We start from the raw sequence: 143,640 nt of genomic DNA on the forward strand, positions 1-143,640 counted from the left end.
CTGGGAGCATCAAAAGAATGACTTGAAGTCAAATCATGGGTTACAAGCTGAAGGCCTATGATCTGCTTGAGAGAGCTTTCCAGACAGCTCTCTCTCAAGACTGCTTTTTCTTGCAATTCTAAACTCTCTGGATAGCTCATCTCTTGCAGACCAAAAGCCCAGTCTTTTATTTACATATCAATTCAGTCATTCCCCAGGTTTCCTTTTGATTATTTTATGAATCTGCATTCCAGGAGCCCAGCCCCTTGACTCTTAGAAAGCAATAGCAAGGACTTCTTTTTAACATTGCAAATAAATTCAGAGATCTGCCTATCTTTGTAAGCACAGACTATGAGCTAGCTCAGGATCCAGTCGGAAGAGTACCATTTCCATCATAAATGGATCTAAAGAAGCTCTGTCCCAGGCTGACCTTGAATTTAGGAATCTACCTGCCTTTGTATTTTTCTGACAAATTGGCTCACAGTGCAGCTACCTCTGTTCTTTTAGGTCTGCAAAGTTCCTCATACAATTAATATTGTATCCTTATATTTCATATAGTTGAGAAATTACTTTTTTTTTTTTTTTTTTTTTTTTGGTTTTCTGAGCCAGGGTTTCTCTGTGTAGCACTGGCTATCCTGGAACTCACTCTATAGACGAGGCTTGTCTCAAACTCAGAAATCTGCTTACCTTTGCTTCCCAAGTGCTGGGATTAGAAATTACATATTCTTAAACTCATGTTTTCAGAGTTCTTTCCCACAGCCTCAAGGGCTATCCTGAAGGACTTAGCATTTACCATTTTCTAAGATATTAGATACACTCTCACTTCCCAGACTCATGCTGTTTCTGATTATCATGGAGTAATTAATTTTGGCAGAGAGGACATTCCTCAAAGGAGGAACATGAAAATATGTTCATTATTATATAAGCAAGCCCTGCTAGCTCTGTTCCAGGGGAGGAAACCATGTCATGCCATCCCTTATGCAGCCAAGCAGGACTCAACTTTTTTTTATCCACCTGAAATTTCTTTTTGGAGTCTGGTCCAGGTAAAAATCAAACTCCAGTTTGTTTGTTTGTTTTTTTTTATGTAGATAATTGTGTTCTTCCTATTGCTGCTGTAACTAGTTACCACCAAACCTCATGGCAAAAACAACAGTTTTGTTCTTTCACGGTCTAGAAGGTAGATGTCTGAAGTAGTTTCCACTGGGCTGAATCTGGGTTCATAGTAAGGCCAGGTTGTCATCTGGAGATCTAGGGGAGAAATTCCAGGGTTTGGGGGGGACTTGCCTCCCCTTTCAGACTTCTAGAGATCATTATCTCTCAGTTCTTTTGTTTTTGAATGTGCACAATGGATAACCTAGTCCTCCATGTGTGGACTCATTCTGCCTGGACTGCTGAAGTCTGCCCCTCTTCCATGTAAAAGGTCCTCTATGACTTGACTAGGGCCTACTTTGACAAACAATTGAGGAGAAACTGGAGATCACCTCACACCATAAATCAGTCACCTCAGAGTCCACTTTCCAGGCCAGACATCATTCATAGGCTCAGGAAATTAGGTCAAGAATGTCTTTGAGGAAGCATTACTTTAACTCCCACAGAAATCAATGAGCTCAACAATTTATTGACTCTTCTGAACCTGAATCCAGCTGGCCACTAGTCTGCTAGCAATAATAGTAATAGTAGCCTCTTATGCTGGGAAGTGTTTTTTTTTTTTTTCTTTTTAATTGTTGTAATTGTTGTTGGTTTTCTTTGTTTTTGTTTTTTTTGTTTTTTTTTTTTTTTTTTTTTGAGGCAGGGTTTCTTTATGTATCCCTGGATATCCTGGAACTCACTCTGTAGACAAGGCTGGCCTGGGACTCACAGAGATTTGTCTGCTTCTGCCTCCTGAGTGCTGAGATTAGAGATGTGGGCCACATCCCTTCCAGGCTCTGAGAAATTTTTAAAGAATTGAATACATATTATTTCATTTAATTATTTTAACAACCTTTGGAAGTAAAATGTTATTATTACTTAAGATTTATTTTTAAGTGTGTGTGTGTATGTATGTGTGTGTGTGTACATGCATGCTCGCACATGAGTGTGTATGCACATGTGAATGCAGGTGCCTAGGAAGTTCAGAATAGGATATCAGTTGCCCTGAGGCTAGGGTTACAGATTGTTGTGAGCCTCCTTATATAGGTGGTTGTAACTGCACTTAGGTCTTTTGGAAGAGACATATTGTGCTCTTAACTGCTGAGCTCCTATTGTCTGTAGCTCCTATTGTTATTGTTATTATTATTATTATTGTGTGTATATGTGTGCTTTTGGTTGTGTGTACATGTGTGTGGATTGCTCTCCCATTCAGTTATGGGTGAAGGTCAATGGTGGAGAATTTTTTTTTCTACTCTGAACCTTATTTTTGGAGACAGTCTCTAACTGAACCTGGAGTTTACTGGCTGGTCATAGAGCCTCCCATGGTCCACCTACTCCATCCTCTCCCCAGCAGAGGTTATGGCTATGTGCCACTACACCCAGGTTTTACATGGTTTGTGTGAATCCAAAGTCAGATCCTCATCATGCATGCACTGCAAGCTCTTTATACACTGAGCTACCTCCCCAGTTCCCTACATACCATCAGTCCTAGCTTAGCTGTACTTAAGGACAGTGACATTAAGTAGGATAATGGGAAATAGCTGAGCTCTGATCAAAGTTTAGGCAGCTGAGTTCCAAAGTCCTTGTGCTTAGCCTCGTGTTACTATTACATGAGCAGACGATGTGGCTATGTCTAGTTTTCCATAGTTGTGTGTTCTTGCCTAAACCACACAATTTCCCTGAGCTTCAATTTCAGGTCTGGTCAAACCGTAACACCTTTCTGTGCTCCACTGGCCTGCTATGAGGGCACACTAAGTCAGGTGTGAAATCAGGGCAGGAAAGAAAAACAGCACTCAGAGAACTTATTGTCCAGGTGTCCCTGGAAGAGACAGAAACTCAGGTTTCCTGGCAGCCAGGCTCCTTCCATCCCAGGGTGGTCATCAGAGCATGTACAGATTCCAGTCATCGAACTGAGCATTTCTCTTCACCAGCCTTCTGCCTTCTAATAGCCCACATCAAAGCTAGGTCTGCCTGTTCAAGCAAGTATGCAGTGAGTAGTGTCACCAAATCTTAGATGACACTGTGATAGAGTCCAAATATGCAATACTCCTTAGCTGGAGCAGGGTACGGTTCCTAAGTAATAGTTTCAGTGATGCATCAGGAGTAACGGGGAAATTTTCAATGGTCAAGGTTAATGGTCAAGGGAAGGTTACATGGGCTTTGCTCCCCATGACTTTGCCTTTTCTCCATTCTCATACTATTATACTTCCATTGTCCCCTGACTTCTCTTTGTATAGTATGGAACATAAAACCAGGATTTTGGCTGTGTGCTTAGCACCAATTATTTTTGTTTTGAGTTTCAAAGAAACATTGAAAAAGGAAAGTAAAGAAAGGGGGAATACACTCTATCCGATGTAAGTTTAGATTTTTTCAAAGACCCACTTTTAATATGGGTTCTTAAGCATTTTAACCTCCGCTCTAGCCCACCACCCACCAGAGGTAGTGCAAAAGAAAGGTTATTAGGATACGGGGGGGGGGGCGGGGGGGAGTGGATCTGTTTAGAAAGTGTTCTTCAAAGCATATCCAATCTGCATTGTCAGGAAATCAGCAGTTATGTTCACAGGGATCAGCAGAGACCGCTGACCACTCCCAAAGATTTCATGACTATATCAGCAATCCAGTTCAGTAGTGTTGGGAGAGCAAAAGGAATCAGCATCAGTAGCTCGACCTAGCAGAAACAGCCAGACCGTCACTGAATCAGCACAAGTCAGTAGAAGGGACCATGACCATCAGGGACACCAGGAGAAGTTCTCTGCTGTGCCTCTCTCAATGAAGTGTAGATCAGTGAAGACTTGAGGCCAACGAAGTATTGCAAAGCTAGCTCCCCAGCAAGCCTTTGTCACTGTCTGCTGAGTCTTATTTATACTCACTCTAAATATCACAGGTCTTGCCTCACCATGTGAGTCTGTCTTAGCAAAACTCCATGTGAGTCTGTATCAGCTAACATTAGTTTGCCAACTGGCCTGAGTCCCGAGAAGTGGCAAGAAGATGCCAGAACACCACCAGAAGTTTTTGGTGCATTTCTCTCTATGCAGTCATGACAAATGGAGCTCAGCAATGCAATGTAAGGTGAACCAATACATGTGTGTCATTAGTGAAGAGCTTTTCATCATGTGGTTTTTTTTTATGTGCTTACTTTAGCAAAAATCCCTTCACCTACGTCTGCTTCAACAAAACATTCCTTCATGTATCTGCTTGAGCAAAAACATCCTTTCATCTGTGTCTGCTTCAGGAAAACACTTCTTCACATGTCTGCAAAACACCATCCAACTCTACTAACTTTCCAAAGAACCTGTAAGTTTCCACTTCAAGCATATGTATAGATCGACATTAATTCCCCTCTTCTATACATAGGGGATAGAATTCAAGGTGCCTAGCGGATGCTTGAAACCTAAAACAAATATCCAACTCTGTATATTCTGCTTTTCTTTATAAATACATATCCATGACAGTTTAATTTATAAATGAGACACTGTAAGAGAGTTATAAGAAGAACTATCAGTAAAATGGAACTATATTAAATAAAGTAAGTGTAACCTAAAACAAGTTCTGTGGCACTCTAATAGTATACCTGACAACCAACATGGCTTCTAAGTGACCAAAAGGTGAGTGGAGTATACCATCTGGAAACTCCGAGCATAGTGATGACCCAAGCTCTGCCTCAGCTAGGATAGAACAGAATGGCATGGGATAATCTCTGCTCCAAGTGGACCACAGATGCTGGGCAGTAACAGAAACCATGAAAGATGACATCATAGCTGGGGGGCTACTGTATACATAAGACATAGAAATATAGTCACAAGCTGAGGAAGTAACAAAGTTGGCAAAGTACTTGCCAATGCAGGAAGTCCTAGGTATAACCCCCAGTGCCACAGCAGGAATGGTAGAATACATGTGCTAACTCTAGAGCTCTAGATGTAGAGGTCGGAGGATCAGAAGTCAATGTCATTGTTGGCTACATAATGAGTTTGAAGCCAGCCTTGGCTCAAAAGACCCTATCTAAAGCAAGCAAGCAAACAAACAAGAAATGTAGTTCAATTAACATAGCACTGGCCTAAAATATGTAGGTTAAAAGACCAACAAAAAGAGCTAGAAACAGACATGTGTGTCTATGGGTACTTACAGCACAGAGATGAAAGCACATATTGGTGGGGGTAAAGATGTGTTGTTAGGTGCTGCTGGAAATTGAATCACTAAATAGAGACAGTCATATCACATTCATATTACTATGCACACTGAGGTGACCTCTAGATGGGGTAAGACCTAATTATGATAGGTGGATAGGTGGAAATGTGAAGCCAGAAAGAGCAACAGGTAGGGGAATAATACATCTGGCTTTGGGTGAGAAAGGCGTCTTTTGTTTTGTTTTGTTTGTTTGCTTTTTTATTTGTTTGTTTGTTTTTGTATTGAGAGAGTGAGAGAATCTCAGTCTGTAACCTTATCCTAACCCTGGTTGCCCTAGAACTGGGTATATAGACCAGGCTGGTTTCAAACTCACAGTGATCTGCCTTGTGAGTGCTGGGATTAAAGGCATATGCCACCACACCTAGCTACAATTCTTAAACGGGTTCCCTTCAGATATACTTGCTGTACTAGTCAGGGTTCTTTAGGGTAGCAGGATTATAGGAAGAATCTGTATATATAGGAAGGGAATGTATTAGAATGACTTACAGGCTGTGGTCCAGCTAATCCAACAATGGCTGCCTATGAATGAAAGGTCCCAAGATCAGTAGCTGCTCAGTCCACGAGGCTGCATGTCTCAGCCGGTCTTCAGTATATGCTAAAATCTCAAGCTTCCTCCCTGTATGTCCTTATCTAGGGTTCTAGCAAACGTTGTGGCCCAGATTAGAGGTGGGTTTTCCAAGCTCATAGGCTCTGGTTTAATGATGTGTCTTCCTGCCTCAAAGACCTGGATTAGAAGTTTATCTTCCCACTTCAGATTAAGCAAAATCCCCTCACAGGCCTGCCTCTCTATTTTTGAGTTTTACTTAATTCCAGAGATTGTCAAATTGACAACTGAAAATATCCATCATATGCCCATGTCTAAAACTTTACACATTTGGCTATTTCAAAAAGAAACATGCTCATTAACTGTAGGATAGATAGCGAGGACAGAATGAAGAGGCACCAAAGGATTGGGAGAGCTATTTGTGATGTTCAAAACTAATGAATCATTATTTAGAACACATACGAAAGTCCTCCAATTGACTTAGAAAGATAATAGGAAATCAGAAAATCAGGCAAAGGATATAAATAGGCATATCTCAGAAGGTGAAAATCTCAGTGGTTAATGCAGAAAATGGTTAACATTATCAGGTCATCAAAAAAACCACACCATGGCCGGGCGTGGTGGCGCACACCTTTAATCCCAGCACTCGGGAGGCAGAGGCAGGCGGATTTCTGAGTTCGAGGCCAGCCTGGGCTACAGAGTGAGTTCCAGGACAGCCACGACTACACAGAGAAACCCTGTCTCGAAAAACAAAACAAAACAAATAAAACAAAACAAAAACAAAAACAAAAACAAAAAAACCCCCACACCAATATTAAAGCGATACCACTATTATTAACATGAACTGGCCATCGGGCGATAGCATGTGTCAGCATGTGGCCTGAGGAAATATGAATTCCCTCTTCGTTTATGCACCATTTCTAGGAGTGTAAGTAGATAAAGCCATCCTAGATGGCAGGCATGACAGTAAAGCCAAGCTCTGGAGGCTCCAGGACCCAGCAGTTTCTCTCTGAAGGAGAATCTACAAGGGGCCATCTTATCTAATGCCCACCCTAGTGCTGTCTATTCATTTTTGAGGACTTGATGATAGTGTTGGGCATATAACTTGTGGTGGTTTGAATAGGTTTGGTTCCCATAGACACAGTGCTTTATTGCTTAGTTACAAGGAGTGGCACTCTTAGGAGGTATGGCCTTGATAGTTTAAGTGTGGCCTTGTTAGAGGAAGTATATCACTCTAGGGGCAGACTTTGAGGTCTCCTATGTTCAAGCTACACCCAGTGTGGTAGAGCCAGTCTCCTTCTGCTGCCTGTTGATCAAGTTGTGGAACTCTCAGCTCCTTCTCCAGCACCATATCTGCCTGCCTGCCACCACGTTTCCCATAATGTTGATAATGGACTAAACCTCTGAAATTGTAAACCAGCCCCAGGTAAGTGTCTTCCTTTCTAAGAGTTGCCGTGGTCATGGTCACAACAATAAAACCCTAACTAAGACAGAAGTAGAGTTGGTCAGTGGGAGGATTAATGCCTTACTACTGGTATACAGAGCCACCATGACAAGTTATGCTATCTGGAGATATCAGAAACAAGTTAAGACCTCCGGCAACCCACCCTCTCTGTGGTTGTGAGGTAAGCAGTGTCCTGTCACAACTTCTTACCACGATGGCCTGCCACAGCTGTGTTCACAGCAATTGAGTCAAGTGACTATGAACATAAATCTGAGGATCATGAGCCAGTTGAGTCTTTCTTCCTTTACACGGATTCTGTCCAATATTTTGGCAGAGTGATGGGAACTAATACAACTTAAACTTGAGATATTAAGCTGAGGAAAAATAAGCAACAGAATGGGTTCTTACCACTTGTCTTTTAGTAAAAGCAGACACAGAAACCATTTGATTTATTTTGAAATATGGGGGCATAGTTTAAACCTAGGAGAGTGTGTCTGTGAGTGTGAGAGTGTGCCCCCAGCTAGCTGAGGAAATTTGGGAGTACAGAGCCGTTTGGCAGCAGCTAGCCACTGGGTCCGAGAGAGTGATTTTGGAGCTCTGGAGAGACAGAGCCAGCCTTGGTGGGAGAGGCATTGGCAAGGGGAAACACACGGTCTTTGTCCCAGGCTATGTACCTCAGCCTAGGAACAGACCGAGACTGCCAGCCGGTGCCAAGCCAGCAATAGTGTGGATTATTTTTTTTAATATTTTCACACAACAGAAGAATGTGGAATAGGAGGCAGGCCCACGCTGATTGGCATGAGGTGGGGAAGCATGGACAGCATAACTGACTCCTCTTCCTTCTGTCCCTCTGTGTATATCCCTGTGTGTGTGTGTGTGTGTGTGTGTGTGTGTGTGTGTGTGTGTATGTCTGTGTTGTATACAAGCAATAGAAAGGAAAGGCCGTGACTGCTACTAAGTATGGTGGAAGAGAAAGTTTATGCTAGATCTGTAGCAGAGCATAGCCAGAGGCAGGGACCTCTGGGAGAATCCAGAGTGGACATGACCAGATGGAGCTGTGCCATGTGAGCAGGGGGAGGGGCTGGGAGAAGGGGCAGAGGGAACCAGGTGCAGTGGCCAGGTCAAAGGTACAAATAGGGCGGGTAACCAAGATGTCTGGGTTATATGGGGAAGAGCATCTGGGGGAAGGGCAGGCAGCCCCTGGGCTGGGGAGTTCAGGGTTGAGGGCAGGGTGTGCTAGCCATACCCTCTAACAGGCAGGGAATGAGGAGAACCTGGAGACCAGGTCCGATTGGATGTATCAAATAGGCACCTTAGCCCTTTGTCCTGGCTTTGAGAGCTAATGGTTTGTTTCATGAAGAAGCCAGAGGAAGCTATCCAGTGTCTTATCCTGCTTTTCTCCGTCATGGTAGGGTCACTCACAGAAGCGGAAGGCAGATTGCAAGCTCCTGGGGTCCTTTTGTCTCCAGCCCCCACATGTGGGGGTTACAGGCTCATGCTGGCTTTTTAAAAATTATTATTATTAAATGTGGGTGATAGGATCTGAATTCATTTCTTTAGGACTGCCCAGCAAGTGTTCTTACTCTTTGAGACATCATCCCTGTGTGTGTGTGTGTGTGTGTGCATGCGTGCCTGTAAGATGGAGTGACTGTGGATGTCATTGGACAACTTGTAAGACTCAGTCCCTTCTTTTCACTAAGTGTGTCCAATGGATGGAACTGAGTGTCAGGTGTGGCACTTTTACCTATGTAAATGGCTGTGCACATCTGCATATTGTCAGGTGGTCAAAAGAGGGCCCTGGAATTGAACTTTCAGGGTGTTATTAGTCGCCACAGTAGCGCTAGGTATTGAAACTGTGTCTTCTGGAAGAGGAGCCAGTGCTTTTAACAACTGGGTCATCTCTCCAACCCTTCCCTGTCTTATTTTGAGTAGAACCAAATGTAAGCGAGTTGAATCAATGTGCTCCCCTAGAGCAAGGTAGTGCTCCACCGAGGTCTTACACGTCTCTTTCTACCCACTGTGCTAAGCACTACCTCCCAGTTCTCTAAGAAGAGCTGCACTCATCATGGTCCAAGTTTTATCCGAAAGGGCTGGCTCTAACCTCTTTTAGTAAATCCTTATTGATTTTTCAGGATTCAGTTTAGGTCTTTTTTTTTTTTTTTTTTTTTTTTTTAAGAAGGCCTTTTGGGACATTTTCCTGCTTCCAACGTCAGCACTGCAGAACTGTACTCGCATATACCTGTCTCCTATCCTCAGGCACACACTAGGCTCTAACCAGCTTGATTTGGCCACTCGAGGGTCCCTAGGCCGGGTGTTGAGTTAGCAGGGGCTTGTCTACACCAGCAGCAGGCCAGCAGAGCAGCCACCAAATAACCAGAAAGTTGCTCTCACAGGTGCAGAAGAGCCCAGCACACCGCACACTTCCCCCGCTTCACTCTCATTGGCTCAGCCTGCCCGCGCCCATTTCCCGCCCCCGGCCCGCCTCCTGGCCGCCTGGGGACGCGGAGAACTCTGCGCACGCGCCGAGGGGCGGGGCTCGCCCCATTAGGGTGGGGCGAGGGCCCAGGGAGCCCGACCAGGGAGCGTCGTTGCGCGGCAGTTGCGTCCTACCGCGCGCGCAAACCCCGGGCGGGGGCGGGACCGAGGCGGCCGCTGAGGCGGCTCCCTGTTCTGGCCCCGCCCCCTCCGCGCGCCCCGCCCCCTCCACCCGCCCCGCCCCCTCGGTGCGCTGCTCCCCGGCTCCCGCCGCGCTCGTGTTCTCGTCGCCTGCGGCCTCTGGCTCTGCTTCCCGGCGGCCGAGAGCGGGACCAGAGAGTCCTTCTGGTGGGCGGCGCGGGGCTGCGCGCGTCCGGCATCCCGGGGCCGCTCGGGCGGGCCGGCGAGGGAGCCCCTCGGCGGTCCATGCATCCGCCGCCGCCCGACGCCGGCGTCGCGATGGATTTCGGGCAGAACAGCCTGTTTGGCTACATGGAAGACCTGCAGGAGCTCACCATCATCGAGAGGCCGGTCCGCCGGAGCCTCAAGGTGCGCGGGACCGAGAGACGCTCCCCTCAGGGCTGCCCGCCGTCCGACTGACTGCCCCTCGGCGCTCCAGCGCCAGTCGCCCTGTCACCGCAGCCGCTTCAGAGCTTCATTCCCTGCCGCAGCCAAGGGTCGGCCTGTCCCTGACCCCTGACTGGAACCAGTCCCTTACCCTGACTAGAGCTAGCCCTGCCTCCTGACTGAGGCTAGTCCCTTCCTCTGACTGGAGCCAGCTGGGTCCCTAGACTACGGCCAGCCCAGTCTCCGAACTGAAATCAACCTGCCCCTGACTGACTGGAATCAGCCGGGTCCCCCGACTGCGGCCAGCCCTGCGCCCCACCCCGCTCCGGCCTCCCCCACGAACGGCCAAGCCGCTGTTCTCGGGGCCAGCCTCCGCAGCCAGCTCCTCAGCCCGTGGTGCTGTCCCAGGTTCTGGTCGCTGGCCCATCCTGGGTTTCAGACAGCCCTAGTTCCATCTCTCGCCGGGACGTCTCAGGTCCCATCCTTTCACGGTCCTACCCCCACCTCTGCATAAGATCAAGCTTGGGTCTCCCCGTGCAGCATGGCCTCCTTCACCTTCCAAGGAGAGGCACCCTTCCCAGAGTCGCCCTAGTTTAGGGTTTCAAAGCTTCTCCTCAACCCTTTCCTCCCATCCTGAGTCACCATGCATCCTTTTCCTCCCAGGTCCTCCAGGACTGTAGGCGGGACCCTGCTCCCCAGCCCCCTTGAGGGGAGTCAACCTGTTTTTCCCCCTACCTCAACTCGCTCCCCAACCCCGCAGAGTCATCTTTCCAGCCTGTGGGGTTTCAACCCTCATCCTCACAGATGGCAAACCTAGTTTATGGGCCCCTTCCCTACCCTCCTGGCCAGTTCTTCATTACCTTTCTAGAGCCTTTGATTTCCTTTCCGTCTGAGCTCATTCGGTTCCCAACAGGAGCTACATAGCTTGTCTTTTCTGTTTTATTCAACTCCTCTTTAACGCATTTCCCGGTGTGGAAAACGTTGTAGCGGCTTGGGGTACTGTGTTGAAGACAAAAATATGTGACTATATAGGTAAATATGTTCACATGTGGTATGTATGTGTAATGAAGTTGATTCCATTGAGGCCCTACAGTCTATAAGGCAGAAGAGTACAGACAGTCCCCCCTCTCAGCACTCAACTGGAGATCTGTGTTTAATATAGTGTAGAAGAATCCTCAGATTCCGGACTAGTTGTCATTGCTATAATTGTGAATTTTTACCCATAGGGTCTTCAAGGGTCTTTGGGAGCCAACAGTGACCAAATGTTTGTGTGCCTAATTTGCATTTTATGCTTGACAGACACCAGAAGAAATAGAAAGACTGACTGTTGATGAAGACCTCAGTGATATTGACAGGGCTGTTTATCTGCTCAGGTAGGTCTTACTCTTTCTTGCAAATTGCTGCCCTTTGCCTGTTGGGCAAACATGAGCTGTTTCTGAAATGTCATGTTTCAATTGCTGAGGGTGTTCAGACTCACTGTTCCCCTTGAACACAGTACTTTTTTGCACACATCACAATTATGTTATGAATTACGTTAGGTTTGGGCTTATGGATCTCAGAACTGGAATCAAATAACATATCTAATTTAAAGAACATTGCCTGGAGGAGGAACTGCAGAACAGCTAATGGTTGGAATTGAATCATCCTTTTGAAATTACTTTCCAAGTATGCTCGTGCACGAGTCAGTAAGGATAGATAAGATTTAAAGGTACCCAGTGATTAAATTTTTAAGTTTATTGTAGAGAATGAATATTGTATGCAATACTATATAGAAAAAATTAAAAAACATGAATTTTTGCTCAGAATATAGTTTATATTACTTTTGTAATGTGAGCTTTATATTGCTTGCAAGTTCCTTTTATTTCTTTTTTTAAAATTAAGTTGACTCTACTCTCTAAGTTTCAGGCCATCTCGTGGGCTCTACAGAATAGCTTGAGACAAGTGGTTATGTTGTCGCTATATATGCGTCTGATGATTCTACATTACTTCAGTCACAAAGGTCTCCATTTGGGTGCTGGGAGCGGCGGGGCGGGGGACTTCAGTACATTGCTAGAATCAGCTTATATTATGCAGATATGTATAAACACAGTAATACAAATGATTTGAATCATTTTAAAGAGTAAATATATTGATGAAAAGTCTTCAGAAATAGAAAATTTTCTAGGCATTTTGTATATATTTAAGAATTATTTTCACCTCTGTGTGTGTGTATGTGTGTGTGTATATATATATATATATATATATATATATATATATATGTATATCTAATTTTCTTTTCTTTTGGGAAATTAGTCTTTGCGATCACTGTTTGGAATCAGGTTTTGAAGACTGGTGCTACCTCCTACAAAGTCCGTCTCCTTTGTTTAGGTCTGCCTTACTAGCTTCAGCTGCTGTCTATCTTCTTATTCTGTTCTTGATTATAGATTAGAGATCATATTTCCAGTCCCATGGTATTCATTGAATGATTATATAAAAAATTCCTTAAGATTCTTCCCCCTCTTCCTCAGATTCAGGGCCTTGTCTGTGTTACTCAAAGTGTTTACCACAGAACTTCACCCTCATCCTCTCTTCAGGACTTTCCTTCAGTATTCATCCTGGTGGCACCTTGAGTTTCTGTTCTTACTGTGTATCAGTGTACTTTCCATTTGGACTCTCCTGATCATGGTCTTTGATAATTATACCAAACAAAACCCAAACCAAATGGATAAACCAACAGATAAACACACGAGCAAAAGCAAGCAAGCAGACAAAACAAAGTGAAGGTGGGCTTGGTGGGTACACCTGTAATCCCAAAGCTGATGCAGAAGAATTGCTGGGTGTTCAAAGACAGCCTGGGCTACGCAGGGAATACCAGGGCAGCTGGTGCTTCATAGTGAGTCCTTTCCTGTCAATTGGCTTTCACCATAAATCTTCTTGTGCAAATGAACAGACAGTTGAAGAATATTGAGTAAATTTCTCTTGATATGGAGCAGTTAATGATCATAAAACAGGTCTTGCTATTCCTATGGCATGCTTTGTTTCCTTGTAGTGCAACCCCTGGCTTAGTGTCAGGAAAGAGAGAGCCTTGCTCTACTTAAGCTGACAGCAGACACCTCATTCTAGATGTCAATGATAACCTATTTCTTTTTCAGGTTTTCACTTTGCTTTTATTGTTGGTTAGAGACAACTAAGTTGTTTTTCTTTTATTCAGTTATAGAATGTATGTTTCCCTTAGTTCTAGAACTTTACAAAGTTCAAATTTCCCCCTACCCCCACCTCCTTTTCAGAGAAGAGAGTTTAAAAAGAGATCAATCTTCTTTAGTTTCTTATGGCTTACCTACCTGTAAGGAGACTAGCGAGGTGCTTAGAAAGGGGAACACTAGTTTGCTTGTGTGTGGGCTATCCCACTAAGTTCTTCTTTTGTATTGCTGCCCTCTTACCACCTCCTGGGGGAAGGTGGAGTTTCTTTTTCTGGCGGGTCTCTAGAGGGGTTATGGCAGGACTGCCTGAAGGATTCTTTCTCCACGATTCAGGGGAAGAGACTGGGTTGTCTCATAGATGTATTCAAACGGTCTTTGTTAAAGCTTTCCTTTTATCTGTTCTCTTAGAATGAGCTTTTTATTTTAAATAATTTATTCTTTTAAAAAATTGTTCTCAATATTCTAGACACCAGATTTCTGTATTTTTCCTGTGGAGATGATTTTCAGGTTCAATTCTGAGTGCGTTACCTTTCCTAGTGTTGGACATGTGTAGTTTCTACTTTTGTGTGTTAGATTTTGGTTCTTTAGTTCTCTTACTGTATTCAAACTTTAGAATCCTTTAAAATATTTATTTTATGCATATGAATGTTTTTCCTGTATGTGTGTCTGCACACCACGTGCAGTCAGTGCCTGAAGAAGGGATTCAATCCCTTGGAACTGGGGCCCCAGTCCTTTGCAAGAACAGCACATACTCTTATCCACAGAGCCATCTTTCATCCCCCCATTCTTGGAATGTTAATAATGCTAAATATGTTAATAATGCTAAATTATAATTCAGCCAAATGTGTAAGCATCAGTAGGCTAAGTAACATTAATGGAGGTTCTCATAGCACTGAAATTGAATCCAATATCCTATGACAAATGAATGCACTGTCTGAAAGTATGACAGGTCAGTTATCATTGTCATTTTAGCAGGAAGTTTATAAGATTAGGATGCGTGAAGATTTAACACAGATGACTGTGAGCTTTGCATAAACATGATGCTGATAGACCCATCTGTGGCATTTAGCAGCAAGGCAAAGCAACTTTCTCAGTAGTCACAGCATCCTTTTCCTGTCCTCTCTCTTCTGTGTGATTTTGGCATGTATTTCAGGAATGTACTCAAAAATATGTGAATACTTTTATTAGAGAAGAGTCTTAAGTATGCATCCTGTATATTCTCTGAGTAAAATCTCACTTAGACATCTCCAAATGTTTCCTAGGATTATAATCCTAGACCCTTAAGGCATTTAAAATACCTGGTAGATGTGACTCCCTTGGCTATGCATTGTGATAATCCTGTTTATTCCTCACTTTTTAAAATGGCTTTACTGACCTGTGTTTCATATGATTTCTTTTAAAGTGAACAGTTAGTATTTTTCATGTATTCACAGAACTGTACAACTAAAGCCACTATCAATTTTAGAATGTTCGTATCTCCCTATAAGGCCTGTAGCTCCATCTCATGTCTGATTCCTTCCAGCTCTGGGAGCTACTTAAGAATCTGCTCTCTGGGGCTGGCGAGATGGCTCAGTGGTTAAGAGTGCTGACTGTTCTTCTGAAGGTCCCGAGTTCAAATCCCAGCAACCACATGGTGGCTCACAACCGTCCGTAACAAAATCTGATGCCCTCTTCTGGAGTATCTGAGGACAGCTACAGTGTACTTACATATAATAAATAAATAGATCTTTTAAAAAAAAGACTTCTTAAAAAAAATCTGCTCTCTGTCCCCATGGCCCTACTTCTTCTGGCATTCCTTGAAATGGAATGGTATATGATGTGGCCTCTGCATTTCATTTCTTTTACTGGAAAAATATATCCAAGGTTCATGGTAGATCACCATTATTATATTTCTTTTTATTAGTAAATAGTGTTCTATTGCTTGGGCATATGGTAGTTCTCTGCTATCTACAGAACATATGTTTCAGGACCCCCTAGAGAATGCTGAAATTTCAGAGTATCGAGTCCTGATATTTAACACATTTTCCATTGTTATTAGGCATGTCGCATGCACTATGGCCATAAGTCTTGTAGTTTGAGATTAGATAAGCAAAATAGTCTCAAATCTTGTTTTCTTTCTTTACCATTTTATAGAACTTTCTATTCTACCATGTTTTAGCAGTTCTAGTATCCAGCTTTTCTTCTTCTTTTCTTTTTCTCCTTGTTGAGAAGTTCACCTTCTTTCTCACTTAAAGGAAGTACTTTATGGCTTCTTTCTGGCATTTCTAAGTTGCCAGCACCACTAGCCCTGTGATTTGGCCATTACTAAGAAACATACACACACACACACACACACACACACACACACACACACACACACACACACAGATATATTGGGGGATATTGCAAAAGGAGAAATCGTATCATTCTTGCAGAAATGTCATGTTATTTACAATTTATGATTTTTTTATTTCTAGATTCTTCTGTTTAATATCTTGATAGTAATTGAGGGTGAATAACAAAACACAGAAAGAAATACCTTGGGTAAGGAGAGACTATTGTGCCACAAGTTTTTCTGATCTGTTCATCAGTGAGTGGACATTTGGGCTGTTTCTACTTAGGTCTGTATCTTTTGGAGCAGAAATGCTGATCTCTTACTGTCACTTAGATCCATGTGGCCTCCACTCACTCTGCTGTTCTTCACCTCAGAGTATCTCTTTGTCAGATCTGTCTAGCATTTACAATTCTAGGATCTAGATGCAATCTTGCACCTAGTTTGAGGCCTTCCCTAATGTTGCAGCACCTCTCAGCTCCCGCATAGTTTTAGTACTAGCGTTCCTCAAGGGGCAAGCATTCCTTTATGCTCCCTAACTTGCATGCATTGTCTTTGACAGGCTTCACACTTTTGAAGGTCAGGTAATGTTCTGTTTTTCATTCTTCCTTGTTCATGTTGTGATAGGAATATATACCTCTTAACACAATGAAGAACATTTAACCCTAGGGGAACTAAACAACTTGTGATTTTGTGTATGTGTGTGTTTTGTCCTCTAAAGCAAGCTTTGAATGTACACAAAAATGTTCACAAGTTGTAAATATATAAATTGTTGAATTTTCATGGAAATAGCTAAGGAGCTAGCATCCATATTAAAAAAGGGAACATTATTTATTGGGTTAGCCAGTAGCCTCCTGCAGACTCATTCCATTCTCTTCAGCCTCTTGAAGAGGGTAGTTGCTTTTCTGACATCGCAGATGAGTTTGTCTGACTTAGAATTGTATGTGACAGGTACCACAATAAGTCTCTCTCTCTGTCTCTCTGTCTCTGTCTCTCTCTGTCTCTCTGTCTCTCTCTTTCTCTCTCTCTGTCTCTGTCTGTCTGTCTCTCAGTCTCTGTCTGTCTCTGTCTCTCTGTCTCTGTCTCTCTCTCTGTGTTTGTGTGCATGCGTGCCTAGTCTTCTTTGCTCAACATTACAGAGAGCTATCCATAGTGATTCAAGAAGCACTAGATAGTTTGTTCATAGTTTGTTTTCATTTCTATATGTTATTCTTTTAAGAGTGATCACAACTTATGATGCCTGTGTTGCATATTTACCTGGCTTCTAGTTTGGGATTTTTATGCAGAATGCTGCTGTAAGCATTATATACAAGTGTTTTAACAAATACATGAATTTCTTTGTTATCTTTTCTAGAAATATAGAATTAATTGGTTGAAGCATACTACAATGTCTAGCTTGAAAGAGCTGCCTAGTGGTTTTTGAGGTGCTGTTATCAGTCTCTATTTCTGTCAGCAGTGTCTAAGCATCCCAGTTGGCATATTTTTAAGGAACAAAAGTAACAAACTTCCTAGCACAGCAGCAATGACCTGTTAACAGCTTTGGATGTTTCTGTCCTTTGTCCTGACTTTCTCATGTCTGCTAGCTTCTCTTCCTTCCCTACAGGAGAGTTTCTGTATGCTTTTACACCTGGTGTCTGTCCTGCCTAGGCTGTGGTTAGAAGGGTTTCTGTCCCTTTCCTTGTCGTCTGTTCTGAGGACAACCATAGGAGGCATCTGCTTTCTTTTTTCCTGTATACAGAAGCTTCAGGTTATAGGACGTGAGATGTTCTGTGTGTTTGTTTCAGAAGGAGAAGCAAAGTGGGTGTTGGAGTTCTTTGCCTTTTTGTCTGGAAGTTCCACTCCAGGTCCCTATACTTTTAATGGTTTCAAGAGATTCTATTTTTAAAAATTGCTGAGGTTACATCCCTTGTGAAATTGATGTCCGACTCACTTACCCTTTTACATAGAGGTTTCGGGTCTGCATATTCATTGTTTGGCTGGGACCTTTGTTTTCTTTATTAAGTAAGAGTTATAGATGGAGTGCAGCTGCTTGTGTTCCACCATTGCTAAGGGCAAATGACTTTAGTTCTTGGCAAACTATGAATTCCCTGTCTTGGAAAAGTTCTAGGTCTCTGAGGATAAGAGACTTGAAGATAATTTTTCATCCCCTGTTCCTTGTCGTCTGATCTGAGGACAACCCCAGGAGGCATCTGCTTTCTTTTTCCCTATATACGGAAGCTTCAGGAAGTGCTCCCTGTGAATCAGAAAACAGAGCAGTGTCACGGAATCTGCCTGAAAAGCTTAAAAATAAAAAATGGACTATTTTCATCATTGTAAAAGTGACCCATATAATGTCATTGGAAAGGCCTGGCGTTTAATAGCATGATGCTCCTATGAGAGACCTGGCTGAGTTTTCATCTTGTAACTACAGCTATTGACTACTCATAAAATACTTAGAAATTTCTATAATAAAACATCATAGAATTATTTAAAATAAATGATTATATATATTTGAATACAGTATAAACTAAATCATGTAATTATAATGTAGCTGTAATAAACATATGTAAGTTTTACATACATGTATATATTTTCACTCCGTACATACCTTTCGGGTATAGGTAAGGATTGAATTTTATCCTAAAGAGTAGGATTGGGTTTCCAGTAAATATTTGGAATTGTGTTCTGTAGCTTGAAGCCCTAAGTTGAAATTAACAGTGGTTTCTTAGTGTTTACATCAAGAATTAGTATTTACTATAACCAGTGATAAAAATCATACTTGTCAAATTAGGGCTAAATGAAGGCAGTGAAACAATTGAACAAGCTCTCGTAATCATTGAAATCTGTACGTCTTTGCCATGGACATTTAAGTTAGTGCAGAGTCTCTCATGGCCCATGTTGGCCATTAGAGTAGGAGTCAGGGAAAAAATGCTGAGGCACAGGTTCTCATAGTCTCTCTTTCTGCCTTATCCTCGTAAGACTGGTGCATGATAATGACATCAGAATTGTTGAATATCTTATGCATGCCCTTCTTGATCACGTGCCTTGTGATGGAATCTTCCCTCCAATAAGATATGTTAATAAGGGAAACAAATTATAGCTTAGCTAGTATTTACTTTATAATGAATCTTATGAATTTAAATTGAAATACCAAATATTTATCAAGCATTCACATGCCAGGCTTCTCTTAAGAAATGGACGGGGGTATACTAACAAATACCTGTGTTCAAGGAAGTCATCGTTTAGGAAGCAAATGAACTTTACAGATTTTTAATAGTATAGTAGTCATCCTGGATTCACAAGTATTTTTAACATCGAGTCAGTTGTATGTGGAGACTGAGGCTCACTCACTCCCTGTGATGCAGTGTCCCTGCTCTGAGCCCAAGCCCAGTCTAATTCTCAGGTCAGAAAACCCCTAATCTAAGTAGCAACACTAATACCTAAGTTGTAGGAAAGGAGAAAGGATGCCAGAAAATGTGTGTAGACAGCAGTGGCTTGATACAGAATTGTGTGTTCAGCAAAAGGTGATTGTTTTTTAAATTGTCCTTTTAGATCACCTGTTTTCAGGGTTTTCTTTTACTTTTGATGTAGAGGGAAATTTCCATGCAGAAGCATTGTATAGTGAGACCTTTCTCTCTGGATTTCTAAGGCGCACTATCCAACCCCTCCTACAGTTTGATGAAAATTACTGTACTGAGGTATACCTTACATCAGTTAAACATATAGTTTGATGATTTTGTAAAGCAGATCCCTTCTGGGACCAGCATTTCAGTCAACATATAGACCGTGTACACTGGCGTCCTTTTTCAGTTAATCCCTTCCCTGACCCTAGGCAACCACTGATGGCTTTTATGGTGTTGATCAGCTTCAGTTAATCCCTTCCCTGACCCTAGGCAACCACTGATGGCTTTTATGGCGTCCATCAGCTTTGCTCATTCTAGAATGTACACACGTGTCTTCGTAACTCCTGGATAAGTACTGAAGAATGGAAGGAATGCAGCGAGTCATGAGCAAGTGTAGGTTTTTCCGTGTTACAGCTTTATTGACATATAATTGACATCCAGGAAGCCGTATGTATTCAGAGAAGTCTAGTGAATATTTACTTTTGTCCTTCTCTGTGAAACTTTATGATCAGGTAGTAAACATTTTACCCACCCACAAAAGCCACTTGTACCCTCATCCCCTTGTCATCCTTTTTACCTGTTTCCCAGTGCTTCCTCCACTCAGGACAATTGTGCATCTGGTTTTTAGTACTATAGGTTGGTTTTCAATGTAAGGGATTTTATGGATGTGAATAGTGAAGATAATGTTCTCTTTTGTACAGTTTCCTTCATTCAGTATAATGAGGTTGAAGGTCACGTATGATTCTCCTGCTTTATGGATGCGAGCCATTTTGTTGTTAGTTGATGAACGTTTGGGTAGTTTTGGATAGTTTTGGGTAGTTTTGGAAATTTGTGTAGTTTTTGAGTATTGAAAATTAAGTGACTGTAAACATTAATTTACAAATCTTTCTGTGAACTGAGCATGGTAGTACATGTTGTGATTCTACAATGTAGGAGGTAAAAACAGGAGGTCCAGGAGTTGAAGGACAGCCTCAAGTATGTAGTGAATTTAAGGGTTAGGTTGAGGTACATGAGACCCTGTTTCAGATGTGTATGTGTGTGTGTGTGTGTGTGTGTATTGTGTACTTTTCTTGCTCACTATTAAACATCTAGACGTATGTGGTGTGATGTGGCATGGAGACACATACATTTAATCCAGCTTTTGGGATGCAGAGGCAGGTTGATCTCTGTAAGTTAGAGGCCAGCCTGATCTATAAAGCAAGTTCCAGAAGTGGACTGACCAGGTTGTCTACGTTTATATTTTTATGAAATACCCAAATGCTCTTGAGTGATGATTCTATTTTATGTATCAGGCTGTATGAGCAGTCTCTTTAATTTTAAGCCATGTTAGTCCGTGTAATGATATTTCATAATAGTCATAGTTTGGATTTCCCAGTGGCCAGTGGAGGTCATGTTTGTTTATGAAGCAGTCATAAGCAGTCTTTTTTGGTGATGCATCTGTTCGAATCTTTGCTTACTGTTGGAGATCCTTTCCAAATATTTCTCCCAGCTGGTGGCTTGCCTTTTGAAAAGTAAAACCTGCTAGGCAGTGGTGGCGCACACCCTTAATCCCAACACTCGGGAGGCAGAGGCAGGCAGATTTCTGAGTTCGAGGCCAGCCTGGTCTACAAAGTGAGTTCCAGGACAGCCAGGGCTATACAGAGAAACCCTGTCTTGAAAATCAAACAAACAAAAAACAAAACAAAATAAAAAAGTAAAACCTTTTAATTTTGTTGAGACATGGTTAATTGATGTTTTTCTTTATGTCTTATTTATAGAGATCTTTGCCTAACAGGTCACCAAGATTTTTTTTTTTTTACTTTTTTTTGGAAGAAATTTTAAGAGTTGAGTTTTTGCATTTTAGAGCTATGCTACATTTTCAGTTAAAGTTTATAAATGCTACAAGAATAGATCTTAATGTCTCTTCAATATGGCTTAAGTAACTTTGCTATTGTAAAATCAGATATTTGGCTTCTGTTTCTGTCACCTAAGCCCTTCAGTTGCTGTTTCTCCTGGTTCTCCTGGTGTTAAAGAGATGGACTGAGCTTTAGAGAACCTGTCCTTTTGATTCTGAGGATATTGACAGCAGTTTCACATTTTAACCACTAGGTGGTGCCAGTAGAGATGATTGTTGGGTGAACCATCAAGATGGACAGCCTCAGCCAAAGTGGATAGGAAAAGCCTCAACTCTACACAAAAAGCTCTAGGCACCTGAGGAAAGCTGGGAGCAGCAGAGGTGGGCTTCCCCAGGGAAGAGCACAACAATGGGTTGTCCAGTGCCAAGTTGTCAACCCTGAAAAGACATACAAATGACATGGTATGGACTGAGCAGGTCATGCTTAGGAATACATATACAGTGTGTGCACTGACATATACATAAATAGTGTGTGCACTGACAGTAGTGAGAAAAAGAGACCATGAATTTTAAGGAGAATGGGAAAAGGCATAAGGGAAGACTTGAAGGGACGAAAAGGGAGAAATGTTTTCATTATAATTTTAAAAATAAAATTAAAGGTCATGCTTAAGGTAGTTATTCATAATTCAAAGTGTGGCTGCATTTCATTATGGATTGGATTATGGAATACAATCAAACCACAGATATTTCTTTTGCTAACCTGGAAAAATTGGGTTTGAATTTTAAATTTTAAATTCTTTCTAAAGAGCTTTACAAATTGTAGTTATATTTTTAGCAATACTTGGGGCAAAATGAGTTGTAGGTAGCATACAGATGTTTATATCTTTAAGTATAAAAATAAGACTGGGGAGTTAAACTCCTGATGGAGTGAAAACTACCACAGAAGTTCCTATCCTCTCTGAGATTTGTATTTTATGGTATGGCGCTTTGCTTGCCTGTATGTCTGTGAACCATGTGCATGCTTGGTACCCTTGGAGGTCAGAAGAGGGCATTTGATGTCCTGGAACTGGAGTTACAGATGGTTGTGAGCTGCAGTGTGAGTGCTAGGGATTGAACCTAGGTCCTCTGAAAGAACAGTCAATACTTGTAACCACCGAGCCAGCACTCCAGCCCATCACTGAAGTTCTTCTGTAATGTGTTATAAACTGGATTTGCTTTAAAGTAACATCACAAGATCTTTAATTCCTGTTTATAAAATATGTTTGCTTATTACAGATGTCCATTGCAGCGATGAAACAGCGTGACCCAAACCAGTTTGGGGTGGAAAGGGTTTATTTCACTCACAGTTCCACAGAACAGTCCATCATCAAAAACACTGAGGGCAGGACCAAAAACAGCAGAGTAAAAACAGCCCTGGAGGCAGGACCTGGTGCAGAAGCCATGGAATAGGTGTTGCTTATTGGCTTGCTCCTCGTGGCTTGCTCAGCCTACTTTCTTCTAGAACTCAGGACCACCAGCCCAGGAATGGAACCACCAACAATAGTCTGGGCCCTCCCTTATCAATCACTAATTAAGAAAATATCCTATACCCAGATCTTATGGGGAGCATTTTCTCAATTGAGTTTTGTTCCTTTTAGATAAATCAAGTTCAGTGGGTCTCAACTTTCCTACTGCTGAAATCCTTTAATATAGTTCCACATGCTGTGGTAACCCCCAGCCATAAAATTATTTTCATTTCTATTCCATAGCTGTAATTTTGCTACTGATATGATATAAATATCTGTGTTTTCTGATGGTCTTATGAGACCCGTGTGAAAGGATTATGCAGCCTCCTTCCCCAATTAGCCAGCACAAAAACTATGATCTATATTTGCTTGAAAACTGCATAGTTCCAAAGAGGGAAAGGATTCACCAAAAGGCAGCTTGGTCATTTGTAGAGGAAGATGCCTCTTGGTATGACTATGATGGGAGTGGGGTGACTTTTGATATGGATGCACAGGAGACCCTACTTATATCATGACGAATTGTGTTAGATGTTTCTGGATTTAATGCTTTGTTGAGGACCTTTCTCTGCTCTCTATGTCCATATATGTGTATGTATGTGTGTTTGCACGTGGAGGCCAGAGCTTGATGGTATCTCTCTTAATTGTTTTCCATCTTAGTTTTTGAGACAGAGTCTCTCACTAAGCCCTTGTAGATTTGGCTGAACTGGCTGGCTGAGAGGGAGCCCCAGATGCTCCTGTATCCACCTCCCCAGACATGTGCTGCTGTTCCCAGCTTTTACTTGGTCTGGGGGTCAAACTCACATCCTCTTGCTTGCAAAAAGCACTTTCCCAACAGAATCATCTCCTAGCCTCTAGGACTTCTCATCCATGCTAAGGAGAGGCCATGGTCTGTAGTTTTCCCTTCCTGTGTCCTTTGCCTTCTTGTTTGTTGTAACATTCAGAAAGTATATTGAGGAGGGGCTTCCTATTTCTGGATGTAGTTTTATAGAAATGGTGCTCTTGCCTCAAATATGGGGTAGATATTTATAAACTAAGCCACCTAGTGGTAAACTTTTTTTTTTTTAGTAAACCCTGTAAACTTCTCTAATAGATGTGGGACTGGTTGCACTGTCTGTTTCTTCTTCAGTGGATTTTGGTAGTCTCTTAGGTTCTTACTGTGCTTTGTCTACGTTATGAAGATTGGGGTATACAATGCTGGTGTTCCATACTGCTTTCTCAGTGCTTGTGACTGGCAGTGCAGTCCCTGTGATTTCTGAGGTTGGTGTTTTGTGGCTTCTTGCCTTTTCCTTGGTCAGTATAGCTGGAGCTTTATCAACCAGCTTTTGATGACAGCTTTGTCTAAGGCTTTGCTGTTCTCAGTTTTATTGACTTTTGCTCTACTTTCTGCTATTTCTTTCCTTTTCCGTGCTTTGTATTTAGTTTTTGTTCCTGTACTTAGTAAAAATTAAATGGCTACAGAAATAGCCCATGTGATCTTACTGGACCACTGTCATCTGTGTGGTCCATTGGTGGCACAAAGGTCTTTATACAACACGGCTGCATCCTTGTTATAGAACATATATGAGGTAATAGATGGTAATAGATATGTTAATTAGCTTTATTCTGATAAACTACTCCACAGTTTGTACATTTCTCAAAGCATCCTGATGGCTGTGTGTGTATTTGTGTGTGTGTGTGTGTGAGTGTATGATTGTAAGCTGTCAATTTACCTTATAAGAGGTAAGATCTCACTATGTTGTATATCTTGAATAGATATAAATTTTGTCAGTTATACCTCAGTGAAGCTTAAAATCCCCTTTTATAGGTTATCTTTAATATTAGTACTTTATATATTATTAAAAGAAATGGTAGACTTGCCTAAAATACTTACTTTACTATGAGGAACATTACGAGGAAAATTGACTTTCTTAAGGAAAGTATTCAAGTGTGAAATGAAGTGAAGAATTATTTAGGAACTTATGAAAGGTCTTACAGGACCAATCAATAACTGTTTAATCAGGTTCTTGCTTTATGGTGATTATTCTTTCACCCTGATAGTTGGATGACTTTGAACGAATTTCCTGGTTGCTGTCTTTGCCATCACAAAGTGAAGGCCACGAGGGAGGTTCTTTGTATTTCTAAACCCCTGTTTAACTCCCACATTCCCACATTCTATTGTGTCCTATTGTGTGCTGTCTTTCACGTTACAGATGGCTGGCTGAAGGTCTCTTTGGTCTTCTTGGGTCGATATCATGAATAGGTGAGAGGAGCAGCTAGATAGTGTGATATCCCTGAGCTCTTGTGTTCCAGAGGCTTACAGGCCAGGCTTTCAAACCTACAAGCCATAGACCTCCAGCCTTGAGAACTACCGACTCATGGCTCCAAGCTTTCTAGACCAGAGAGGCTTACTTGAAGCTTGGTGCACAGGTCAGTGATTTACTACTTTGGGCTGTGAATGCCTGTGCCTTCTTGCATACAACTGTTAGTCTTGCAGCCCTTGATCTTGGGGTGTTGTATCTTTTCTTCTTAACCTTCGGCAGACCTATGGATGCCCTTTTGGCAACTCTGTCTTCATCCTCTCTGCTCCGTGGTCTCTCTCATTCTGCAGTCCTTTATTATAGCATTCCTTAGTCTGTGCTCCCTGTTGCTCTCTGGAACTCTTAAGCCACCTTCTAAGGTGTGAATGAATAAGTCATTCTGTAGCAAGTTTTAGTTGCTGCTTCAGGATTCTTGGGGCTGAAAGGTCAAGACTTCACTCATTTTTTGGTATTACCTGCTCAGTTTGTTCTACCTGTAGAACTTCAAACAGACAGTCAAAGTCCATTTGGGCAAACCTTTATTGGAGCCTAATGCTGCAGTACAGAGGGCAGTGCACCAAAGAGAAGCCACAGGAATTGTTCTGCAAAGAGTTAAAAACAGCATGTTTAGACAGGCAGTGGTGGTGCACGCCTTTAATCCTAGCCCTTGGGAGGCAGAGGCAGGTGAATTTCTGAGACGAGGCCAGCCTGGTCTACAGAGTGAGTTCTAGGACAGCCAGGGCTACACAAAGAAACCCTGTCTCGAAAAAACAAAACAAAACACAAAAACCCACCCCACCACCAAACAAACAAATAAACAAAACAAAACAAAACAAAACAAAGCAAAAGACCAGTGTGTTTTATATAGCCACACGGGCCTGGCATGCTTGTGAGCAGCCTTTCACCAGTAAGTCTTACTTACTTCACAGTGCCTGTTCCTTGTCCCAATCACATGCTGTAAATATACTCCAGCCACAGGTCTATAAACACGGACCACAGGCCTTTCGATGAGTCAGTGTGGAGGTGCTCCCTTGTGAGACATTCTAAGTGAGGTTAGCTGCAGGGTAAAGTAAGTCACCTCTTTCACTGAACCTTACTGTCATTGCATATTGTCTGGAGTGCTTGTTCAAAGCCTCCTGAAACAGAAGTGAGGACTGTTGTAGCAGCTGAAGTGTTCCTTGTAGTTGGGGTGGCATTTCCTCAGGACAGTTGTCAAAGTGTTCAAAGCAGCCAGCTGCCGTGGTGACAGTTCAGCTAACTGCTTTTTAAAATTGTTTTCACATTTATTTTCCATGCATGTATATGTGTACACATGTCACAGCACATGTGTGACAGTCCAAGGACAGCTTGTGGGAATGGGTCCTTCTCCCATGTGGGTCCTGGGACTTGCACTTAAGTTGTCAGAGCCATTTAACTGACCCAGAAGAGACTTCTTAAGCTTTAGGGAACCAGGCACAATGTTTTGAAAGCTGTCAAACAAGTGGTTCCCTGACCTATATCTGATAGCTTTTGGCCATTTAAAAAAAATCAAAGGGCTGGAGAGATAGTTGTGGTTAAAAGCACATACTGTTTTGGCAGTGAACCCTAGTTTGATTCCTAGCACCCACATGGTGGCTCATAGTTGTCTGTAACTCCAGTGCCAGGGGATCCAAGGCCATCTTTTGGCACTGCTCACGTGTATACATACATGCACACATGCAGGGAAAACATATACATAAAATAAAAATAATAAAATCTTTGAAGAACCATCAAAAGAAACTTATAGTAATGACTGTACGAAAATTTGAAAGTTAGCCCATGTTGATTTTACCAAATAAGGGGTTTTCTGTACATGGATAGAATGGACTTTGATATTTCCCTATTACTTTTCCTTATCCTGCTTCCTTTGTCAATGCATATCCCCAATAACTTCACTCTTACCTTCAGGTCTCCCTGTCTCCTAGATCCCTCACGAGAGAAGACATGCAGTGCCTGGCTTTGTGGGGTTGCTTTATTTCACTACGATGATGATTTCTACTTCCTTCCATTTTCCTGCAAATGACATAATTTTATCTTTCTTTGTCTTTATGTATGTATGTACGTACATACATACATATATGCATATGTTTCATTTTCATTCACTAATGGGCACCTAGGCTGAGTCTGTAACTTGGGCATTGTTAGCAGTGCATTCTTAAATATGGGTTTGCTGGTCTCCATAGTAGCTGCCTTTGATGATTTTGTGTATAGGCACAGTAAAGGAAATTCGCATTCTTCACAGCACCTAACAACTCCCAGCCTAAAGCCTCCCGTGAAGGCTTGGGTCCCTTTGTGTCTCATTAGCGTTACGGAGGAGGAGTCATGGTTCCACTCAGCTTTTGCACACTGACTTAGTTGATTCAAGATCTCTTTAAGTGTTATTTACCAGCGTATCAGTCATATGAGCAGGCAGGAACTATTACATGTTATTGGACTCTCTGTGTGGCTCATACTGTTCACTCTGGATTTTAGTCATCTTTTCCGTGATCTCATTTTCAAATCTGGTCTGCAGGTTTTTTTTTGTTTTTTGTTTTTTTGTTTTTTTGTTTTTAACTGAACTTCAGGCCAAGATACTGTGCTGGAACTCTGGTATTGTACTTCTACAAGGTGTCCTCTTTAGAATATCTTGCTGGTCTTCCAAATGTGAAATTGCATTCATCACTTTTTAATCTAAGTATGTTCACTTGTTATTGAAGCCCAACTATCGTTTTAAATCATTTCAGTTGTATGCTCTTCCTTTCCCATCAGTCCTCTGAAGTGCCCAGCCACTAACTGCTGCCTGACAAAGGTGATTATTAGATTGTGCTGCAGGATGGAGAACAGTTTTGGATAAATACCTCCTGCAAGATTGACCCCATCAGCCCACTTGTTTTCTGAAGGTTCAGTAATCGGGTCTTTTCCTTTTCCTGCAGTAGCTACTTATCACCTGCTTCTTACAGATGCCAGACTTCATGTCTCTGTCTTCCAAGTGTTGCTTGCCATTTTATTTCCCAGTCTGAGCTTCTCTCTTAAATCATCTTGGTTCATCTATCCCTCCTGCTGTGCCATGACATATCCAAAATATGTTTTAGAAGCATTTTGAAAGGATTTTCTTTCCAAAGTTTTTAGTTAATGAGGAAATCATACGGTTCTTTAAAAAACCTACCAGGGAATGGAGCTTCCAGAACCTTCATATTTTGCATACCTTTATGCCTTTCAGCTCCACCTCTGCAGCTCTGGGCTGAAAGCAGTCCTTCACGATTTCCCATTTACTCTGCAAAACTTTGAACTTCATTATTATACTTTTCTGCCTGTATGCTCACCAATAGGAATACATTTTAAATTGTGACTGGCTATATACAAGTGCATGTTTGTGTGTGTGATTATTAATACAGACACACACACACACATACGCTCACACACACACATATATATAAAACAAAAATTTTACAGTACTTATTTTATGTCTATATCTAATAAAACATCAATGCTAACACTAAAAATAATCTTAATATGGAATTACAAAATGGAAAAAATTCAAAGTAAATTACATAAAAATAAAATTTAATGATACCTCAGGTATACTTGTATTTTAAAAGTTAGTTCTATTCCAGGGCAAGTGGAGATTTCATCCTGCTGTAGAGTGTTGTGAGGTTTGCTGTGCAGTGTGAGGAGAGGGAAGCTAATTCCAAGATGTATGTTTGAGAGTCAGACAGCTGTTTTGTGCCTCTGTAAAAAGATGATGATAGAGAACCAGCTCAATTTTCGGTAGTTGGAGGCCATCGACAGCTGGAAGCTGTTTAATGTTTAATAAAGCTGAGGATGGTGGCCCTGTACAGCAAACACAACCTCTGCTCCCTGCAAATGTAGCATTTGATAGCAGAGGGCACATATCAGGGATCATCAGTAAAGTAATTTTTACTAGCATTGATGTCATCAAATAAGCCATCGGACAGCTCTTGTGGCAGCATCAACTTAGAGATTCCTTTTTTCTGTGGCAATGAGGATCAAACTCAGGGCGCTAGGCAAGTCCTTCCCCTGTGAGCTACATCTCCAGCCCGGAGAGCAATCTTGCTTGCTTGTTTGATTTCCTTCCTTCCTTTTTTTCCTTCCTCTCTTCCCTAATTTCTTTCTTTTTTTATTGTTGACTGTTAATCTGTTTCTTGTTATGGAACTGTGATCTGAGGAGATTTGCTAAATAAGAAATTGTAGGTTGAAATCTTTCTGTAATTTTTACTAGTTGATAACTTTGAGCAAGCTATTGCCTCCTCCCTGAGTCTAAGTCTACGCAATTTTAAACTATAGAAATACACTTCTTCTGCAATGTAAAGATTAATGAAATACTGTATGGTAGTACTTTATAGTAAGCAAGGCCTTCAATGTTAATTTTTTCATACTTGCATTAATTATCTTAAAAGATATATGGTAATGATTATAATCAGGTTTTATGGTTCTTTGACTTTATAAATCTTTTTTATTAGACAAGATGTAAAGAAATTACATTTCAAATGTAATAAAATTTCTTTTTTTTTAAAGATTTATTTATTTATTATATGTAAGTACACTGTAACTGTCTTCAGACACACCATTAGAGAGCATCAGATCTCAGAGTTACAGATGGTTGTGAACCACCATGTGGTTGCTGGGATTTGAACTCAGGATCTTTAGAAGAGCAGTCAGTGCTCTTAACTGCTGAGCCATCTCTCCAGCCCCTTTATAAATCTTTTAAGACAATGTTTTGAAGATTTAATGTTGATTTTGATGAATAAAGAAACAACTATATGGAGTTTTGTTCTTATCATGATCTCGAAGCAAGGCCTGTTTGACACCCACTTCCTCATAAATTCAAACCCAGCGTCAGTGATCTCTGAGCTGTGTTTGAGCGTGAGTGAGAGCCACTGCAATGTCTCCTTAGCTCTGTAGGGAACACAGGCCACCAAGCTTTGTCAAATAGTAACTGAGTGAGGTTCTCAGATACAGTAGTGACATGTCATCCTATCTTTTGGGGGTACCATCTACTTTACTTCTCTCTTCAGTAACTGGTTTAGGATTAAGTAGACTATGTAGATTGTTCAGGCCAGGAAAAGAGAGAACTTTATGCTGTGCAGTCAATATTCTTATCATGGGAACCTGTCTTCTCAGTGAATTTTGAGCTTTTAAATGTTTGGAGTGATGTACCACAGCAGTGACAATATTTTTAAGAATATAGTTTCATAAAGTATAGATTCATTGTAATTGCTGGGGATCAAATCCAGGGTTCCTTATAAGTTAGGCAGACATTCTGCCATTGAGCTACATCCCTATTTCTGTCTTGGCCTATTGTCACTTGATGGGATTGAACAAGGGTTGCATAAACTAGAGCATGTAGCCTAGTTTGAGACACTAGAGATAATCTTTTTGATTTTCCCTTCTCCCTCCCTCCTTTCTGTCTTCCTTCCTTCCCTTTCTTTTTCTTTTCTTTTTTTTTTTTTTTTTTTTGATAGAGTCTCATTGTATAGCCCAGGTTAGCCTTGAACATCTATCTTTCTCATTCTCTCTGTTACTTGAGGTTATAGGTACATGCTACCGTGTTCTTTCCTCCTTGCTCAGACATATATACATACACATATCAACCTTCCTTCCTTGACTGTCTCAAATTGATTATCACTTTGTGTATTGTTCCACAGTAGTGGACTGTATGCTTAGGTTAGGAGCCAGAGTGGGTGAATAAAGTGACAGGAAAGGCTTGATCTTGGTTACCCATTTAGCTTGTATTACTTACTTTTCTTGTGGCTCTGACAAACATCTCATAGAAGTGACTGAGTGAAGGAAGAATTTGACTCATGGTTCACAGGGATGATGGAGGAGGTAGAGTGGTGGGTGGCTTCATTTGTGGACATGGGTGTGTGTGGGCAGGGACTCATGGCATGCTATGCCATAGTAGCAGATGTGAGCAGAGAGAGCTAGACCAGAACCCTAAAATACTGCCCCCTAGTGTTCTACATATGCCACCATGACTCCATCTCTTAAGTGTTCTGAAGCCTCCCCAAGTAGCATCCCATCTGGGGACTGGGGGTCCTAACATGAGCTGGTGCACATCCACACATTCAAACATAACAGAGGCTGTGTAGTGTGTAGTATAGTGATTGACAGCATATATTTTGAGTTGAACAGGATGTATATAGCTTTAGAACCTTTATCTTTCTAAAGAGAAAATAGGATGCAGCCCATATTATCTAACTACTTGTTGAGACTGTTGTGAGAATTAGCCACTGTGAAGTAAGTCAGGTGTTTTTTATTAGCACAGGTCTGGCATGTAGTATACCAGACATTATTTTATCTTGTTATTGGTGAAGGAAGCAGCAAAGAAATAATGCTTTTGGTGAAAGGAACAAATAGTTGTGAAGGTAAGGTTGACACAGCAGAAGGAAAACAGGGGGGAATGTTAATGTTAGAAACTGGAGAGTCCAGAGCTGAGGGATTGGAATTGTAATGAGAGTGGAATTGGTATTATTCTTGGAAAAAAAAAAAGCAAAGTCAAAGGCTCACAGATTCAAGGTTCTGGACGAGGTAATAAGATCTAGCTTTTGACAACAGAAGTGGAATGCTGGTGTGAAGTAGAGGCAAATAAACAAGCATTTACCATGTGTCTATGGGCCACACATGGGGAAGTACAAGATCCAGGCCAAACACCCTTAACTAGAGGAGGTTGGCAATTACCAGTTGGTCACATAGTCCCCTGAATAGTGTTTACTATCACAGCAGAGGGGCAGAGGGAGTGGCAGCATTGACAACCAAATTTTATTGTAGTAACAAATGCTTGGCTTGATGTATCATCAAAAAGGCATTTTAAAATAGGCGTATCTCCCAGGGGGAAGCAAATAATTAGTAACACTAATTTAGAATTTGAAAGCTAGCTGTCCTAAATCCATTTATTTAGTCTTATATTTTCTCCTCTTTCCTTTTTAACCTCTGGTGTATAAGTGAGATGATTAACCCAGTTCTTTTCAGTGTTTGAGAAAAAGGTTGCCAAGTGGCTTAGAGTGAATTGTTTGTATCCCGGGAATAGCTTCATGCTTGGCTTTCAATAGAAAGTTGGAGGGTTCGAAGTCTTGGAAATGTAATTTGTTTAAACAAAGAGGGTAAGGATAATCATATAATTATTTAAAGATTGTATGTGCTGCATTAAGTAATTTTTTTTTTTACATAGAATATTGTTCTGGGTCCCTTCAGTGGTGGTAGTGCAGATAAGTATTAGCCACATGTGATATGTTTATCCTGACTGTGACCAAAGTACAGGCAACCTGATGGAGGCTTTTCCTCATTGGAGGGTTCTTTCCCCAGACAATTCTAGTTTGTGTCAAGTTGACAAAAAACTAACCAATACACTTTCTAAAATTATTAATTTTTATTTAAAAAAAAATCTACCACAGCAGCAGAATCACTGGGTGCTTGTGAGAAATCAAGTCCTTAGGCCTCAGCAAGATCAGAATGTTAGCTGCCAGTAGTCGAGCAGTAAGTGGTGGGTGGGGCCCTGAGAGCCCCTTCTCACCCACAGCTCTTTGTTGGTGGGGCCAGTCTTGTCTAGGCCCAGTGCCAGTGTCTTAGCCAGTGTTACGTTACTGTGAGGAGACACCGTGACCAAAGCAACTCTTATAAAAGAAAACTTTTAATTGGGGCTGGCTTACAATTTCAGAGGCTTAGCTCATTATCATCATGGCAGGGAGCATGATGGCAGGCAGCTGTGGTGCTAGAGAAGTAGTTAAAGCTACATACTGATCCATAGGTAGGTAGGTAGGTAGGAAGAAAGAGAGAGACAGACAGACAGAGACAAAGACAACACACACACACACACACACACACACACACACACACACCCTGAGCCTGACGACCTTAAAACTCACCTCTAGTGACACTTCTTCCAAGAAGGTCATACCTATTATTTTCAAATAGTACCACTTTCTTGTGGCTAAGCATTCAGATATACTTGCCTATGAGGGCCATTGATTTTCAAACCTCTACAGCCATTATTAAAACATGTTTAACTTAAAAATGAAAGCCCTTAGCCGGGCAGTGATGGCACACGCCTTTAATCCCAGCACTCAGGAGGCAGAGGCAGGCGGATTTCTGAGTTCGAGGCCAGCCTGGTCTACAGAGTGAGTTCCAGGACAGCCAGGGCAACACAGAGAAACCCTGTTTCGAAAAAACAAAAAACAAAAAACAACAAACAAAAGAAAACCCTTGCTTGGTTGGTGTTTGTCCTTGGACTCTTCCAGCAGGAGGTATTTTCATTGTTCTTCTTCAGCGTCACTCTTCTCACATCAGTTTTCCTTTTTATATTTAAATTCCCCTTGTTTTCTTTGGCATTGATTGTTTCATTCACATCTTTTCTAGCTGAGTCATTTTTCAACTTTTTGCTGAGTTCTATCATCTCAGTTCTATGTTTTCATAATTAGTGATGACCTATGATCTTTTTGTATTGTATGCATTTTCTTAATTTTCTTTTGTAGACAAATAGAAAGTTACAGTTACTTTTTCACTACCTTCTGTAGTGTAGATCATGGAATCTTTTGCCTTTTGAGGTCCAAGTGTTCAAACATATGGGCCAATACTCACACCTATGTCACACAGTAGTGTATTTGCTTATGTGGCTGATATAATACATTATCAGAAACCTGGTAACATGAAACAAGGTATACTGTTTTCGTAGTTCTGTTGACCAGAAGCCCCAAATCAAGACATTGGTGGAATTCTACGGATGCATCCATTTTTGGCCTTTTAAGTGTGACACTCTAGTGAGTGTCAGCATTCCCTGGCCTGTGACATCTGTCCCATCTCTATTTCTGTGGTCAGATTCCTTCTCCTGTCCTGAGTAGCTTTTTGTCCACTCATGTTTCTAGATCTAGATAATCTAGGATGATCTTTTTATCTCAGGATCCTTCTAAAAATTAAGAATACTCCTAACACCTCCAGGGTTAGGATGTAGGTTTATTTTTAGGCATTACCTTGCAACCTGGGACAAGTCCTTTTTTTGACCTTTAGTTCCCACCTTCTAGCTATCTTCCTAGGTTAGCATAGTTCCCTACTTCATGTGACTCTTTTCTTTCTTAAGAACAGTAAGATGATTGCGACACCATGTTTTTCATAGTCTGCAGTGCTGCCTCAGGCCAAGACTTGCTACACGGTGGGGCAGCTTCATTCACAACGAGACTGTGCTTCTTACGACCGACCTGCACAATTCTGAAGAAACAAAAATATTACCTAAAAATGACTTGAATGCCTTATAGTTAAAGCTCACGTACATTTCATAAAGCCATGAATAACTCTTGCAGTTACTTTTCTGTTGCTATGATAAAACACTACCAAAGAGTTTCCAGGTTCAGAGGCTTAGAGTTCATCACCATAATGGTGGGGAGCATGTGGGCAGGCAGGTAGACATGGCACTGGAACCATAGCTGAGAGCTTACTTCTTGAAACACAACCGTGAGGCAGAGGGAGACTCAGAGTGACTCTTTTGAAACTCAAAGCCCACTTCCAGTGACACACCTTCTCCAACAACGCCACATCTTTCCCAAATAGCCTCATCAAGTGGGGACCAAGTATTCAAATATATGAGCCCTCGGGTCCATTCCCCTTCAGATGACCAAAGTTATATTTGAATATAAGTAAGAATAATTTTAATTTATTAAAAATATGTAACTTAATGTTTGCCATCAGCATTTAATGCGTTTGGTGGCTGTTCAGCACATGCGTGATTTTACTCCATACTTGACATGCTTACAGAACTTGTGTTGCTCAGGCTATACTTGAAAGAAGTGTTCGTAGTTCATGGAATTCTTTTCCAGAAGAATTTTAATACTTTCCAAAAGTATTTAGGCCTCTAGAATACCACCAAGGTTATTTTGGGGGAAAAAAGCCTCAATACATGTTATACCAAAAAGTCCTAGTAGCCTGTTAGAGAATTGAGTGTATCTTTTAGAAGTTTCTTGCAATTAATGGAACCAGTCTATACAAGTCATTACAGTGTATGCAAAATTGTGTTTTTAACCTATGTTATTTTAATTGTTGCTGTGATTATTATTTTACTATTTTATCATAATGCATTTATATTATTTACATATTTTATAAAGTATAGCAAACAGATTACAGATACAAATATAATAGAATTTTGAAGTATTAGTAAGATTGTTAACACTTAATGACATGCATATAAACAGGAATTCTTACGTTAGCATAACTGTAATGTCTACATGTATTTGTCATAAGATTTGTTTAAGAAAATTTTATTTCTGGTTTTATTTTTATATCTCAATATATTTAAAACATTGTAAGGAAATCATTTAAAGCAGTAATTTTTCAAATTAACCCATTAAATTGAAAATTTAGCTCTTAATTTTACATTTAAAATTTGCATTTTCCTTGTAAGTGCTGGTCAAGATGTCCAAGGAGCAAGTGTGATTGCAAACCTTCCATTTTTGATGCGACAGAATCCTACTGAGACACTTCGGAGAGTCTTACCCAAAGTCAGAGTAAGTTGGTATGAAGTAAGATTTCAATTTATTTTTTTCCCCTTTAATAGCATGTTTGTCAATATTGAGAGAAAATGTCAGAGCTTTCATTGCTGATCTTTCCCCTGCTAATAGAGTAGAAGTGTTATTATGTTTGTTTGAGTTATGATAAAATATTTAGGAAAATTAGTTGTAAAGAGTTCCTTGGTGATATTCAAGAAAGACTTTTTTTTAAAGATTTATTTTATTATTATATCTAAATACACTGTAGCTGTCTTCAGACACACCAGAAGAGGGCGTCAGATCTTATTAAGGATGGTTGTGAGCCACCATGTGGTTGCTGGGATTTGAACTCATGACCTTTGGAAGAACAGTCAGTGCTCTTACCCACTGAGCCATCTCTCCAGCCCCAAGAAAGACATTTTAAAGGTAGATTTTTAAGAGCTTAAAATGTAACTATCTTTATAAAATTATAGATACATCACTTGGTATTATTTTCATTTTTTTTTTCAAAAATTAGCACAGTAATTTTAGTCTACATTACCAATAATAATTAACCAAGATCCTGCATGACCAGCCTGTGGGTGGGGACTTCTGAAGACTCATCATATGGAGTGGGTTATGGTTGATCACAATTTTAATCTATATTTATTCCTTCCTAAATATTTTCAGAATTAGCTTCTTGCTGTGATCATAAATGTTTTCTCTACTATTACATTTCTTCTCTAAGTTCATAATGCCCATTGGTTGTTAATAATCCACGCTATATATTTAATGACTAGTATTTATTATTTCTTTGTACCTGTGTGCAAAGAACTCTTTTTTGAAGCAAGTATTTTGTGAGCAATCCAGATAGCAGTCTTTGTGTTGAATTCTCCTGCATCCTAACCACTAGTGGGGTCAGAGGTTGCCTGCTATGGGGATAATATTGGCTAGGAATGAATTTTATTTACTAGCCCTCCGTTTTCCATTTGGTTATAGCTGTTTACAAATCAATTTATACATTTTAAAAAATCATAATCATTAGTATATCTTTGAGGTTTGCTTTATGGCATTATATATAGTATGGTCCCAACTACTGCCATTTTTATAAGAGGCCCACATGTCTACAAGACAACATGGGGCTTTATTGTGTACTATGGTGATTCATGAGTGTAGTAAGCTTTGCTATGTCTCTTTTCCCAGAATCATGCCGAGTTTTGAAGTGAGTAAGCTTATATAGATCAAGTCTACTTGTAAATTCAATTTTGGTAGTGTAAACTGACCCAACATTGCTATCATGACACCGGGAGGTACAGTTAAATGGTAGAATCATCTTGACTAGGGAGTTAATATAAGTAAGAAAATTAAGTTTAAAGTAAAAAAAAAAAAACACCAAGCATTCTGCACACTGTGTTGAGTTGGCTAAGTGTGGTCTACAGAGAGCAGACTGAGGGTCCAAAGTGAATGCCTGGTTCCCAGAGAGGTCGGTGGAGGTTATTATTAGGATCCCGAGACTGGAGTTCTAGTTTTAAGCTGCCATATATGTGGCTTCAGGGAATTGAATCCAGGTCCTCTGGAAGAACAGACAGTATTTGTAGTTGCTGAGCCATCTCTCCAGCTCCTAGAATCCAGACCTAAAAACAAGAATGAAGAATGAAAGGTAGAAAGCAGCAATCTTTACAGGTTCTGCCAAAATTCTGCTGGTGTGTTCATAGTAGGCAATTGACTAACTCCTAAGAAACTTGCGTATGTTCAAGAAACTCTGGCTTCAATTCAGTCCCCAGCACCAAAACACCTCCTCTTAAACAAACAGAGAATATGCATTCATTTCATTTATGCAGTATATTGATACAGTTTCAAATGTATCTTCTGAAGCTATAAGGTATGCTTGAGTTATGCAAGATACTTTTGTTTTTTGAGCCAGGGTTTCTCTGTGTAGCTCTGGCTGTCCTGGAACTCTCTTTGTAGACCAGGCTAGTTTCTAATTCCATTTGCCTCTGCCTTCTGAGTACTGGGATTAAAGGTGTGTGCTATCATGCCCAGCTGAAGATATGGTTTCAATGCAGAACATTAATGGTTAATTGGATTCAAAACTAATGCCCACTAATGAATGTAAGAAAACCTTTTTTAAATTACTGAATGATTTTCATGTAAGTGTGTATGTATGTATGTCAGGGTCTCATGTAGCCCAGGCTGGTTTGTAACTCAGTATGTAGCTTAGGATGACCCTGAACTTCTGCTGATCCTCCTGCCTCCACCTCCCATGTACTAGTATTAGAAGATTACATCATCATCCCCAGTTTATGTGGTAGTATTGGGGCTCAAACCCGGGGTTCCATTCAAGCCAGGCAAGCACTCTGCCGCTAAGCTATAGCCCCAGCTTTTTATTCTTTCTTAAGGTTGACTAGTAAGCAACTGTTTATTAGGGCCTTCATCTCTCTTGCCCATACAATTTGAATTTACAAAAAAGGTAGAAGGGTCTCAGGTGGGAGACACCACATCAGGAAAGTCCATAAGCCACACAGACGGATGAAGGGGCACTGGCATGGTTCAGAAGCACTGTGTGGTTCTGAGTTTGCATAGAAACATTTGAGTGAAGCCCAGAAGATAGACTTAGCTGGATAACAGTGATGGCAGTGCTTTTTAAAACAGCTTCATACACAGTCACAGATGGCCAAACAGTTACCGGTGCATTTTCACTGGTGAAACTATGCCTATTTGCAGATGATTTTGAAATCACTGTGCTCAGAGAGCATCAACACTTACTGGTACTTCAGGCTGGCACATTTTCAGGTCTGCCTGGCTTCTTCCAGTGATTACTTCTCAGTGATAAGCTGTGATAGGATTTTTCTCATAGTCACTCTGTTCACCTTGCCATCCTGCTGACTTCTTAGTTAATTTTATGGTAAAACCACATTGTATGCCAGAGTGAGCGAGCACTTAGTAATAATGACATTTACAATCACTTGTATTTATTTACTGAGCACTGCTTGCCAGGTCTGAGGCACAGTTGTAACCATTGAAGTAGAGATGAATAAAAGTCAGGGAACTTGTTCTCTAGGAGGCTGTAGTGCAGAGGTGACCCAGACTTCAACAAGTAATCAAACGAAAGGCTGACTGTCACTTGTGATAAGTGCTAAATGATGAGTGTAAAACAAACAAACAGGGACACTGAGACAAAGTAGTAAAGTTGACAGGAGACCTTCTATGCACTGGAGCTCACTGTGGCCAAGCAGCAGCAGGTGGCCTGAGATGCAAGAGCCTGGTGAAACAGCAGGAAGTGTAGTTGGGGCTAGTGGAGGGTGGGGCGGAGTATGAACAGAGACCAGGCTGGACTAATTAACATCAGTGACATTGGATTTGAGGACAGTGGAAAGCTATTGGAGACGTTGAGCATCAGAGTTACCGTCTATTCACATTGTGTGGCCATTTTGATTAGTGTGTAGATGAGAATGGGGCAGTTAGGAAGCTTCTGTCCTGGGCCTCTAAGAGTCAGTGGCAGGCTGGATTAACATGGTGAACTAAAGCAGTGGAGCAGTGAGCATGGATGTCTCCGATACAGTTATTAGAGGGAACAGAATTCCACAATGGATTGGAATGGATGAATTCCAAATGGATTGGGGTGGGGAGCAGCATCCTGATGGTTGGTGTGGGCATCAGGGTGGTTTTCAGTGTGTGAGGAGATGGTCTGTGTTGAGTGCACAAGTGGCAATAATCTGAGTACTTGCTAATATTGGTCTTTCATGATTCACTTTGAGTATCTCATGCAGGAAGTAAGTATTCCCAAGGGCTTTATCACTTCTGTGACTCCTCCTAGCCAGCTCCCAGAGCTCAGCCCTTACCTTGCTTCACCTAAAAGAACATGAGGAAATGATGTGGGAGGCTTTGCTGGTCGTGCAGGTTATAACATTGTACTGGTGATAATCTTGTTTGTTTACTATATTTGCATCTTATCCTTACTACTGGGCCTTAATTAAAATATGTTTTTTTTTTTTTTTTTTTAATGAGGCAACCTATTTTCACTGTTTTAAAGATGAAGGAATTTGACTTTTTCTTTTCTTTCTTTTTGTTTTGTTTTTGTTTGTTTTGAGACAAGGTCTCTCTAGGTAGTCCTGGCTGTCCTCAGATTTTCTATGTAGATCAGGCTGTCCTCAAACTCAAAATACTCCCGCTTCTGCCTCCCAATTGCTGGGATCAAAGGTGTAAGCCACATCTAGCTGAGATGAAGAAAATTTGACTTTAAAACAGCAGCGGCTGGAGAGATGATGGTTCATCAGTTAGGAATGAAAACTGTTCTTCCAGAAAATCTGAGCTTGGCTCTCAGCACCCAGATAAGGTAGTTTACAGCCACTTTAATTCCAGCTCCAGGGAATCTGATGCCCTCTTCTGGCCTTTGTGGGCACTGAACTCTCACCTGTTCATACACGTACGTGCATGCACTCGCGTGTACACACACACACACACACACACACACACACACACACACACACTTCACACTTAACAATTAAATCTACAAGCAAAATAAGTAAAATATAAAAATTACATTATAATTGTACTAATTTTATTATATTTACAAAATCTCCTTTCAAAACTGGATCCAAAGTGGATGGTAATATGTTGTGTACTTCTCAAGGTAGAATTTAAGTAAGAATCAAGAAAGAAAATAATTTTTGGCTTCCAAAATACTTCAAGATATAGTTATTTAATCATGTTATATAATTTAATCCTATGATCATTATTTGATCTAGTAATTTTCTACAACTTAAATTGAATTCTGAGATATTAGATTTTAATATTGAATTTGTGCTTATGTTATCTGGAAGTGAAGGAATTTTTATTGTCAAGATAAAGTTCTTAAAGTCTTTATTCCTTTATAAAATCACAGAAGAAGGTGATATTACACTTGGCATATTATAATGGACTCCTTTATATTACAGCACCAAGCAGTTGTTCTTGTTCCTCTTGAATTTTTGAATTCATTTACTTAAATTTTGTTCCAAAACTATGTCATGATGTTATTCAGCAGAAAATGTGCAGTGTCAGGCACAGAGAATAATTATTGTATTTCCTCAGGTCCTATGGGGGTCAGCCACTGTATGCTATTGGATGTTTTATGTGTCTTAATCTCTGAGCCCAAAGGATCTTTGATACCCATCCCACAGAGGAAGAGACACTAGTTAACCAACTTGCCTACAGCAACATGTCAACCTCATGATTGGCTGATCTGATTGCAGATCTTTGATGTGTAATTCACTTCTCAGGCCTCAACCACCTTGTCTGGTTCCTACAGCAGCTGCACATGGGAACATTGGCTTCTACTTAGCCACCTAGAAGCCACTCACCCAAGAGGATTTGAAGAAATACCAACCAATCGTGTTTTATATTCTTATGTGTGAGAATTATTACTTAAGTGGTGAAATGCAGTGACAGAATGCTGTCCCCTTCACTTCCCCTCCCCTTATCCCCAAGAATCAAGCTGGGAAACTGTAAATGTTACCGTAGTTTAGAATAAGGTAATTTCAAAATGTGCTTAAATCTGGAGATAGGGAGATTGTCTTGGGTCATTTAGATGGGGCCCCAACGTCAACACATGTCTCTTAGTAGAAGAAATCAGAAGATGAAGGAGTGGGAAAGACAGCAGTGAAGACAGAGAAAGATGCAGAAAGCCAAGAAGTGACCCTGTGGCAGGAATGTGGCACTGAACATCTTGGTCTGAGTAATACTGCTTTACCACATCTGCCTTCGAGAACTATGGGAGAGTACATTTCTGTTGTTTTAATGCATCCAGCTGAGAGAAAGCTAAAGCAGATCACTTTTCAAAGCTTTCTGCCATGTCCTTTTTGACCTTGGCACCTACCAATCTTTCCATAAAGGCAGAAATCTTTGTCACCCTGGCTTGTCATTTTGTCCCCAGAGCCTGGACTGGCATTTGGAAAGAACAGGCACTCATAGTCAACTTTACAAAGACTGTGTTCTGAGAGAGTCAGTGTCTACCTGAGGGACCCATGCTGTGCTTGACTTGCTGGCCTGATGCTGCAGATCCTTTTGGTCTCTATCTGCTTAGAACGGGGTCTCTGGTTGCAGGTGGACAAGGAGTCGGCAAATGACAGGCAAAAATCAACACAAGAGGTTGTGTAGAATCTGAATGTATTGTCACAAAGTGAACACCAGTCTTATATAATACAGAAAATAAAGGGGGTAGGATGTCACAGCAGGCAAAGTACATTGAAGTTACCTGACACAAAACAAAGGAATGACTTCAAAAGGACTTACAGGAACCAGGTAATATTTACAGTAAAGATAAAACTGTCCTGCCTGGGGTCAGCTTAATGAAAGGTAAGGATTTCACACCCTAGTCACAATTTGTGCTACTCCTTTGAACCTTGTGAAAGCTAGCACCAGGTGGTTCTGCTCTAGCAGACCTTCTCATGAATAATGCAATACCACAACCCCCCTATTTCCTAGGCCTTGATAAATTTTTGTATGAGTGTAACTTGGCTGTTCTTTTAAGTATCTGTGGAGAATCTCCATTTGTCAGAAGAATTCACCAACTTGCTTCTAATATACAATGTAGCCTACTATACCTGGCTGTAGTGAAGATTCCTGTCTCAGTGGGATTCCCTAACTCTTACATGGTAACCCACCTATTAGCTAAGCCATTGTGTATTCCCTTGTTTGGGTGAGACTGGCTATTGTCCTAAGTAATCACTCTGCAGACTAGCCCTGAGCTATTCTAGCTCCATTCTTTGTAATGCCTAGTTAGTTTCATTGTTTCTCTTAGAAGTAAATTTGAATATTACTGAATAGATAACCTTCTTACTGAATTCCAAGCTCATCAGCTTCAAGGATTTTCTATGACGTTGGAACACTGGCGAAGGCTTATGTCAGAATTCAATCTCTAAAGGCACTTATAATAAAATAATACTAAAAGAGAGCACATGGATCCATACACCAAACTAACTCAGGGATAGGGTATGAGTATACGGGTTATGAGAATGCCTGGTTCCAGGAGGTTAAGTTTCCTTGAAACTCTTTGCTTCCTGAGTGCTTTTAGGCCTCTTGGCCTGCCAAGCAGACTTCACTGGAGTGTGCTTAGCAACCTGACTCACTGAAGCGTTCTTAAGTGAGTCAGCATTGTTGGTATCTGTAACACTGACTTGTGCACTCAGAGACCCTTTACAGGGGTGGGAGGGGAAAATGAAGTACAGAACAGAAGACAACAGAGACAGGGCTATTAAACCAATATGAAAATTATTTAAAGTTGGGAGATGTTAAATAGCAATATTTTGATTCAGAAAAAACCTACAACTTCCACCGTTACTACTATTTGGGACATTATTTTCCTGAGTTGATACAGTAAGAAAATACCAGAAATATCATCCAGCTGAATGAAACAGCATTTTATACTGAATACAGACAGATTCTTAAATGATCTCATTTTGAAATTTGAATAAAAAGCATTTACTTTGCAAATAAAGGTATTTGTCAATGAAAAGCTGCATGTGTTTTAAAAAGCCTCATTGGAAGTAGCGCAGTTGAATGGTCAGTAAGGATCACTAACTGTGGAGCAGGTGCTGTGTGTTGTGCCTTAAATACATTTCTCTCAACAATTGTCAGCGCTATCCGATTTCAAGCTGACAGATGTGACTTAAATCTCAATGTTTGACTGTAATGTTAGGTTTGTAAGAAGAATGAAAGAATGTAATAAATTGATAGTGCTCTGAAAAATCAAAACAGCCTTAGCTAAGGATTGAAGGCGTATAAGTGAGCAATACAGACTCCTTTCTTCTTTGGTCTGCATCTCAGAAAATGTTTCTCTCTTCCTCACTGTAGTTGCCAATTTCTGAGATAAAAGTTTAAATTCTGAGAAAAGCAAAAGGGTTTTATGAAAGCAGTATAATTATACATCTTAAGCAGAACATGATGTTCTAGGACCCCTGCAGGTCACAGACAGCCTGTGGTGGAGCATAGCATTCCATTGGCTGACACTCTGATTGCAGGCAGGGAAAGAGGAGAGGGGGAAGATTCCCACAGTGGCATAAGGTTAATGGAGGTTTCCAGCATCAGGGTAAGAATCAACCAGAAAGGAGGAAGATTTCTGGTCTAGAGGTATAGAGTTATAGAACAGTCTCCTGGTTCTCTAAGAAGGAAAATGGATACAGCTGCAACTGGAGGAATCGCAGTAGGAACACACAGTGGAGACTGCTCTTTTTGTTTTATAGTGCAAAATAAAATGTTGCTGACCATAGTCATTCAAGGATAGTGTCTGCATTATGATTGTGCGTTTAATGTTTATTTATATTTAAGGACAAAATAGATTGACATTACTAATTACTTCATAGTAATAAAGTTCTATGGAAACATTTATAAGTATGTAGATTGGGCATAAAGGAAGAATCATATAAGGAAGACAATTATTTTTTTCTTTTGTGACCAGGCCTGACTTAGCCCAGGCTGGTCTCAGATTGTCTAAGCATTGAAGGATGGATCTATGTCTTGAACCTCTGATCCTTGTGCCTCACCCCACCACCGCCAAGTGTCAGAATTACAGGCATGTGTCACCACGCTCAGCAGTTAATATTTTTTAGATTTAAAGTTTGATTTGTGTTTCATAAAATTCAAGTAGAGAGCAGTGTTCTTATATTTGCTACTTGGCCATTTTACCATCCATCCTGCCTGTAATAAAAAAAGAACTGAATCTTCTGAAAGTCTTTTAAATGTGCAGTTGAGCTTAAAAGAATAAAAAACAATCCCCTGGGCTGAAAAGGGTTTCTAAAACTAGGTTAGCCTCTAAATGCACTTGCTCATGTCTTTGCTAGAGCCTGTCAGAGGCGATCACAAGGCTGCCACAGGAGTTGACTCTCAAGAGCAGGATGATGCTGAGTCTGGGGCATACGGACACTGGCTTGCCTGTTTGCTTTACTATAGACTCTGTGTTGCTCTGGCTAGGCTTGCTCTCACAATACCTACTTTCTGAGCACCAGTTCAGATGTGCCACCATATCTGGAGGTGGCTCGACTTTTAACAGAATTTTACAGGTTGCAGGATAGAGTCTGTATCAGGTTGGGATAACTCACAACTTTTTACCCAGCAGTGCCACCTATAGGTCTCCTCTGTTTGGGACAGAGCCGTAGAATGGAGAGAGCCCTCCTTGGGGCTGCTGAAGGTATGATGGTGATTAACTACTAGTAAGGGAAGGAAACAACTATGCCTGCTTCCCCAGAACCTTCTCTTCGGTAAAGCAAAGGCTTGGTGGAGGAAGGAAGGGCAGAACCTGCTGCTTCTGGTGGCCTGTGAAGCTCCACCGTTTCTGTGGGAGTAGCAGAAGAAACAGCAGCCTCTTTTGGAGAAGAACGGACAGGACAGTGCAAAGACATGGAAGAGCAGTATGTACACTTTACCACAGGGCTATCTCTCTAGGTGAGAGCCTTCAGGGTGTTAACGGTAAATATTTTGTTTATGTAACTGCATAGGTTGTAGGTATGTATGCATAGCTCCCTGTGCTATTCCTGCAGTTTCCCCCTGTACTCACACAGACTAGTTAATTATTTTCTAATGATAGGAACACCTCAGAACCTATTAATATTCTGACAAAGATTTGTGACAAATCTCCTTATGTAAGCATTTTTTATATTTTATTTTATGTATATGAATGTTTTATCTGCATGTATGTATGTGTCAGGTGCATGCCTGGTGATCTCAGAGATCAGAGGAGGGTATTGGATTCTCTTTGAAAATGAAGTTACAAGTAGTTCTGAGCCATGTGGGCTCTGGAAGCCAGACCTGGGTTCTCTCCAAGGGCAGCTAGTGCTCTTAACCACTGAACCATCTTCCCAGCTCAACACTCTGTTCCTAAACTCCTAGTTTTTGTTGAAGTGAAGTTGTGTTTGTAGTGGCAGTTCTCCACTTCTGTCTCTATTTTCTCTTCAGCAAATCTTATAAATCCATGCCTTTAAATTCATCTATATGAAGTCGCTTACTGTCTTACTTTGCTTTTTTTACTGCTGTGATGAAACATCATCACCAAGAGCATCCTAGAGAGGAAAGGGTTTACTTGGCTTTCATATCTGGGGTCCTAGTTCATTCCATTGAGGGAAACCTCAATGGAATTGAGGCAGGAATCTGGAGGCAGGAACTAAAGCAGATGCCAGGGAGGAGCACTGCTTACCAGCTTGCTTTCTATGGCGCTCAGTCTGCTTTGTTATACCAGCCAGGGCTGACTGCCCAGAGGTGGTACCACCTCCCATGAGTCATTAATCTCACATCAATCATTAATCAAAAATGCCCTACAGGTTTGCCTGCAGGCAATTGGATGAAGGAATTTTGTCAACTGAAGTTCCTTTCCCCAGATAGCTCTAGCTTGTATCAAATTGATAAAAATCTAACTAGGGCACTAGATGAAATCTGTCTATATAGTGTATTGTTTGGGAGATCTATTTATGTCTCAAAGCCATTTCAAAGCCAGCAGACTTAAAACAGATCCCATGAAATTTCTTTTTTGTTGTTTTACATTTTTTTTATTTTGATATATGTGCATTTAGGTGCATTTCATGTTGTGTGTGTATGAGAGAGAGCTGAGGGAAGAGGTGGAGTGGCAAGTTGGCAGGAATCAGATCTCTCCTTGTGCCACATGGGACTTAGGGAATCAAACCCAGATAAGCAGGCTTGCCATTTCTCCAGGACCTGGGTTCCTTCACTCTCCTCTATCCTAAGGTGTTTCAGGGTTCTCCTGGCTTAAGAGTTATCCGGGTAGTCTTTTTATTTTATGGCATAAATGCATCTTGAATGTATCCACTTCCCGCCAAACCCACATCGTGGCTTCAAGCATGGAGATTTCTTTTCAGTCCTCTTGTTCAGCAGGTTTCTTCACACTCCCTGGTGCTGCGTGCTGGGGCTGCTCTTTCCCTGGCTTCTTGCTTTCCTGCCTCCTCCTGTCCCACCCTCTGGGTAGGTTTTCCTTTCTCCTCACACAGGTTGTTACATCTCAGGAGAGCGTTCTCTGACTCCTCAGATATTACCTCTAGGGCTCTCATGGTAACTTGAACTTCTCATCCTTAGCTCTTAGCATACTTTTAATGGTAGAATTGACAGTATTATTGAAATATAAGGTACACTGCTGGTCTTGGTTGATTGCTAATTCTCTAACAATCAGCATAAACTTTGAATGTGATTAGCTAGCTATTTCTTGAGTGTTCAAGTGTCTGTGAACAAGAGTCATTTGAAGGTAGATAACCAAATCCTTGACTTTTCCCAACCACTCAGAGTCTGATTCTGGTCCTTAAGAAACGTAAATGAAATTAAAACTGTCAGCTTAAGAATCCGAGCCTTGAAAACACCTGATCTGAGAGGAAATGAGATAGAGTCAAGATGGAGGTGCCTCAACATTCTCTGCCCTCCTGCATCCTGGTTCATCGGCACCACAGGCACGGCAGGGAACAGCACTGCACCGTGGAAAAGCTCTGCTAGTTAAGGACAAAGTCCACAATGACTTGATAGCATCAGCTCAGCACAGTATGGGAGACTCCCTTCTTTGGCAGGGGTTCTCCCTTTTCTGACATTGTCCAAGGAATTCTAAGCCCCCCTACCCTAGGAATGTCAGGTGGCCTCAGCTGGTTTATAGGGTCAATTTCCTTTCTCCTGACAAAACCTGTTCAGTCAGTACCTGACAGTCCTGAAATGCTTCCCCATGCTAATGAGGCATTCTTAAGTCCTTAAGACCTTTGCCCATCCTAGATGTCCCCACTCTCAGTCCCCCAAAAGCCTTCAATCATCCTAAGTAAAGTTGATCTGCTTACTGACTGTGGTCCCAGTGTGGTTTATTCACGGTATGCACTCACAGGGCTTCCAAACTTCCTGTTTCATGTCTCTGCTTCCACACTTCCACCCTGACCCTGAGGTTTGCAAGGTCCTGGCCATCAAACTCAATCTGAAGGAGCAACTTGAGACTTGGTTCCATCAGCACAGACACAAACAGGAACATCTGTGAGCATGTGCCCTACCTTACCTGACTCAGAATGGCGTTCTACTCTTGTAAGGTGTTTGACTACCAATGCCTGGGTTGTGGGTCTGGGGTCATTCAGAGATTCACTGATCTGACTTAAATTTTGGTTTTAGTAAATTAGACAATTTTTATTAAAAAGACTGATAAGACTAAAACAGAGAGACTACCTTAGGCATGGCCTGGCTACTATTAGCCAAAGGATTATAAAGGGGATGTGTGGGGTGCCAAAATGACAGTTTTAATTTTGGGGACCTAAATTAACTCATATCCTGTCTGGGTGCAGGCAAGGCTTGATTTTATAACAGACATCCAGCAGGTGCGTTGGCCATCTAAGCAAGTGTTTCATACAAAAGTGGAACTCAGCAGTTAGCCTGTTTAATCTTGTCACCCATTACCATGTTGGAATAGCTGAGGCAGTGAAATATTTTGCAACAATCATTACATTTTTAAGAGTGGCCCAACTGCACCGGAAAGTGGTTTCTCTTGAGCCAGCAGACAAGGTACACTCAAAGTAGGAGCAACTTCCTCATGGCTTCTACAAGCTAAGAACAATTTCGTTTTTTACAAGCTTAGCAATCTTAGCAATGTATCCTCTAAAACATAATGTTCACCATCACACCTGTAGTAAGAATGGAGGACTGGGCCTCTTGCCATCCGCAGAGGCATCCTCCTTACTGCTTAGAAAGCACAGCTGCCTTTACTGGGGTTGGGAGCACAGGGCCTAGCAGTAGTCCTCCAAGGACACTGGACACCTCATGCCATCCCAGGCTTCATGCTACTCTGGAAGCCTTGAGGAGGCTCTAGGTCTTTACCTGGAAAACTGGGTACAAAGGTGGAGATGGCATATAATACAATGAACTGGTCTTCAAGGATTCATGAATACTTAGACAGGGTGTCCTCAGATCCACAGGGCCACATCTGACTCCCCAATCTGCAAATGCTTGGTTGCAGTGTTCTTCTCTTTTGAGGAGACTCACATGTCCCAGGCTGGCCTTCACTTAGTATGCTGAGGGTGACTTCTGATCCCTCTGCCTCTACCACGACAACTAGTTGTTGTTGTTTGTTTTTGTATTGGCCTGAGACTTGGAGTCTTCACCTCTCAGATGCTGCCCAACAGATCTCAGCATTATGAGATTTTGATTGTTTTGTTTTTCTTATGTGAGTTTTTTTTTTTTAGAAAGAGAGAGAGAGAGAGAGAGAGAGAGAGAGAGAGAGAGAGAGAGAGAGAGAGAGTTAGTTCAGTTATCTGTCTTTGCCCTCCCCCACTTTGAGGCAGTTTCATGCACTGCCTTGCCCTACTGTTAGCTTTTTGTTTATTGATGCGTTTCAACATGCTTGTTAGGGACCTGATGGGCTTCATTTCTCTCAGTGGTAGACTGATAATAAAATTATTCATAGAAACTAAAAGAAATGATTCTTAGGCAACTTTAGAGAGAGTTTAGATTAGAAAAAATATGACTGTTAGGAACATGCTATTTCCATTTGCTTATGGAAATCACTAGGCTTCTGTTATTTGCTCAAGAGAACAGGTTATTGCTTTTCCCCCACAAAATATTTAACTACTTAAATACTTTACGGATCATTTAAGATGGTTATTATAGCTACTGAATCTGTTAAGTAGGTCATTTCTTTCATAAATACATTCTTCGCAAAGTGTTGAATTGTTATTTTATATTTTAAATTGAAACTATAAAATCAATGATTCTGTCTCCTCTTCCTCCTTTTTTTTTTTTTTTTTTTTTTTGGTGACCCAGTATTTTTACATGACAGGACATTTATTCACTCATTTCCAATAGTGTAACGGTGCCCACTGCTGTTCCCTCCACAGAAAAGTTCTTGGATGTTGTGATGGTTTGTATATCCTTGGACCAGGGAGTGGCACCATCTGAAGGTGTGGCCTTGTTGGAATAGGTGTGACCTAGTTGGAATGGGTGTGTCACTGTGGGTGTGGGTATAAGATCCTCACCCTAGTTGCCTGGAAGTCAGTCTTCCACTAGCAGCCTTTGGATGAAGACATAGAACTCTCAGCTCCTCCTGTGCCATGCCTGCCTGGATACTGCCATGCTCCCACCTTGATGATAATGGACTGAACCTCTGAACCTGTAAGCCAGCCCCAATTAAATGTTGTTTTTTTTTTATAAGACTTGCCTTGGTCATAGTGTCTGTTCACAGCAGTAAAACCCTAACTAATACAGAAGTTGTCTGTGTATATCCTTGTCAACCCCCTCCTTAATCACTGACGTGCAGGTTTAAAGAAGGGCTGTGTGCAACTCTTCTGTATTCTGGCTTATGGGCTGCAGTGCATTTCCCTTTCTGCCTGATTTGCTGTTCTTAGCCAGCTCTCCTCTCCATCTTCCTTCTTGTATGGGATGAGGGAGAGAATGGGGTATGGGAGAAAATTGTTACAGGCATCCTAGAGTTGGCATGTTCCAACTATTTGCAGACTTAGTCTTTTGTAAATGTTATACTCTATAAGAACAGAGCTGCCACCTACTGCTAATTACTGAAAATTTCCACATTGACTACCCTTAATTCTCCAAATATTTAAGTTCTTATTTTCTAAGTTAAAAGCAATCAGTAATGTCATGGACTTTTCAATCTTACTTAGTAATTTTAGAACATGGAAATCTGGGATACCTGCTCATTAGGAAATAAGTCCACCAGGAATCTGCCCATGAGGAGTAAGTTACATGATGCTCCTGTCTGTTGCACATTGTGAAGAGATGTAATGCAGGTTCACTGGGGACTGTTTTCTCCATCTCTACAAGAGAGGCAGCACACTGTTTTATGACATACTAACTAAAGTGGATTACAGATGTGCCTAGCACACTTTCCTTCCTTCAATAGAACTTGTTTTAAACAAGTTTATGCAGTATCTAATTTCATTTTCAAAGAGTTTAGGCTGGGCTGCCCACCAAGCCATAGTATAGAGTAGGAATGCCAGCTGGCCTTTAGACACTCACTTAAGCAAATGGAGGAATTTGCTTTTCAGTGTCTCCCAAGGTCTATGAGAACACACACTTATTTATCCCAAATGTGTTTGTCCAAAGGGTGTGACTCTGGAGGAAAACACTTACTGGTAAATATGAAATGTATTCTATTACATTTTTGAAAAATATGTTTAGAAATTAACTGATTTCATTTTTAAAAAAAGCAGAGATGAAATCTCTTAGTCTGTGCTGGTTTCTTAACAGTGGACAGTCTCAGATATTGAAGTCAGAACAAGAGAGAAACATAAATTATGATAAGACTTGAGGACTTTTCAAAAATTAAATGCAAAATAGTTGGGGCAAGTAGTTGCTATGGAGTCAAGACTAAGTCATGGAGTAAGAAGACAAAGCTGGAGGCACTTCTTGTTTCACTCTGCATGTAGTGTTTCCTCTGTGCAAACCCAGGACTTTAGTGGCCAGGAAGCTGCTCTTGGAACTCAAAGGCAGACTGTGTAAACTGGAATGCACACAGTGACTCTCACAATCTATAAAGTCTTTTCGATTTCTAAATAAAAGTTTTGCTTTTGAAACCTGTAAGTCTGTATATTGGCCACATAGTTTTTTTTTTTTTTAAATGTGTTCTTTCCATCCCAAATTGTCAGTATGGGATAACATTTATTCTTGAAACAGCAAAACACGGGTGATAGGAAAGAAGGTTCATTTCAGAGCCTAATTATAATCTCTGCATTAATGTGCCTTGTTTTCTCTCAGCCAAAGACTTTTAAACTACACAATTGATGGTTAGATGAGAAACATGTACATAATCACATTTGTGTGTGTGTGTTAGGTGCGTGTTAGGGAATATGACATTCACACTTTCATAGGGTGTGTTCTTTTAAAGAGTAGAATGTATAACTTTTATTTTCAAAGTGATTTAAAATAAGACTGTCAGGGAGGACTTGTTTTTAAAATGGTATCAGAGTCTAGCCTTAAGAGAGCTTAGGGAGCCACCATATGGAACTCTGGGCAAAGGAGGATTTGTGAGCAGATCTTGTATGTCACCAAACAACTTGGACTTCCAGTGAAAGGGTAAGCCATAGGGGGATTTGAGCTAATATTTGAGAATCTCTCTGGCTACCTAGTAGAGGATAAGAGAGATAATGATGGATCAGACAAGATAAAGGTTATTTGAATAATTAAGTATGGGTTGGACTAGGGTCATAGTGGGAGAGGTAACAAGTGATGAGATTACAGATCTTTTTTGAAGGTAGGTCCTTTAGATGCATTGGGTAATAAGAGGGGTTAAGGAAATAAGAGAAGCGATGGATGACCCTGAAGTCTGCCAACTAAGATGCTGTAAAAATAAGAGTTGTCATTTACTAACAGAGATGAGGAAGATGACAGGAAGCATAGGTTTTTAGGACAGTGATTCTCAACCTCTCTAATGCTGTGACTCTTAAATGCAGTCCCTTATGTTGTTGTGACCCTAATCATAAAATTATTTTTGTTGCTACTTCATAACTAATTTTGCTGTATCAGAATGTAAATATCTGATATTTCTGATGACCTTATGTTGTGACCCCTGTGAAAGGGTTATTTACCCTCCAAAGAGGTGGCTCTTGACTGCAGTTTTAGGAAGAGACCAGCAAAGATATGGGCAAGGTGATGTTCTTTCTACAAACTCAAGGGGAGTATAGAGAAAGATACTAGACATACAGTAGTCAGTATTTAAATGGTCATTTGCATAGTAAGTTGGTAAATTGTACAAATAAAAACTGTTTAAATGATATAAATTTGTATGATGATCATGTTGTAATTGACTTTTATTATATTACAAAATAATGCCAGAAAGGTTAGTCTTCCCAAGATCATAAAACTGAAAGTTAATGATAGTAAGTATCCTGACATCCTGATAACTTTGTTCTGTCAGTCACAAAATTGACACATAAGTGAAATTCTCACTATTTTCATAATTGAGCAAAAAAAGTTATGCTCTGCCTTCACATTGTACACTCATCCCTAAAAACCAACAGGCTTCTAGAGAGAAGTATAGTTATTTTGATATTTGAAGAAGCTTATTTAAGTTATTTTTTAGCCTTTGATGTATTTTAAGTATATATTTTAATGTAGGCTTTAAGTTTGAATATGTGTGTTTAAATTCTTTAAATGATATGAGTGTAATTTATTGTTTAAAAACATCCTTATGTTTAAGAAAATCTTTTAAATTGTTTATTTCATGGTAATTTATTCTATTATCAGTTATATCAGGCGGGAAAGGGGGGAAGAAACTACATTTCCACTTTTTGAGAGAGAGGGTATCATTGTGTAGCTATGGCTGGCCTGAACTTTCTATGTAGACCAGGCTGATCTGGAACTCACAGAGATCTATTTGCCTCTGCCTCCCAATTGCTGGAATTAAAGGTGTGCGCCACACTTGACCATTTGCACAATCTTGAGTATTTTCCTTTTCATATTAGAATAATAATGTTTATTTATTTATTTGGATGTTTTCTATTTTTAATTATGTGTCCCTGTGAGTATCTGTGTAGGGTGTGTGCATATGAGTGAGGTTACCTTCAGAGGGAAGAAGGACCCATTGGATCCTTGGAGCTGGAGTCACAGGTAAGTGAGAGCTGATTGACCTGGGTGCTGGGAATTGAACTCAGGTCTTCTGACAAAGAAGTACAAGCTCTTCAGCACCGAGTCATCTCTCCAACCCTTATGGTGTTTATTTTTGAAACAGAAATACAAGAAACGAAAATACATGTGATTGAGATTTGACATTGTTGTGCTCATCAGCAGGATGACATCTGCATATTGCCATTAGCAATGTAAAAGTTCAAATCCACCAAAGAACTCTGTTCTTTAAAGGTTTACACATGGTTTATCATTTTCATCCTGTAAATCAAGAGAACGTTACCCATTGTATAAATTCTTAAAACATTTAAAATTTCCTAAGAAATTTATCATCTAACGAGTTAATATTAGGAACAGATTAATATGATTCTCTTAAGAAGTACATATCTTTAAAGGATGTATTTAGTGCGTCCGTAACCTTGGCTCTTATAACATTACTCTTCTGACCCCTCATCTCTGTAAATAGCACGTTCTTTCTGCTCACACAGGAAGTCCTGCATGTCGCAAGCGTGGAGATGCAGCTAACGGCTGCAGTGTCCTTTCTGACCATCCTTCAGGAAGAATCAATGTCAGTCCACACCTGTGCACACTCCTTCCTGCAAGTCATTCTCCTGCACCTGGAGCACAGGGACACAGGTCAGGGCCCGCATGCCCGGTGACAGTCGTGTTCATGTTGTCTGGCCAGTGGTTGTGGGTCATTTGCCGCCTGTGGGCCTGATGCAAAGAGCCGAGCTCCTCCAAGAAAGATCCCTGGGCGGGAACACAGTAGTGCTTCCCCCAGACTTTCCCTTCTTTAGATGTTTTCCTTTACAGCTATGTTCATGGGATGATCATACAGCAAGAATACCATATGTCTCCCTCAAATTATTTTCCAGTATTTAAATTTTCTAAAGTTATTCAAGACAAAACTGTAGAAAATGACGCTTAGAACGATAATAGTAATTTTTATTTGTTAATAAAATGGGATTGCGGCTGTTGATGGATGAGCTGAGAATGCTTTTGCCCCTGAGGTGTTTAACCTAGCATGTTGCATCTGTGCCCATCAGGTGTCAGCAATGCATGGCTGGAGACACTTCTCTCCGCAGTAGAATTATTGCCAAAAGAAACCCTGAGGCATGAGGTAATACTCTTTTTTTTTTCTTTTTGTAAATAGTAAGTTGTGTTACACTTTTTTTTTTTAAAGAAATAAGATTGTTTCCCATTGTGAAGACAACACATTCTCATTTCAGAAAACTTAAATAATTCAGAAAATGTAAAGAAGAAAGATAATGTATACTTGTGTAGTTGGCTGGTTTTAAGTTTCTGAGTGGTTGCTGTGTGTGTGGTTGCTGCTTGTCACACCAGTGATTAGATGAAATCTGAACATGGCTACTTTTCATGTAGCGTCAGTTTCCTGTGTGTAGTTGCAAATTACTTTACTTATTAAATGATGGAAGCCATTCTCAGCCTTCTGTTTTACTAGCAAAATATGCCGTCTCTGTAGAGCTTTTCAGTAGCTCTTTAATTGTAGCATTTATAAAAGTGGCGTCACCTGGCAAGGGGACATTGCTATTCTTAAGCTCTTCACTAAGTATGTGAAAGACAGTTACTCTGAGATTTTATTGAAAATAGTGTCCCTCTGGAGTGTGGCTCAGGTGATAGAGAACTTGCTAGCAGGCACTAAAGCCTGGCTTTGGTCCCCAGGTTGCCATGAGTCGGGCTTGGGGTCATATGACTGTCACCCTGGCACTCAGGAGGTGAAGGTAGAAAGGGGAATTCAAGGTCCTTCTTGGCTACATTGTGATTCCAGTTTATCCTGGGTCATGTGAGACTGCCTGGAAATCAACAATTAAAAATGATGTTCTCATATAAGTTGGGAGGCTAAAGGCATGAATGCATTTTAACTGGAAATTTCAAATTATTCTGTTGACTACTTTTTCATTTATTTTATCTAATTGGTTATATTTCTTCTTTAGGAATTATGTGATCCTGATCTTTAAGCACCATTTATATATACTATCTCTCTGCCATCCTTTCTTACATTTGTATATATTTGTACAAAAATTAGTCCCAGTTGTTTTTTGCCTTTTAATTTTCAATATGGTTCATGTTGTTTCTCTTGAAAATTTTTATTATAAATTAAGATGGCAGACTAGAAAAAACTGCAAATCTGTCCTCTAATGAAATCACTTTGCTTTCTTTAAACATTCTCCTTGTATGTATTTCTTTGCAAACATGCCATGGTAAAAAGTTATTCATTGAAATATCCTCCACAGATCTCCTTGTGTCTTTGTCTGCATTAGACTTTGCCATTCTATCACAATTCCAAAATACTCTCTTTAAAACAGCAACTGTTATCCAGTAATAATAATGTGTACCTGATGGCAAGTATCTAGACATACCACACAGTGAACTGCTGAGCACAGTACTGAGGTGTGCTGTGCTCTTTGTGGTTTTGAAGAACGCTGTAACCGTGAGTGAAGCAATTGCTACTCGAGAGTGCTTGGCGACTTTGGCATGTGACCTTTAATAGAATTGTTAGCATGAGAAATAGCAATGTTAAAAATTAAGGAATTAGTATGAGAATGTCAGACCACTATTCTTAATTCTTTGCAGTGTGCCATGCTGTTAAGTTTCTTAGTGTCAAGACTATGAATAATATAACACCAGACTTTGGTCTTTATATTCAAATAACCGAGTTTCCTAAATAGGTTTTTCCCCCTGTAATTTGAGAATAAATATAGAATTCCATGTGAAATAAAGTTCAGAGTATCTTGGTAACTAAATTGTTTTTCTCTGTTGAAAATGTGTATTTCAAAATTACCCTTCATATGTCTTGGACCAGTGCAGAGCTTGCCCTGAGCTTTGCCCCAGTGCTTTGTGTCTAATTGGTTTGAGTTGCATTTGTCACTTGCCATTATTATTATTAAGAGTGGCCATGTCCCTCACCTGTAATTCATGTTCTTTAACAATGTTTAAAAATGAAAATGTTCATTGAAGAAGTTGGTGTTAGCAAGAGGAGTGCATAATTGTCTGTCCATTTATTCTCGAAATATTTCCTTTTAGATTCTCAATCCACTTGTTTCCAAGGCACAGCTTTCCCAAACTGTCCAGTCACGTTTAGTTAGCTGTAAAATTTTAGGAAAAATAACCAACAAATTTGATGCCCATAGGTGAGTATTTGTGTGTACTTATGTTTCTTTTATTAAATTGATTTAAAAACATATAGTGCTGTATTAGCAACGGTTACTTTTGCATTATTCCACATTATAAGCTTAGCCATTATAGCTATACAGACTTCTCAGACAAGAGTCTACTTACTGGAAACATTTCTTCTCAGTTTCATGGGGTTTCATGGTTGAGTTAAATTATTCTCTTAGTCTTCCCAATCCCACACTATAGTTTCTTGGGAGGATAAAATAGGATTATCTTGGGACTTCCAAAATTGTATTGCTATAGCTTTCTGAATTAGCTATGAACATTTAACTGCTGGTACAAAGTTAGCCATAATCTTTAACAAATACTGTAATTAATGGTAATATCCATTAGTAAAATTATATAAAATATAAACAATATAAACTGAATTCTTATGTTAAATTATATTAGGTTAATAAGGTAACTCATGGTTTTAAAGAACTATTTCTTTAACAATTTCATATGTATACATATATGTATGTACACACATATATGTATATAACACACAAATATATACCTATATATACATGTATACATATATGTATGTATAATGCATCCTTATATAGCTAACTGAATGTTCCTTTACCAATCCCTTCCAGATACTTCCCCTTCTCACTTTTCATTTTCTTTTTCTTCTTTTAAAAAAAGAATCTACCATCTCGAATTAGTGCTGCCTGCATGCACATGGATGTGGGCAATCTATCCACCCACCTTGAAGAAAATGACCCCACATCCCTTACCAGTGACTTCTCAGCTAGGGGTGGAACCCCATGTGTCCCTCCTGTCATTGTTGGAATGCTGTTTGGCTTATTCTTATGCCAGTAACCAAAGCTGCTGTAAATTCATGAGTACAACATCTATGTCATATCCGAAGACAAAGTTTATAGCATATCTCTCCCTATTCTGTTTCTTCCATTCTTTCTGGCCTCTTTCTTGGTGTTTCCTGACCCTTGTAGGGGCTGTCTAATCTATGGTTGAACTCTCAGCATTTTGACCAGATATGAATCTCTTGCACTGCTTCTCCCACTGCCATAAGAAGCATCTTTCTCAGTTGAGAGCAGCACTGATGTATAGGTGTAAGCATAAATTCTTAGAAGGCAGCTTGACAGCTGAGCATTAGCAGTGTATCTGTTGTAAGTTTCTACAAAAGGCCTGGAACATCCCAGCACTGGGCTTTTGACAAGATCCACAGTAAGAGGCACGGATTCCCTCCTATTGAAGAGCACTAAAACCCAATCAGAAAGCAGTTCGTTACCTCCAGAAAAGTCATGCCACTCTTGCACAGTAGTCACACCTTGCCTCACAGGTCTGTATTGTAGTTTGCAAGATCAACACTTGTACTGATAACTTTTCTCCACTAGTCATCTGCATTGCATCATTTGGCACCATGAAAACAATCCAGTAGGGTGAAGTTTTCATGTCAGTTCTGGCTTGATTTCGATAGAACAACCAAAGCATGTTGTGTTTTGAGTAGTAGGGTCTTACTATATAGTTATATGAGCAGCCAAGAACAATATCAGTAATAGGGAGATAAGGTTTTTATTCAATAACCCATATCTTCTAAGGAAAAAAGTGTTGTGTACCCTTGCAGGGTGCTGCCATTTAAACTCTTTTATAAAAATATGTATCTTAAGCACCTGACTGGCTTTTCCAAAGCTTCCCCACATAGCCTTACCGAGTAAGCCTTCTATTGCTGGGAAGAGATGGGATGACCTCTACACAACTCTTAGAGAAGACAGCATTTAATTGGGGCTGGCTTACAGAAGTGTAGTCCATAATTATAATAGTGGGAAACATGACAGAATGCAGGCAGACATGGTGCTGGAGAAATAGCTGAGAGTTCTACATCTGGGGCTAGCAAGGGGAGGGGGCGCGGAAACTGGGCTTAGCTTGTGGTTTTGAAACCACAAAGCACACTTCCTTCAACAAGGCCACACCTCCTAATCCTGCTCAAGCAGTGCCACTCCCTGATGACTGGGGCCATTCTCATTCAGACCACCACACCCCCTTCCACCTCTCCTTCTATTCCCTGTCCCAACCAACCCCTGCTTTCTAGCTTCCCGATTTCTACAGACACCCACATTAAACATACAAATCTAAAAATCCAAAGATGTTCTCTCACATAAGTAGTAATTTGAGATTTGTGGATTTTAAAAAATATTAGTCTAAAATGTCCAACCATTTACATGTTTCTTTTCTTTTCTTTTTTTCTTTTTTAAACCCGTCTTCCTCAGCATTAAAAGAGAAATACTTCCCCTGGTAAAATCACTCTGTCAAGATGTGGAATATGAAGTTCGATCTTGTATGTGTCGCCAGTTAGAAAACATAGCTCAGGGCATTGGGTAAGTGTCCGTCCAGGTCCTTACGCTGTACAGTGGCATTGCCGGAGTGTGACACACGCACATCCTGCTCATGTGTTTCATGAGAGTCTGCTGCTCTTTTTGTGCTGTCCTCACGTGATCCTAGCTGGCCTCTCCTGATGTGTCTGTGGTAAGAGAGAGAAGGGATGTATCAAGCATGGCAGGGGATATTCAATCAATGCCAGCTTCTTTCTTCTCATCCTGGTTACTCAGTTAGAGTTCTGAGCAACCAGATCCAAGAAGGGACCATGTCCCAAGAGAAACCATACCTGGGATGTAGCTGAGCAGTTCTTTTGGTTGACCAGATTCTGGCTGTAGTTTAGGTGTTTTAGGTAGATTTGCTGTTATCGAAACCTTGTTGTATCCCTATGCAATTCCAGGCTCTGTGTGCTCCTAGGTTTGTGGCTCTTCTTGACCACTGGGGACAGGAAGCAGAAGCACAGGACAGGCAGTCTACACTCTGCCTAAAAGCAGATCCCAGGTCAGAGTACAAGTATAGTAGTAAAGAAATCTCTGAAAATCATCTTGGGAAGTGATTTTTGTTTTAAGGATTCTAAAGCATTCAAGTATATTTAAACCACCACACCAAGCATATTCAAATTAGTCTTCCCTAATTAATTCAGGATTATTTCTTAAGGACTAATTTGTAAATAAAATTACAGGGAATATACTCAGCTTCAGTAGGTTCGAATACATTTAAACCAATTTGCTTGATCATATGTACACATTTATTTAGTGTTGAGTTCTCTTGTCCCGTTAGAGACATAACAGTAGGACTTTTCTCGGTGTGGTAACAGGAAAGTGACGGTCCCTCATGGCTGCTCGTGTTGGTCAGTTTCCTGTTATTGTAACAGATGCTGTGACAGCTTATGGAGAGAAGCTTTATCTGGGGTCATTATTTGGAGGTTTCAGTTTGAAGTAAGGCTAATGATCTCTTACTTTTGGGCCTCTAGGAGACAGCACAGGTAGTGGAGAGTGGGCGGAGCAAAGCCATCACTTCTTGACCAGGAAACAAAAATGAGGAAGAAGGTGCTGTCTGCTTCCAGAACACATCTCCAGTGTCTGGAAACCTCCCAACATGACCTCTGTCTTAAAGTTCCCATTGCCTCCTTATAATAATCAATTTAAAATAACAGTTTTGGGCTCTAGTGAAAAGAGTAAATTAATTATCTACTTGACATTATAAAAGTTCAAATAAAGTTCAAATTAAGAACTATTTAAGAAATTAAAATAGGATAGAAAAATTCCAGTGTATAGTGGATAGTTGTACCAATCACTCTCTTGAGTTCAGAAGAGAAAGATAAGCGTATGAATTGCTTTAGAGGTATGCTCTTAGATCTGTGGTAGGGAAGAAATGTCTTGCGCATGCCCTGCTGAGGTCAAGATGATGCCCACATCATACAGCAAATGCAGTAATTACAGAAAGCACAGTAGAAAACATCATTCAAGTGATGAACTGAAGGAACAGTTTGCTCTGCTGAAGTCTTTCTGTTTGCTTTTTTTTTTAATTCTCTCTCTTTTTTTGACTGACAGAGCCTCATTTTGTAATCTTCGCTGGCCTGGAATTCACTGTGTAGACCAGGCCCAAACTCCGCAATTCACCCAACTTTTAATTTTTTTGAGACTTATTCATTTGTTATTTATTTATTTATTTATTTATTTATTTATTTAGTTTTATTGAGACAGAATCTCAGTGTGCAGCCCTGGCTGGCATGGAATTTGCTTTATAAACTGGGTTGGCCTTGAACTCACAGAGTTCTGTCTGCCTCTGCTATTTAGTTGTTTCATTGTTTGTTTTAAACTCTGTTAATATACTATGCAGGGTATTTTATATGCGGTCTTCTGTACTGTATACCAGAAAGACTATATCTGAAGGCTCCCTTTCATCAGTCCAGGCACTTGTTATCAGTAGAGATGGACTGCTGACTAGGGACTGCTTATGATTAGGTTCTAAGCATTGTTTAATCTATAAAAGCATTTACCATCCCTTATTCTTTTAGATTGAATATCCAGTGTTGTCTATCATTCTTTTGTATGGAAAGTAATTATTTCAGTAATGTCAAATGCATGTTAGATAATTAGAAAAATAACATGCCTCAAAATCTAGATCAAGTGATTTTGCTTCTTCAAATACTGATAATACATTTTTTTTTTCTTAACTAGCTGGATCATTTCCTGAAATTTATTTAAAATAGAAAATTATATAATTTATAAAGCATAATATATCAAACATCCTAGTTATTAAAATTTCTATAGTTAGCAGTAGTTCACAGGAGAAATTAGAATTGATTTAATCATTATAAAATTATTATTAGTATTTCTTCAATATTTTTAAATCTTTGAGAATTTCATACAATGTATTGTAATTTTATCCCCTCCTAGCCCCCATAACTCCTCCCATATCCACCCTGTATTTCTTATCCCCATGGCTGCCTTCCTCACCAGATGGCATGCGTGGGGACGAGAGCAGGACGCTGGGACCAGCTGGGCTGCTCGCTCAGTTGATTTTATTAGACTCTGGCTGCAGGTTTGCTGCTCTGACTTAGTTTCTTCTACTGCTTATTGTGCAGGACAGAACTGACAAAGAATGTGGTGCTTCCCGAACTAATAGAACTCTCTAGGGACGAGAGTGGCAGTGTGCGGCTTGCTGCTTTTGAAACCTTGGTTAACATGCTTGACATGTTCGATACAGGTAAAACTGCGTGTGCAAGCATCTTTATTTCTGAAAGTCAGTTTTTCCAGGTTTTCCATTGCTAGCAGGGAGCAAAGGCTGCTTGAGACTTTTCTGTTAAGTGTCGAGTGTTATGGGTATTCCTTAATGTCTTATGTGCTTCTGCTCTTACCATCATGGAATTTGGTGCTGCTTTGCGCTTCCTACTTCTCATTTCTCTCATCAGAACATGACTGGCATATGTAAAAGTTGAAGAATTTGGCTTGGAAAGTAGCCCTTAATTTCCTCAGCTAACTGATGTTAAGTCCTCACGGTAACATGTCTAAATGACTATAACATGATTATAGCATGCCTGCGAGAGTTCTTTCTTAATAATATTTTAATGCCAGAAGGCTGGCATTAAAATGCCATTGGAGGAGAAATTTGGAGTAGATAATTCAGTGGGGATGTGTAAGAAAGTATTTCTTGTCATCATCCTAACCAAGGCTCAGAACAGCTAGCTGTTCTACTAAGCATGGACCCAGACCTAGATTGATGCCGGCTCTGGACAAGTAGTTCACCAGTGGATGTTAGCCCACAACAAGGTAATGCTTAGCGGGTCAAATGTTAAGACTGAGGTGTGAAAGTCAACTGTGGAATTGTAGGGTTGGGCTTACTGGGACTATCAACATTTGATCTGAAATAGAGCCTCTGAAAGATTATTGCAGTATAGATGATGATTCTGTATAAATATTTCAGAATGAGCATTGAGGTAATATGATGAACCACAGGTTTCTTTGCTGGTTTGTTCTTCAAGTTCTAAGACCATTTTATTTTTCATATAGTGAAGTTTCTCCTGTTTCATATAATGCTTGTTCTGTTAATCAGTGGATTTTGGATTATGGATTTCCTTTAATAACTGGAGCCAAGGCTCTGAATTGTGGTGGTAATACAGTCATAATAGCATGACACCCATGCCTCCATTATAACTTTTCACCCCTCAGTACTGTTGCATGTCTGATGGCTTAATCAACCGAGGGAGTTTTCACAAGTATCTGGAAGTGAGACTTAAATATTGCTATCATATCAAAAGCATATGGCCTAAGTGGATACATATATTTAACTGGTCAACCTTTAAAGACCATCTAAGAAGTAACAACAGTGAAATTAAGTAGACAGGTTAGATTTCAAGTTGACTTTAATAAAACCAATATTAAAGTTACAGTGTGGCATGAGAGGAATATAAAAGAGAACTCAAAGTTTACTGGGCCTACTGCTATCCAACTACTTAAATTGAAAATGTTAGAATTCTTCTGGTTATTCATACTCAAGACACCATTGATGAAATTGTTTAGTTGTGGTGACCCTATGTTCATTCCCATGTGGTTCCTGTACAAGTCGAAACTCACAGTTTCTGGTGATCTCACTCCTTGCCTCCAGTCCCTCTATCACGGCTGTCACTAATGTCTCTATCATTAGTCTAGCAGAGATGTTTTTCTTCTTCAGCATGTATGTGTCTTAGTTTCCACACTGTAATGTCAACAACTGCCTCTAAACTATATATTGTTCTGTTTTGTTTCCCAGATGACAGAAGTCAAACTATACTTCCCTTAGTGAAATCGTTCTGTGAAAAGTCTTTCAAAGCAGATGAATCCATTCTGATTTCTTTATCGTTTCATTTAGGAAAGCTATGCCATGGACTCTATGGTACGTTACATGGGGGTTGCAAGCCTAGCTGCTCTTCTCTTTTGCCCCTACTCATTTTGTTCAACTCTTTTCGGGTAGCACTTGCTCTCAAGTGTGCGCAGACTTAGGAGAACTTAGATCTTAGCAACATAATTTAGAGCCCATTTAGAAACGATGTTTTCACGGATGACACCTTATTTGAAAAGTAAGTAAGTGCAGCCCACAGAATTTCTGGGCAATTTGTATCTTTAAGATTCAGCATGCTAATAGAAGTTCAGGACATTAGCTCTTCATACGCGGAGAGAATAACTTTAAAAACCATTTCTCAAATGACAAATATAGCATGTGAGTAGTTCAGCTTAGAATGTAGGCCAGCACTCAGGAATCATGTTATCTGAACATATTCTTGGCTTATTGTGATCATAGAAGAATTAATCTCTTATCTAGCATAGTAATATACTTAATGTGGATTGCAGACATCTGGTAATTGAAAAATGTTTTACAGTGTTCACTAAATCCCTGGATCTGAGAGAGTTGATGAGTGTGGAACTATCCTGTTGATGAATAGTATTTCTGATCATGTTGACATCTTCCAGGCTACGTTCTTTAGCTCCTTCTCTGTAGATACATGTACATTTTTTTCCTGCAAAGCCCTTAAAACATAAATACCATAAATACACAGCAGTATTTTAAGAATGGTCCTGATAATATTGGCATCTTAGTTCTCTACAAGCTGTAGAACAAATGCAGTCATAATTCCTGTTTTCAGTACATATTTTTAAAATTAAAATATTATTATTTATTATTTATTTTTATTTTTTAACTTTTATTCTTCTCTCATACACTACGTCCCAACCAGAGTGTCTCCTCCCTCCACCCCTCCCAGCCCTTTGCCCTCACCTCCCCTGACCCCCAGATCAACTCTTCCTCTATTTCCCTTCCAAAAAAATCTTCCTATACATTATTAAAGTAAACACAAGGTGAAAAACTATGACCTTCTAGCTTTCTTCGGCGTATTTGTTTGCTCATTGCTGTAACTAAGAACCAACCATCTGTATCCATTTTGCTTTAATATTTTGTCCTAAACATTTTTGTTGTACTCTGAGTTCCTTTAAAAAAATTTTGTTTGCAATTGAAATGCTGGACTCAGGTTTTACATTTGTTTTAGGAATTTTCACTCCAGATCAGCACTTGAGATTTTTGGAGTTTTATAAGAAACTTTGTACACTGGGTTTGCAACAAGAAAATGGCCACAATGAAAGCCAGATTCCATCCCAAATCGTAGAGCAGGAGAAGAAATATACTTCAGTACGAAAGAACTGTGCTTACAACTTTCCGGTAATAAAATACTTGCTTATGCTTATTGGTCGTTTTGACTGTGGCATTAAAACATATGAGTAGGGTACATTAAAATATTGACATCTCTGCACTGTTTAGCACTGTGTCTAACTGAATACATGTATTAAGCAAATTTTGATGCAATTTATATTTCTTTGTATATATTAGAATTATGTTTATGCATTTGGTTTTTACAAACAGTATTTTATTAACATGTTTAATAGGCTGTGATTTCCATGTTAGTGAGATGGTTTTATCAGGTATTGATGCATGTTTTTCTCTCCTTCCCATTCATCTCCTTCACCTCCACTAGGCCATGATTGTTTTTGTTGATCCTAAAAACTTCCACATGGAACTCTATTCTACATTCTTCTGCCTTTGTCATGACCCTGAAGTACCAGTCAGATACACTATTGCTATTTGCTTTTATGAAGTAAGTCTAAGAATGAATGCCATGGTGCACATGTTGATGCTCTCTGTGTTATAGATACTGGTTTGATATTCTCTGTACTGTGTTTACAGACTTGTTAGAAGATAGAGACACCATATGTCTTTCATGTTATAGTTTTAAGTCTTATTTTAGAGTTCCCATAATTCTCTTTTTAGTGTGTTTACAAAATCCATTTACATAAATGCATTATATTCATTTATTCATTGACCTATTTTCAGAGTATTTAAACTAAATATTTACCTTAAGCCATACATAATGATAGCTATAATTTAAAATGATTTGTCATATTTATACTTCGCCCTTATGCTTAAGTAGTTTTAGGGTAAATGGAAAATTGAGTAACAAATTATTTACACATATTGCTTTTACTGCAAGTGAAATTTTATGAGCACAGTGTTTAGCTACAGCCGTACAGATTTCTATAAGTTATGTGCAAAACCAAACTTTTATGGTGAACATAGTTAATTTTTTTCATCTTTGAAGTTGAAATTAGGGACCTGTTTCTAAGAAAAACAGTAAAACCACATATAGGTAGCAGTGGCCAAGCATATGTCCACTACGTGTCTTGTCATTGTGACAAGCTACCTGGCAAAAGCAACTTAAGAGAGCTTAAGTTTTATGTTAGTTCACAGTTTGGGGCACAACCCATCATGGTGGGGAAGCCTGGTGGCAGGAGCAGAAGGCAGCTGTCCATGTTGGGGCCACAGTCAGGAGTAGCATGTGCTGCTGTCAGCTCCTCTCATTTATTTAGTCCAAAACCCCAGGCCATGAAACAACGCTGCCCCAGGCAGAGTGTCCTAGTCTGCTTCTCTGTTGCTCTAGTAAGTACCATGACCCAAAGCAACTTGTGGGAGAGACGATTTAATAAGGCTCATACTTCCAGATCATAGCCTACAATGAGCCCACAATGAGGGAAGTCGGAGCAGGAGCTCAGATAGGTGCCTATAGCAGAAAGTATGGAGGAGTGCTGCTTCCTGTGCTTGCTCTGTGGTTCTCTCAGCTAGCTGCTGTCTTACACAGTTCAGGCCCACCTGCCTAGCAAATGGTGTGGGCTGGGTCCTTCTATGTCAATAGCTGCAGGCCTGTCTGATCTAGGCAGTTCCTTAGCTGGGCTTCCTTCCTCTTCCATGGTGACTCTATGCTTAGGAAGTGGACAACTGAAGCTAAGACAGGAGGGGCCTCCTACCTCAGTTAATCCAGTCTAGAAATTCCCTCATATGTGTATGCTGAAGTTTGTCTGCCAAATTAGTCTAGGTCCTGTCACATTGATAATCAGTATTAACCATTACAATATATAAGCTGTAACTTGTCCATTCAAAGTAGTCACATGACGGCCTCTTTATAATTGATATGATAAAATATTTTTTCTTTATAAATCCTATAGTAAATTCTTATTGTCAATAGGAATATTTCATCATCTCTCTTGCACTGTATCACATGTCAAGGCACTACTAGATTAGCTGAGAGAGTGCACGGTATTAATAACATCATTATAAATAAATATTATTTAAGATGCTTTGGACTATTGAGTCATATTCTTTGCTTCTTTAAAATGTCACCTTTCTGGGGCTAGAGAGATGGCTCAGTGGGTAAAGTGCCAAATTGTGAGGATTAGAGTTCAGACCCCATGTAAATCTTGGTGGGCATGGCAGTTGGCCTGTAATCCATGCCCTCAGGAGGCAGAGAAAGGGCATCTCCAAAGCAGGTTAGATAGGTAAACTAGATGAATCTGGAGCAGTCCTAGGTTTAAGTGAGAGACCTTTGATATGGAAAGTGGAGAATGATCAAAAAAGACACCCAACATACTTCATATGCGCACATACATGTGAATATGCATACGCACATGCACCCACCCAAATACATGCAAACATGAATAGCAATGAAAGAAAATTTAAAATTAAACTTTCTGACATTGATGAAATACATATTCACACGACAAAGTATAGGAAATATTCCACTTAAATGACACAGTTATTTAAAGCAATTCCAATGCTACACAGTTAGTTGTATCATCTCTGTAGATTGACCCCATAAAAGCTTACTTTTGGAGAAGGAAAGGGACTTCCTATTGGAGCCTGCAGGGTATTCGTTCATTTAGGTTGACCACCATGCTCTCTTCAGAGGAAACTGCCCAGGAGTGAGGTTTATGCAGACAGTAGTTTCTCTTATCTCCTTTGTTTATTAATCTTTGATTTTAGTTTTACTTTTGTAGCAGACAAAACAGCGTGCACGCGCACACACACACACACACACACACACACACACACACACACACACTTACGCACGCACATGCACGCACATGTGCACACGTACACACATCATTATTCCTGTAATAGGAATACCATGGAGATGGTTGTTTTATGTATTTTATGGATATCTAGTTCTCATGTTCTCGCAGTCATAGCTATTGTGCGTAGGCTAAGGGTAATGTTTAGATCTCTCAAACAGGGCTTATTTTGCCCTTTAAATAATGAAAACTCACCACTGTGCTTACAAGATTTGATAATTACTATATCATAATTTTATTCTGATTTTCCAGAAATTGTCATTTTGAAAATAGTTCAAACAACTTAAAACAACCCAAAAGTGAAAGATTTCGAAATATTCTCTTTATTCAGGCATCTTCCCACCCCAGCCCCTGTAAACAAAACTTGACTCAAACCTAGTATGTTATATCTTCCTTTTCCACCCTTTACAAGGCACAATACAAACGGCTGAGCTCATGTGTGTGGGTTCTGAGTTTGGTTAGAGGAACCCTACCAAAAACATTGGTCTGGACCTGCTCAGACCCTGTCAGTTCCTCTCAGAGTGAGGACAGGCTCTGACAGCGATGAGGAACACTGTTGGGCCTTGTTGGGGGTTACTCCAGCCAGTGTCACCAAGGCTTTCAGTTCTGTTCTGTCTTGGAGTGGGAAGCTGGAGTGGGAAGAAAAGCCTGTGTGTCTTGGGTATTCTTTAAGGCTGCTTGGTAGCTCTGGGGCTTTAAACTGCGCATGAGGGGTGGGTGTGTGTTGTTATGGGCCTGTGAAGAAGTCCTAGCTCTGGGAACCCATCCTTTGTAGGTGCCCCCCCCCCCCCACGCACATCTCACCCTGTGCCCACACATGCTGTCGTGGCTGGAAACACATATATGCAGCTAAATTTACTAGAAATTAATTTTATAGTTTTGTTGTTGCTTATATTTATTTTAGAAGTAGTTAATAAGAATGCAGTTAAAAAATATATATATTAGTATTCTATAGTCTCAAATCTGAGAGGTTTCATTGTTGTGTTTTAGGTATCTAAACTTCTGAATTCTGGAGTACATTTAATTCACAAAGAGCTGATAACATTGTTACAAGATGAGTCACTGGAGGTAATATGAGTTCCCACTCTGGCATTTATTTCTTTTATGTTAAGCCAAATTATGTCAGTGCCCGTGTCACTGTGTCATTGGCAAAATCTTAGAAATTCAGGCTTTTAGTACATCTGGTTTTAAAATAAAGGTATGTATTGTTTATTAAGGAAAATTGGAAGCGCTAAAAAGTACACAAAAGAGAAGCTTCAATGAAAACACTGTTGGCATTGGTTACACTTTTGGTTTTCCAGCCAGGCTTCCCTTTTCTATTACAGGTTTTACTCACACCTGCAATCACAAAGCCTTCCAGAATGGTGCCCAGCGTTGTTCTGAGAGTGTATTTTATCTTCACATAGACTCATGAAGATTTTGAAATTTTTCCATCTGATGCTGTATTTGGCATATTCTATTCACCAGAGTGACTCTTAGCCTGGGAGGCTTAGCTACACTACCGGATATAGACTCCTTTCCAAAGTTGGAAGGCAGTTTTGAATATGTTAGCTTTCTCCAATTTAGATGAGTAGAAGCGACACTGATTTTTTTCTAAAAAAGAAAAAATAATACTAACACAAAATGTTGTTTGGTCAGTAATATTCTTTCTATGTATAAATTGATTTGTGGAGTTAACTAATTTAGAACATAGACAGTAACCATTATAAACACAATCGATATCTCTTTAAAAGGTTCTAGATGCTCTTATAAATCACCTTCCAGAAATCTTGGAACTTATGTCTACTGGTGGAGAAAACAGTGTTCAAGAAAATAAGGTAAATCCCATCTTTCAAGAAAGCTGGGTGTTTGTCATCTTATTCTGCATGGTGGTTGTGAGGAAACAGCAGAAAAGCGTGTGAGAAACATTAAAATAATTGTTGCCCTTGGGCTGTCAGTGTCCAGCCCTCTGTGCACTTGTCAGGATGCAGGGATGCAGTCAGTGCATCCCCAGCCAGCTTTGAAATTTACATGAGGGGTCTTGAGAGATGGTTTAGCAGCTAAGAGCTCTACTGATCTTATAAGTAAGGACCTGGGTTCTATCCCAGCATCCTTATTACACAATGCACAGTCACCAGTAACCGGTCTCCAAAGGAATCTAATGCCTCTTATGGCTTCCTTTGGCACTGAATTCAAGTGCATTCCCCCCATCTCCATGCATATAATTAAACAACAAAATGAAGATCTATATCTATATCTATATATATCTCTTTACATGAGTTAGTTATGCTCTGAAAAGGAAGGATGGGTTACATCTCAGCTTTGAGCCAAATTTGGCAGGATTACCATGAGATACTGACAATTGATTGGAAATATCTTAAGCTTTCAGTTTCTATTCTGTTATTAAGGAATTCGGAGCCTCAAAGTCCTAGGTACCATGTACCTGTATTTTCCCAGATGGTGAAGTGACACAGGGATAAGATCTTCCAAGTTCCCAACTCTTTTTTTTTTCCTCAGTTTGTCTCCTGTGCTTCTACTGTATGGGTGACAGTAGATGAGTGTAGATAAGTTGAAAGGCTCTAAAGGAAAGCTCTTTTCAGACACAGCATTTCTAATCATTGAAGTGTTTATTTTTACAAAAAGCATACAAGCAAGTAAATAAAATAGTACTTGCTGCACAGCCATGCCTGCGCCTGTGAAGGCTGCCAGCGTGAGCTACCCTCTACAGTTACTACATAGTAGTTCCAACTCCCACAATTCTTATTAATGTCTTTGGAATTTGAATTCATAGTTTCAGTATTAATCATTATTATAGCATAACAAATAGAACAATAAGTAAGAATTTAGAAGGTCAAGCTTGGCTAGAGTGAAATGTAAGGAAGTGTGTGCTAGTTAAAATAGTTGTCTTAGTAACCAACCTGATAACTAACATGTCAGGAAGAATAACAAGTCTAGGCTCTAGAGAGTTCATTTTCTGGTGCCATAAATTTTACTCAAGCAGTTTTTTTAAAAAATTTTAGATTCTGCCTGATAACTACCACTCAGTGACAACTGAGATGCCTTCTAAACTCCAAAGTTCTTCCCTGGTGTCTGTTTACTCCAGGCTGCAGTTGATGGACTTAGTCACCATCACTTACTCACTGTTCTTTCCTTGGGTTTCTTCACAGTTTTCCTCAGTGCCAGACTTGATTCCAGCACTCACAGCTGCTGAGCAGCGAGCTGCAGCCTCCCTGAAGTGGAGGACCCACGAGAAGCTGCTGCAGAAGTACACCTGCCTGCCTCATATCATATCGAGTGACCAGATTTACTACCGTTTCTTACAAAGAATGTTCACCATCATGATGACAAATGTGAGCCCCAAATTCCCAATTGTTTTGAAATTGGGAATAATCTTGTTATTACCAAATTCTTCACGTTTTCAAGCTACAAGAATTTCAGTTTCTATTAGCTTGGAAGGGTGACATTTCCCCAGGTCCCAAGATGGAGAGTCAAGTCTCTCCTCTGCTCCTCGGATTGCCCTCTGATTGCCTTTTCCATCATTTAGCTATAGGGAGGTTGTGAGTGTTCTCTAATTCGCCCGCGAATAAGGACACCACACACAATAGGGTTCTTCTGCAGCAAGCTTTATGCGTCTTGAGAGGGAGAGCATAAGCTTCACAACCGGAGACCCCAGGCAATCCGAGCCCCTCCCTTTTATAAGAAATTCTCCCTGCCTCGGACGTGGCAAGCCATGATTGGCTCAACACTGATTGCCCCATCCCTGAGGCGGAGCTGCCCGGGGCGGGGATTTCCAGCACAGGATGTTTACGAGTTGTTATTGAGGAAATGACTCAGCACAGGATGTTTACGAGATAGTACTGAGGAAATGACTCAGCACAGGATGTTTACGAGATAGTACTGAGGAAATGACTCAGCACAGGATGTTTACGAGATAGCGGCGCTCCACATCTCCCCCTTTTTTGTCTAATAAAACCAACTGGACACCCAGTATGAGAGGACGGGAACATTGGCCGAATCCTCTTACTCAGAGATGTAAGAACTATGTCCGCAAGCAACAACTAGGCTTGAGTGGGACCCGAAGTTGCTCCGACCTGTCCCTCTGCCATTTTTTCGAGGAGGGGAAGACTAGGGCAGGAAACCCCCACTAGACGGCATATTCCCCAGGTGGGACGGGGGGACCACCTGTGCGATGCATTGCTCTACAATCCTCTAGGGCTGCTGAAGCTCACCCGCTAAAGCGCGGGCAGCCAGCGACCAGTGGTGCAAATCGATTTTGTTTAAGCGCCGCCAACCATACCTGTGCAGATTGCCCCTGCTCCAAGGCAGCAAGCGCCTGGGATATCATGATTTTGTCTCTATTATTTTTCTTATATAATTTGCAAATTAACCATAAGCTAGATACCGATCCGAAGCAAAGGAGAATTCCAAACAAACCCACCCCCACCCATTCCTTAAAATAAGAAACAGCAGAAGAAATCCATGACGAAAAGCCTTCGGTCAAGGAGAGGTCAAGTCTGGTGGAATTGATTTAGACGATGGCCAATCTAAGTTTCTGGAGGGTTTGATCAAAATCAGACGTCCAATTATATAGCAGCTGTTGGGACAAACTCTTAGAAAGATTAGCGGCATATGTGAAATTATAGCATCATGTTTTTTGCCTTGTTCAACCCTTCCTCCGACACGATTTTTTCATTGGACAGGGTTAGGCCCAAATGTTGCATAATGTCTCTCCCCCAAAGGTTTACTGGGAGCGGGAGCACATAAGGTTCGAATTTACCCTTTTGTCCCTCAGGAGCCTTCCAGGTCAAACTCATTGAGCTTATGGCAGGGCATGAATGATATCCCAGACCTTGTAGAGAGTGGGACGATTTTGTAGTGGGCCAAGCTTTTGGCCACCAGTGCGTGGATATAATGCTTTTGTCTGCCCCGGTATCAAGAATACCTTCAAACCTTTTTCCATTTACTTCGAGGCAGAGTTTGGGCCTTTCATTCAGGGATACAACAAGGTAGGCTGAATCAGTTCCTGACGACCCCATCGTTTTGGGACTGGGGCCTGGGGAGCCCTCCCAGAGGGTGTCGGGGAGGAGCAGCAATTGAGCTATCCTATCTCCTGCACTGATGGAAAACACGCCCCTGGGGCTGGAACATAAGACCTGTATTTCGGGGGAGTGTAGATGGTCAACAACCCCAGGATGGACCACTAGGCCCCGTAAGGTGAGTGATCCTCGTCCGAGGATAAGGCCCATGGTCCCAGGGGGCAAAGGTGACATTGGCTCTATAGGTACTGGTTGGATACTCATTTGGGGCATTAGTAGGAGGTCGGAGGCGGCACGCAGGTCCACCCTTGTGGGTCTTCCTGGGTCGCTTCTTCCGCCATCCCGGATGTTCTGACAAACCGGTTCCCATATCTTTGAGGGCCCTGGGACCGTGGGCCCAGTGACCCGTTTTTTGACACATTGGGAGCAGGAACATTTAATGGAGGCAAAAGCCTTCCCTGTATATCTCGCACTGAGCGACATTGATCTGCTCTGTGGTACCCTTTACCACACCTCGTGCAGAGGGTCAAGACCCCCCCTTTCTTGTCTGGGGCTTTGCAATCTCTTTTGAAATGTCCAGGCTTACCACAATTAAAACAGGTCCGTTCACCGGTCTTCTTTTGTGGAGGATGCTTTTGTGCTAACATGATGGCGGCCACGAGGCCAGTATTGCTAAGTGGACCTCCAAGCTCTCTACACACTCTTAGCCATTCTTGCAACCCTTTTGATTTTCTAGGAGCAATGGCATTCCTGCATTCCTGGGTGGCTTGTTCAAAAATCAGTTGCTCAATAAAGGGTCCTATCCCCTCTGGGTCCCCAAAGATTTTTCCTGCCGCCTCCACCATGCGTGCGACGAAGTCGGCAAAGGGCTCCTGGGGCCCTTGAACAATTTTTGTAAGCTGATTGGTGGTTTCTCCCTTGTGATTAAGTGACTTCCAGGCCCGTATGGCTGTGCTGGAAATCTGGGCGTACGCCCCCCAATGGTAATTAATTTGATCTGCGGCCCACGGGCCTTGGCCTGTTAAAAGGTCAAATGTCCAATCCCGCTGCTCTTGCGTAAGGGCTATTGCGTTGGCCCTGGCCTGGGACTGGGCTGCCTCATGCCACAAGGCTTTCCATTCTATGTATTGTCCCATGGTAGGCAAGGCGGCCTTAACCACCATTTGCCAATCACTAGGTGTCATGGCAGTTTGTGCCATTCTTTCAAGAATCATAATAGTAAAATTAGCATTGGGACCATATTTTCTTACTGATTCTGCAAGATCTTTTATCTGACTATAGTCTACAGGAGCGTAGATTCTCCCCCCTTCCTGTTCATAAACAGGAAACGCTAAGTGTAGCTTGCGGAGGATCCTTTGGGGAAAAAAGGAAGTTGTGGATGACCGGGCCTCATAAGGTGGGGGAGCGGAGGGAATGGCGGCAGCCAACAATCTCCTATCCTTAGAGAAGACACCGGACGCGGGCTTACTTGACTCAGGTCGCCCGCCTTCATCTGGGTGATACCTTTCTCCTTTATATCTAACTGCTTCTTCTTCTAACTCGCCCTCTTCCTCCGAGGTCAGCTTACTATCCTCGGTTTCAGAAGAATCCGAGGTATCTCTTAGGTGGAGGGCAGCCAGTTCTCGGGTCGGATATAACCCGGGCCTGCTGCTCCCCTTCTCTCCCTTTCTATTTCTCCCGGGAGGTCCTTTTTCACTTCCCTTTTTTGCCTTTTTTACGGTTTTTGTGCGCACACCCATCCTCTCACTACGCTCGGATTCTGACATACCTTCCTGCATAGCTTCTAAAACCTTTTGCCCTTTCTTTCGGGCTAGGAACCATACAACCAAAGCCACGAAGACGATAATTAAAGCCTCGGGCAATCCCTCCCACGGCCCAGTTAGTTGAAGGGAGTGCGAAAGGGTCAGGTAAAATTCAGGCATACCTTTCCGAGACGTAGTTCCTGCAGTTCTGGACCCTCCCCGTCACCGAGGGATCTCCGACGGTGCTCACGATGTTCTTTGTTTTCCCGGGTTTTCGGCACCAGATGTGTGTGTTCTCTAATTCGCCCGCGAATAAGGACACCACACACAATAGGGTTCTTCTGCAGCAAGCTTTATGCGTCTTGAGAGGGAGAGCATAAGCTTCACAACCGGAGACCCCAGGCAATCCGAGCCCCTCCCTTTTATAAGAAATTCTCCCTGCCTCGGACGTGGCAAGCCATGATTGGCTCAACACTGATTGCCCCATCCCTGAGGCGGAGCTGCCCGGGGCGGGGATTTCCAGCACAGGATGTTTACGAGTTGTTATTGAGGAAATGACTCAGCACAGGATGTTTACGAGATAGTACTGAGGAAATGACTCAGCACAGGATGTTTACGAGATAGTACTGAGGAAATGACGAAATGACTCAGCACAGGATGTTTACGAGATAGCGGCGCTCCACAGGAGGTGTGAACAGGGTTACAAATACTCTTTGTCCACTGCCAGAGAATTGTGGATAACTTACCTCAAACTTTTGTGTCATTTTCAGAAGCAGTGTGTGGCTATCCCAGTGTGCCCTCAAATTACCACGTAGCTGAAGATGACATTGAACTTCTGATTCTCCTGCCTCTCTCTCTCCAATGCTGAGATTATAGGTGTATAGCACCATGCTTAATTTATATGGTGCTGTGGGTTGACTCAGGCCTTCATGCATGCTAGGCAAGTTCTCAACCTACTGAGATGCAGTTCCTGCCCTTTACCTCAGACTTGGTATAATTCATTGGAGAGAAAGATTGACAGGACTCTGTAATGTCAGCTGGCAAATGAACTTCTGCTTTGCTGTTTCTTCTTCTGTCCCCACATCAGCATCTCACATTAGTCAGGCCTTTATTCCCAAGACTCCTTGCAGGCCCCCTTAGTCTGGTACTGTGTCTTTTGTAGTGCCTAAGGACAGTTACACTGAAAGCATGGTATAGAGTCAAGAAGAGGAGTAACAACTTGCTCTCCATACAGCTAAGTGGAACCTCACAAAGTTGTTCACCTTTTATGAGAAGTTTCCCTCATGCCAGACTCAGGGCTGCTGAGCAGCGAGCTGGAGCCTCTCTGAAGTGGAGGACCCACAAGAAGCTGCTTCAGAAGTACACCTGTCTGTTTAGCCTACAGTTCACTGTGCATTCATGATGGCATCCTAGTAAACTTTTTAAAGCTTTTTTATTTTTAGTTTTAAAGCTGCAGCTAGTGGGGATGTAGCATTAAGGTCCTGGACGAGCATGCATAAGGTCATAGGCTGTCCATCTCTTATAGCAGGGTAAACCAACCAACCAACCATGTTTCTATGTTACAATGTGAGCAGAAGTATCTTCACTTCATAAAAGGGGAATGAGGATTCCTTCATTCAAAATTCAGAATAAGTGTTAGCTTCAAAGATTTAGAAAATAGAAAAATATTAATGGTATTTTATTTTCAGCTTTAAAAAAAAGGAAGCACATAATATTACCTACCACCCAACAAGCTTATCACAGATAGCAATGGAAATCTGAGGAATCAGAGGTTATGCCCTAGGTATAATCTTAAAAATGACAATAATGAGTCCTTGTCACTTTTGTGCTTGTTTGATCTATCTATCTATCTATCTATCTATCTATCTATCTATCTATCTATCATCTATCATGTGTGTGTGTGTATGTGTGAGGGCATACATGTACCATGACACATACATAGTAGTCAGAGGACAGCTCATGGATGCTGTTCAGAGTCCCTTATCATTGATTTCTGTCCCAAATGAATATTTTTCTTGTATTATAAAACACATTACATGAGTTATAAATTAAGTATATTTTCATGCATCTTGTATATATACATTTGAAATCCTGCCTTACTATACCAAATTGAAGAAAAGAGAAACAGGCTTTTACTTAGTTCATTATCTGAAATTCATTTAAGTTCTATTGTATTTCTGCATATGTACAGGCCTTAAATTTTCAGTTCTAAAGCCTAGAAAACACCTTCCTTTTGTATCCAAAAGTTAACAATATCATGTAGCATGGTGCCCAAGAGAATGTAGATGGGAAAGGACACAGCCAGCATTCTGTCTCGGCACTACACAGCTGTACAGATTCCCACTGTAGTAGTCTGGATTTTAGGTGAATGGAGAATTATAAAGTCGATAAGTAAGGCAGGATGGTGAGCATGAATTACAATGGACAGTGTATACCTGGTTTAAAGAATTTTCTGTTAAGCTGTTAAGGCTTCCTCTCTAATTTCCAGTACAGGTAACTACTGGTCGATTTCATTTAAAATTAAAGTTCTGTGTAGTGGTGTGATGGGAATCTGAAGGAGAGAGGGTTTGGAACATTGGAAATGCTACCTGTCAGCTGGCTGGGTCCTTTTGCTCTGCCTGATGGATGGCACTCTCTAATATTAACACCATTGTGTAGAGTTCTGGGACTTTTACCTCCACACTTGCAACTGTTACAGCTCTTGCATAGGATAGGAAATGGAGGCCCCTCAGTGAAGAACATTGTCCTGAGCTTAGAGCTTAGACACTCAGTCTCTAGCCCTAGATGTACCAGTCCCCAGATTCTTCTGTAGTGTATCTGAACATGGATCTCTACATTTCTACTTTAGAAGCGGCACGGTTCTGGTGACGTCACTGACATGTGGTATGTTCTGCGAAATGTTTGTTGAATTTGTAGGAATCGTTACTGTTCTGCCAGCTGAAGAGATAAGTAGCTGAGGAACATGTCACTTAAGATGAGGTGGCAGAGGCCGGGTGTGGTGGCACACACCTTTAATCCCAGCACTTGGGAGGCAGAGGCAGGCGGATTTCTGAGTTTGAGGCCAGCCTGGTCTACAAAGTGAGTTCCAGGACAGCCAGGGCTATACAGAGAAACCCTGTCTCAAAAAACAAACAAACAAACAAACAAACAAACAAACAAGATGAGGTGGCAGGGAAATGATAACCACAAGTCATTTGGATGTGACTATGAAATTGAATTAGGTTGTCATAGGATATTTTATGTACCTGAGTGACATTAACATTAAGTAACAGAGACCCTTCCAGAAGGGTGTGAGCTCAGGGTTTGAAAGATAGTGAACACTTCTCATTTAGCAGTAGCTTGCTATTGGTTTGGTGGGGAGTAATTGTTGAACACATATCTTAGGGTAATGGTTGTCCTTCTCCTTTTCTTCCTTTCAGAATGTCTTACCTGTCCAAAGAGCAGCTGCACGAACTCTATGCATTTTTCTACGATATAATCGTAAACAAGAGCAGAGGCACGAAGTCATTCAAAAATTAATTGAACGTAAGCAATAATTTTGGAAAAAGTCACTAAAATAATTGACCTGACTTATATCTTTAATGCATGGTATGCAATTTTTGATGATAAATTAGGCTGGTAATGGCAAAAAATGTGGTATGTGCTTTTATTAAAATTTTGTAGGTTAATTTGTATTTGTCTTGGAAATCTCTTTGTCAAAATTTCATAGATGAAATAGTATTTAACCAGAGCCTTCTTTTGTGAATTCCAACACTGGAGGAAGTAAAATACATAAATTAAGTTGAAAGGCTAATTTCTACCTTGATGAAATAGCATTTGGAACCAAAGCATGAATAGAATATTTTTAAATCCAATAATTTATTATACAATGCTATTCTTAGTATTAATTGAATGAACAAAATGTAGGCTTATAATTTTTTATTGAATGGTGTTAACAGTACATATTAATGTGAATCTAGTGAGCTGTAATAGTTTGGAAACTAGGTCAACACATACAAATTCATTGTGATTTGTTAAGGGCTAAAATCTTGGCCAAAACCTTTAAAGTGTTAACTCTGGTAGCAATTATATCCATTTGTCTGGTGAGTTTATTAGTCATTGACTTCTTGGCTTTGACTACAATTATGCTTAAATAGTTTTCAATAAAACTGTTATCCAGACTTCCTAACTACTAGGATTTACCATTTCAATCAAGAAGTACCACATTTCAGGGGGAAAAAAGTATTTTATAAAATTCTATTTAAGAAAAATTATGCTCAGTGTGTTTTGATTTTTTATTCCATGGTCTATTTTAGTTCTGATTTCATTTTGCATGAGAAGGGACTTTCATTTAGAGTAAGTTTCATTTTTAAAGATTTTTTGGTTTTAAGTATTAAGAACATTGCCTCCGCACACTTATGTAAAAGGGAGAAGATTATGCTTTAAGTACTGACCTACAGTACTATCAGTACTTGTGCTTACATGACTGCTCTATTTCAGACACCTTACAGAAACAAAAAGAGAGTAATTCGTTTAATTTTAAAAGACTTGGAGAGTTGGTAGCCTGCATTTGAGTTAGTTTAAGTGTATGCATCCCATCATCTTGCTTCCAGGTTTAAAAATGACGTGTGTACAGGGTCCTCAGCATGCAGGCAGTGGTCACACATGGTGACTTTGTCATTCAGTCATCACAGGTCGTCTGTCAGTGGTTATTGGCATTTATTCAGTAGAGTAATACCTTTTCCTAGTTTTTAACTTGTAAATATTGTAGTCTACAAATCTAGAGCACATACTGACTGTTTTTCTCCTATCTATTATATTTGTTAAATAGATTGCAGACAGAATGAAACTTTGCATACCTTTTTAGTGTTTCAATTTGTAATATATAATTTCATGTAGGAAATACTAGATTATAGTTATTTTTGTTGTTTGTAGAGTTGGGCCAAGGAAAAAGTTATTGGAATAGACTTCGCTTTTTGGATACCTGTGAATTTATCATAGAGATATTTTCCAGATCATTTTTCTGCAAATATTTCTTTCTACCTGTTATTGAACTAACCCATGACCCAGTGGCAAATGTGAGGTATGTATCACTCTGCAAGGTTTGAAAATGTTGGATATTTCTTATGTCCATTATGGTAAACATTTGCAAACCCCTTTTCATCTGTGTTGTGGCAGGGTTCCATTCTCTTTAGAGCTGAGTAATCAATGTGTTTGTATACCATGTTTTCTTTACCTAGTTGTCTGTTGATGGATTTCTCAGTTGGCTTCATAACTTGGTTAGTAAATAGTTTGGAATACAATGTTATTCTCTTAACTGATATCTGAGGTCTTTTGTCTTACTGGGCTGAGCAAGTACAAATCAAAGCCAGCCGGCCAGCCTGGCTGAGTAAATATTATCTGTTTGATAAGAGCCCTAACAAGCATTGCTTATCAAAAGCACTAGTCCCTAATGTCAAGAACTTTGTAATCTTGTGGGCCCATGAGTCAATGTTTTCTAGATATGCCTTGGGTAATAAAGAGTGATTTATGCTTTGTGTGCTTCTCAAGTGAATGTTTTAACATTTAGTTTACTGAGTTTGGACACTTAAAGGCTGGGGAAATCCTATTGCTATTCAGAGGAACCTGTTCTTCAGTGGCCAGAAGTGAACTAAGTTTTCTGGGGAGGACTTGAGAGTTCTCAGTTATAGTGTCCTCTGTATCTGCTGAGCAGTGAGTGAGTTGGAGGCCATTGGTACTTAATGTTGAGAATCCCAGAGACCTTCTTCACCTCTTCAGATGCACAGACTCAAAGGCTATTGTGCAGGAAAAGCTCTCAACTGAAGGTCTGCAGACAGCATCCTGGCAACCCTTGGAATGGTATTTAGCTGCCTCAAGATTTGCAAAAGAAATACAGAGCATTAACCTGGAGAGTAAATGCTGAGCGAATGACTCCAGCAGCTGTAAGACATCCCTTTCCAGAACTAGCCTAAAAAGAGACAGGGTTGGTATTTAACAAAGCAGATCACCTCACTGGCAGCCTTCCTTCTCTGGGATGGTGTTCTTCACTCCGGGATCTCCCAGATTTTGCCTCCAGAGGCCTCTTTGTTTCTTCTTTACCCAGCTGATCTGGACAGTGTTTCTCACTGCCCTTATTATGCTAAGTATCTCTCCATCCTCATGCCTAAACTAGCATCTCCATGCAGCCTTCACTTACTCTCTTGCAAGGACATGCACCTGCACAGCAGGCTTACTGAGACAGCTGCAGATTTATAATTCCCATTGAATTTCTAATGGCATCCCAGACTTAATCTGTCTAGCTGCTTTGTCTGTATCTCTTCCTTTTGCAGACCTCTGCATGTCAGGAATCAGCCAGTTCATCTTCCCCCTGCTCAAGCCAAATCCTAAATTTACCCTTTTCTCTTCACCATCCCAACTGCAGTCCCTGAGACCACTCTGTGGCTCACAGAAGACATGCAGAGTGCAGGCTTCACTGGGCACCTTGGCTGCTGCTTCTGGCTCAAAGTGCTGTCAGTTCTTGCTTTTGGGGGTTTCTCCATTGTTTCTCTTACTTCCTTGGCCACTTATGGTCTAATGTTAAAACAGTATCTGATAACTAGGAAAGTTAACTTGGATCACTTTACTCCTCTGCTCATACCTTCCAATGCATTCATTGCATGTGAAATTGACACCTGTCCATAACAGTGCCTCACAGGGCCCTTGTCACCACTCAAGTCTCCTAAGCTTATCTTTGCTCTACTCTGCCTCAAGGCTAGTTTGCTAATTCAGAGTATCACTGGGCAAGGCTTCCATGATGGCCACAATGCTTTTTCAGACACTTGAGTGGCTTGCTCCCTGATTTCCTAGGTCTTTCCTTAAATATCACCTGTTCAATAGAAACATCACTGCCTTCCAGACCGACTCACCACTTCCTGGCAGACATTTTCTTTGTCCATGCATTCTGTCTTCCATGGCCCATATTGGAGTGCAAATCCCGAGGAACTAGAGGAACAGAGGATTCTGTTGGTTTGATTCCATTTTGTGTCTTGTTATGCAGACTAACGAATGCCTTATAAACAGTAGGCACTGCACGCATACTTGCTACATGGGCAGATGAGCGCTGAAGTTTCTGAAAGCTTGTCCCGTTTCAGTTGCACACCCCTGTTACTCTCGGTTATTATACTCGCTCTCACTACAGAATGAAACTTTGCTACCTGCTGCCCAAGGTGAAGTCTGCGCTGAAGATTCCGGCAGACATGCATCTCCTCCAGCAATTAGAAATGTGTGTGAGAAAGCTCCTGTGTCAAGAAAAAGATAAAGACGTCCTGGCTATTGTGAAGAAAGTAAGTGTGTCTCCTGCTGAGTCAACGTGTCTCTCAGTATGGCCCTGTTAACCTCAGCTTCCCCACCTCAGCTTGATAGGTTAGCAAGCTTCACTAGTGCAGAAAGAATGAATAAACAGCAGGATGTCTGTCTGCTGCTGCTCCATGGGAAAGGACGGGCTTTTCTAAAGGGCAATCAGTTTTTGTTACTTGCAGCAGGAGTTCCCTGTGGGGAGCTGAGCACCTTCAAGGTGTTTGTGAACTTGGCTTAAGTGATCAGCAATACCTCATTCCCTAGGCTTTATTTATAAGTGATCACAATCAGGTAAAATTAGAGAAGTCATACTATCTAAAAGAGTTGGGAAGGACCCGGAAGAGTGGATTCAGGTCTGTTTGACGTTGAAGGGGCTAGATCTAGAAACACTGGCTGCTTGAGCACAAGCGGATGAAGAGCAGAGCCCCCACCCTAGATAGCTGGCATCACCCAGCACATCCCTCTCCAAACGCCCTGATTTTAAGCCATTTGATTTCGCTCTAGCATGTGAGCCGTTTATGTGGATTGTCTAGAAATGTTGGAAAACTAAGATAGTAAAAAATTTGGGTTTGTGAGGTCAAACTAAAAATATTTCAGCTTTCAAAAGCTACACTTACTATGTAACTGATACTGTTATAAGATCAATAAAAAGATGTGAATGGGTGGGGCTTTGAAACACGCTTTTGAGTGTTTATTGGTAGTCAAAGATTAGTTTATTAATATCATAGTGTAAACTCTTCTCTTTGAACTCTATGGGAAAGGATGGGCTTTTTACAAACGATTGGTTGGTTGCATTTTCTTCCTGTTGAGTCATCTGTAATTTCTGAAACCTTTCCTTATAGACGGTATTAGAGTTGGACAGAATGGAGATGTCTATGGATATGGTAAGCACACCCTATAAAGAGACATTTACATCAGCAAGAGCTTGGCACTAATGGCTGACAGTGTCATTTTAAATTTTACACAGTTCCAGAAAAAAAATTATGAGAAAGATTTGTTGGATCAAGAGAAAGAAAGAGAAGAACTGCTGTTTTTGGAAATGGTATGTTGTTTCCCACAGACACAAGCCTTTCTAGTTAGCATTAGCTGAGCTTTGTTAGTAAACCTAAAACTAATTTATTTCAGTTTTATGTTGTTCCATATTTCCTAAAAGGCTGAAGAAAAAAGCCTTGATTTTCTGAAGTTTTATCTTTTATAAATTAGAAGAAAAATTACAGTTGAGAGTGTTTAGCAAAATGAGTTTCTTAAGTGAAACTAATGTGTGAGTAACCACATATATTCAGTCCTAGTTGAGACATTTCCTCCTGTCCCTGGCAATCCATCCTTAGCATCCATTCATACTCAGTATCCATCCTCAGTATCTATCCTCAGCATCCATTCATATTCAGTATCCATCCTCAGCATCCATTCATACTCAGTATCCATCCTCAGCATCCATTTATCCTCAGCATCCATCCGCTAAAAAGACAATCCTTTTTTTACTTATGTGTTATGTATGTGAGAAAGGAGTTGGATTCCCTGGAGCTTGTTGCAGGTGGTTGTGAGTCATGCAGCACGAGACCTCTGGAAGAGCATTACTTGTTCTTAGCCACTGAGCCATCTCTCTAGTTCCCTAAAAATATATTTCAAAGGTTTGCCTGATAGTTAAAAGGATGTTAGAGCAAATACCGAGGTGGACAGTGGATGCCCGTTTAAAGGACTAAAGCTCGTCCAGGCTAGTTGAGCTCTTCTCTGCAGTGTTCCACATAATCATAAGCGGATGGTCAGTTTGCCTGGCAGCATCTTCTGTGTGAAAATGCCATTTTCTTTAGTTTACAGTTTTAAGTGGTTTTCTACATATCAAACTTCAGTAAGATATTTTAAATATGTTTGGTAGACTTCTCTTTCCTCTCAGACTTTTTAAAGAAAAATATGTTGTCATTTGCCAAATAGGATTGAAATAAGCATGGTTAAATAACTATAGTTAGACAAAGGCTCTGCTGATGAGAAACACTCAACACCTTGTGGGAAAGAAATGTGCATTATAGAACGATGCCAGAGTCGCTGTTTTAGTTGGACAAACTCCCAAGGGCAATATTCTGTGATGTAAAAAGGCCACAGAAACAAAACTAAACCAAACTCTGAATTCTGTAAACACAGCACCAAAGGGAAAACCCATTTTTAAGGGTATTTTATTATTATTATTATTATTATTATTGGTTTTTCGAGACAGGGTTTCTCTGTGTATCCCTGGCTGTCCTGGAAGTCACTCTGTAAGAGTGAGACTGGCCTCGAACTCAGAAATCCACTTGCCTCTGCCTCCCAAGTGCTGGGATTAAAGGCGTGCACCACCACTGCCTGGCTAAGGGTATTTTTTTGTTAGGTACATTTGTATCTCTAAAGCTGAGAGTCATTTTCTCCAGCACGAGTTTCCAGGCTGCACCTGTAACACAAGGCTGTGTCCCAACAGGAACAGCTGGAGAAGGAGAAGCATCAGAGTGACGGGAGGCTGGCCAGTGACAAAAGCTTTGAGAAGAAACGTGAGTGCTCTGTGTCTCCCCACTCTGCCTCAGAGTTAAAGAAAAGCAGAAAATCAAGGCCCTTCTCGGGAGTCTCAGTTTTTTCAGCAGAGGAATTTAAGAGTAGATGTGAAAGGAAGCTCAAGAGTAACTTTATTGGTATTTAAAAGATAAACTTTGGGTCAGGCAAGCTGTTAATCTTGGAGGTGGAAGATGGAGAAGAAAAAGTCATGCCATCTGACCTTAGCTGGAATGGAGGAGAACCATAGGCGAGACAGGAGCACATATGGTGGGAGGAGAGCTTCAGAGAGGGAGTGAAGGCTAAAGCTTTCGGGAAACCATGCTGAGGAGAGCAACAGGAAAATTGAACATTTGAAACTGTGTGCCTACAGCTCTCTCTGAGCAGTTACACAGAGGGAAGGAAACATATATTATGTCATTAAAGAGGCAGGGATGCCTTCCTGAAGTATGATGGTTAGAGATCCTTAGCCAGGTTCTTGACCAGCCCAGCTGGATTAACTCTTAAAGGAACAGACCCAGGTTCCACCTAAAGGTGGATTCCATTCTTTTGGCCTTGGGACTACCAGTGTTTCAGTAACATTTGTATCTTTGTATACTGCAAGACTATGCTGTTTTAATTTGGTAGGGAAAATTACTTTTTTACACTTTTTAAAAAAAGTTATTTTTGAAAATTGGCTGGATAATGTGGTGTAGGTATTAGGAGTATATAAAATAGTAATAATAATCAGAGGAATAATAATAATTAATAATAATAATAAGCTCAGAGCTTCTGGAAGGGACACTTAATATTGGATGCCAGTTGTCAGTTGTAAGGTTGTGGAGTAGATCTTCAGCAACAGAGACTGAAATGTGGGAATATATAAAGAGTATTTGGAAAATGATGCTGGTTAATAGAGATAATGATGTTATAGATGTCAGATGAAATTATACAACTTAAAAGAGTTTATTTTAGGCAGAGACTCCAGGACATCAACTCAGAGCCTGTCCAAGAACTTGCCCATTTCTGTTCCTGGGCCCTCCTCTAGCACTGCATCAACAAGTAAGAAAAGACTCTCTACTAGGATTCATATATTCTTGTTTTCCAGACAGGGTTTCTCCATGTAGCCTTGGCGGTCCTGGAATTCACTCTGTAGACCAGACTAACCTTAAACTCACAGAGATCCACCTGGTTTTGCCTCCTGGGTGCTGGCATGCACCATTATTAACTGGCTCATAAAATGTTTTTTTGTTTTTTTGCTTTTTGTTTTTTTTTTTTTTAAGACAAATTAGATATGTGGTTTTTTTTTTAGATATATGTTTTAAGAGTATTCATTTATACTCTTAATAGTGAAAACAAAAATGGAGATTTATTTAATGTGACTATATTGGGAAGAGATCCCATAACACTACCCCTTCCCTCTCTGCTAAGTCCACTTTCAGGGTCCATGGTGAGGTTAAGATTTAATTAGAGGGCCGTGGTTATGCATATCTGAGTGGGCAAGGTCAAGGTGCAGTCCTGTCTACCCCTGACTTATTGTCTCTCCTGTCATCTGATTTGATAGATTGTACATCTCTCTCCAGGAGAAAAATTCCCCTCTGTTTCCCAGACCTCAGGTTCCCTCTTCTCTCTTCATGACATTGCTGAGAGCATTCTAGTTCCCTGAGGCCCACTGTTTAAATATTCTGAAGGTCAAAGGGTGAGACAGAAGTGTCTGTGAAGAGTGTCTTCATCCCTGCCAAAGCCATTTATACTTGCCCGTTTGAATATGTTCTTAGCCTTTTCCAGTTAAAATCTCATTTATTCTTAATGGGTAGCTTGAATGACAGTTATCCTAGTCGGCTCCAACTGAGAAGCAAAAATTGATCCTTCTGGATTTTTCTGGAAATGATGTGTCCCGAGGAGGGCTTTGGGGTTTGGAACAGAAAACAGGGAACTGAAAACTGGATTTTTCTTCTTTCTGCTTTATTCTAGGCAAAGAAATCAAGAAATCCAAATTGACTCGAAGCCAATCTTTTAATAATCAAGCTTTTCATGCAAAATATGGCACCTTAGACAAGTGTGCTAGGTATGTGCTGTCAGCTGTTTATTCTTAGAGTTTTTCTTTTGTGGTCATCATATTTATTTACATGAAATACTAATATCATTATAATCAGAATTTTGAATTTTTTATGGGCTGTCAATTATGTCACTTCTGTAAAGATTATCACATTAAAAATAGTGTTTACTACTTGTTAAAAAATAGGTATCTTTGCATTGTCAGAAGATATTACCATGATATTATATGATAATCTAATGGACTCTACCCATCATTTATGAGAAAGGCGGACTATGCTGTATGTACCTCTTACCTTTCAGATGGTTGTGAGCATGCTCTACTTGCCAGCAGGCTGCACATGGATGTGCGTTGTATCATTTCTCCATGTAGAGAAGCCACAGGCATGATCATCCAGTGAGCAGTCAGAACTGGCCTCTGATAACAAATGCAGATTTGCTTTCCATTTATAGCCGAAGTCTAGATGATAGTTAGGTTAGAGGAGAAGCAGCATGCCTGACTACCACTGTTTGTTATCTGTGGCGTGTGCATACAGCTTTTAGAGCTGTAGGTCCTTGGAAAAGCAAAGTAGTCTTGAGAAAGCACGAGACTGCCTGCACGAGACCTGTATACAAGGTGAAGCTAGTCAGCGTTCTAACATGGAGTCCCTGCCACTAACTGAGGCCCTCCTGACAGCTGATGGCTTCTTGGGGGGCATAGTCTCTTTTCTTTAACGTTGTGGCCCCTGGGGGTCAGCTCTGTTCTGGTGGATGACCCCACACCTATGGGCAGCACAAAGCGTACTTGATAGGTTGTTGGGTTTTTGTTTTGTTTTGCTTTTTAAGGAGGACATGAAGTTGGGAGAGTGTGAGGAGATAGATAGGGGTGGATCTAGGAAGAGTTAAAAGGAGGAGTGTAGGGGGAATATGGTCAAAATACATTATATAAACTGGGCAATGGTGGGACATGCCTTTAATACAGAACTCGGAGACAGAGACAGGCAGATCAGTGACTTCAAGGCCAGCCTGGTCTACAGAGTAAATTCGAGGAAATCCAGGGCTACATAGAGAAACCCTGTTTCTAAAACCAAAAACCAAACCACAACAAAATAGATTGTATGAAATTCTCAAATAACAAATATTTTATACTAAAAAGAAAACATAAATGCCTTTAAAATATTATTTCTCAAGATAAAGAACACATTGAAGAAAATTTTTTTCTCTGTTATCAGTTATACCTTTGTACCTTTATACCTTTGTACTCTAGTTTTTGACATCACAGTAGACCCATGCATTTTCCTAGCCAACAGTGTTCTCAGGAAGTAAAAAGGGGATTCTAACTAAAGATAAGCTAGTCCCAGGACCATTTAACTGATCTTACCTAACCTTGCTGAGCATCCAGAGAAAATCTGTAGTTTTGATGAAGCAAAGGAAATGCTTAAGCTGTAGAAAAGGGGTGCATTTTGAAGCATGAATGTAAGAAAAAAAGATATACATAATAGGCAGGTTTCAAAAGAAGGAGGAGGAGGAGTAAGAGGAAGAGGAGAAAGAGGAGGAAAAGCATTTACAAAACAAGATTAAAAACCCCAAGTATTAGGTAAACTGTGGTTTTATGTTCTAACTGAGTCATGTTCTTTTTTAGTAAAAGTTCCACCTTAGCACACACGTCTTCTGTCTCAGGGCTGGTGAGGACTGCCATGCTGTCACTAACTGGTAAGCAGCAACATAAACATAAAATAGCTACTTTAATAAACTATTACTCTCTTTAAGCAACTTGTCTTTCTAATTCTAGATATGATGTTTTTCTTAAACATTTGTCTTCCTCAAGTCTTTAAGCAATTCAACTGTTCCTGTGACTGGGGAGACTGAAGTTCCCTTTTGGAGCTCTTAGTCTATTTAATAAAAGAATTTATAAGCAAACTTGAAACTTGAGAGCAGTTTTATTAGAATTTAAGAGAAAAGCAGCAGGATAGGCAGGCTGTAAATCTTAGCAGCTGCCAGGAGAAGGGAAATGGAGAAGAGAAAAAGACAAAGTCATACAGTCTGAGTTTAGCCAGAGTGGCAGACAAGTGAGAAAGAATAAGGGAATCCAAAGTACCAGAGAAAGCACATTGGGCTCTGGCTAGCATCTAACAGAGATGAGAAAAGACAAAGAAAAGTTATTCCTTTCTGAGTCAGGAACAGGAAGTTGAGCAGATCCAAGAGAACCTCAGAGGAGCTTTCAAGGACTGTCCTCGGGGCAAGGAATTCTGGGAAGAAAACTATAGTATCTCATGTAAGACTAATTATTCTTCATAGCTCTTTAAGCATGGCTTCCTGAGTTGTGGTCGAGCAGACAGTGCTATGCTTCCATACAGAGGTAGATTCCATTTTTTGGGGGGTAGGAGTCAACCATTTTCTCTTAATGGGCCATTAGTACTACTTTAACCCAGCAATCGAGTAAATACTTGGCCATATACTATTTTTTTAAACTATATCAAGACTCAGAGCATAACACCTGTAAAGAGAGGAGAAGGACTAATGGTATGATCACTTGACCATGATCTACATGCCTGCTGAACAGACATTCACAGTAATTTATAAAGAAGTTGAGCATAATCCATTTACTATCTTATTTACTATCTTATGTACTTAGAAGTTTGTTCTGAGGGCCAGAAGATTCATATAATGGCCACGTTGTAAATATTCTAGTCACTGTGGGCTAGTCACAGTCACCCAACTCTGCCATTGCAGTGTGGCAGCAGCCATGGGCACTGTATGCAGAAGAAATTTAACCACCTAGGCCAATGTTTGGTTCAAAGTCCTTATAGTAGAAGACAGAATTATTCATAGAAAAAATAGAATATATTACTAAAAATTACTTGTGGCTTTCTAATTTTATATATTGGAAATATTGGTTAAGAGCTATAATAATGATTGATAAATGTTACAGTAGATAATAGTGGCCTTTAATTTTATGGGACCTGAAATCCTAAGAGTTTCGCTACATTTCTGTCTTCCCTTTTACTATGTTCATTTATTCTTATGAAAACTATGTATAACATACCAGATAGTTTGCAAAGTGTTTTTATTTTCAGAATAGATACTTTCTATAATTAAAGCATTGGTATCCAGACACAGAAATCAGCATGGTAGACCATGAGTATCACTGGAAATCCGAAGTGCATTGGTCATGAGAGTTATTTAATGATGTCATTACCAAGTCATTACCATACATTCAAAAATGGCACTAGACCAATTGGGTACTTACTATTAAAGAAAACCCAAACTTCAACCTCAATTCATATCTCACCTTTATAGATATAATTAACTCAAAATATAAACTTAAGCACAAAAGGTAACATTGCAAATTTTTGAAGATATGAAAGGATGTCTGTAATTTTGGGGCAGATAGGTATTTATATTAACCATAGCAAAATAGTAGTGACATAGTATATTGTGTCAGAATTTCAGGATTTTGAGATAGGGTCATAGAAAAACACAAGAGAAGACCTGAAGTGGGAGAAAATAAGCATACTGTCCCTGATCTGAAAAGGACCTGTTTCCAGAATGTTCAGAAAAGTCTAAGCCTGGGCAGCTAAGCTTAAAAAGGACAAAAGATTTGAATGTGAACTTTTAAAGTAGGTAAAGATGTGAGTGTATGAAAAGATGTTTAGCATCTCCAGTCACTAGGGAAGACCAATTAAAAGCAGTGAGAAAGTAGAACATAGCAGTGTATGCCTGCAGTTCTAGCACTTAGGAGTGGGAGGTGGTAGGGTCGGGAGTTCAAGTTTATCCTCGGCTAGGAGACCCTGTAGTAGAGCAGAGCAGAGCAGAGCAGAGCAGAGCAGAGCAGAGCAGAGCAGAGCAGAGAGCAGAGAGCAGAACAGAGCAGGGCAGAGAGCAGGGCAGAGAGAGAGCAGAGAGCAGAGAGCAGAGCAGAGAGCAGAGAGAGAGCAGAGAGCAGAGCAGAGAGAGAGCAGAGAGCAGAGAGCAGGGCAGAGAGCAGAGAGCAGAGAGAGAGTAGAGAGCAGAGCAGAGCAGAGAGCAGAGCAGAGCAGAGCAGAGCAGAGCAGAGCAGAGCAGAGCAGAGCAGAGCAGAGCAGAGCAGAGCAGAGGAGAGAGCAGAAGCAATGAGAAAATGCTCTGCTGCTTGTCACTCACTAACAAGTCTGAAATTGAAATGCTAATAATGCAAAGGTCAATTTCCATTCACAAGAGGTGAAGCAAAGGAGAAAGACAGTGTGTTGGCAATTTCATCTGAGGTTAAACACATTAAGAAATCCAGCACATCTAGTCCTAAGCATTCACTGAGAAATATTAAAACATAGCTACATGCAGATTTACATAAAAATGTTCATAGTGGTTTTATTTATCATAGTCAATAACTAGAATTATCTAAATGTCTGTCAGTAAGCATTTAGGACAAATGTTAGGCACCCATATAACACCAGTTATGAAGCACTAATATTCCTATATGGATGAATTTTAGTTTTACTGATCACACGAAGAAAGTAAGATGGTATATTCTCTATGAGTCTTTCTATGTAAAATTCTAGGAAGTGCAAGCTACTCTTTAATGAGGTCTGTAGAAGAGGAGCTGGAGGAGGAGTGACTCTGATGGGCCCAGGAGGACATTTAGTGGTAGCGTGTTTTCACGTCTGGATTGTGGTAATGGCAGTGGATTATACACATGCCAAATCTTAATGTAGTACACTCTACTGTGTAAATTATACCTTTATAACACTGACTTAAGAAGAGAAAAAAGCCCACTGTCTGGCATGTGCTCTCCTTGGTAATAATCTTTCTGAGTGTATCAACGCCTCTGCCTCTCCATTTCCAGATGACTCATTCCGAACTCGCAATGCCAGTAGTGTTCCAGCTTCCTTTTCTCCTAACCCTGTCGTGCCCAGCACTTCCCGTGGGCCAGGTAACACAGCCGATCCAAAGAGTGGTGGAAGTAAAGATGCACAGCCCCGGAAGGCTACCTTGTGAGTACCACATGACCCGCTGCCGAGTGTGCTATATGGCTCAGGGCACCTTCCTTCCCTCTGCCACACATCAAAGAACTGGAAATGTCTTCAGTGAGGTGATGTGAGGTGACGGTAGTTATAGTGCGAGCTTCACTGTGTCAATGTGTGTGAGAGGTCTTTTGGTAACATCTAACAGAGATATTGTCTACTAGGTATCTAAACACCTGACTGATCACCTTACCAGGTGGGTACAGCTATTGCCACTTTGAAATACCACAACAGTAGAACACCGACTGCTCTTCCAGAGGTCCTAAGTTCAGTTCCCTGGTGGCTCTGTAATGGGATCCGATGCCCTCTTCTGAAGAGATCGACAGTATACTCAAATACATAAAATAAACAAACCTTAAGAAAATAAAAGAAAAAGAAATACCACAACAGCACAGAACCTAGAAGTGCGGGCTCAGTGAGATGAAAATACTTGTCAAAACTTGTGCTTTGAAGTTAAAGATATGAAGGGCCTGTTTTCTTCTCCCATGATTTCTTTCTGTGTGCTATTTGCATCTTGTTTGAATTACTATGTTTTGTACATTTAAAAGAATGTGATACCCTGAAAGTCATCATGTTGGCATTTCAAGAGCACCCAGGCCATAGTCCCAGCTTTAGTCCCAGTTTTTCACTTTCACACGGAGCAGCCATTCAGATCACAGGGAACCGCAGAGACGTAGGTTTCCTCCTGAGCACTGAACTCATGAGCACTTCCCTTCTCTCTTTCTTCTCCTTCCCCTTCCTCCTTCTGTTCCTCCATTCCTTCCCTCCTTTCTTTCTGCTTTCAAGATGGGCTCACCCTGTAGCCGACTCAGGCCTAGAACTTGAGATCCTCTTGTTGTAGCCTGGGCTACATGTACTCCATTCCATTCAGAATTCAAAACTAAAGATATTAAGGAGTTCAGAAGACTGTGGGACAAAGTGCTGCACAAGTAATCCTAGGACAGTTGATTTAGAAGTTGCAGTGTTAGGCCGGCTGGAAGGATGCTCTTTCCACAGAAAGCCTTAGTGCTGTTTAGGAGCCCTGGGAGCACAGGAGTCATAGGTTGGTGGTCTGCAGCAGTCTGAGCAGGAGCCATGTACCCAACTCCAGCATGAGCAAAGCCACTGTGTATTGGTGAGCCTGACTCGTGGGCTTCTGCGCATCCACCAAACAGCAGGTCTGGCATATAGCTTATTTAAGGGGCCTCTCAGTTCTGAAGCTTGGGATCTTTCTCTATCACCCTGGACCCTCTTCTTCTACAGCCCAAACTTCTCCTGGGGAACATGGAAGCATAATTGAAACGAGTTTTGTTTTTTAAAGTAAAGTTCACTGAACCAATATTTTATGGCAGCTTCCCTTTATTTAAGTTACTTTATCTGTTCTAACATTGCTGAGCACATCTTTCCTTTTTGCAGACTGAATCTTCCCCTCTTTTTATAACCGATAGTTACTAAAAATGAATCTAGAATAAAGACCAATGAGAGCTCATATCCAGTGTGTATCTTTTCAAGGGGTCTGAAGGAAGGCTTGCTAGTGCTCACAGCCAACACACGCCTGGCTGTGCAGTGCCTGGCTGTCCCACACATGGATCTAACACGCCCACTAGTTGGAAGGGTGGTTGGCATCTATACTGGTCTTTCTTCAGTGAAGAATTATTCACAATTTAGAGGCTGTCATATCCAAATTAGAAAGAAAAAGTTCTCTTTATTTAAATAGGCCTATGAAGTAATTGCAGAAAGTGTTACCTCAGGTTTTACTCCTTAAAAATAAAATCTGTGCCACCTGCTTTACTAAATGCCACCTCTGCTATCAACGAGCAGTGTGCCATCAAGGAAGTACAGCACATAGCTGCTGTCTTCTAGGGGTGGACAGCTGATAGCCCTGAGTAATTTCCTGTGTATATAAAATTGAAAATGTATGAAAGATTGTCTAAATTAAAGGGAATGTTATTAAGTGTGCACAGGATAAAATTCTGAGTGATCCCTGATGTGTAATTAATTTCCTCTTCGTAAGAATTATCATACTGTAGGCTACCTCAGAGTAGCATTTTATATTACTTACTTTATTATGAACAATTGTCCTATATTCTCTTTATGGTGTCCTTCTCCTTCTCTGCTTCCTTCCCCTTTCCCCTTCCTCTTATTTCCTTCTTTTACCAGAAAATCCAGAAAATCCAATCCTTAAGTCAACTGCTTGGTGAAGGAGACAAGCAGTCAGCAGAGATTCTGATGGTGGAAAAGCTACAGCGACAGACGACCAGGATTGTTAAAGTGTGGAAGGGAGGAAGGAACATCGTGCAGCTGATGTGAAACTTGCCCTATTTGGAATTAGATTTCCCTAGGAGGTATGACATGCGATTTACTGTAGGCTCTGAATCCCAGGGCTCCAGTGCAGTGTAATGAGCTCCAACTTGGTGTGTACTGCCTGCTGGACTGAAGAGACATGCCTGTCTTTATGTGAGAGGCTGGCTTTTGTTATACCAAGTTGTAGCATTTAGACATCCCATGGCAGTCTAACTTAGCCTGCTTGTCTAAATTGACTCCTGGTAACTTGGCTAGGACACAGGAGGAAAGGAAGGCACTGTATTTCCTATGAGCTCTCTGCTCAGAGCAGCTGTCTGTGGTCCCGTGGGTCCTGGATTCTGTGATGGTATCAGCACCTGGACGGCCCCAGTCTAGATTCAGCAATGAAAATCTACAAAGATTCAGGAAAACTTTTAGCTACAAATACCTTAAAAATGATAGATTGATGATTTCCTTAATTCCTAGAATTTCTTTTATAAATGCTTTGTTTACATTTTAGATTGTATCTGTCCTTAATGTCAAATGATGAATCCAGTTTGAATCAGCTGTCATTCCAAGCTATCATGCTCACGCCATGTCAACAGCACCCATTTGTACTAATGCTAATAATTCCATCAAAATTTGCCTGTGGAACATATATTGTCCTTAACTTTAAGATGTCATTTCCTGAGACAGAATGTATGAAGCTATTGTCAGCTTCTCTATTTCAAATGCAATCAGCATATATCTATATTGATATCAGAAAATACTTGTTTTTTAAAGATATATTGATGTATGATAAAGATGATCTAATTTGTGAATGCATATGTGTGCGTGGTTACTTTTTATAATGTGAAATGGATAATGAGCTTATTTAAAATAAAGCAGAGGTTAATGACATACCTGTACTTGTGAGAAAAGTTTTAAATACTTTCCTACAGTTCTTACTCTGTAAAGTCAAGGCAGTTCATCTTTAAATAATGAGTTGGTGGAGCATAATGTATCAACTGTGGATGACTCAGGGACAGTCGCTTACTGCTTCTTTATTCTTTGTCATCCCTTTCCTTCCCCGTGGCCTCCTTGGGGCACTGTTTAGGGACTCAGTACCTTTCATCAGGGACAGTCAGAAGTGAAAGTCCAGGAGCCCTGAGAAACTTGACTGTCTTGTGTAAGGGAATTCAAGTAGTTTGAGTAGTTTGAGTCTTCTGCTAGCCTAAGACACATGGACTTGAATCTGTTGTGGTATGCAGAATTCATTGTGCAGAAGGGGACAGCAAGGCTGCGCCAGTTTTCCAGGATTCTGGTTTACCACACCAGCACTGATTCTGTTTACATTGGATACAACAGAGAGTTCCAATTTGATTGTTAAGTAATACACTTAGTACTTAAAAGCTTTTCATATTCCTGTTTATCTATGTGGGGTAAAGGAAAGTGATCTGGCAGAGACTAGTCACCACTGCTTATAAAGTTGGAAGTCAATTGTTTAGGCATTAAATTATCAATTAAAACAGTTATTCAAAATTACTTTTGTATTTTTTCACAAGTATTAAAACCTTTAAAATTTTTTTTGAACCTTTCTTAAAATTATACCCTAGAGGCAGATATGCTAAAAAGCAAACAAGTGGCAGATAGGAACATGTATCTACTCATATTTTCATTTTATCAGAAGACTTAATCTTCCTTTAACTAGGTGTGTGACAGAGTGCTCTGCTTCATCTGCAGCAGTGATGGCCTGCCTATCATTGGATTTGGCCATGTTTATTTCAGTATGGTGTAGCTATAGGCTTCCTTCTCTAGATTCCATCTAGTAATGAGAAGAGTGCTAAAACACTCTTTTTAAATTCCTTTTTCTGGTACTGAGTTCAATTCCTATCATTCACATGGTGGCTCACAGCCATCTATAACTGTTGCCCTCTGGGATCTGATGTCCTCTTCTGGTGTACAGATGAACATGCAAACAAAACATTCATATACATTAAAGAAATCCTTAATTTTTTCTCTGTCTATTGTTTTCCCACAAATATATCTCAATAACTGAGCATAAGTACCCTGAATGCCAGCTACAGGCATCCTTGATCTCTCTCCCTAATCCCCAGAGCTGTCTGGACCCAAATGAACATCTGTTAAGGCCCTGGAATAACTACAAGAGTGACTTAATGTTGAGATTGAGGTGGGGACATCTGGCTTAGACTGCCTCTTGATGGAACCTCTTACTCATGTTACTTTGGAGTTGTCACCAAGTACCTAATCAATGCATCGATTTTATATGTGTTTATGTATTAACTAGATGACTAAAATGCAGCTAAGCACTGAGTCAGCACAGCTGCCATTCTGAGACCAGTTGGTCTCTGATATCTAACACTCTCTGATTCCCTCTAAAGCACTGCCTTTATCTTGATAAGCTAGAAAATGGCTGCCCAGGAATGCTTTAGAGCTATCTGCATTCTCCTTTCATACTGGGACAAAGTCCATGCTTGCTTTTGTTCAAGCCCAGTGGGTAACTGAGGCAAAGGACAGTTCAGCAGTCCCTGAAGATACATGCTTTAGAAAGGGAAGATAGAGTCCCAAGGCCTTGGAGTAGAATAAGAAAGAAGGATTGGCTCACTATGGTCACACTGAGTGGCCCTGGGCTGGTGTTTTACTCCCACTGAGACATACCTATCATGTGCAGTGGGCCCTGCACTCTATACAGTCAAGATCCTCCACAGCATCAAGACCCACAAAGGTATTTTCTTAATTAACAATGAGCAAGGCCTGTTTTTTGTTGGCAAAGTTGAATATGATTGAGACTGTATTCAACTCTATACCAAAGCAATTATAAAAGGTCATTATTAATGTATGTATTTATATGTTCACGTATAAACTCTTATGAAGAAAAGAGGAAAATTGCCTGTCACTCATGAAAACCCAGATGTGGCCTTTGCTCTGGCCTCTGTTTGTTTTCCTTATAAAATGAAGTCATTGAACTGGGTGATCTGTGATTCCTGTGATGGAACCATGTGACTGGATGATCACAGAACAGAATTGAGTATCATTGAGCCAGACACTGTGATCAGGATTGTCTATGGTGATTTTCTGTTAATTTTAATAAAAAAGAAATTTGTGATTAAAACATACTATAACACACACACACACACACACACACACACACACACACACACACACACACACACAGAGCTGCGTGTGGTAGTGCTCACCTTTAATTCTAGCACCCAGGAGGCAGAGGCAGAGGTAGGTGGATTTCTGTGAGTTCAAGGCTAGCTTGGTCTACATAGAGTTCCAGGCCATGCAAGTCTTATGTTATAGGTCCCTGTGGGGATGGGGTTGGGTAGGAGAGGAGTTGAGGGAGGTGAGAAAGACAGACAGACAGACAGACACAGAGAGAGAGAGAGAGAGAGAGAGAGAGAGAGAGAGAGAGAGAGAGAGAGAGAGAGAGAGAGAGAGAGAGAGAGGAGTCTGGAACAAACAAAAATAGAACACTTACTTAGCAAGAGCATGACCTAGGAGAGAAGCATTCCTGTAGGAGAATGTCCATGTTCTGCCCAGACCCACACCTGCTGTGCTACTAACTGCTCTCAGTCCAGGCGTGGGAGCAGCAGAGAAAGGGAGAGACCCTCCCCGGCTAGTCTTCAGCTAAGGCGCTCAGAAGCATTTAAAATGCCAGACAGATTGCACAGACATCTCCTTAAAGTATGAGTTGTTTTAGTTTCAGTGTTAATTAGGGAACAGCCACAGCGAACAGGCTGGGTACAGAGAACACATCCTTTCCCACCCACCACCAGCATCTTGTGGTTCAGACACCTCTGGCTCAGCACCCATGGTGAACAAGGTCTTACATACACCGGAGTCACAGGACTGTGGGGTTTACCACCCTGCCCAGAAATAGGAGCATCTTGGACGTCTCCTCATAGATGATGAAGTGAAAAGGCCGGTTCACTTTGATGGCAGGAGGCATGGAGTAAGCGATAATCTCTGACAGTGTCCCTGACACTGCTTCCGTTCCCCTTTCATCCACCTCAAGCACTGACTGTTGTAAAACCTAGATAAAGAACACGGAAGAACGTTTGTGTGGCAACGGGAAGGGAGAACTGACAGAAACCCAGCCGTGCTCCTGAGTGGGGGGTCTCTGTGGTAGCCCATCGGTGCTTGGAGGTGCATGAGATTGCGACAGAGAGTGCCTCAGAAATCCAATCAGTACTAGGAGGCTATGGGAAGTGGCGTGGGCTCTGCGAGGTGCATCCTGGGCTGGAACCAGGGAACCTGGCTAGCAAATTTCGACATGCAGGCATCTATAAAGTTGTATGGGGAAATGTGAACTCTCTGGATTGTAATGGTGGAGGAGAGAGCCGTAATGAATCTAGGCCAGGATCTCAATTGTAATGGTAGAAGAGAGCGAGCCATAATGAATCCAGGCCAGGAATGCTAACTGGTTCACTGCAGTGAACAGACAGGCTACAAGAACCAGGAAGGGATGGATGAGTTCCCTGTCTGAAAGAACAGGAAGGAGAGGGGAGACATGTGGCGAGGAAGAGCAAGAGGGTCCTTTGAGGCTAATCATAGGGGAGGTGGAGTGTATGTCACAAGGAATGATGGTGACCAAGTAATGATTGGAGGTTTCTTTCATGCTAAAGATAGTATAGTTTCATGAGCCTTTTTGATAGTCAACACAGTACTGATAGGTTATAAACCAGTCTGTATGAGGGGGCAGACATTTTCCTAAGCCTTGGGAGAGAAGAACGATGGAGCTCTTCCAATGAGAACCTAGTTAAAAGGGTGTTTGAGTAGTATGGCTTGAGGTCCTTGGAACTCCCAGCTTGGGTACCACTTGAAGATGTTAGAACTGGAGTAAAATTCTCTGCTACAGCCAGGCGTGTAATAACACCGAAGTGGTTTGCAAAGTATATGTTGGTTTTAGTGACATTGCATGCTGTGGCCTGGGCCCCAGCATGGTCCCTGACTTACCCTGGACACCTGAAGGTTTCTTGCCATGGCTGAGAGTTCGCTGAGGTCAGCTGAGGTGGAGAAGACCCTCCTGATTCCCATCTGTTTGAGCAGCTCATGCATCTCATACCTCTGGTTCAGCTTGAACTTGGGAAAGAAGACCTCCATTTTCCTATGGCCCAAGGGCAGGACAGACAGTGGTGAAATGGCTGGGGCTGCTGATAAGGACATATTCTGTTTCCTTCCTTTCTCCAAGATTATGTCCTTTGCTTGATGGTGTATAGCTCAAGGGATCTTTCATAGTGTTCTATCTCAGAGAAAATACTTCTGAGGTAGGAAGCGCCACTGTGTTAGTGCCAGTGAGCTAGGTCATCAGCTCACTCCCCCAAGTCCTTTTCAGTAAGGAATTCCGGACTCCATGTCCATTTCTGTATGTTTCAAAACAACCCCAACCAACTCCCTGGCTGCTTCCTGCATCCTAGCAGCCTGTTGGAGGATGCTGTTCCCAGCCCAGCACCCTGGACGTTGATGTTTCCAGAGAACTTGGGGAATGGGCAGACAAGGAAAGCAAAGAGGGATTTCTACTAACCCTGTTTCCTTAGCCAAGGAGGCTCTGAGATATTTATTTTTCCTCTTGTCAGTTCTCTGAAGAGATGAGATTTAGAAAGATGAGTTTTGTGGCTCAGAAATTAAAAAAAAAGAAAGATACTAATTAAATCAAATTAATCTTAATTTTCAGTTTTCTTGCTCTATAAAGAGTCATCAAAAATACATGTACCAACATCAGAGTTTTTGAATAGAATGATTGTCGTATGAAAGGTGAGAAGAACAATGCCTGGAACACAGCAATTTTATAAATACACCCTTGTCCACTTTTCTCCCTATTGAGTAGCTGGGCTGGGCTCCATCCTGGAAAAAGTTGAGGATGTGACGTGTCCTAAGTCTTAATTTGTAAGTGTGTAACCACTCAGCAAACGTTTGTTGGGGTTTATGTTTCAGTCCTTTACTAATGCTGAAAGATTTAAACATGACAGAAAAATGCAAGTGAAAGCTGTAGGCAGGACCTTCAGTTGAGTTCATCTCTGTACCAGTTCTGGAGCAGCGACTCAACAGGCACAGCCATGAGACTCTTCTTGGAGCTGTCTGCCTTGTGCACCAGCAGGCAGACTCACTTCCAGCAAACACCCGAGTTTCTACCCCACCCTTCCATTTCTCCTCTCCACACAGGGCACCCGCCTCTCTCCCCATGTTCAGGCTTACCTGCTCTCATGGTACTAACCCACAACCGTACACCTGTCACTCTTAGAGTCACTCTTAGAGCCTGGCCTCCTTCATATGGAGCTTAGGGGAGACATTTCTAGATGTTGGGATTGAGCTCTGAACTTACTTCCAGGCCTGTTCCTTTCATGTTCTTAGTAAGTGATACCCATCCTTGAGTTGCTGAGGCCCCAGCACTACAGCTATTGTTGACTGACAGATATCTCTTCGGATCTGTCTCTATTTTCTTTCTTTTGCTCTGCATCCCATCCCATATCTAGTCATCAAATTCACCGCTTCTTGCTTCCTGGCAGATTCAATGTCTTGTCTACATCTTACCACCTCACCTGCTACCACCATTGTCCAAGTGGCAACATCTTGATGTTATCCGGCACCCTTCTGACTGGCTTCCTCATGGTCCTCCTTATTAATGCCTGCTTTCAGCACAGGATCTTGTATGATCCGTTAATCATGTCTCCTTGAGCCTCTGATCAGAAGCCTCTATGGCTCCCCATTTCTTGCTGGCAAAGCCCATGACCTTTCTGAGTGTGCAATGTAAGGTCCTGGGGTGGCTGTCTCTGCATCCTCTCACCTCTTCTGCAATGGCTGCAGCCACACTGGCCACTTTGCTGTTGGTTAGAGCTGCCAGCCGTGCTCTATCCCAAACTGCCTCTAAACACTCTTCTCAGACAGACCCATGGAATTCACCCCTCATCACCAGAGAAGACCATCCCTTGCTTTGGCCTGCACCTGCTGAAGTGCTTTATCCTCTTACAGTGTTGTTTGTCTCCCTTTGCCTGGCTTGTTTACTGTTGTAGCTTTGGCATCAATAGGGATCCCAGTAGGAAAAACTGTTGTATTTGAACAACCGCTGTTCATTAGAATAATAAAACTAGGCCTAACCTGGATTGATGCTCAGGATAAAGTAAAATTGGACCTTGGTGATCACTGGGGAGCATGGGCAGCAAGCATACGGCATTAAGTAAAATGGATTGGGAGTGTTGATGAGGACAGCAAGCCAAGTCTGCACGGCAGGGGAAGCATCATACCTGGTTTTCATATTCTGCAGCCATGTCTCCACGAGATCCACGGTCAAGTAGTCCTCCAGGGCCAAGTGGTCACCTGTCTTCTCCATGAGGACCACTAGCATGGTGGCATGTCCTTGGTAGGGCAGTTTGAGGATGTGACAACGGAACTTCTTGTCAAAGGTGGAGGTAAAGTTCCCTTCCCGGTACATCATGGGCACCTTAATTGCCTTGTACTTGTCCAGGTGGAAAGTGTCGGCCTCAGTGAAGCTGGGGTCAAATGGAGTCAGCCACTTCCCTGAACAATTCAGAAGAGAGCCCCTGTAGAAACAAGCCTGCACAGAACACACTGGTCTTGCTCGAGTGGTAGAGAAGAGAGTATGCTGCCCCCTTTATTCCCTACTGAGAGTGCCATTCCTTTTGCAAGTCTGCATGCTCAGGCATCAAATTCCTCAAAGACCAAACTTCAGCTCTACCCATGACCCATCATAGAACCAGAACGTCCTCATTTCCTGGTGGATGGCTTCCAGTGCCTGATGTATGAGGTATTTCTAGCCACCACATGGCCCCAGCATGACCATATTCGAACATACTTTACAGGTAGTGAGGCTGTGTCCAGCTCAGCATCACTTTATGTGGCTTTGGAAGCAAGAGAGGCCAGCCATTACATGGCTCTACACTGAACATGTTTTGGAGTGTCTGTAAATGGTCTTTCTACCTGGGACATTGTGAATCTTCTGGTATAGCTTTAAGCTCCAGATTCATCCCAATCCATACCCTGTTAGAGCTAGAAGAAATTGAGGCTACAAAACCATGGGATCTCTTTTTGCATTTATTTGTCCTCTGCCATTCATTGTGTGAGCATATTCAAACTATCTTCCCCAGTCTTCACCTTCATCCCCTTATAACAAAGGGAACAGCGGCTCTATTCTCCTTGCTGCATTGACTGCCAGAAAGAACGAATATGCAACTAGTTCCTTCCTGTGGTGGATAGTAAGTACCAAGCATTGTGTAGCACCTTGCATGTCAGCTCTTATAGCTCTATGACTCTAGCAAGTGAAAGTTCCAATTTTTATATACAATTCCAAGACCAGGGGACTAGAGAGATGGCTTAGCAGATAAAAGCTCATACTCTTGTACAGAGGACTCGTTTGTTTCCTAGCACCCATGTTGGGTGGCTCACAACTCCAGCTCCAGGAGAATCCAGCACCTCTGACCTCCAGGTATGCCTGCACTCACATGCACGGACCCACGCATTATAATAATGGCAATAACAGTAAATCCAAGGGGCAGAGATTTTACCCCAGATCACAAAAGCAGGGGATGGCGAGCCCATATTCAACCTGAGTCTTGCTGATAGTAAGCTGCTCATTCAATAGCCCTGTGTGACCTCTTCCAAGAATTAGATGAAAACTAGGCAGGGGAGCTATGGAAACTGAGAACCACGGGTCTGCAGGTGGTGAGAGTGGGGGCTTCTGGAAGCACTGCCCCCTCCTCAGTGTATACTGAAGTGGAGAAGCAGAGACCATGTCTGCAGAGCATCCTTTAGTACCAAGTATACTCTAACCAGAAGAAGGAAAGGGAGAAATAGGGTCAGGTTCTTTTGGCTCTGGGGCAATAGGAGATTCCAAATACCTTTGAACAAGATGTAGTCCACCAGAATTAACTTTGTTTCAGGATTAATCTCATCAAAAAGCTTGGGGATTTTCCCCTCAGTCTCTTTGGTAATGCAGTGGTTTATGAGTCCTCTGGCTTGTGAGGAATTTTGAAAATTTATAGACACATACTCTGTGTCAAAATACTTCTTGGAGAGATTGAAATAGGTCTCTTTGATATCAAAGTCCTTGTGGATGAAGGCAAAGCTACCCTGGCTGAGGCCCAGGTCCTGGTGGCTGGAGAAGGTCTCTTTGACCTTCTTGAAGAGGGCTGGAAGGATCAGGGGTCCTGCCTGGCTCAGGGCCTGTAGGTTGAGTCCATTTTCTACCTGGACTTTGGTCTCTCCCTTGGTCCCCAGCATCAAATTCACCATGGCCACAGACAGGCCAAAAGGTGAGAAGATCACATTGCCGTCGTGCCTCATGGAGATCTTTCGAAGCAGGTTGAACCCAAAGCTTGAAGTCTCATTGGAGAGCTGCTGGCTGGCCCTCAGCCAATATTCCTCATCCTTGCCCTCCTCCTTTTCCTCCTCCTCCTCCTCCTCCTCCTCCCTGGGATCAGTCCGTGCATACTCTTCCCAGGTTTGATTCTCATAATCCCGAGACTCCAGGTGAACGGGAGCCTCTGGTGAATGGGAGCTGAGATTGAAACTGGTCACCAGCCACACCTCTGTCAGGAGGACAGGAAGAAAGAGGCTAGAAACCACCCTCATGTGGTCAGCTGTGGAGGCCAGGGGCCACTTCCCTTCATCCTAGGCAGAGAGAAAGACAGAGAATGAATGAATGAGAACGAAGAATATCTCAGCACCTAATAAAACATCTTTGCCAGGCAAACATTTCTCCCATGATTCTTCTTCCTTCCTACCAAGTTAAGTGTGGACTCTCCTGGCTTTATCACAGGTTAGCTATACCCTTGACTGACCTGGAGGATATAGGTGGTGTATTCATCCACCTGGTTGGGGGATGGGGGCATTTTACAAGACTTCTTCCAAGTCCCATCTTGAGCAGGTCCTTGAGCAATGTGTGGTCCCTCCCCCAGTTTCTGTTCCCTTGCTTTCCTCTGGCAGGGCCAAATGTGACCCTTTGGTCTAGAGCAGGAGGATCAGGTGGGAGCTGGGGCCATTAACTGATCTGCTTCAAGCTTTTCCTTTATCATTTGGCTACTAGGCATATGAAACAGCCCCTCCATACTGAGTCACAGAACCTTAATATGTGACACCTTTGACTAGGGATTTGGAGGGTCCAAGAGGGGAATCCATCAAAGAAAAGGAAGCTTGCCCACAATTTTCTGACTTAAGCCCGTCTTTTCCTGCATCTCCTGTACACAGTTCCTGATAGGTCTTCTTTCATTCGTCTACCCACAGCTCCGAGGTGGCTGCAGGAAACACGGCTGATTCTTTTTCTACACAAGACCTGGTTTCAAGTCACTCAGCCTCATTGCCCCTCCCTCCATGGCACACACTGGCTGTCTGTGCCCCAGTTCCGCAGCCTGAGGGAGCCTGCCCTGGTTTTGACTTTCCAGCCCCACCCTGCTCCCTGTGACTATCTGTCTCTGCCTCTCTTGAGATTCCTCTGTGTGCTCAGATCCGAAACCTGACTCTGGGCTGTGCCACTATATCGTGCTCACAGCAATATTACCAGTGTCCTAGAGGCTGGCTGCCTATGCCACTAAGATGTTCCCAATAGCTCACTCTCCGCTGGACAGTAGGAAGATCTGGATGGCAAGATGCTCAAGCCCTAGGTGTTGGGGATGCTTGATAGGTCCCATCAGCACAGCCCCTCACTCTGACCATTAGACCCTAAGTCAGAATGTGACAAGAAGCACTCCAGTTGCTCCCAGTCCCTCTTCTGTACCCATAACAAACCACATCCAGCCCCAGGACACAGGCCTTGCTAAATGGCCCCAAAGAATCCAGCATCCCCACCTTCTAGCCTGGATAACCCTGCTGGGTCTCCCAAATGTTGCCATTTAGGAATTGCTTCCCAGCCATAATGATGAGACCCCTTAGTAGGTCACCACATTGCTGTAAGCATTGGGTCATTACTTCTTTCCAGGTACGAAACATCTCCAGTATCATACACTCATCTTTTTGTTTAAATAAACAACTTGCCATTAGTCCTTCACAACTCAAAACTGAGTTTGTATCCTCCAAGGTGAGGCTATGGCAAGGTGGGGCCTTTGAGAGTGACTAGATGATGTCTGAATTGTGGGGAGATTGTGAGGGCTTTAGTGTCCTTATAAGAAGAGGAAGAGACACCAGAGCCTTCCTCTCTCCACCAAGAACATACTGAGAAGACCACCATCTGCAAACCAGGAGGTGAGCCCTCATCACAGCCCCTCACCTTGGGCCTCCAGAACTGTACAAACACATTTGTTAACCCTCCAGAATTGGCTATTCTGTCCCAACAGCCTGAGCTGCTCCGGGAGAATTCTGTCATGGTATTTAGCTCTGCTTTGTAAATTAAGCACTCACATTAGTCCTGATTCCATAGTTACTTCTCATTGTCTTGGCCGTCAGGAACATTTCCCAACACACCAGCACAGTGTCCCACTTTCCTAGAACTGAGTCGTCTCTTGAAGTATCTCTGTAGCATCTGGCCGTTACTACACCTGCTTCCTGAAGAGTGTAACTTGTCTTTTCAGGTCCCTGATCATCATCATGACAGCCATACACAATATACACAGGGTGCTCCTGGGACCTAGGGCAGCGTCGGGTGTATAGAGGGCACACCTTGTCCCACAGAGTTTGAAATGGGTAGGAAATAGGCTATCTACCTGACACTTAGCCCTGAGCATGTGTGGAGAGTGGTGCCTCCCTTACCTCCCCCCAGCCCTGGCTTACCTCCCCCCAGTCCTGGCTCACTTGCCTCAGCAGTGAGCAATGGCAGACAAATACCAGGCCTTCAGAGCCCTTGCCCTGGCTGCCTCCTATCTATGGCTAACATGCTTTTGATGCCACCCGGAGTCCAACTTCAATGTACAGTCCTTTGGAGTTTAGGTGAAAGACAGCATTCTTGCCCTTTAACTCCCCCACTCCACCCCACCCCACTCCCTGCTGAAGCCCACTGGGAGAGAGAGAGCGAGAGCGAGAGAGCAGCTATTCTCCCACTTCTCCCTGGTAGGCACTCTAGAGGCACCCCTGCCATCCACCACCTCTTACCAGTCCTGGACCTCTGGTGCCGAGAAGATCATTCAGAGCAAAGAGGCAAGCAGAAGCTTTGCAGCCCAAAGCCTTCAGTAAATATTTGTTATTCCAAAGTGTGGGCCTCTGGGGACTGTTACTGATTAACACCCTGCTGGGATATGATTGCATTTCCAGAAAACCAAAGAACTTCTGGTATTCCCCAGGCTCGTCCTATGGCCCCAACTATGACCAGAATTCACAAGAGTCTCACCCTCATTGGGGTGGGATGAAGGTTCTAGAAAGAAGGTTATCATGGGCCTCATGGCTACTTCTGGGAACCATAAAGGGATTTGGGTAGAATTTAAGACCCACTGTCTTGTCCGCAAGGAACTGTCAGTCCAGTAGTGGAGACTGGATTCCTGCTGGGTCATGTCTTACAATACAAGCCCTGCACAAGGTCAGTGTACTACCTTCTGTCTCTTGAGGCTGAACCTCTCAAGTACTCAGAGCCTGAGCTGGAAAGCACCCAGTGAGACACAACTTTTCAGACCTACTAGGTTGTCATTGTAAGTTTTGCTATATGTCCCTTCCTAGCCTTGAAGTGAGCAAAGTTAATATACCCTACCCACAAAATTGAAATAACAACAACAACAACAAAAGAGAAACAGCAGCAGCAGCAACAACAACAACAACACCAAACCAATGATGGGGTGGGGTTATAGCTCAGTTTGTTGAGTGTCTCCAGGGTTTGGTCCCTAGCACTGCATGAAAGAAGGCTCAGTGGAGCACACCTGTTATCCCAGCACTATGGAAGTGGGGGCAGGAGGATCAGATGTTCAAGGTCATCCTTGGCTACATAGCAAGTTTAAGGCCAGCCTGGCTACATGAGACCCTATCTGAAAAAATAAATAAAAGGATTTCTCAAATTAAAAAAAAGCATATAAGAAACAGTAATGCTCCAGCTATAACATGAAGGCAAAAGAAAATAACGTCTTTAAATATAGTGGTGTTCCAGGATATCTGTGCTGGCAGATGTGACCCTCTATCTGCTCATCTCATGATGGAGGATACTCATTGGACAGGAAGGTAGCCATTGGAGAAGAACTCCATTAAGCAATGCACTGGCTGACAGGAAGTTTGTGGCCTGTCATCCTGAGAGGCACCTTTCTAGAAAGCAGACTAAGGAGTGGAATGTGATCACCGGCTGGCAGGCCCCTCCTCACAGGTAGAGGTGGCTAGCTGACACATCTCACCTGAACCAAGGACTCCCAACACATTTTCAGTTTTTCAAACCACAATATAGACATGGATTAGTATATTTTATTAAAGATCATTAACATTGCTGTCTTAGTCAGGGTTTCTAGTTCTGCACAAACATTATGACCAAGAGGCAAGTTGGGGAGGAGACGGTTTATTAAGCTTACACTTCCATATTGCTGTTCATCACCAAAGGAAGTCAGGAATGGAACTCACAAATAGTAGGAACTTGGAACAGGAGCTGATGCAGAGGCCATGGAGGGATGCTGCTTACTGGCTTGCTTCCCCTCTCTTGCTCAGCTTGCTTTCTTATAGAACCCAGGACCACCAGCCCAGGGGTGGCACTACCCACAATGGACCCTGCCACCCTTGATCACTAATTGAGGAAATGCCTTACAGCTGGATCTCATGGAGGCATTTCCTCAAGGGAGGCTCCTTTCTCTGTGATAACTCCAGCTTGAGTCAAGTTGACACACAAAGCCAGCCAGTACAATTGCCTTATTATTGGCTGGTTTGCCTCAGTGTGGGGAGGCAGTCATCCAGAGAAGTGAGACATTGCTGTTGATAGGTCTAGAGCTCTGTCAGGTGTGGCCTCCAGTTATTCTTATCTGACCCATATTGAAAGAGCAAGCAAGCTTCAACTATAGGATGAAGAAGAGCCCATTTCCCACATTCCAAGGTAATCACATTTCTCTAAAGCAAACAGCAAGTCCAGTAGATTTTGTTACCATGTCAAAGTCAAGTCCTGCCATGGCTTATAGAATAGCAAACTTCTAAGTCCTACCTTTGGCGTGTGACAAAATTCCCATTTATTCTCATTTTTCACTCTTGCCTACATCATCCTCTGAAAAATATTTATCACAAGAATGTAGAGTACCACCAGTTATCTAAGATATTTGGGACCTTTGGGGGGACCCCTTGTTTTGACCACAGGACTTTTTCTGTTTCCTGAAAGAGAGATGAAAGTAACCAAAGAACAATAAGGATAGGGATCTGAAAGATTTTTCTGGAACAACCTGGATCGAATGTAGACGGGTAGGCAGACCAAAGATCACTTTGACATGAAGTGTGTTTTTTGTGGACTTACTGAACAAAGCATGACCTTGGGTGGTATCAGGCCCAAGTGCATTCCATTATTGGAAATTAATGAGGGCCTTCTTGGTTGCTAGGGTGAGTGCCTTCACTGTGCCAGAATGACGTCTTAAACTAAGATCTGAGATAAGTCTATTTCATGCGGATAATTGGTCTGTTTGTAGGCAGCTGGGAAACCACATGGGGAAACTAACTAGGATCACGCTGGGGCAATCGTAGTTGCAGCTCAGGATAGACGGATGAGTGCCAAGCTGAGTTCATAGAAAGACTGTTGTTTGCCTCATCTTTACAGGGTACACACTCAGTTGCTTCATTCTCCCACACCCCTTTCATACCATGTATGTCCCATGTCACTTTTTCCATTTATGTTTGATATACGTAAAATAAGCATATCTATTTATTAGCACTAGTAGAAGAGATTCATGGATTCTCAACTATATTCAATACTTCCCAACTCATGGCTACTTTTTTAAATATGTCTACATGTATGTGTTTTTCTAAGCCACACACTTATGCCTCCAATTCATACATGGGATTCCTCATCACCCTTTCTCTCCCCTCCCCTCCTCTTCTCTTCTCTGCCTTAGTCTATCCTTACCTTCCCTCTCCTTCCTTCCCTGCCACTCTGTCTGCCATTGTCTTTGCTTGTCTCTCGCCTCTGTTGCTGTCTCAGTGGCTTTGTCTCCTCTGTCTTTCTCTGTCTCCATCTTCTTTACCTCTTGGTGTGTCTCTTGCTGGGGATTGAACGAAGGTCCTCACACATCCGAGGCAAGCACTCTCCCACTGAGTCCTCTCCCCAGTACTCTTCCTTCTTTCCTGCTCCATATTTGCATTTCCCTTCTTCATTCTGTCCCACAAGACATATAAATAATATCACAATCTCATATGCTTACCCCACTATACAAGGCAGATCTGCAAAGAAAACTTGGAGGTTTTGTTGGCAGTGTTTTCTCCTTTAAAGGGAGAGCATATGGTCCAAACACCATGTTCTCAAGATCCCTGGCTCAATTTTTTCTCTCCCCTTCTGTGTGGTTATCTGAAATGTGATTTTTCTCGTTTGTTTTTCTTTTCGATTGGCTTTGAGAATTTTGTCATCTTAATTGTATTGTTGACTATGCAAGATGTGACTATTATTCCCCAAGTCTAAGCCATGTAAAAAGATGCAAGAAGAAACCCACCATCCCTACCCCCATTTCACCCTCTCCATCTCTTGTGCATCATTTACCCACTTTCTTTTTGGCTCCTTCTTGTATTTCTTTATATGAGAACAAACATGTGTTTTTGTACGTCCTTCTTTCTTCCTTATGAACTCATGATGCCCAGAGGAATTATCGCTTCTTTATGTAACTTCACACTGCTCTATGTTTACTCAACCAAGTTCCTCTGCTTGGGCTTTTAAGAAATTTTTAATGTTTTCCAATTACAAAATACTTTAGGGAGATTATTTTTTAAAGTGCCAGATGTATGCCATTAGCTTACATTTCTCAAAACAGGGCTTCTGGATCAAAAGTAAATGCTTAAAATCATAAGGTTTTTGTTTGTTTGTTCGTTTTGTTTTGTTTTATAATAAAGTTGGAGTTGACTAAGAAGAGGTTTTAATGTAGATTTGAGCATGAACATTAAAGGGGAGAGGCGTTTAAGAGAAAGACAGTTCATGCCTTGGGGTTGGTGTGCACATGAACACACACACACACACACACACTTGAGAACTCTAGTGGCTGCTCTTGTAGAGGATCTAGGTTTAGTTCTCAGCTCCCAAATGGTGGCTCAGAGCCATCTGTTAACTCTAGTTCCAGGAAATTTAACACCCTCTTCTGACTTCCATTGACAGCAGGCATGAATATGGTGCACACACATACAGTTAACACTCATACACATAAAATAAATACATCTTTAAAAAAAACCCTTTGCATTAAGTGAGATGATCAGGAGACTTGTGATGAGGATAGCCCAAAATATATTCTGAGAGATAAGTCTCAGAGCATGTAAATGTGTCAGACTTTGATTAAATAGTCTTTGTGGGTGTAGTTAAGGATGGGAGGAAAAGATCATTCCAACGAAGAGGGCCTTGTCTCACACTGCAAAAGTTCTCGTAGGAGAAAGGCAGAGGGAGATTGAGGTAGAGAAAGATTAGAAGGAAAGGCCACATAAAGATGGATACAGAAATGAGAGTTCTGTCCACAGCCAAGGAATGTAGAGGGTTGCTGACACCCACCAAGCTAGGAGGGAGACAGCACATGGACAACCCTTGCTCTTGGACTTAGTCCTCCACAACGGCATGATTTAGTTTCTGTTGTTTGAAGCCACTTGGTCTATGGTAATTGGTTACATCAGTCTTAGAAAGCAAACACTGAGTATATTGCCTAATTCCCTTCGCAAGGCAAGCCTAGCATCTGCCATAGTTTGTGAGAAGGACTGTTTCAGACTCAGGCTCCACCACTTTGCACTCAGATTTCTGCCAACCCAGTAGTTTGCAAGTAGGACTTCAGTGTAGTTTTGTAGTTGGTGGCTTTTAAATGAAGTTGAGTGTATGTCCAAGTGTTTAATCTCTATTCCTAGACTTGTTTGTGTTCATGTCTTTCTGCTCATTTTTGTGTAATTAAAAAAATTTAAATTAAATTACATTATTATATATAAATAAATTATATATCACCATAAAGTAATTATATACTTATAAATATAAATTAATTATGATTCTAAACTAATCCCTCAGCTAAATTTTCTCGTCATTTTGACAAATTACCCAATTGAAAGTATCTAAGGAAGGAACCATTTATTTTGGCTCATGGTTTCTATCCATTATGGCAGTCAGGGAAGACATAGTAGAGTTCCTTGTGTTAGAAGCATGTGTTAGAGATGCCTCACATTTTGGAGAACAAAATCAGAAATGGGGCACAGCTATAGTCCTTAAAGTTCTGTCCTTAAGTGTTCTACATCCATAAACTAGGTTCCATGTTCCTAAGGGACCACAATCTCCCTCAACAGTGCCATCAGCTTGGTACCATGTGCTTGAACATATGAGTCTATGGGGGATATTTTACATCCAAACCACGCCTTTACCATGGCTTATGGTCACCTGATAATGCAACATTCATTTAAATGGTCTCCAAAGTCTTAACAGTTTCCAACACTGTTCAAAGGTCCAAAATCCAAAGTCTTTTCTGACACTCAAAGCAAACTCTTAGCAGTGAGCCCCTATAAAATCACGAGTAATACACTTACAGTGTACAACAGCACAGAGTAAACATCCCCATTCCAAAAGAGAGTAACAGGAGGAACAGCAAGGAAAGATTGTGCCACAGTGAGAACCCAGCCATGACAAGTGGTGACGTTGTATAGACTCCAAAGAGCATGGTCACTTCCATTTCTGCATCTCCATTGCCTGTGGCACACACTAACATGGTCTTCCTTGGGAGTCTCCAATAAAACTTAGGATTTATCTAAGCACATCTCTCTATACATGAAATCCAGTTCTTTTCCATGATATCTGTTTGATGGTTTTTCTCTGGAAACTTGATGCAGATCTCCATGACCCCATAACCCTTGAAATCTTCATGCTTGCAGAAGTTGTATGGCATCAAGTTCTGTGCTCATCTTGAGGAGTAGCCTTCCCCATCCCACCCACCCTACCCCCAACCCTGTACCATAGCTATAGCACTTTGAGTTTCTGTGTGACCTAATCTGGAGAAAACAAAAAACAAAAAACAAAAACATCTAAGTGGCTCTGTTTGAGCTGTTTTTTTTTATTAATTAATTAATTAATTAATTAAATTAAAAATTAAATTAATTAAATTAAATTACTTAATTAATTAAAGTATGTGAGTACACTCTCACTGTCTTCAGATGCACCAGAAGAGGGCATCAGATCTCATTATGGATGGTTGTGAGCCACCATGTGGTTGTTGAGAATTGAACTCAGGACCTCTGGAAGAACAGTCTGTGCTCTTAACTGCTGAGCCATCTCTCCATCTAAGCTCAATCTTCTTAAGTGCTCACTTTTAAACAGAAGGTATTCCTAATGACTTTGCATTTTTACAACAGGAGGGCTGTATTCCTCTCAGGACAAATTTCTTTTTGTGGCAAAGTGCATGACTGTCTTTCAATTACGCTCATCGCTTTAACAATTACAGCTCTTTTATCTACACTCACCTTTCTATAACATCAAGCCTAATTCCTTTCTGTCCCCCTTTACACTCTAAATTATCATTACAGATAGGGCTAGTAACAACCATGGTCTGAATCTTACACTGGCTTGAAAATTTCACCTGCCAAACAAATGCGTGTATTATTTTATGCGCTTGCCTCAAATTTTCTGGACATGGGCTGAACATAGCCAAATTCTTTGTTAAAATTCGTCATGAGTGGCTTATAGTTCCTAGTAGGATCGCTAATCCCACCTGGAAGCCACAAACACAGTTTTTGCTATTCAGATCCTATCGGCAGTCCTGCCTTCATGAATCTTACCACAATGGCCCCACATTGTAGGCATAGCACTCTAGGGCTCCCTTTACCCACAGCATCAAACTCTTCCACATTCCTGTTCCAGAGGCTTCAGTACATGATCAGTCTTACCAGAACAATGACCCCACTTCTTGACACCAGTTTTCTGCACTAGTGACTTTCTTTCATTGCAATGGCAAAATAGCAGACAGAAGCAATATACAGGAGAAAACATTTATTTTGGCTCTAAGTTTCAATCTGTCATAGTGAGGACAGCACCTTAGTGTAGTGTTTACAGTAGTGGGGAGTGTTGAGGTCACCTTTTCTTCACATTGTGTAAAGGTATGTCTCTGTATTTTCAGTTGTCAATTCTGCAGAGATTGAGTACTGGAAAGAAACTGGTATGGCCATTTCTATGGCCCATCACTGGATTTTCTATTTTGTAAATATTCTTCCTTCCTCACTTGCCTAAAGGCAATCCAGACTTGTTCGGAGGTTCTTTCACTACTGATGGGTTGTAATAAAGATCTGACAGTATGTAGCTTAAACAGGAAGTGGATGACAATCTCATGGCATGGAAAGTGCCACAGGGGGAGAAAGCAGAAGCAGGAGATTTGACAGCAGACAGTGAGGTGAATGGATGGGTAGAACTCACCACGTAGTAGAATGTAAATGCTAGGATTAGTTGAGTTTAGCTAGATAGCTGGCTGGGAACCTCCCTAGCTAAAAGGTCTAAGCTTTAACATATTTAAAAGCCTCTGTGTCATTATTGAACTGCTGGTGGGTCCAGAGAGTTCTGCTATAGGGGAGTTAGAGTACACCCCCCCCCCAAATCTTGGAAAACCAGGAAACAGACCACAAGAACAGGAACAAAACTAAAGCCTGGCTGTAACCTTCAAAGGCATGTCTGTCATAGTCTCCACCCATTAACTCGATCCTAATTCTATGATGGGTTTCTTAACCTCCTCTTGCACGCGCCCGACTCGCCAGCAAGAACGATGCTGCAACAGGATCCTTCTGCACACGTTTACTGGGAGAGCTTGATTGCAGAGGCGAAGAGACCCCAAGCCCAGAACTGGTGCTGCTTATATAGGCCTAGGAGAGGCGTGTCTCACACCTGGATTGGTTATGCATGGGTTATGCTTACCACCTCGTTTGCATGTCTACATCTGATTGGTTAACTTCTCTCTCATCTGATTGGTTAACTTGTCTCTTATCTGATTGGTTAACTTGTCTCTCAACTGATTGGTTAACTTGTCTCTCATCTGATTGGTTAATTCTCAAAACCTCATCCTGTCAAAAAAATCTTTACTGCCTATGTATGCGTGGTGGCCAGCAGTAGCCAAAGCCACCCTGCAACGGTACATGTGGCTTCCCACAACCTCCTCCCGGAGGACAGGACCAACATCTCATGTTGAATCAAATGAGTGCGGGGGTCGGGTAGGGTGGGATGGGGTGAAGTGGGGTGGGGAGGTTGCAGTCTCTGAGCAGCGGGACACAAAAGCCAGACCCCTTCTTCCCGCTCCAGCCTATGGCTGCCTTAGTAAAATCTCTGTCAGGAGCTGTCCAAAATGGCGGCACCACAATGTTTCCTCAGCCTGCAGCTGTCACAGTTGCTGCAAGAGCTGTCAACGGTGGCTCACCACCCTTTTCTGCCTCCATGGGAGCTGCCCCCCAGGAGCTGCCTGCTGTGGGGACATCTTCCCTGTCTCAGCCTACAGCTTTCGTCAACCACCACTGCAGGAGCTGCCCCTCAGGAGCTGTCCACAATGGCTGCACCTCCTCTCCACCCACCCCCTGACACCCTCTTAGCAGCCCGGCAGAGATGGCACTCAGCAAAAGCAGGCTGTGGCCAAGAAGGAATTCTCATCCTAACCCATGAGCCTGATGCAGAGGAAAGGGGATGAAAAAAAAAAAAAACACACTAGTCCTTGAGCAGGAAACCCCACCAATCCCTGAGCAGGAAACTCCACCAATCCCTGAGCAGGAAACTCCACCAATCCCTGAGCTTCCCACAAAACCCTACCAATCCCTGAGCAGGAAAACTCACCAGTCCCTGAGCACACTCAAGCTCAGGATTTGAAATCCCACTAATTCTCACTCTGGAAATCTCTGCCCTGAGAAGCTCCGCCCCTTCAGAAATCCTATATAAGCGCTGCCCATTTGTCCCATTCCCAGTTGTCTACTTTTGGAAGCAGAGGGCAGCAGCCATCCCCGGGTTTGTCCCTCCTCAGCCTAGACCCTCCAATAAATCTCTTTCATGAGATTTCAGCCTGATGTGACTCTCTCACTGGAAGAAGCCAAGAAGAACAGAAGCAATGAAGAGAAAAGAGGAAAAGAAGGAGGGGGCTGAGGACCCGAGCTCTTCAGCTCAGGTAGGAATACTCTCTCCCGGGAGCTGAAATGCTCTGCTCAGGAGGCTTCCTCTCAGAACTGTGTAGTTCCAGGGCTCCCATGTCTCAGGATGCCCTTCCCTTGGGGACACTGACCCATCTCAGAGCTGTGTGGTTCCTGGGCCCCCACGTCTCAGGATACCCTCCCATCAGAGCAGAAACACTTACAGGGATGCTTTCCTTTTCACACTTGGGTAGCTTAATTTCTTTTTAGTTTAGATCTCTGATTGCTTTTATTCTTTTTCCCATTAATTTATTTATCCACTTTACATCCCAATTGCAGCTCCCCTCTTCATGTTTCCCACCACAGCCCTTCCCCCACCATCCCTCTCTTTTACCTATGAGAAGGGGGAGGGGGTCCTCTCCTAGGTACTAACTTATTCTGGCACCTCAACTCACTGCAGGACTAGGCATATCCTCTCTCACTGAGGCCAGTCAGGGTAAACCCCAACTCCAGTTGTTGGGTGATCCACATGAAGACAAAGCTGTACATTTGTTATATATGTGCATGAGGGGTGGTGGTGATCCAGCCTATGTATGGTCTTTGGTTGGTGGTTCAGTCTCTGGGAACCCTCAAGGGTCCAGGTTAATCAGCCCTGTTGGTCTTCTGTGGAGTGTCTTTCCTCTTCTGGTTCCTCTCCTAAATCTTCCACAAGACTTCCTGAGTTTGGTCATATGTTTGGGTCTGCATTTGTTTAGGTCAGCTGTTGGGTGAAACCTCTCAGAGGACAGTTATGCTAAGCTCCTGTCTGTGAATCCAGGCTGACAGATACAAACATAGCCTGAGGCTCCAAGGTAGTAGAAGGAAGAAGGCAGGCCTGCAATGTGTCCCTATTGATCGTCTGAGGACAGCGCTACATATTTCCCCCGAAATTGACAGGGGTTTCTACTATGTTCAGTTATGTCTGTCCCACACAGGACACCTATGTGTCTAGGCCAGTAGTGACAAATGCAGCTGTCAAAAGTGTCTTCACATGTATTATTGTGACAAGGCTTTGACCAACAATGAGGTATCAAAGTCTCACAGTGTGTCCCTGTGAATCCACTACTGATGCAGTCACAGTGGTAGCTTTTTTCTCCACCCACATGTAGACCTCCATGGAGAGGTGGCTGGCTGGCACATTCATCAAAGTTGAGTTTGCAGTGGTCTTCACTGACTCCAGGTGCACAGTCACAGAGCTAAGCTCCAAGAGCATCCTGACATGTGGCACCATGTAGACATGCCTGGGATCCCCCTTCATCTTTTTTGAACTCACAGTTCATACTAGGATACTCTTGAGGGCAGACACACACACACACACACACACACACACACACACACACACACACACATATCATCCTATCTCACTGAGGCATACAGCCTCATTTCATGCATGGATCAGAAACACTGTCATCTACTTCCAAGTCACCCTTTCTATTCTTGAATATGATGTCTCACATGTTGAATGGCTCAAAGTCTGTTCTCCCCATCTCTGTCTCTGATTCAAATGATTATCCAGTTGTCCCTCATTAACAAATAATATCATCATTTGTGCTTGGGTCATTTTAAGACTTTCTATTTCTACCATTTAATTATCAATCATCTTTAATTATGTATTATTTTAATCACAGTAAATCAGTTGGCTAGATATTATCAAAAATTTAAAAATTATCTTGCAAAGCAGCAGGTTTCTTTTGTTTGTTTGCTTGCCTTTTCCACCTACACTTTGTTTTGGTTGACTGTCCCTTATCCCATTTCTAAAGTTCTTATCCTACCTACACCATCAGTCTGCCTGTGTGTTCATATGTTGGTATCAGCATTTTACCTACAGAGTCTGTGTCCTCCACTTCCTGTCTGTCACAATATCCTCTCTTCTTTTTCCTGAGCCTGTAGCTTTTCTGTATTATCCCTGGGCATTTTCTAAATAGAGTTTGATGTCATATTGTCAGATCTATGAGAAAAATTGTTGGTATCTTTACTGGGACCCAATAAGTTAATATATTACATTAGAGAAAACAGTGTGTAGGTGATTTTGAACAGTCTCACTCAGGAAGGGACAGTATACAGATGATTTGAGCAGTCTCACTCAGGAAGGGACAGTATACAGATGATTTGAGCAGTCTCACTCAGGAAGGGGTAACTTTCCATTTGTTCACATCTAACTTTGCATATTTAAGGAGTAGTTTGTTTTACTCAGTGTGGGTTTGGAGCAGTTTCACATTTATACCCTGTTGTTGCATCTTTTGGGCAATTGTTGGCTTTACTCTGCCATTGCATGTTTTGTTTAGCAGTTATTTACACATATGAAAAGTGTCATTTTATGCTAATTATAACCTGACAACTTGCTGCACTCATTTACTGAGTTTGTGTCATCACTTGTTTTCATGTGTGTGTGTGTGTGTTTAATAGAGACTTTGTTACCTTTTTGCCTATTTAGCAACACAGGCAGATGACCACAGCATGAAAATGCAGATAGTTTTATTCCTTTTTTCTCCAGTTCTACTTTCTTGTCTTTAATTAATCACATCATCTGATAAATAATCCCAGTACAGTGTGAAATGACAGAGGATATAATCTGTATTTTTTCTTAATTTTTGCTTTTGTAAGATTCAATTTAATGTTTTTTATGTAAGAAAGATTCTGGCTTTAAGAATCACGTCTGAGCGTCTACTCAGCATTCAAGGTATATAGTAAGAAAATTATCTTTCAACTATTATTTTTCAGGGTGTATATTTCTATCATTTGTCTGCATCTACTAGTCACCTATCCATCATTCTGACTATATTCTGTATCTCTCTTATCTGTGTGTGTGTGTGTGTGTGTGTCTGTCTGTCTGTCTCTAATTGTCACCTACTGCTCTGTTTCACTTGGTTGCTCTGAACCAGGAAAGTGAAGCCATTTCATTCCACGATGTCTCTCTGGCGCCCTCTACTGACAAAAGCCGGCATTGTGCCCAATGTGGGCACATTACAAATGTAGACTTAGGTTGACAGAGCAATGATTATGGAAGGACTTAGAGCTGGTGAGCAATAAATTGATAATTTGCATGCCACATTGTTATTGATTCTGTTACAATAATTTATATTTTAAAGATATCTTTGAAATATTTCCCCCTTTGCCCACATATTTACCTTTCTCATGCTTTTCATTCTCCATAGGTCCAAGTTCCCATCTGGAATCATCTTTCTGCCCAAATAACTATCTTAAAAATACATATTTAATAATCATAATATGTTTCATCTCTTGCCTTCTAAAATTCATGTGGTCACATGTTTTCAATTTTATGTGTATGGATGTGTTCCCTGCATATCTGTGCACAATGTGTGTACAGTGCTCACATGGTTCAGAAGAGGACGTTTATCCCCTGGAACTGGAGTTAGAGCAGCTGGAGTTGGAGCGGGAGCCGAACCTGGTTCCTCTGGAAAAGCAGCCAGTGCTCTTACCTGCTGATTTGTCTCTCCGGGCCCTTTGTCTTCAGTTTTGAAAGGTCCTTTACTTCTCTCTAAAAACTGTTATCACTGCCCTCCTTCACTCCCAGAACTTTAAAGACATCTATCTTAGAAGAGTTTTCAAGAGTTCTAGTTTTTAGCTTTCTATTCTAAGCATCCTTGAATTTACCAAAGTAGACCTAACCATCATGTAATGATCAAACCCAGGAAATCTATAGGTTGCTATATTGTGTTGATAATATCCAATCATTCAAATCTTTTAAATTAGACTGCTTTTCTGGCTCCGAGTCCACTCCCAGATCTCCCAATGGCATTGGTTTTCATGTCCCTTGGTTGTCCTCCTACCCAGGCAGGAGAAAACTCAGGTTTGTTTCATTTCTTTCTAGGCCTGGTGGAAGGATTCTACCTGGAGACTTTGTACATTTTTCACTTTAGGCTTGTCCCAAATGCCTTCCTGTCAACTTCAGGTTGCATGGTGTGGGTAGGAATCCTGCAGAATTATCATGTGTTTCTCAGCTCAGCACACCAGCTGACCTGCATTACTTCAGATGAGAAGTTCAGCCTCCTCTTTTCAAACCTTTGTCCTCTGTATGCAGTGCATCTTTCTCTGTGTGTGATTTAAGAGTTTTCCGTTTCTGCTCCGGCATGTTGTTCCTTGCCTGAGGTTCTCTGTGTTTTTCCTGTGGATTCTTTCCATCTGTTGGACCTGAGCACTTATAGTTTTCATTAAGTTTTGACAAAAAGCAAACAAAAGGAGACACCCAGCCATTTGTGGTTAGTCTTTCTCATTGTTGTAACCGAATGCTTGGCAGGAATGGCTTAAAGGGGGAAGGAAGGTATATTTACCTCGGAACTCAGGCATTTCAAAACCATGGTCTTTGAATCCAGCCATTGGGGAGATGTAGTGATGTGGGACCCTATGGTGGTAGAAACGTGAAGGAGGTGGCTGCTTACTTTATGGTGGACAGGAAACAGAGAAACAGAATAGAAGAAGTGGCCAGGGTAAGGTGTAACACCTAATGACACACCTCCAGTGACCTGTTCCCACCAACTCAGCCCCATAGTCTACCTTCTGCACATCCCAATAATGCTAGGATATATTTTTAAGTGTTTTTTTTTTCTCCTGCATCCACCCTCTCCTGGGGCTCCAATTTCAGATGATAATGCTATGTGGAAGCCTGAATCACGGGGAGTTTTATTGTTACGTTACTGGTTTTACAGTATCCTGGGAAGTAAAAATATTCAATCAGCTACTATTGTCCCCAGCCCAACACAACCTCCTCCTGGCATTTTAAAATGTTAAGTGACATGGTAGAGAAATTAATGTTCATATTTTTATCTTTCCCTCATTTGTCTCTTAAACCCAAGTAACTTTGTTTACGAACTTCAGTGCAGCAGCCCTTTCTTTAGCGATTCTGGGTTTTAAATATACCTCATCCTTTTGAGATTTGTTTTAAAACCATATACTTCATGATTTAATGATTTCAACTTTGGTGCTCAAATCTTTAATTCATCTGGAATTGTTTCAAGGATGAGAAGAATTGCACCTTTCCTTCAGTCCCTCGTGATTCGCAAGCAATACTTAATAATTAATAAAATATTCCCCCTATTAATTTCAAATGGCACTTTTGACTCATGCCAATTTTTTAATAAATTTCCATTTATAAAAGAATGCATATTATGAAATGGTATTACAAGTGCAACACACGCACATAGTATATTTAAGGCTGGGTGGGACTATGAACTTGATTGGATTATTCTTTGGCTTGCAAAAAATGAAGCAAAACAAAAATGAAAACAAAAGGAAACCATAACCACGATGAGACAGAAACAACGTTCTGCTCACAGTCACAAGGGGCAGTCTGGGTAGAGGCAGGGGAACTGCCTCAGCATGGCTGGCCCAAGCCTTGGGGGTTTGCATCAGTGGTGTGTGTGTGTGTGTGTGTGTGTGTGTGTGTGTGTGTGTGCGCGCGCGCGCATGTGTGCACACGCTGATTTTGAAGTAGGAACAGAAGAAGCATCAAGAATTAGAATTGATACTACACATCTGCTGCTTTCCCCTCTGCTAACTCTGTGCCGGTCACCATGCCAGACTTCATCTGTCATCTCTTTCACTGTGCATCCAAAAGTTGCCAGCCCCTCTTTCTAAAGACAGCCAAACTATTCTGGTTTTATCTTAGGAGCACTCTGTGACCTGGCTGGGCTCTGTCTCAGGCTAATCTCCCTCTGATGCCATACACTACACTTGACCTGTGAATGAGATCCAAGATGACCCATGTTCTTGTTCCCATCAGAAAGAGGTGGCTTTGTTGGCTGGACTCACCTCTCTTGCAGTAGGACTATATATTATGGACTGAACGTCTCACTGATTCATTTGAAACCTAGTATTTGAAACCTTTCAGGGAGTCACATGATGTCACATGTCATGAACCTTCATGAAAAGGGTGGAACCTTCATGAATGGGACTAGTGCCCTTATGAAAGATCCTAGAGAGTTATCTCTGCTCTTCCCCCATGTGAGGACAGTGATAAGGCAGCCCCCATGTATGAATCAAGAGAGGGGACACCCTCTTCAGAATGCAAATACCCAGGCACTCCAGAGTTTGCAAAAACATCCTTTAATAACTGTTACCTCTTTCTCAGTGGTCCCCTCCTGATTGATTTGTTTTGAGAGTAGCAACAAGGCCTATTCCTTACAAGATGTCTAAAAGGAGGAGCATCTGGTTGGGTTGGGGGGAGACCCTGAAGAAGACTGGGGAAAGACTTCTATGCTCTCAAAGTCAGATGGCACCATGGCTTTCCGGGACAAGCTCTTTAGGCTGGATTCATGACTTGGCTCATCATCAGGCTGCTCCATGTGAACTTGTCAAAGGCCAGGAAGATGAAGGGCCTGTTGTACTTGAGGGTGAATGATTCGGAGGGCAGGTGTACAGGAGTGCCATTGGTGGCAACAGGCAGCACATTCCCTTCATCCAGTTGCAGCATGGCCTTGTGGAGTACCTGTGAGAAACACACCAAAGGCAGGAGATAAATCCCTGTCAGGAGACAGGAGCTGTTCACATCTCATCATATGGACATCTCACTGTCTGTTCCATGGAAGGTAAAACAGTCCAAGTGTTCCAAGCATCATGTGTTTGCTCTGTATCAAAGCAGCAGCTCTGACTCCAGACTGCACCTAACTTCCTCTTTTTTGGAATGATGGGCTGCACCCACCACACAAGGTCAGAGGAAGTCCTGTGCTCCATCTTGGACTCTTCTTACTAGACCCCAGGCTTCAAGAGACTCCATTGTGTCTGCCTTGCTATGGAAACAGCAGAGTGGAACTTATAGGATGTGCTTGTGCCTACTTGGCTTAGGAAAGCCTAGACTGAAGCACAAATGTAAAGCCCTGGCTGTTGGTATGTTCCCTTTAATGATTAACAGTAGATGGAGTTCTGAAGACAGCCAAATGGCCAACAGCTGCCTTAGAAAACCTGGGACAGAGCCCACCCTGGCAACTAAACATCGGATGACACCCAGTGTATTCTTTGCACCCCCTGAGGAGAACTTGCTCATCAGCTTCATTTCACAGCAAGTCTGAGGGCCTCCGCTGTGATTGGTTCCTGCAGCCAGGCATAGGCTGAGCCACTGTCGGAATGGACCTCTGCAGTAGGTCTTAAGGATTTGAGATTTTGAGTTGACAGACCGAAAGTCAAGTATTCCACTGTTCTTGATGTTGTCAATGATTGTTTTTGCTAACTCTGTGAGCATTTTGAGCTCTTTGCCCTTTCTGAGTTAAGGATCCCTCAGCATTGGGACGTGTATGAACTTGAAACTTCCATCAGTGGTCAATGTCCTGTAGGGCTTAGAACAGTCAATCCTTCAGCACTTCTAGTTCAGTAATACTGAAAAAGATTCCTTTTTGTTTCTTTAAAATAAATTCATTAATGGTAAGAAGGAGAATTTTGTGTGGCTGAGCCTTCTCAAGGACTTTACTCATTCACACAACACATTTATTGAACTCATACATCACTAAGTAAGGCTTCCCTGAACCCAAAACCCTTGTGTTTGGAGGACAGTGTACATATCTGAGTAATGGAAACAGATCCAGATCCTAGTACAGGTACATAGTAGATAGTCAATCAAAATGTTCTGAACAAAGTTATGAATTCAGAATATCAAGCTGAAGACTGAAACATGAAATTGAGTAGAAGACCTGGAATGATATTAATGAGACCTTCACCCTGTCTTCTGTTTCTTTTTGCCAGGGGTTGCAGTCACTTCTATCATGACAACTTTGTTTTCCAATGTCCATCCTCTTTGAGGATTCATGGGATTGGTAGCTGTTCATCCCATGGTAGCCAAGATGGCTATGACTCTCCCTAGTCATTAGCTTTCTGTGTGGTTGTTTTCTTGCTGAGTTTACTGAACTGTGCTTGAAGGGCCTTGGACCTGGGGTTTTCCCACTTGGGACCTATGGGACCTTTAACAAACGGGTTGTGTTGTTTACTATTAAGATTTTTTGGTGTAGATTTTGGAGAAAGGCTCCCAAGACACTTACCGTTAATGTCAAGGGAGTGTCTTTGGTGGTGTCTGCGAAATCAGATTGATTGGTGAACAAATCCTTAATGCCCACATCTGCCAGCACATCTTGAAGGTCATAGGTATCAGACATGGAGAATTTGGGGATGTACAGGTTCATCTGCCTGTCCAGAGTGAAGCAAAAGAAGTTAGAGGGTTCAAGGCTAGGCCTGGCAGTAGACAGCAGCATATCCTTTCCCAGAAAGATGTTTACTTCTCTGTGTGATCCCACCAGCAATTGTACCACCAGCCTGACTCACTCATTAGGGATACAGGGAAAGTATCCCCTGGATGATCCCTTTCAAGAGAACATTATTTAAGTTGTGGTATTGTTATTACTTGCTGGATTTACTCAGGTTTACAGGTAGAGATATCAAAAACATCAGAACAGAAATATACAGTTTGGTGACAAAAGTAACTTCTCCTGGATAACTATCCTGAGGATCGGATGGTTTTAGATAAAGTGATCATATTTTTGTTAAGGAGATTAACATTGTTAACAAGAAACCAGGAAATCTACACTGGGATAACAGAAAAGAGTGAGTGCAAGTTCCCACTCACTCATCAAGAGCTCTAAATTATCACTTGAAATGATAGCACCTGAAATAACAGAGCTTTCAAGATACCTGTAAGAAAATTGCTGCCTAGAAAGGTATCTTTTAAGTATCAGACACAACGGCACACATCTGTGGTTCAAGGGGTGGTGTCTCAACCTGGCAGCAGAACCTGGCATCATCCACATTGTAGAATTTGGTAGGCATATAAGATGTAAAATTGAAGTGTTGTAGAGTTTGGCACCAAGTTTCCAGAAAGTCTCTAAGCCAAACAATGTATAGTATAGATATTCTATGCAGAGCTTCAGAGCAATGGAGACCCCAGAATGGATATGTTGAATATGACAGGACCTTGGGGATAGCTGCCAAGGAAAACTTTAGGCTCAGAGTAGAGTCCTCCCAGGAGAGAGATTACATCATCTATAGGCAGAAAAAAGTAGAGAAATGGAGCTACCCAAAGCTGTTGGAGCCTAGGTCATGCCACCAAGAGGTCAGACATGAAATTGCAGGATATTGTTTTTGTCTTTCTGAGTTTCAGTCTTGCTTTGTTCTATCTCTTCTCTCCCAATCTACATTTTTGTAATTGGATATTTTACTCTGTAATGTTGTATATTAGAAGTATGTAAACTGGTTTCTTTATTTTACAAGGACTTACAGTCAAGATAATTGCCTTGAGTATCAAAGAAACATTTGACTTTTGAGCAGTGTCAATACTGTTAAGCCTATTGAATTTTTAAAGAAGTATTACATTCATTTTGCATTATGAGGTGGTTATGCACATATAGGGGCAGTAATGGGATTTAATAGTTTAAAAGTGATGTTTTTGAGTATTAAGTTGTCAAGGGGTGGACTTGTGATGATTATTCTTCATTGTTGATTGAATTTTAGAATAACCTAGGAGATACACTTTTGGGGGTATTTGTGACGGTGGTTCCAGAGAGGTTTAACTGCAGATGGAGGACCCATCCTAAATAAGAGTTGGGTGTCTTGACTGAACAAAAGGGGCAAAAGGGAGCCAGTGTTCTGCTTCACTACAGATGGGCCCAGAAACAACAGCCACATTATTATGGACTGAAGCCTCTGAAACAGTAGACAAAACCACATCTTTCAATCTTTTAAAATGATTCTCTCTAATATTCATGATAGCAATGAAGAAAGAACCAACACAAAAAAAGGGTACCAGAAGTGGGGTGATTTCTGTGAATACCTAATGATGTCATTTAGAAGTCCTGAGAACTGGCTTGAGGAATTTGGAAATGCTTGGAGATATGGGCTAGAGAAGCTCTAGAAGTCTATAAAAAAGAGCCAAACATGTGATTAGGGTGGGATTTCAGAAAACAAGAATGAGCCATATCTATGTAGGACCCATATGGTCCTATAGAAAGAGTAAGGACTGCTCATGTTTGAGTTTCAAGTGAGAACAGAGCTGAGTGAGAAGCAGAACAAACAGATGTCCATGTTACATTCTGACAATCAACTTATCTACTCTTTGGTCCATGCCTTGAGACTTGCATGGATTTAAAGAACTGGACATTTCTAGGCAGCTCGGTAATCAGCCCATGACATGGGCTCTGCTGGCTGCTTTTGGCCAGGTTTGCAGTAAGATTGAGAACAAAAGAGAGGAGTGTAAATTTGGTTAGAAAAAGAGCATATTAAAAGTTGTGAACAGGGAGGGGGGTATGGTTGTTAAAGACATCTTTACAATTACAAAGAAATGAACCTGGACTTTGTATCACAATCTTATAATCTTAGCAACTCCAGACCCCAAAGCAGGAGTTTGATGTGTCATGTGTCAAAGCCTGCTTGAGGTACAGAGTGAATTCACAGCCAGTCTGGGTAAACCCTACCTTTAAAAAGGGGTTATTGAAAATACAGTTTAGTAGTAAGTTACAAAAAAGAGACCCTTGGTTTAATTCTGAATATTGAATTTTGAAAATGAAAGAGGAGCCATGCCTTGAGGTTAGATCATACACACACACCACAGGGTCCAGATGTGAAAGTATAAACTAATTTACAAGACATTTCCTTAAGAAAATAATACAGGGGGCTGGTGAGATGGCTCAGTGGGTAAGAGCACCCGACTGCTCTTCCGGAGGTCCAGAGTTCAAATCACAGCAACCACATGGTGGCTCACAACCATCTGTAATGAGATCTGACTCCCTCTTCTGGTGTGTCTGAAGACAGCTACAGTGTACTTACATATAATAAATAAACAAATCTTAAAAAAAAAGAAAATAATACGGCTAGAGCATCATGATCACACTGGGCACCTACACAGTTGTTTCTCTATGATTTTTTTCACTATAGTCAGTTGCCCAGGATGCAAATGCCAATTGCATTGTGCTTTACAGAGGACCCAAAGATCTGCAGTGAAGCTTGCTTTATAATAAGTCTGCAAAGAAAATAGAAAAGTGGGGAGATTAGTGTTTGTGAGCTCTCTCTAAGGAATTGATATAAGAATATAATATACGAGATGGATATGGCTGTAAAATTCACAAGAAAGTGGGACTGGACTTGTGGTATGTCCCAAATTACCTCTGGATAGAGGGATTGTAACTATAACTTCCAGGTTAGAGAATCTTACAGCCTATGAGGAACATAAGACCTGAGTGTGTGCAGAGCTGTATATTGGAGAGAGAAAAGTCTACCTGCCTCATTTTCTAGAAACATATGCCTTACAGAAGCATACATGCTGGCAACAGGGCTTACCTTGGAACCACAAGCTTGCCCCACCTATCAATTGTGTCCCGATTAAGTGCAGCGATGACAGTGTCCATCTGGCCCTGGTCTGGAAGAATGATGAATGTAGTTCCATTTCCTACATAATTCATCTGTACCATCTGGCAGGGGATCGCCGAATCACGGAAGTAACTAATGTTGCCTGACTGGACCATCATGGGCACCTTCACTGTGCTTGTCTCATTCACATAGAAGTCCTCCTCTCTAGTATTTTCTGGGCTGAAGGGAAGTTTCCATATTCCTGGGAAGATGTGAGGGAGAAGAGATGGAGCAGGTATAGATCATTAGGTTTGCAGACCTAGAAATTAAAAATAACTCTTGGATACCCTCTCTGGGTCAGCAGATCATCAACTCTTCCTGCAGAAACCATCTATGCAGCTGCCTGCAGTGTGCCAGGAATGGCCCCAGATTTCCAGAAATCTGATGATCCCCAGGGGCTTAATGCCTGTTCTACAAGCAACTGAGTGGAGCATCAGCAGGAGGCTGGGTTGTTCTTTTCCCTTCCTCTCTGATCTCTGAGGATTAGCTATGCTTGAGATTGTCTACCAAACCCAGGAGGTTGGAGGTGAGGAAAAAGGTAAGAGAAAAAAACGGCCTTGAGCCTTGCATTTAGGGTAGTTCCCACTTAAGCTAGATGCCTGCCTGGGCCTCTGGGTCAGAAGTTGGCCTCAGCTCTGAGAATTCTGGTGGTCCTAGAACTCAAGCTGAGAACTCAGGGTCTCTGGTAAGAAGAGAGAGGAGCTGATTTTAGGGGAAATGAACCACCTTGACAGTGTGGTCAATTCCTGGGAGGAGGCTCACACCTCTGCTGCTTGGAAAGAGGGCAGGCAATGAGGCTTCCTGTGTATTGAGTCAGGATACAGTATGCCTTCAGGCTCACAGTCCCCTCTCACCTTCAGCTGCGGGGTCACCATCCAACCTGTTTGCTTACCAGTCAGTTCTGACAGAATGGCGCCCCTTAGAATGAGTCAAAGCTTGTCTGATTGCAGAACCCACCCCCCCTCCCTCAGCCTCTTCTGTCAGGAGCTAGCTCCTAGCAGTGTGACCCATTCCATTTTCCTGACTTCCATAGTTGTCAGATAACAAATGCATACAGCTATTCATCTGCCAACATTGTCACAGCACTATTGGAAGGCTCACATGGGCTTCAGTGGAGGCAAGATGCTCAAGGACAGGAGAGGAATTTGGTATAGTCAGTCCTGAGAGAGAGGTGTTATGGGGTGGGGGAGAATGTGTGTGTATATGTGTTTGCATATTTGTATGTGTGTGTGTGTGTGTGTGTGTGTTTGTATATCAGTGTTGTATGTGTGTGCTGTGTTTGTTTATTTGTGTGTGTTCTCTGTATATGTTTGTGTGTGCATGAGTGCTCTGAGTGTCTGTATATATATTTGTGTTTGTGCATATCATGATTAGCATTGTGAATGACATGTTCAGCAGCCTTCCTGTCCACACCACTAGTTCATTCTTTCTCACCCCTTGTTGTGACATAAAAACCTGTTCCCCAAGGTTGCCTAATGTCCCTGGGAAGGTGGAAGTATCACCTTCCCCTGAGAATCTGTGCTGTACAAGAATTACAGATCTGATTCTCCAGAATGGGGTGCCTCCAAAGCAACATTAGATTGGTGGAGGGGGACACAGTGATGACACCTTCTGGGCTGTTCTGTAGAGGTTTTGTTCCAGGAGGTCAGTCACGAGTTCTGGAATCTATAATTTTAACAACTCTTTCAAGAAGTGTTCAAGCACAGCACTGTGGATATCCTAGTTCCAACCTGGTAGAGACTGGCATGTGTTAGGAGGCAGGACCTGGTCAGAGATGGCTGAGAGCTCTAGACCATTTCAAGTGGGATAGCTTTGGGGGCTCTAGAGAGATCTGTAGTGGAGTGGAACTTAGAACGGTAAGGGGGGTGGGTGGAAGAAATACCTTTGAGGAAGATGTAGTTGACCAGGATGAGGGTGGCTGAACTATCCAGGTCTGAGACCACATGCTCAATTTTCCCCCGTGTCTTATTCTTGACATGACTGTTGATCTGTTCACTGGCTTTAGTCAAGTCCTTGGAATGGATGGTCAAGGCCTCTGACTCATAATAGTGTTTAGTGTCTGCTAAGAATGAGTCTTTCAGCTTCAGGTTCTGGAGGAGGAACATGACATTGCCCATGTTCATCTCCAAGCCAGTGTCAGACTGCTGGAGAAGAGAATTGAGGTACCGGAAACCCTGGTGGATCTTAACTTCAGATTTCTCTGAGATGTTGAAGCCCAGGTTCTGGAGAAACTGGGTGGAGCCCCTGGTGCTTAGGGACAGCATGGCCAGGGCCATGGAGATGCTCACTGGGGAGATTAAGGTATTCTTGTCGGAATTCAGGGCCACCAGGCGTTTGTACAAGTTGAAGGCAAAGTCAACATTGGTGGGAGCCAGGTCTCGGTGAGAACTTGAATCCTCATCAGTGATGGCCTGGGTGGTCCAGAGGCCACTGGTGCAGAGCCAGAAGAGACAGGTATACAGGGCGGGCGACATTGTTTTGGTTGACCAGGTCCTGCCAAATCAACAGTGCTAGTTAGGCCTTATGGCAGTCACACAGTCAGGGGCACATGGCACTGAGAATGAAAGGCCCATTTTGTCCCCATCCTTCCTTCACCTTTAATGTGACCCAGGCAATCACACCAGAGCCATGGGCTTCTGGATTCTCATTTGGAGAAGTGATTTACTCAATGTGGTTGCTAAGTGCCTGACACACCACATGAGCATTTTGCCTATATTCTCATGCAAGTTTAAAAATAAAAATCTCAAAATAGACTTTATTACCTTGTCTGTAGGCAGCCAGAAACTTGGATAGGTTAAAGTACCTATACAATTCAACATGTAAGAAAAACAAGCAAACAAACAAATATGGTCAACCAAGGATCTATATCTGACTAAGCTTACCTTCAACCTGAGGGCTTGCTAAACCACACTCAGTCTGAACATTACTAAACTCTGCAAAATGGGTTTCCTTTGGATTCCAGATCAGAATGAAGTCATTGGACATCAACTGGAGGCAATTGGCAAGCTGGGGGCCGTTGGGATCTTTACTGTGCAAACCCACCTTTTTACATTCTATGTAATTTTTAACAGCCTTGATGTTGACTTGTTGATGGGCTCTGTGTTAATCAGTGCCTATAGCAAAAAGGAGCTTCGCTGATAAGCTAGGCTTGAGAGTCACAATAGGCTCTCCATTGATAGCGTCTGGGAGAGAGAATCAGTTCTCTTTAGTAATGCCACTCCTGAGATACTAGCCATACTTCAGTAGATGGCCCTACTCCTGTGTACATATTGGCTACATGAAGCAGCCACAGTATCCTTTTTTTTAAAAGAGCACATGAAGTTGGGAGGGATGTAGGACATTGGAGAGTTGGATGGGAGGAGAGGCAGTGGTGAGCAGATTTGGTCAGAACCCACATCCCTGTATAAAATTTTCAGACAAAAAAAAATTAGCCATGGATCAAAATTAGACATCAATGTTTTGGGAGTTACTCAATCCAGAAAGATAGCATCTGTGACTGAAGTGAGATCAGGATAGGACACTGCTGTGCAGGAGCCGAGTTGACAGGAGTTCCAGTGCCCCTGCGAGATTCACCCTCACTGATACTGGGGGCTAGAGGTCCTCAGGACCCAGTCCTTCTTACGTTGGACTGATCACCATCTGGCTGCAGCATGGCTGAGCATCACAGGTCTCCATCCTCCACCCCTGCACACCACATTCTTACTCTGTTGCAAGCCAGGTTAGAGGTTAGGGCAGGACAGGGCAGGGCAGGGCAGGCCACTACAGTCCCTTAGTGTTTGCTGAGCTCTGTCCTGGCCTGAGACCTGGAGATAAAGATGGCCCTCCTCTGACTGCCCCATGGGGCTCCCCTCTAGGCCCACCCCTTCCTTTTCTCCCCATCTCATTCCCTCTTGGCCTTTGAGACTCAGGTGCTTAGTTACTGCCTCCAGGAAGCCTTTCTTCTCCCCTTCTCTCTGCCCCTGTCCTTGTTGGTTTCATCTTGGTTTCAGCACCGGGCTATACCTGTCTATGAATCCCCTTTGGGGAAGGAATACCCCAGTCAACAATTGGCTGGGCCTTCTTTCTCTTCCTGCTGTTTCTGGGTGCAACTGTGTGCCTCATTCTCCCTGTATCAAACCTACAGGCTGGAGAGTAAATCCTCCTGCCTCAGAAGACGGTTGTGAATGCCTGGTGTGGCTGTCATCAGTGCATGATTTACGCAGACTCACTTCATGAGGCATCCTGCACCTCATTGTAGAGATGGGACACCAGAGCTAGGTGATGTAGAGCTTCCGTGTAGGTCGGGGTGTGCACCTTCAGAGAGAGTCACACCTCTTGCTTTCTCTACTGAAAACCACATGGCCAGCAAGGTGGCTCTTTAAGGCCAGCCTACAAAAAAAAAAAGACTAAGGGTCATGTGTTTCTTCCTAGTAATATCCTCCTTGCCACGCCTCTCTGAAGTGCCTTGGATCAGGCGGGGATTTAGGCATCATAGCACGTGGTATGATGCAGAGAGAAGCAGGTCATTCTCCCTCCAGCTGTATCACCCCCCACTACACGTTACTGAGTTACTATGGCATGGGGTGTGGGCACTCTTTAGAGGGTCCCTGCGTATACCACCTGTGCACTACAACCCTACTCAATAGTGCTGCCTGGCACTAATCCATCTCAGCTCTGAGAGTCCCTCTCATTCCTGGATGCTAAAGCACCAGGCAACAGGTAACAATAAAGTATAACCCCAGCTCTCAGTGACAGCCTCCTGCAAGGTAAGAAGCCCAAGGGAAATCAAAACCAAGTGGCTGAACCACAGACTATGGGATCCGAGAAGTCCTCCACATGGTCGCCTCGTGCCACAGCTAGCTACCCTCATGTTCATCTATTAAAAATCTCAAGCAAGCAGGCACTGCTGTGTTCTGGAGTGCAGCAGATATAGAGGCAGGGACCCTGGTAGGAGCAAGAGGCACAGAGTACTGTCAGGGGTGACTCACATCTGCTGTGGGCTCCAGCTGTTCCTTCTGGCTCTGCTTTGCTGCCTGGAATCCTAGCACATGTACAGTAAGGCTTCGGGGAGACTCCCCACTAAATCTTGTTTGCTGGTGTCTTGCTGGTTAATGGTTAGAGGAGGGGGGCAGTGGCCTTCACCATTTGGTGGCCCCCACCCCCCAAGCATCAACCAATGGGAAGCTTTATAGAAAGTAAGGGTAAACACAGCAATTCTGCAAATCAGCTCGACATTGCATGCTGTCCCCTGAAGTTTTATTTTTAATATCAAAGTGTGGCTAGAGTTGCGTCAGGGTTCGTGGTTGTCCTGTGCCATCTGGCAGGGGACTCATTGGTGTCATTGATAAGCACCATGGCATGGACTCTGTGAGGAGCCAGGTGTCTTGGCACCAGGAGGGGAAGAATCAGGCAAGGGTAGGGGAAACAGAGATGCATGAATGAATGTGTGACCGTCCAAGGATTTTCCCTGGGTTATCTCAGGCCTCCCAAGGAGTCACTGAGCAGACTGCTATGATTTCCCTTCTTTATGAGATTGACTTGACCTAGTTGTGTTTTTAATTGAATTTTTCCTGTTGTCACCAGGGGTTAAACCCAAGACCTTATACATGCTGGTCAAGGGCTCTGTCACTGAGCTCTATACCTTAGCAATGTCTCTTCTTTAAAGAAGGAAACTGAGAAGGGCTGGAGATGGAATGAGCTGCCCTGCAGCCAATTCCCTCCTGAAGTCCAGCTCTCTTACTCTCACCCATGATCTGTTTACTCTCCAGATCACTTTTGTTGCAGGAGGCACACATCAAAGAAATACTATTTGTGTTTATTTTTTTTTCCTTTATAAATAGGACTTCCAAGGAGTGGAAAGGCTGCAGGGTCTCCAGTCAGTCACTATCTTTCTAATCCTTCTTCTCCTCTCATTCCGTAGTACTTCTGTTACAGTTGGGAGAAAGAGCCTGCCAGTGCCTTAGCTGGTGCGATCTCGTGGATCTCACAGGCTAAAAGCAAAGGGAAAATTTATGTGTGTATGTATGTACGTATATATGTGTATGTATGGCCTCACAGTTTCTTTCAGCCCCTCAGAGAACTGTGGACAGAAGTATTTGTCTGTCCCTGCACCAACCACAGGGTCCAAGGGAATGTGCCTCTGTGAATACCCACCATGAACCCTGAGCCCTGGGGCCTCAAGTGCAGAGCTCTGTGTCCCAAACCCTGAGCCTACAGCCCACAGCCCTGTGCTTGATTGACAGCAGCAGCACTTCTAAACAAGGATGAAGGGCGCTGCTCCCATAGGAAATAAGGAAGGTTAGAGGTCATGCCTCGAAGTTTGGGCAGGCCAGTTTTGTTAATAATTGTTGCCCCTTTCAAGATTTCTATTTTGTAAGTCAATTTTGGACGTTATTGCCAAAGATTTGTCTCATCTTGATTTGTAGATTAAATATTTTTCATAGCTAGCTGAGTGTACTGGTATGCTCCTTTAATTCCAGCACTGGGAAAGCAGAGTCAGGTGTGTGATATCGTGTTGTGAACTCCAACAGTCCTGAGCCACCCGGCTTCCACAGGCTGGTGTTAGCAGCCCACATAGACTGGCTCCTGGGTGGACTTTGTTCATTTCCTATAGCTTTTCTTAGCAGATATCCCCCATTCCTGGTATCTTCCACATCCTGGGATATCCACTGGTGCTCAAATGGTACATCCACAATTCATGACATTATTACTCATCCCAGCGGCTCTCTTGGAGGGGGGGGGGAATTTGCTCCTACTGCATGCAGTTCAGCTCCCTGGCCTTCCATAAAAATGTGTGTGGATGCCTAAATGAACCTGTAACTCTTCTACTCTTCATATCTCTAAAGCCAGTACCAGTGTGGATGATGTGAGGGTCAGCCAGGTGGAGAGAATCATGAAAGACTTGGGAAGTCAACAGAGAACTCACAGCACTCAGGAAATTCCTGAAAGTTACAAGGTTCACAAGGCCCCTCCTCAAGGTTAAATAACTGGTAACAATTACTGGGTAGAGGAGACTCTTCTACAGGCTGAGCACCCTGCAAGTCATGTCAGGAGCTCCCAGGAGTCTGTTTTTGTGGCCCACCATGCATGCTAGTATAGGAGCTTTGTTGACGTGGGTGATTTGAGTCACCCCTGCTCCTGTGAGAAGGCCCAGTAACCTTACTAGTTCACTAAGTGAGACTTGCTTGCTATCTTTTCTTGGGTCTGTCACAGTGGGACTTTTTCTAAAGGAAAATCACAACAGCAGTGCTCTTTGGAATCTCATGTTCAGAAAAACTGGGCACAGGCCTTGCCTGGCATGGGCAAGATCATGCCAAGCCAAAGACTACAGCGATCAGTTTTCAGAGAAGTCTTTTGGCTGGCCTTCCCCGACCAGGCTATTTACTCAAGGAGTCATGAGCTATGTTGGCAAATACAGATGTTAACCAGTGTCATTGGTCAGTGTGTGGTGACATAGGGAGGCTGGGTGTTCTCTCCAGGGGGTTTCCAATGCTTCTCTTAAATCCTGAATTGAGAATATTGAACATGGGTTGGGGTGTTACTGACACTAGAACCTCTCTTTTGGGTCAAGAGACCCACCTATGTCCTTTCCTGTTGGTCATAGACACTTGGGGCCACCTATCCTTACTCTTGGGTTGCTGAGCCAGGTCCTTCTCAAGTCCCCATCAGCCCTCCTTATCATGGGCAGGCCACTTTCCACAGCTTTCCTACTGAGGGGGCCTGAGTCTATTCAGTCACCTTTGTCTTCCTTCTCCCTTCATACCTCGAGTTCAGCTTTGCTCTTCATCCAGTGGCATGCAGCTCACTGAGCTGAGTGTTATGCCTGGCACCTCTCACAAGCTCCCAGCTCTGCTGTTGGGTGTGTGTTGACTGACTAGCTTGTCCTTTCAAGAACCCTATCGGGTAGATGTATTTTCATCCAGGGAAACATAACAAGAGTAAGAGCTTGGATTCAAATCCAGATCTCTCACTTCAGTGGTCCCTAGGATCATCGCCGTCCCCAGAATCTCTCTGGAATGCGATGAAGGTAGCACAAGTAATGCATTAAAAGAGCATGGGATAGTGTTGACATATTGTAACTTTACTTATTATGGATGCCAGGGAGTGTTGCTACCTCCACTGGGCATTCCAACTGGCATAGATGTCAGACAAATTTCCTAAGAAACGTGTTGGCGTGACCATTTCAAATGGACTATGAAATGAATTCGAAACCATGTACCATAGCCAGAGTCCATGCTCCTCCCACTAGCCTCTACTGTCCTATCTTTGTTCAGCTCTCTCTTGCTATGTCTCACACTGAGGCAATGGCGATGGCAGTCCAGGTTTTAGCCAGTGGAACTTTATGGACCACATCTGGAGTCGGAGTCTAAAGGAGGAGGTTGAGTTGGGGGAGAGTGATTGCCTGCCATTTGTTCAGATGTGTCCCAGGCACTCACAAGTTAGCTGTGGACCAAGTAACTTCCAGAAACGTAAGGTAAAGGAGACGGATTGTCTCTCCTGCGGGGAACCGAGTTCTGCCCGGAGCTCTCTCATGAGCAAGATCGATGACCTTGCACAAGTTGCCTGAATTCTCTGAGGCTCAGCTTGTTTGTTTTCCGCTTCTGTGAGGAAACACTAGCAGCTGGGAAACTTTAAGAAGAAAAAAAGCCAGTTAATTCACTTTCACTTTACAGTTGTGGAGGCTCCAGGGCAGTGTTCCTCAGCCTTCCTCATGCTGCTGCCCCCATGTTGTGGTGACCCCACCATAAAGTTATTTCATTGCTACTTCATAACTATTTCTCTACTGCTATGGATCATCTTGTAAATAGTTTTGGAGATAGAGGTCATGACCCACAGGTTGAGAATGGCTTCTCTGGGGGTGGGGGCGGGGCATTTCAAGGACATCATCTTGGTCCTGGTGAGAACCTCAGTGTTGATAATACCACAATGGTCAGAGCACTCACAGATGTGAAAGATCACAAGGCAAGACAGGCAGCCAGAAAGTAACTGGGGAACCAAATAAGGACCCACAAGACCTACATTAACCCCTTCTTGGAGAACAACCTCAATTAACCAAGAGTTTTCCATTAGGCCTTATCTGTTAGAAGTCATATCACCTCAATACCAAAATCCCAAACTGTAGACAACAGGTGCATCCAGATCATGACTTTTAGCTTTTTAAAACTTTGTAGTGCTGTATTGTGATATGTGATTGTGTGTGTGTGCGCGTGTGTGTTTTATGCATGTGCACACACACATATGCTGGACAATATATGGAGGCTAGACATTAACTTTAAAATGCCTTCCTTAATTAATTAATTCTCAGTTTTTGCCGTGATTAAACTGAAACTGTGATATTCAGGCATGGTGGCATGTGTCTTTAAATCTCAGCCCCTAAGAAACAGAGGCAGGCAGGTCTCTGTAAGGCCAAGGCCAGCTAGAGCTACACAGACAGAATATCTCTTTCCTTCTTTCCTTCCTCCCTTCCTTCACACCACACACACACACACACACTCACACACACACACACACACACACACACACACAGAGAGACAGAGAGACAGAGAGAGACAGAGACAGAGAGAGACAGAGACAGAGAGAGACAGAGACAGAGAGAGACAGAGAGACCTTGGGAGATGCATAATGAGTCACTTTCTATCAAAGACAAGTAGGCCCAGACAACCAATGCCTGGGAGGCACTTCAGAGGACATAAGGACAACTTGGTAAGCTGTTTCCATCTTGGCTGCCATCTTGGGTCTGGTGTGGTACATCCTGGATTATTGTGGTAGGGGTGTTTGGAGCTGTTTGAACAGAGAAAAGTAGAGCCATGGTGATTAGTGGTGTCTGCCATGGGCAGGAGGGCAGAAGGACTGGCATATAGACCAGTGCTTGCCATTCACAGAGGCCAGAGCTCTTGTCATGGAGATGAGGAAGTATAGGTTGGAAGAACCTGAACCTTCCCAAGGGCCACCTCACTGGAGTCAAAATGAGAATTATTTAATAAATCTCATTTTCTGTGTTCTATGCTCCATACCATGCCTTCTCTGGGCACTGGTGGGAAGCCATAACCAGTTCTTAGCCTGTCCAATGGGAATAAACACCTGGTAGCAGCTGGATATTGATTCTGATCTCTACACATGTGCACCCACATGCCTCTGACCTTCACCTGCCTCTGTTTATTGAGCAAACATGCCTTTGAGCCAGTTTACTGAGCCTCACCTGGCTAATCTCAGTGCTGTTTCAGGGTGGCTGCCCCCACTGCTTGAGCACCCACTGCATGCTTGGAGCTTTGGGTGCAGCACCATATTTAAAAAACAACCTCAAACCCTAGAAGGCATTAAGATACCTCTGCCTTTGTGAAAGGCAAAGAGGAGTTCACGTGTATTACCCAGTCAGACACAGCTCATGAGTGGCTAGCTCAAGGCATGGCCTCCAAGCCAAAATGCTTCTTCTTGGATGTCCTTATTTTGGAAATACCATTGGGTGCCCAAAGTCAGTCATGGTAATAACTGCACGTTTATTGCCTCTGTCCTGGACATGGGTTTCCCTTCAGATCCCAGGGGATGACACTCCTCCATCCTCTCATTCCTCCCAAGGCAGATGTTAGTTCATGTTCATTTCCTGGGTTCCCAACTTTGCAAGAGGAACCTCCTTCTCCCAAACCCTACTGACTGTACTCCTTACATGGATACTCCAGCTCAGGAACAAAGATCTGCTCAGGATGTGTTAGTATCCAGGTCCCTTCTCCTATGAAGACTAGGCAAAAGTGTCTATGTGACTATGTCGTGAGGGCCACAGTGGAATACCACACAATGGGTGGCTCAACATCTGGAATTCCTTGTGTCTGCCAGCACTGCTGGGTTTTAAATTCCCTTCTTTGCTTCCTGGCATCATCAGGCACCTGTGCATGCTCACCTTGCATTTTCCCGTCTTGAACTTAGAACCCATCATTTGTCCAAGAAGTTCCTGTCTCAGTATTGCGAATGACATTAGAGACAAGGTCTCAGTTTTACACATGCTCCTTGCAGCCTCTTGCTGCTGTTTCTCTCGATTCTCAGCAAACTCCTTAGGAACGTGCCTGTGGAGGTCAGAGGACAAGATGTGGGAGTTCTATTTTTCCACCCATATAGGTCTCTGGGAACCCAAGTTGGCAGGCAGCAAGTAATTTCACCTTACCTGCTGAGGTAAAGGTAGGTCACCACAGATCAGCTTAGATTCACCTGAATTTCCAGTCACCACCCACGCAATCCAGGCTTCAGTGAACTTCCTTCATATGCCTCCTTTGGTATATATACGTTTAAAAGTGTCTGAAGGGTCCAGCTTTACCCCTGTGGGTCATGCCTTAGTAACTAGACCTTTGACCTTTGACCTTGTACTCTTGACACATATGCACTCTTCCCTCATCTTCTCAGTGAAGTGACTTCCCCTAGTTTTAGCACAGGGGGGGTCTTGTTCCATGCTTTCCACCCTGAGATCCACAGTTGCTAGATGGTTTTTTTCAAAGTCACACATTTCAAGGTTCCTCTTTGGCTCTGTAATTTAGTTTTGGTAATGGGTTTTGGCAATATACACTGTAATGTGTCCATGGTTACACATACATCACACAAAATGCCTCCACCCCCGCCCCCCCTGCACCAGCTCCATTTCTTCATCCTTCCCTCTCCCCAGACACCTGTAACTAACTGACCTGCCTGCTGCCCCAGGCTCTTCCTTTCCTTTATGTCAGGATACTCTGACATTTCTTTAAGCTAGAAACGCATATATTACAACTCAATTTTCAAGAAGACTACGTGTCAAGGAAATTTCAATGAGAATACATGGTCATGTTAACAAATTGATCTCAGAGTGTTTGGTACTCAGAAGAAAAGGAAACTGGGAGTTAGGAAAAGGAGGAAGAGGAAATAAAGAGGAAAGAGAAAGAAAAAGGGCAGGAAGAGGAGGAAGCGAGGGAGGGGGGAGGAGGGAAGAGAGAGAGAGGCGGGGGTGGGGGTGGGGGTGGGGGTGGGAAGGCATGGGGTAGGGAGTGCATGTCTCCTTTCCATCTGAGTGCCAAGCATTCTGAAGCCAATATGTTGAAAAGATCATTCATTCTCAATTAGATTTCCTTGGCATATTTTCTTCTTGAAAACTGAATTTTAATATATGTTTCTAGCTTAAAAGAGTGTCAGGTGGTTAGAACCCCTCAGCTTGGAGCCTCTCAGTTGAGTTCCTTTCTCACTGCATATACACGAAAGGCCACTGCCTTCTTTTAGGATTTCTTAAGTCAGTTCTTCTCACAGCTTTCTCTCGTTAGTCTTTAGTAATCTTCTGTTGTTTGAATGCTTAGCCATCTTCTTAGGGGCATGACAGCTGCTTCCATAGTCAGTGACTGAATTAAACCAAGAGACCTTTGAGTATAATTGTGTATGGGGTGTGTGTGTGTGTGTGTGTGTGTGTGTGTGTGTGTGTGTGAGAGAGAGAGAGAGAGAGAGAGAGAGAGAGAGAGAGAGAGAGAGAGAGAGAGAGAGTCTTTGTAGAATATTTTCATATTGAATTGGTAAATATCCAAGTTGATGCCTTCTTGGTCGAATAAGACTCCATCTCAATTGGAAAGATGCCTATGTTTTATCTTCTCAGTTTCCTGGAAATATCTTTTGAGGTCCAAGTTTGTTGATGTTTTGCTTTTCATGATTTGTCCTTTTATTGCTCATGTTTTTGATGTTTTATAAGAAGTTTTTGACCCAAGCTTAGGGCCTGTAAATTTAAATTAAAGTTTATTTTAAAGCTTTGATAGTTTTAGTTCTTATGGGTGTATGGACTCATTGTGAGTTAATTTTAAGTAGCGTGTAAGGTGGAATTTAAGCCGTTTGTTTCTCCCTTTCTCCTCTTCCTCACCCTCCATCCCTTATCTTCCTCTCTTACTTTCCTTTTCTTTCCTCTTTATTTCCTTTTCTTCCTTCTCCCTACAGTTCATTTCTCATAAATGTACTGCTATGTACTTGTATTATATTGTTTTCAACTTGACACAAGCTCGGGTTGTATGGGACGAGAACTTCAGGTGAGAAAATATTTTTATTAGTTTGGCCAGTAAGCTAGTTTCTGGGCAGCTTTTAAATGACTAATATGGAAGGGCCCAACCCACTGTGAGAGGTGGTATGACTGGTAGGCTTGTCCTGGGTTGTATCAGAAAGCAGGCTGGGCAATCCATGATGAGCAAGCTGGTAAGTACTGTTCCTCTGCTCAGTTCCCCCTTCCAAGTTACTGCCCTGAGTTCCGGCCTTGGCTCCTCTCAATGATGGCCTGTAACCAGGACATGTAAGACAAATAAAACCTTTCCTCCTCAAATTGCCGTGATCAATGTTTTATCATAGCAATAGAGAGTCAAATTAGGACAGAAATTGGTACCAGGAATAGGGCATTGACGTGAAAGATTTGATCATGCTTTGGAGACTGTTGGGGAAAGATTTTGAAATTTTGGCTTGAAAAAGCCATCAATGGTTCAGGATGAATGAGATACTGTGGGATGATGCTAAGAGAAATACATGCTGGGTGTGAACTTTCAGAGGGAAACAAAGTATCAGGGCTGTTCACCTGCTATATTTTATTAAGACAATGTGGAAGTGAAACTTTCCTGCTGCTTAGATTTTTTTTTTGTCAAGTTGACATAGCTACAGTTATTTAAGAAAAGGGATTCCCCAGTAGAGGAAATGTCTCCATCCTCTATCAGATTGGGACAACCAATGTGACATTTGGAGGCTAGGGATGAGAAAGTAGCTGTGATTAAGAAGAGACCAGCAGCACTGAGCTGAGATCTTCTGGTGTATTTCTCAGGGTAACACAGAGGGGATATAGCCTAGAGGAGGTCAAGGTTGCATCTCACGCTGGCCACTGACTGTGGTTAGATGGAAGAGTCTCCCACATGCTACTGGTTTTGACAGTCTGAGAGCTTCAGGATTGAGGTATGGTGGAGAGCATATGAAGCTTGGCACAGGGAGAGACACGGTAAGGTCATTGGTGAAGAATGTGCAGTCTCATTAGCAGTGTAGCCTCCAGAAGTGAAGGGATCAGCCCCCCACCCCCACCCCTGGAGGCCAGTGGTGAAGGTGTAGTGGAAAAGTCTGTGAAGACCTCAACATATTGGAGCTGTCATGACTGTGGAAAGACTACCAAGGTCAGCAGCAGCTGTGGAGTGGAGCCAACCTGAGAGGTCAACTCACTCAGCCTTTGGAACCAAGAAGATCATGAGTGAGTCCTCCATTTGGGACACTTGGTGACAGGATTTCATTTACACTGCTTGTTTCTTTGTTTTGTTTTTAGTATTTTTTTTCAGACTGTGATTGTGCTCTGAGTCTTCACTTTTGGAATGAGGAGTATACAAGATTTGTTTTTTTATTATTTTACTGGCGCACACAATTAAGAGATGTTGGATATTTTTGAAAGACTGAAGTTTTAAAGAGTATCAGTCTTTTGGAAGTTTGAATGTGTTTTATATTGTGATATTGATATTAAGATGAGTCCTTTGGAATAAAGAAGAAAAGAAAGGCCATGGTTTAATAGAGATATGTCATTTGACACATTTTTGTCTACTTTTGTAGAATTTTGCCTACGTGACATTAGGTAGGGTCATCTGGGGAGAGTGAACCTCTATTGAAAAAAAAATACCTCTATAAGATTAGCCTGAAGACAAGTCTGGGGGCCATTCTATTGATTAATGGTTGATATGGTGGTGCCTTCCAGTAGTGGTCTTTGGCAGTTTAATAAATCCGGCTGAACAAGCCTTGGGAAGCCTTGATGATTTTTTTTTGTTTGTTTTTTTATATTCAAACTCAGGTTTCATGGAAATTTCATATCCTGGGACGTTTTTTATTCCCAGGCAAACTGGAACTGGTATCACTGATTACCCTCATGTGAATTCATACAAATAATAGTTTCTAAAAGCAGTAGTAAGAATGAGCAATTTTATGTCTGTCTGATTCTATCTATCTATCTATCTATCTATCTATCTATCTATCCATCCATTTATCCATCCGTCATTCATCAGATAACTGTATCATCAGTTATCTATTAATTTCTATGTTCAGTGCTCCGTCCATGATCTATTTATTATCTCTGTGGCATCTATAGCAGCACTACGTCCCTATCTATCATCTGTACCTATGTGCCCACCTAGTGCCTATCAATCTCTCTGTTTAGATATGAGGGCAGACTATATTTAAGAGCCTAGTTGTATCCTGATTACACAAACTTGGTGACAGGGAAGGTTTGTGACTAGGGAGTCTGAGGTGAGGACAGCTGCAGCAGCATCTGAGTGAGAGATATAAAGTGCAACAAGGGCCTAAGTGGAGGGGAACCTCAGTCTGAACATGGTAGGCTCCTGATGTCCCAGGGGGGTAGACAGGGGTGGATGGCAGTAGTTGATTGTTAAAGAAGTGAGGTCATGGGAAGCAGAGAGTGCTTAGAGATGGGAGGTGGAGCAGGAGATGGGATGGGAGTGGACTGTGTGAACGAAAGGCCCATGTGAGCAGAATCACTGTACTGAACATCAGGATGGCTCAGAGGCCAGAGCTGAGGGTAAAATGAGATCGTCAGCTTGCACACAGTCTTTGCACTTCCCGAGGCAGCTGAGCCTCTAGCACGGAGCTGGATATTCTTGCACATGGGATAAGAACAAACAGGCTGGGATGGAACTGCTCTTCATGAACATGAATCTGAGCAAAGGGGACCTGCTGGAAGATGGAAGCCAAACCATATGACTCTGTGGGTGCATCGTGGTGGGGCTGAAGTGTTGCTGGAGTTGCATACACATGGAACGATCTGGAATGTTAGAAGGTAGCTGTATGTTAGGCAGGTGCTCAGCTACTGAGATCCCCTGCAGCTGGAGTCAGAAATCTAGGAGACTTTGGAGAGGCAGCAGCTGATGTAAGACTGTGTGTAACTGAAGGCACAGAGTCCCTATGATTTCCCATCAATTTGATCAGCTTGTTCACCATAGCTTATTGGCACTGTTGGGAGGGGGGAGTCACCTGACAGTAAGAACATGAATCCTGTGGGTATATCAAGAAGGTATGTTAGTGTTAACACATGCCCACATAGCCATGATGGCTGTGGAATGGTGCATATCTTGTGTTTTTGGAATGGGGCTCTGGATGTGGGAGATACTCCTCTGTCTTGATCTCTCAGTTTTACGACTGTGCTTTGTACACAGTTAGTGCTCAATGGATACTGGCTCTAATGATTTGTTAGAAGATATCTTCCCTCACAGAAGATGATTTCCTCCCGGAAAGAGCATGGGGAGTGCCTTGTGGGAGCAGAGCTGATGGCTCTCTGAAGATGTCCCCAACTGAAATTTCAGCAGGTTTTTTTTTCCTCAAAGAGACCGGAGAAATTCCCCACATGTTTTCCTTTTCAGACCCAGGGCAAGAAGATAGAAGCTTAGTTGGCATCCTTGTGAGCCATGGATCAGCTGGATTCCAGCAAGCAGCCAAGAACAGACAGTCCAGAGATCTCTGACTCGTCAACACGTTTCCAGGTTGCTCTTAGCAGAGTCTCCATGTTCCTCTAGGAAGACAGCCTTCCGCATGGTCCAAGAACACCTCTCAGAAATTCTCACTTGCTGTTTGTTTTATTGAACCGAACCTCAAAGGAATATGACTGTGCTACAACTCAGGTAGTGAGGGGAAAAAAAATCAGAATTCAGGGACCATGTACAGCATCCATGGTGACTCTAGTAGGATTCACCACTCTCCCCATGAAGAGAAGGCTCTTGCTGGCCTCATCCAGGATTAGTAGTAGGAAGGATCTATTGAAGTGGAGGGCAGCAAGGCCTGGCTCGGGGTTGACACGGGTGTTGGAGACATCCTCTCCCTCTCCATCCTCATTCACAGACAGCTCTGCCCTGTGTACTGCCTTTGGAGACCAAGGTTCACAGTGTTGAGGGAGCAGTAGCTCTGACAACCCCACCTCCTGCATGTTACACTGACTTTCTCTGCACTGGGCCCAGGATGCCCAGGACCCAAGCCTTGTGCCATCCTGCTAGAGGAAGGCAGATGATGTTACAGAATAGAAGACGCTCATTTCTGCATCTCTGTGAGTTCCAGGACATTGGGGGCTTGTTCTCCACTCTCTCTGCACCCTCCATAAATTCCCCTCACACCACCTCTGGCACCACGCAGTGGCTGTTTTTATCTCCTCACTGTGCTCCTGGCAAAGAGGCAGCCTGGCTTTTGGGGAGCTGATTGCTGTGTAGCCTCAACTGTTTGTACTGTGTTGCTCCTGTGGTCCTTACCCTATTCATTGCCCAGACTCCTAGAAATATGGCTTTCTTGCTCCTGCCCCTTCTCAAGACACTGGGTCCTGGAATTTCCATTGCACAATGCATCTTTACCAGAATCCCTTTCCATTCCCACCCTTATCTCTGAAGACTCCTTTGCTGTCACCCACTATCTTGGTTCTCTAGTGATCTGGAGCACTCTCCTTCCACTGGCTCAGAGTCCATCCAGCCATTTCCTGCCAAAGGCCCCCAGTGGCCCTCAGACCCAACTCATGGAATGCACAACCTGAAGGCCAGATCACTTGGTCACTGAGTCCAGGATCTGCTCTCTGAGCCTCCCCTGTAGTTTGCCAGCCAGTATTCTAGCATCCCTTCTCTGTTCCACAGATAACACCCTTGTAAAGCTTGACTCCAACCACATTCTGTTGTCATGGAATTCTTTACCTCTACAGTGGGGAGTGGAATACAGGAATGACACAAACCACTTTTATATGACATTATTCTCTAGTGACCATGAGGGTTCGTTCCTTCCTGTCACCAGGGGATTAGATTATATCCACATGCCCAGCATTGATGCTCCTGTCTCTCCCCTCACCAGATAATAAGCTTGATGAGCCAATTGTTTATTTCCCCTGATTAGCCACCTTTGAGGGACAGCCAGCTCAGGACACACCTGGAGTTGAGAATCACCATTTCCTTGTTTGCCTCCAGAGAGCACCATGAGTTCTCATTGTTGCTCTCTGAACAAGCTAGGACAGGGAAACCACACGCAGTATTAAGCATAAGGAGCCTGGCAACTGGGCATTAACCTACCGTGGTGACCCTCAAGGGTGCCTTTTGCGGAGTGATTCCTGAGAGGTCCATGCGTTTGTTGAACAGTTTAAGGCTACTGTTAACGTGCTTGAAACTTTCCATCTGAAGAGCAACGGGTATAGAGAATTTGGGGAAAAACAACCACCGCTTTCTGCTCAGGGAAACAGAAGAAGAGAATATAGCTGTTATCATGTTGTCTTGAAATCCACCCCAGCCAGTGCACTCCCGGCACACAAACAAGAG

General features: G+C 42.1%; 4 protein-coding genes across 11 annotated transcripts in view; 1 reads left to right on the top strand and 3 right to left on the bottom strand.

Annotated features, from left to right (window-relative positions):
- The first annotated feature begins 10,021 nt into the window (after positions 1 to 10,021).
- Positions 10,022 to 94,423, top strand: Ppp4r4 (protein phosphatase 4 regulatory subunit 4). Of its 4 annotated transcripts, XR_003838410.2 has the most exons (26): positions 10,022 to 10,304; positions 11,622 to 11,695; positions 35,432 to 35,534; positions 53,552 to 53,699; positions 54,110 to 54,183; positions 56,109 to 56,215; positions 58,472 to 58,579; positions 61,168 to 61,289; positions 62,832 to 62,954; positions 64,102 to 64,271; positions 64,585 to 64,704; positions 68,000 to 68,077; positions 68,743 to 68,826; positions 70,156 to 70,338; positions 77,186 to 77,291; positions 78,681 to 78,828; positions 80,923 to 81,067; positions 81,923 to 81,964; positions 82,048 to 82,122; positions 83,530 to 83,599; positions 84,552 to 84,638; positions 85,551 to 85,644; positions 87,253 to 87,323; positions 90,433 to 90,580; positions 92,750 to 92,934; positions 93,393 to 94,423. XR_003838410.2 is itself a non-coding variant. In XM_021179275.3 (25 exons), the coding sequence occupies exons 1-25, from the start codon at positions 10,182 to 10,184 to the stop codon at positions 92,772 to 92,774; spliced, it is 2,628 nt and encodes an 875-aa protein (XP_021034934.1). In that variant the 5' UTR covers positions 10,022 to 10,181; the 3' UTR covers positions 92,775 to 94,423. The 4 variants fall into 4 exon arrangements, 3 of the variants coding, with proteins under 3 accessions (XP_021034934.1, XP_029340431.1, XP_029340432.1); XM_021179275.3 differs by having other exon boundaries at positions 92,750 to 94,423; XM_029484571.2 differs by lacking the exons at positions 10,022 to 10,304; positions 11,622 to 11,695 and having other exon boundaries at positions 35,464 to 35,542; positions 92,750 to 94,423.
- A 2,134-nt stretch (positions 94,424 to 96,557) lies between these two features.
- On the bottom strand, positions 96,558 to 104,988 carry Serpina10 (serpin family A member 10). Of its 2 annotated transcripts, XR_015045258.1 has the most exons (6): positions 104,912 to 104,988; positions 101,731 to 102,502; positions 100,120 to 100,393; positions 98,403 to 98,458; positions 97,835 to 97,985; positions 96,731 to 96,911 (listed from the first exon to the last, which is right to left on the bottom strand). XR_015045258.1 is itself a non-coding variant. In XM_021179457.3 (5 exons), the coding sequence occupies exons 2-5, from the start codon at positions 102,461 to 102,463 to the stop codon at positions 96,720 to 96,722; spliced, it is 1,350 nt and encodes a 449-aa protein (XP_021035116.1). In that variant the 5' UTR covers positions 102,464 to 102,502; positions 104,912 to 104,988; the 3' UTR covers positions 96,558 to 96,719. The 2 variants fall into 2 exon arrangements, 1 of the variants encoding a protein (XP_021035116.1); XM_021179457.3 differs by lacking the exon at positions 98,403 to 98,458 and having other exon boundaries at positions 96,558 to 96,911.
- Positions 104,989 to 120,087: 15,099 nt separating this feature from the next.
- On the bottom strand, positions 120,088 to 130,499 carry Serpina6 (serpin family A member 6). Of its 4 annotated transcripts, XM_021178754.3 has the most exons (7): positions 130,345 to 130,481; positions 129,586 to 129,745; positions 128,140 to 128,180; positions 127,260 to 127,870; positions 125,309 to 125,579; positions 122,026 to 122,170; positions 120,088 to 120,485 (listed from the first exon to the last, which is right to left on the bottom strand). In XM_021178754.3, exons 4-7 carry the CDS (start codon positions 127,849 to 127,851, stop codon positions 120,300 to 120,302), a joined length of 1,194 nt encoding a protein of 397 aa, XP_021034413.1. In that variant the 5' UTR covers positions 127,852 to 127,870; positions 128,140 to 128,180; positions 129,586 to 129,745; positions 130,345 to 130,481; the 3' UTR covers positions 120,088 to 120,299. The 4 variants fall into 4 exon arrangements, with proteins under 4 accessions (XP_021034413.1, XP_021034414.1, XP_021034412.1 ...); XM_021178755.3 differs by lacking the exon at positions 129,586 to 129,745; XM_021178753.3 differs by lacking the exon at positions 128,140 to 128,180.
- An 11,508-nt stretch (positions 130,500 to 142,007) lies between these two features.
- The window catches only part of LOC110307497 (alpha-1-antiproteinase-like), a 6,570-nt gene continuing 4,937 nt past the window's right edge, over positions 142,008 to 143,640 (bottom strand). The window contains exons 3-4 of the mRNA XM_021179733.2: positions 143,398 to 143,548; positions 142,008 to 142,220 (exon numbers count right to left, since the gene is read on the bottom strand). Coding sequence (XP_021035392.1) covers positions 142,008 to 142,220; positions 143,398 to 143,548 — 364 coding nt within the window. The remainder of the gene's footprint in view (positions 142,221 to 143,397; positions 143,549 to 143,640) is intronic.

Source organism: Mus caroli, unplaced genomic scaffold (genome assembly GCF_978045245.1).
Source record: "Mus caroli unplaced genomic scaffold, Mus_caroli_1 scaffold_14, whole genome shotgun sequence".
In the NCBI taxonomy this organism is placed as follows: domain Eukaryota; kingdom Metazoa; phylum Chordata; class Mammalia; order Rodentia; family Muridae; genus Mus; species Mus caroli.

What these genes read in the sequence shown, in the direction of transcription:
- Ppp4r4 (XM_021179275.3), top strand. Translation starts at nt 10,182, where the DNA reads ATGCATCCGCCGCCGCCCGACGCCGGCGTCGCGATGGATTTCGGGCAG. An exon ending in AACATAGCTCAGGGCATTGG is followed by an intron (nt 58,580 to 61,167) that starts GTAAGTGTCCGT and finishes CTTATTGTGCAG; the next exon opens with GACAGAACTGACAAAGAATG. An exon ending in CTCTAGCACTGCATCAACAA is followed by an intron (nt 84,639 to 85,550) that starts GTAAGAAAAGAC and finishes GCTTTATTCTAG; the next exon opens with GCAAAGAAATCAAGAAATCC.
- Serpina10 (XM_021179457.3), bottom strand. Translation starts at nt 102,463, where the DNA reads ATGAGGGTGGTTTCTAGCCTCTTTCTTCCTGTCCTCCTGACAGAGGTG. An exon ending in GGACTACATCTTGTTCAAAG is followed by an intron (nt 100,394 to 101,730) that starts GTATTTGGAATC and finishes TGAATTGTTCAG; the next exon opens with GGAAGTGGCTGACTCCATTT. An exon ending in CTGCAGAATATGAAAACCAG is followed by an intron (nt 97,986 to 100,119) that starts GTATGATGCTTC and finishes CTTGGGCCATAG; the next exon opens with GAAAATGGAGGTCTTCTTTC.
- Serpina6 (XM_021178753.3), bottom strand. An exon ending in GGCAAGCTTGTGGTTCCAAG is followed by an intron (nt 122,171 to 125,308) that starts GTAAGCCCTGTT and finishes CACTCTGGACAG; the next exon opens with GCAGATGAACCTGTACATCC. An exon ending in ACACTCCCTTGACATTAACG is followed by an intron (nt 120,486 to 122,025) that starts GTAAGTGTCTTG and finishes TGTTTCTCACAG; the next exon opens with GTACTCCACAAGGCCATGCT.